The sequence below is a fragment of the Chiloscyllium plagiosum genome, unplaced genomic scaffold, assembly GCF_037043375.1.
Source record: "Chiloscyllium plagiosum isolate Xiang-an unplaced genomic scaffold, Cpla_swu_hap1 HiC_scaffold_47, whole genome shotgun sequence".
Taxonomy (NCBI): domain Eukaryota; kingdom Metazoa; phylum Chordata; class Chondrichthyes; order Orectolobiformes; family Hemiscylliidae; genus Chiloscyllium; species Chiloscyllium plagiosum.
Window position 1 is genome coordinate 5097864 of NW_028270185.1, and position 144179 is coordinate 5242042.

General features: G+C 42.0%; 5 protein-coding genes across 12 annotated transcripts in view; 4 read left to right on the plus strand and 1 right to left on the minus strand.

The window, feature by feature from the left end:
• The window catches only part of LOC122542755 (dynein axonemal assembly factor 10-like), a 21606-nt gene extending 13920 nt beyond the window's left edge, over positions 1 to 7686 (plus strand). Inside the window, exons 4-8 of the mRNA XM_043680756.2 lie at positions 2451 to 2552; positions 2652 to 2767; positions 4284 to 4418; positions 6612 to 6709; positions 7303 to 7686. Of these exons, the coding sequence (XP_043536691.1) occupies positions 2451 to 2552; positions 2652 to 2767; positions 4284 to 4418; positions 6612 to 6709; positions 7303 to 7513 (662 nt within the window). The 3' untranslated portion in view covers positions 7514 to 7686. The remainder of the gene's footprint in view (positions 1 to 2450; positions 2553 to 2651; positions 2768 to 4283; positions 4419 to 6611; positions 6710 to 7302) is intronic.
• A 4447-nt stretch (positions 7687 to 12133) lies between these two features.
• Positions 12134 to 29545, minus strand: LOC122542757 (serine/arginine-rich splicing factor 5-like). Its single transcript, XM_043680761.2, has 8 exons — positions 29391 to 29545; positions 27563 to 27709; positions 23568 to 23638; positions 21153 to 21257; positions 18525 to 18594; positions 15775 to 15848; positions 14630 to 14740; positions 12134 to 13843 (listed from the first exon to the last, which is right to left on the minus strand). The coding sequence occupies exons 2-8, from the start codon at positions 27686 to 27688 to the stop codon at positions 13546 to 13548; spliced, it is 855 nt and encodes a 284-aa protein (XP_043536696.1). The 5' UTR covers positions 27689 to 27709; positions 29391 to 29545; the 3' UTR covers positions 12134 to 13545.
• ccdc97 (coiled-coil domain containing 97) lies at positions 28471 to 47830 on the plus strand. Of its 3 annotated transcripts, none has more exons than XM_043680759.2 (5): positions 28471 to 28571; positions 36086 to 36646; positions 44461 to 44706; positions 45745 to 45874; positions 47361 to 47829. In XM_043680759.2, exons 2-5 carry the CDS (start codon positions 36181 to 36183, stop codon positions 47479 to 47481), a joined length of 963 nt encoding a protein of 320 aa, XP_043536694.1. In that variant the 5' UTR covers positions 28471 to 28571; positions 36086 to 36180; the 3' UTR covers positions 47482 to 47829. The 3 variants fall into 3 exon arrangements, with proteins under 3 accessions (XP_043536694.1, XP_043536693.1, XP_087840136.1); XM_043680758.2 differs by lacking the exon at positions 28471 to 28571 and adding an exon at positions 35379 to 35525; XM_087984010.1 differs by lacking the exon at positions 28471 to 28571 and adding an exon at positions 35873 to 35982 and having other exon boundaries at positions 47361 to 47830.
• A 1208-nt stretch (positions 47831 to 49038) lies between these two features.
• On the plus strand, positions 49039 to 99110 carry cunh19orf47 (chromosome unknown C19orf47 homolog). 6 transcript variants are annotated; one of them, XM_087984009.1, is made up of 9 exons: positions 49039 to 53501; positions 54258 to 54363; positions 73716 to 73803; positions 77901 to 78015; positions 85092 to 85173; positions 87815 to 87943; positions 89326 to 89472; positions 89800 to 89870; positions 97245 to 99110. In XM_087984009.1, the coding sequence occupies exons 4-9, from the start codon at positions 77914 to 77916 to the stop codon at positions 97782 to 97784; spliced, it is 1071 nt and encodes a 356-aa protein (XP_087840135.1). In that variant the 5' UTR covers positions 49039 to 53501; positions 54258 to 54363; positions 73716 to 73803; positions 77901 to 77913; the 3' UTR covers positions 97785 to 99110. The 6 variants fall into 6 exon arrangements, with proteins under 6 accessions (XP_087840135.1, XP_087840133.1, XP_043536701.1 ...); XM_087984007.1 differs by having other exon boundaries at positions 49039 to 54363; XM_043680764.2 differs by lacking the exons at positions 49039 to 53501; positions 54258 to 54363 and adding an exon at positions 57253 to 57305 and having other exon boundaries at positions 89326 to 89397.
• An 11553-nt stretch (positions 99111 to 110663) lies between these two features.
• On the plus strand, positions 110664 to 135941 carry ttc9b (tetratricopeptide repeat domain 9B). Its single transcript, XM_043680769.2, has 4 exons — positions 110664 to 111794; positions 131707 to 131889; positions 133513 to 133602; positions 135733 to 135941. The coding sequence occupies exons 1-4, from the start codon at positions 111296 to 111298 to the stop codon at positions 135789 to 135791; spliced, it is 831 nt and encodes a 276-aa protein (XP_043536704.2). The 5' UTR covers positions 110664 to 111295; the 3' UTR covers positions 135792 to 135941.
• Positions 135942 to 144179: the final 8238 nt, after the last annotated feature.

Genomic DNA, 144179 nt, shown 5'->3' on the forward strand with positions numbered 1-144179 from the left:
AGACCCTTCAGTCCAACACATCTATGGCGACCAAATATCCTAATCTCAAGAAAAAACCACGACAAGCAGACCAAACACAGCCAGAAACCCTATCCACCTTACCATACATAAAAGAAGTTTCAGAAATGACAGCCAGACTACTAAGACCCCTCGGAATCCTAGTAGCACACAAACTCACCAACACTCTCAAACAAAAACTAACAAACTTAAAAGACCCAGTACAACCCATGGACAAAACCAACGTCATCTACAAAATTCCATGCAAGGACTGCCACAAACACTACGTAGGACAAACAGGAAGAAAGTTAGCCACCAGGATACACGAACACCAGCTAGCCACGAAAAGACACGACCCTCTCTCCCTCATAGCCCTACACACGGATGAAAAAAGCCAGCATTTCAACTGGGACAACACATCTATCCTGGGACAGGCTAAGCAAAGACATGCCAGAGAATTCCTAGAGGCCTGGCACTCCAACCACAACGCCATAAACAAACACATAGATCTAGATACCATCTATCAACCCCTCAGAAAACGAACAGGAAATGACATCACCACAAACCCCAGGAACCCTATCCAGGACAAACCTATAAATAGAAAACAGGAGACAACAGTTTCGCTTCACTTGGAGGTCGCCACTGATGATGTTACCTAGCCAGGTAATGAAACATCTGGATATCAAACCTACAGCTCAGCGAGCAAACCTACACCCTATATCCAAATCTAATCTAGTCCCATTTTCCAGCACTTGACCCTCTAAACCATTCCTATTAGATTAGATTCCCTACAGTGTGGAAACAAACCCTTCAGCACAACAATTCCACACTGACCCTCTGAAGAATAACCCACCCAGACCCATTCCTCTACATTTACCCCTGACTAATGCACCTAATATACACATCCCTGAACACTACAGGCAATTTAGCATGGCCAATTCACCTGACCTGCACATCTTTGGATTGTGGGAGGAAACCGAAGCACCCGGAGGAAACCCACACAGACACTGGGGGAATATGCAAACTCCACACAGTCACCCGAGGTTGGAATTGAACCCGTGCTGCCCCTATTCATATACCCATCCAGGTGTCTTTTAAATGCTGTAATTGTACCAGCCTCCACCACTTTCTCTGGCAGCTTATCCCCTACATGCACCACCCTCTGTGTGAAAAAGTTGTCCCTTCGGTCCATTTAAAATTTTCCCCTCTCACTCTAAACTTATGCCCTCTAGTTCTGGACTCCCTCACCCCAGGAAAAAGATCGTCTATTTATTCTTTCCATGCCCCTCATGATTTTATAAACTGATATAAAGTCGCCCCTCATCCTCCAACGCTCCAGGGAAAACATCCCCAGCCTATTCAGCCTCTCCCTATAGCTCAAACCCTCCAACCCTGGCAACATCCTTGTAAATCCTTTCTGAACCTTTTCAAGTTTAACAACATCCTTCCGAAAGGAAGGAGACCAGAATAGCACGCAGTATTCCAAACGTGGCCTAACCAATGTCCTGTACAGGCGCAAGTGAGGACTGCAAATGCTGGAGATTAGAGTCGAGAGTGTGGTGCTGGAAAAAACACAGCAGGTCAGGCAGCATCCGAGGAACAGGAAAATTGACATTTCGAGCAAAAGCCCTTCAAAGTAAAAGCATCAATATCCTGTACAACCTTACCATGACCTCCCAAATCCTATGCTTAATGCTCTTAGCAATAAAGGAACGCATACCAAACGCCTTCTTCACTATCCTATCTACCTGCGACTCTACTTTCAAGAAACTATGAACCTGCACTCCAAGGTCTCTTTGTTCAGCAACACTCCCAGGACCTTACCATTAGTGTATAAGTCCTGCTAAGATTTGCTTTTCCAAAATGCAGCACCTCACATTTATTGAAAGCAAACTCCACCTGTCACTCCTCAGCCCATTGGTCCACCTGATCAAGATCCTGTTGTACTGAGGTAACCTTCTTTGCCCCAATTTTGGTGTCATCTGCAAACTTATTAACCATACCTCCAATCACAAGTTCGAAAAGGGATATTGGAAAGTGGAATGGGGAATGAATATAAGAGCAGAGGTAATCATAGGCTGACACAAGGATCACAGGGTGTGTAATCTTTGTGTTGTATTGTCATTTAAAATGGATAAACAGAAAGTAAGAAGTCTGAGTCAAAACAGAACCGAGTTACCTGGACTTTGATAGTAAGAGCTAACAGGCTGCTCTCTTGCTACATGTTGGAATGAATTTATGGCCCAATTCCTGGCATGGATGTTGATAACACAATGTTTATGCTTTGAAGCTATCTACTGAGCCAAGCTGACTCAGGCTGGTTCAAGAGCTGATAACCCATGAAGCAGCACTTTATTGGGTTAGAAGGAGTTTGGAAGGCAGTGTGCATGTGGATAGGCAATGAAGAATAGCAGACACTTGTGACCTCCTGAGTCTTGTACCTTCTCTCCCAGGTACAGTGAAGGTCTGGGATTCACGGCAAAAGGACCTTCCTGTGGCCAACATGGAGCCTGCAGTAGGATTCAACAGGAGAGATTGTTGGACAGTTGCTTTTGGTAAGTTGCAGCTCATAGAATCTGCAACACTGTTCACAATACATGCCACACATTTACATCCACATCCTTAAAGAATGTTTGTTTTGGGCTGGTTTACAGGCCACTCATGCACCCAGTGGGACCGCTGTGTTTGTGCCGGATATGACAATGGGGATATTAAACTATTTGACTTACGAAACATGGAAGTGCGATGGGAGACAAACGTCAAGAGTGGGGTGAGTTGAGTGATTTGGTTCTCATAGAGTCATACAGCACGGAAATAGACCCTTCAGTCCAATCAGTCCCTGCCAACATAATCCCATACTAACCTTACCTGCCTGCTGCTGGCTCATTTATGAGCTTCATTAACTTTAGCTCCCATTCTGAGCTGAGCTACTGCATTTCAACTGAGGCAACAATGCAGGTTGAAGCCAGATGTACTTCCCCGCTGTTCAGTTCAGTTAAGCCTGCATGGACATGGGATTGCTATCCAGGGTCAGTCACAGTACTTTGCCTCTGTGTCATAGGGTCCTGGATTCAAGTCTTAGTCCAAAGATATGAACACATAGTCTAAGCCAACAATTCAGTGGAGTACTGAGGGTGTGCAGCACTTTTGAAAGTGCTGTCTTTTGGATGGGATATTAAGCCATCAAAGCCTGCTCTCTGTGGTATTTTGAAAAATGGGATTTCTGCCCAATTTTTATTGTAAAGTAATATAATTAACAGAACCTGAATATCACTGAGAAACACACTTTATTGAAACTTTTCATCCTGCACTCATCAGGACAATTCTCAAGGAATACCGATGTAAAAGGAAAACAACATTTTTACTGTATGAGTGCTGATTGGTTGGAAAGTGGAGTCCAATCAGCTTTCTAACTGGTGCACACACCCTGACAGTGCATATACCAATTAGAGTCCATTTGCCAAACAATCAACATGTACACTATAAATGTTGATTTCCCTGAATATTGGCATTTCTTCCGAATTGTCCTGATATGTGCAAGTTGAAAATCTACAGCAAAGGTTTTTTCTCAGCAAAAAAAAAGTTCGTTAACGGTTATGATTAGATTAGATTCCCTACAGTGGGGAAACAGGCCCTTCGGCCCAACCAGTCCACACCGACCTTCCGAAGAGTAACCCACCCAGACCCATTTCCCTCTGAATGATGCACATAACACTATGGGCAATTTAGCATGGCCAATTCACCTGACCTGTACATCTTTGGATTGTGGGAGGAAACCCACGCAGACACAGGGAGAATGTGCAAACTCCACACAGTCAGTTGCCCGATGCTGGAACTGAACCTCGGTCCCTAGTGCTGTGAGGTAGCAGTGCTAACCACTGAGCCACCCTGCTGTTTATGGGAGCTTTCATTGTGTAAATTATCTTGTGATTCCCACATTGCAGAAATAACTACATTACAAAAATACTTGATCAATCATAAAGATACACGGGATCTATTGAGGCTGTAAAAATGCTATATAAAGGCATGTTTGTTTCTTCACTGGCTCTTGTTTAAAAGGGGCTGTTTCTGAACACCTGAGAAGTATAGAATTGAGCTGAGATGGCATGTCCCCAGTGATCAATGTTTTTGCCAATGGTCATCTGTGATCACAGATTGGAAAAAGTGGCCATTTGATCACAGCTGTAAGGATATTATTTATACAAAATGTGGCTGAGCAAATGAACTAACTATGGTTTGCAGCTGATTAAGCCAATAATTTTATTTTAACATTAACTCTGGGGTAGGTTTGCTGTGTAGAGTTTGATGGAAAGGACATAAGTTTGAACAAACTGGTGGCAACGACGTTGGAAGGAAGGGTCCATGTCTTCAATATGCAGAAGTATCACAGAAACAGTGGCTTTACCTGTCGGAGTGAGAAGGTAAGATGCTGTTGGGTGGAATTGATACAATAATACAATTGTACAGTTATGTAAAGCTCTCATCAGACGCTAATTTGGAGTAATGGCGTTCAGGTTTGGGCATTGCACTTCAGGAGGTAGATATTGGAGAGGATGCAGTGTCAATTTACCAGAATGTTTGGACTAATGGGTAAATTATTACGGTGGGTTGCACATCAGGACTTGTTCTCCTTTGAATATAAAAGATTAAGGGATGTTCTAATTGAAGTTTTTAAGATGGTTAAATAAGTTAATACAGTGGCAAATATGAAATATATTTTATCTGGTGGGGAGGGGTCCAAAAGAAAGTGGACCCCTCCCCACCAGTGGTGGACTCTCCCTCTTTATGGGCATTTAAGCGGGCATTGGATAGGTATATGGAGGATAGTGGGTTAGTATAGGTTCGGTGGGCTTGGATCGGCGCAACATCGAGGGCCAAAGGGCCTGTACTGCGCTGTATTCTTCTATTAATATCAGTCAAAGCTAGGGCTTTCATGGGTGATTTCAAGAAAAAGTTTTGTCACTTAAAGTGGAAATCTGTAACTCTTTCCCTAGAAAGTGTTTGAAGCTGGGTGTCAAGTGAACATTATACAAATTAGATTGAGAGAATTTTGGTAGTTCAGGGTATAATGGGATGGAAAACCAAGTTGAATAAATTATGTGATTGAAGTGAAGGACATAGGGAGAGGTTGAATAGGCTGGGTTGGTTTTCCCTGGAGTGTTGATGCTGAGGGGTAACCTTGTAGAGACTTATAGAATCATGAGGGGGATGGATAGGGTAAATAGAAAAGGTATTTTCCCTGATGTGCGAGAGTCCAGAACTAGAGAGCAAATGTTTAGGGTGAGAGGGGAATGATTTAAAAGAGACCTAAGGGGCAACATTTTCACACAGAGGGTGGTGCATGTATGGAATGAGCTGCCAGAGGAAGTGGTGGTGGCTGGTACAATTACAGCATTTAAAAGGCACCTGGATGGGTATATGAATGGGAAGGGTTTAGAGAGATATGAGCCAGGTGCTGGCAAGTGGGACTAGCTTAAATTAGGATATCAGGTCAGCATGGAAGGGTTGTGCCGAAGGATGTTTCTGTGTTGTACATATGTACGACTCGTTACCTGAAATGTCTCAAGAAGTAATGAGGGCCTCAAGGAAGCCATATTAGGATTTGCAGCTTAGATGAGTTTGCTAAGTGATGCATTGTGTCATTGAGTGCCAAGCATATCTTAATTGCTTTAGGGAGTTAAGGAAGAAATCCCATTATTCTCATAATCCACCAGGTTCTCTTGAAATCAGACAAAATTTCTTGTTGTTACTTCTATTAGTTGCTTTGATTTTTCAGGAATCTTGTGAATGAGAAATGCTGAGTGGGTCATATGTTCACATTCCAGTTTTACAAACAATTATGTGTCTTTTGCATTTAATAATTTTAGAACTAGATTTAGAATGAACAGTTTTACTAATCAAGACAGCACCAAGTTAGTATTTAATAATGCAGGATTCAGTATTTCTTTGTCAGGCTGGACGCTATCAGATTGTTCCAGCATGTGGAACATCCAGTAAAAGTGACATTTCTTTATTCCATTTGTACTTCCCTGCAGTCCCAGAAACCTGGCCAGTTCAGGGCTCTGTGTCATTTTAGTGCTAACAGTGCTGCTCTTCAAAGTTAGTATCATAACCCCATAAAAGCAGTCTCAGAGTCAAATGCACCATTCACTAATTCATCCTTTGTTCTGTATGTTGTTATTTACTAGCAATCTTCAATGATGCTTGCAACTTAAATCAAAGATTCTAGACTCGAACTGCCATTTTACTAGGATCCCTGTCAATCCTATAATTTAATGGAATTTTCAAAACCTAAACTTGCCTAAGTACTTTGTTCCTTCTCAAGATCAATCTGTACAATGGTCGTTTCACCTTATTTCAGTTATTTGCTACAAAGAAGATCACAATGACCTTTAATGTTTGTAAGTGGACTTCTTCCAATCTGTCTCCACAAACTGCTTGAAGTTGTACAGAGCAACCCTTTGTCACAGGGCAGTCCTCAGCTGACAGAAATACACATTTTCATTTTATTTCCAGGTCTGAGAGGGAGATGTTAAAGGCATCCAAAATTTGAAATTTTGTGCAGTACAAACTCATCAGAAGCTACTAATTTACATTTTTTTCTATTTTTAAAGCCATACAAATTTACAGCTTGGGTGGTGCGGCATTTGCCTCAAAATCGAAGTATCTTCATAACAAGTGGAGGAGCCGGCTGCCTTCACCTGTGGAAACAGTAAGTGGGTGTAACTTGCATCTTCATGAGAGCTGATGTCAGAGGTATGCATATGTCACAGCAGTGTACTGGCCAGTGTAAATGTAGGCATTTGTTTGTAATTACAATGAATGCATGTCCATGACTTAGATTGATCATTCAAGAGACAGCCAGTACCCTAAAGAGACGAATGTGCAATTGTTCTGACTCCATTCATTCTCCCTGAACAATTGGATTTTAGAGGTCATTTATTAAAACATAAGCAAAAGGAAGAGATAAATTTAAAGATTTATGGTGATGTAAGGGATGGGTATAAAGATAATTAAAATTATTTGTTTCAAATATCCCTCCTTTCTCACTCTCCTGCCATAATTCAATTTGTAGGTTCACCCAGTTGGACATCAGATTGTTCCATCATGTGGTACATCCAGTAAAATTGGCATTTCTTTATTCAATATGAGCGCTTCCCTGGAGTCCCAGAAACCTGCCCAGCTCAGGGCTCTGTTGTTCTAGTGTTACTCTGCAAAGTTAGTACCATAACCTCATAAAAGCAGTCCGAGTCAATCAGAATATTCATGGATTCATCTTTTGCTCTGTATGTTGTTATTTACCAGCAGTGAATCTTTAACGATGCTTGATAGAAGTGACCATGAACCAGATGACAAGATTTCAACATGTACCACCACACTGCTGAACAACATCTCCCTCTCATCTCAACCCATTGGTAGCCTGGATTGGAATACTGATAAGCAAGGACTCTGTATCTCTGCATCCTTTGATCATAATGTTCACATCCTCATGATCACAGAGCAGCAGAGTTTCTGAACACACCAGTGAAGAGCACAGGAGCTGAGGACAGAATGGAATCATTGTCAATGCTTGAAATTTCACACGAGTCAATGGACACATCAAGATTCTTATCAGGGAAAAAACACTCTCAGGACGTGACAAAGTAGTAATGTTATATTAGGGTTTATACTGTAATAAAGAAGTTGAATTATTCCATTTCATTATTTTGCCAAGTATTTGGAATAGCAAAGTGGATTTAAATTCCACTCAATGCTTAGTGAAAAAGGATATGCAATAGAATACCAAAATATTGCCAATTATGCCCAAATTATTTCCACTCTTAAAATTCACTTGTGTGGCACATACATCTCTGAATGGCCAACATTTATTTCCTGTCCCTTGCTGTCCTTGAGATGGTGGTGTGGGCTGCCTTCTTGAACTGCTGCAGACCAGGTCTGTGGGTAGGTCCACAATGCCACTGGGAGGGAATTCTAGGGTTTTGACCCAGCGACAGTGAAGGAATAGCAATATATTTCCGAGGCAGGCTGGTGAGTAGCTTGGAGGGGAACTTGCCAGGGGTTTCCGATGTATCTGCTGCCCTTGTCCTTCTAGATGGAAGTAGTGTGGCTTTGCAAGATGCCAAGGACATACTTCTCAAATGATAATAAACACAAAGTTATTAAATGGAGAAATGTGTAGCTCCTGGTAATTATAGGGCTATAGCAGCTGGATTGTACACCAACAGTCAAACTGCTGCTGCCTTTGTGGGGTTAGCTTCCAAATAGCGCGTGCGCACACACAACTTTTTACTGCAACAATTTGATAGGTTCCACCTTTACCCTGTACAGAATGTTAGAGAGATTCTGACTGTAGGTTTGCTTGCTGAGGTGGAAGGTTCATTTCCAGACGTTTGAGCACCCTACCTAGTAACATCTTTAGTGGGCCTCTGGGCAAAGCACGACTGATAACTCCTGCTTTCTATTTAGGTTTTGGTTTTTTTGGGTTGGTGATGTCATTTCCTGTTCTTTTTCTCTCAGGGGTTGGTAGATGGAGTCTAACTTGATGTGTTTGTTGATAAGAGTTCCAGTTGGAATGTTATTAGATTACTTAGTGTGGAAACAGGCCCTTCGGCCAAACAAGTCCACACCGACCCGCCGAAGTGCAACCCATCCAGACCCATTCCCCTACATTTACCCCTTCACCTAACGCTACGGGCAATTTAGCATGGCCAATTCACCTAACCTGCACATTTTTGGACTGTGGGAGGAAACCGGAGCACCCAGAGGAAACCCACGCAGACACGGGGAGAATATGCAAACTCCATAGTCGCCCGAGGCGGGAATTGAACCCGGGTCTCTGGCGCTGTGAGGCAACAGTGCTAACCACTGTGCCACCCATTTGCTATGACTCTAGGAATTCTCGTGCATGTCTCTGCCTTGTCCGAGGATGGATGTGTTGTCTCAGTCAAGGTGGTGTCTTCCTCATCTGTATGTAAGGATACTAGTGAGTCATATTGTTTTGTGCCTAGTTGATGTTCACGTGTCCTGGTGGCTAGTTTTCTACCTGTTGGTCCAATGTAGTGTTTGTTACAGAATTTTGTAAATGATGCTAGTTTTGCTTGTTGTCTATACATGGCCTTTCAAGTTCATTAGCTGCTGTTTTAATGTGTTGGTGGACTACTATGATGCCAAGGGGTCTGAGTAGTATGGCAGTCATTTCAAATATGTCCTTGACATGGTAGAGTTAATTGGATACCCATTCTTTTGAATACACAGTTTAGGTGCTTTTTCGCTGTTCTGCATAGTTCCTCTGTGCTGGCTCTTTGAAATAATGTTGTAATGCAGCTTCATTTATGGGTATTTGAAAGATTGCTTCTGTAGTTCAATATTTGGTCTATGTGTTGTTTTCCTGTAGATGCTGATTTGAAGTTGCCCCTTGGCTATTTGCTCTACTGTGACATCTAAGAAGGGCAGTTTGTTGTTGTTTTCTTCCTCTTTAGTGTATTTTATGCCAGTAAGGCCTATATCCAGAACCTCAACCCAAGCTACAAATCTTAATTCTTTGGGGAGATTAGCATTCACCTGTATGTAGAACTCCAGGGAAAGGTAAAGGGCAGGGAGAGAAGGGAAAGAGAGGGAGAGAAGAAAGGAGAGAAGAAAGGACAGAAGAGTCAGAAAGAGGGCAGGATGTCAGTAATTTGGAGACAGTGCCTGGACTATCCAGGACTTTTCTCAGCGGCATTTCAGGCAGCAGAGTTTATTTTTAATCATTGTACCTGTAATCAGAAGATGCGATCAGGATTGAAATAACTCTTTGACAATGTTTCTATCATGACCACAGGATAATCAGATATTCAGACAATTGATATTCAGATAATTGTGGTTCCTCTAATCTCATTTTCTTGCACTTAATTTACAATTATGGAAGCAGAAACCCAAAAATTATAGTCTGTCATACAGCATCAAACACAGATCCTTCAGTCCAACTAGTCCATGCAGATCATAATCCCAAACTAGTTTACCTAACCTGGTCCCACATGCCTGAATTTGCCCATATCCCTCTAAACATTTCTTATTCATCAAAATTAAGATGTGTCTTTAAATGTATTTAAGTCCTTTGTAAATTAATTCCACACAAACCAGTGTAAAAAAATGTTGCCCCTCATGATTTTTCTAAATCTTTCTCCTTCCACTTTAATATTCCCCCTAATCTTGAAATCCCCCACCTTATAAAAGACACCTGCTATTCACCTTCCTTATATCCATTATTTTATGAACCTTTAAAAAAGGTCACTCCTCAAGCACCCTATGCTCCATTGAAAAACAAAAAGGTCCCAGCCTATCCAACTTCTGATAATTCAAACCCTCCATTCTAGCAATATCCTGATAAATCTTTTCTGAACCATTTCCAGCTTAATATCCTTCCTGTATCATGGACACAGTACTCTTGCTGAGACCTCACCAATGTCCTGTACAGCCTCTATGTCCCATCTGTTGTACTCAAAAGATCTGAGCACTGCCCACAGCACGCTAAACACCTTAGTGACCACCTTCTTCACAATCCACTCTTGAGAAGTTTGGTTTCATCTGCAAAGTTAACAATCTAACCTATTTTTTAAAAAAAGTTTCAAGATACAAGAACTGCAGTCATTCTACATTCCCAGTTATCCTTGAGATGTTAAGCCACCGTGAACTGTTGCAATAATTGAAGAAGCTCCCATTGCAATATAATGTTTCAACCATATCAAACATGTGACATCTGAATCAGGTGAGATTGTGTCTCCTTGCCCAGAGATAGAACAATGCACTACTGTACAAACAGGTAGTTCTAGAATTGATATTCCTATATAGTTGGTGCCATTAATTTTCTACTCAAGCTCATCCAACTCAATCCCACCCAACTAAATCCCATAAACTGGGAGAAAGTAGTCTTTAACAGAATTAGACAGTTTGCAGAACTAAGTCATACTTGTTAGCATTGGTGGTGTTAAATTACTAAAATAAATCAATAACTTAAATTTGATGATAAAGAAACTAAACATTTCCTTACTTCATTATCTAATGGAAAAGGTGACACTAACAAAATCATGTCAGTAATTACCACTAAAGTGATTTCAAGATTTGTCTGGTGATAACACTTTTATTCCCATCAAGAAAAAAAACTGGCATCGTTACCATCTTTTTAATACATAGAACACATACTTTAAGCCTACAATTAAGATACTTCTAATCGGAAACCAAACATTCAACCAATTATATTTGTAGACCATTCAGCTCAGAGTCCACACAGAACCCTCTGAAGAGTATTTCCCCCCCTCCCCCACACCCTATCCTTGCATTTCCATGGCTAATCCACCTAGCCTACATATCCCTAGACACTATGGGGCAGTTTTGCATGGCCAATCCACTTAACCTGCATATCTTTGGCCAGTGGCAGGCAACTGGAGCACCCGGAGGCAGCCCAAGCAGACAAGAGAATGGGCAAATTCTACAGGTGTCCAAGGATGGAACCGAACCCAGGCCCCTGGCTCAGTGAGGCAGTGCTAACCACCAAACCACCCACAATGAAGCGACAGAGTACAGAGCAATTAACAGTTCTGGAAAGCAGCCATGAACTTTTCAGTCATTCTTTGCCACACAAGATGAATTATTCTTTTTGAAGAATGGAAATTAAATCTTTTAAAAATATACAAAGAGTGCAACATGATCCACATTCTGGGCAGACTTAATAGTTGAATGTCAATGACATGAGTTTTCCATTTCATACACTAAATCAAACATTCTGGTGAACTTCATACTTGTACAATGTTAGGGGTGGAAGTTGGGAAGAGAGACCCAGAAAGGGGGGGGGCAGGGGGAAGAGAAGGTGTAGAAGAAAAATAAAGAATATGGACTTTGCTCCAGCTATATGCTTAAAACTCAACCTCCAGAAACACGTGTGCTAAAGTCACACTCACCCTGTTCGCCCTAGATTCTCAAAAATGTTTACCATATACAAGGGTCAGTTACAAGTGCAGTTCTCCAGGTCCTGGTAGATCTGGGTTAATGTTGTTCCCACAATTTTCCACCATTTCCCCCCCCCCCAAAACCATTTTGTAACTTAAGTCTCAATTCCCAAAAACAAACCCCAGGAGAATAAACAAGCAAACTCTGAAGCTGACACTTGTAACTAATTTTTAATGCAGTACCATTTCTTGCTACAAGGAATGATAGCGATACACAGCCTGTATGTAGTACACAATAGACTAAACGAGCAGGAGACAGTAAAGGTACATGGAACATTGGGCAATATAGTTTCTGTATAAAATTGTTAAGTACAAACATCTAAATTGGTGTACATTTGTTGTTCCTTCCATTTAAATTCCAATGCAGAGCAACATTCCAGGTTGGTTCTCTAGCAACTAGTTAAGAGGATGGGTCACGTTAAATATAAATTTATATATATTTTAAAACAATGTGAAATGAACCAAATAAAGCATGAACTATTAACACACGTGAATCAAAAACTATATATACATTTTTTCCCCCTGCTACACTCCACCGCCAACCCCACAAGCTGCCTCCCTCCACTTGGTGTGCAGGTTAAAGAAAGCCAAACTAACTCAGCAATCACAAACCCAGGGCTTCACATTAAAAGCAAATTCCAAGTGCAAGTACAGCAGGGTTCTCTAAAGGCAGGATGCAACTGTGCGCTAGTCTGGCACAAAATCCAAAAGAACTAAACCACTGCTTTATGAAACACAAAACTAAAAAAGGAAAAAAACTTTAAAAATTGTCCCTGAACCAGTAGCAATTCAAAGAAAGAACCGACCCAACCTGGAAAGGTTTCCTGTAAAACATTTTGAATATTTTAACCCCCTCCGCCCTCTTGTGGAAAGGACGACAGGCTCAGCCATTTTGTACAAAGCTTTAAATGTTGTTTGTGCTGGTGAAACAGTGGCTTGATTCGGGTTTAGATGCAGATAGTTTGAGAGTTAAAATACTTTTGGTTTTCAGCAGTTTCCTCAATAAATGGAAGCACTTTCACCTTTCAACAGATCCATTTCATTAGAACCATACTTCAAAAAGACTCAGACTGGCCAATTAGTTAGGTGACCAAACTACAGATTTCAATTAGTTACTTAATGGTTTTATAATGGGGCACTCAAATTTGGGCTTTATAAACCTGTCATCTTCCCTAAATAATTCTTGTTTGAAACTCCATACTTCATGTAAATTGTCTAGACGCTCCGATTGTTCCAGCTAGGGAAACTCTCAATCCCACACATTGAAATGTGAAGTGACTGAATCCCCTCAGACAAGTCCCAGTGATCACCACCAGAAGCAATGGTACAGCCTGGTAAACAATACTAGACAAAATTATGATCAAGCCTTTCTTTTCAACGATATATTACTTTAAATCAGATGTCTGTATTTGAATGGGCTCAAAGTTAGAATTGTTTGCATGAAATAAAAACCGAAGTACTTAAACCCCAAACCCAGCATCAGACAGAAAAAAAAATCAAAATGAGGCCAACATTTCATAGAAAATCTTTAGCAAATTATAAAAACACTTCTACAACACGGTGGTTACTCTGCACTGTTGACAGGGGACTGCTCCCGAGAACCAGACCAGGAACGGGTCGATTTAACAGGAGAATTTGATCGCGACCTCGACTGGGTTGGTTTCCTACGACGTTTGACCTCAGGCGAACGGCTCAGTGAGCGCGATTCATTCCTCTGCCGCTTGCTATCACGAGCGGGCGACCTGCTCCGGGAACGAGACCTGCTACGGCTTGGGGAGCGGCTTGCAGATCTTGAAGCGCTTCTAGAGCCCTTATAGCTGCGGGATCTTGAAGAGCTTCTAGAGCGGGATCGTGTCCAAGACCTGAAAAAGCAAAGGAGACAGTGTAAGGAACAATTCATTACTTAGCAGGTTTATAATCGTAAACTCTGGACAGGACATAGCAAGAACTAAGGAATGATAGCAATGTATAAGCTAACTTCCCCATGAACATTCACTATCCCCCCCAGTGTCTCATAATACATACTGTCAAATACTCTTCTACTGATGTTATTAGAGCAGAAGGAACAAAGCTACAGCACTGCAGCTCTCCCAAATGCACGGAGGGACCACTACAAGTTGACTATACTGTTGCAATGTTTCAAAAAAATAGCAATGGAGTGACCCAATGGTGGGTGATACCAGCCAAAGGATCAGCAGAGGACATAGAAAATTGTATTTAAGCTTCTTGAAAACATAATACAGAAAGTCAATTCTGTATTCTAAATGGAACAAAGCAAATATAACTTTACCTCAGTACCAAAACTTAAAAGCAGTTAACGCAAAATACTTTGCCACAGTGAAGTAAAGATCAGAGCTGCAGAGCAGTGGAATTAATTAGGTCCACTAAAGATGCAATACTTTGAACAGTGTACATTTTGACACTTCATTTTTCAAGTCGATTCTATTAGATTGATGAGGAATGTGCTCTTCAGACACTGAAATGTGTCCAGTCTCAATCTGCAGACTTGCATAGCACCACAAATTAATGTTCTCTAATGAAGCATCATTTAGTTACACCCTCATACCCTTTTAAAACAAAAACAATTTTAGAAACAGAAATCCAGCTAAGCAGGGGCTAAATTTACATTTTACTGCACTGCTGAATACCTGTGGCGTCTTGGCTCCTCAATCAATTGGACCCTCCGGCCACTGATTTCTTTTCCATCCAGTTTATCAATTGCATTTTTCAAATCACTGTAAGAGGCGAACTCCACAATACTGTTAGGAATAAAAAAGCCCAGATTAGGACAGTAATATGGGATAACAACAACTTTGAAACAAGGAAAATTTCTATTTGCACAACTGTTGTGAAATTTAACAGCACTTCAGATTAAAATTTAAACTATTACGGCTTAATGTTAAGTGATGGTTTTAATTCAGCATAAATCTTTTCAACCTTTGTCATTTCCCTCAACTCCATGCTTAGGTCTCCAATTTTGATTTCATTCTTCCAATGGTCTGTTTCTATGCTTGTACAGCTCTATAACTGTCACAAACCTACCCAATCAGAAGTGGCAAGCCAGAAGATAATAGGCTCTTCTCCCCACCCAGTTACCCTCAAAATCTAAAGATTCACTTTAGTCCCATTTCTTGCAGCAGAATCCAGATGGATAAAATTCTTACATCTGCCCTGACATCATCTCCCTCATCATCAACACTGCCTGATGCTGTCAGACTGCTTGTTCAACATTCAGGCTCTGATAAAGCATAATCTCCTCCAGATGGGTATTGGAACACCAAAGCTGTTGTCACAAATACCAGACCCTTGCTTATGACTTTATTCTCCTCCCTGGTCGCTTAGACTGAACCAGCACAAGATGAGAGTCCTATCCAACTGCACTGAACATCCAAGCTTATACTATACCAGTTTTATTTCAAGGACAATCTACTCCAGAAAGATGATTTTTTTTCAGCCCCCCTTCAGACTCAACCTTCCTCACAGGGAAATAAACTGATGACTAAAAAATTCATTTCCAACACTTCCCAATTTCCACTTCCTGAAAATCTACTATTCTGACCAAAGATTTGACCACCATTTGATATCAGACAGGGTCATTATGAAGCGTTTGTAACATTTTTGTATAACAGATTACGTTAAATGTGCACAGGATGACATTGTAACAGTGATGATGCCTATTCAGATGCTCATACCTGACTGGTCAAATTTCAGGTTCATGATCACAATGGAAAACATTGGTAAGGTAACTAGCAGATTGCCACTTTCCTTACAATTGCTTTTACTGTTGTCTTACCCTTCATTATTATGGACTCTGTGAGCATCAGTGAAGGTCACTTCACCAGCCTGGCGCATGATGTCCTTCAGATCCTACAAACAGGAAAATCCTTTCAGACGTAATCCAGAAAGAAACCTTACACTGCAAAATCATATCAGTTACAACAGTCTCAGAATTGGGATGTCATGCTATAGGGCTTACTTTGACTAAGTAAATGACAGCATGGGTGAGCAGTTGCACGTAGTGTTTACCACTCGCTTATAGCTTACCCAGAGCTCTACCCATCAGTTTAAATAATTGACACCTGCCTGGTAACAAAACTAGACCTAAACTTCCTTTAACGATTTTCCAAAACAGAAGACAAAAAATCCAGCACACACATTATGTATTGTCCAAGATGACTAAGTTGGAAAAATTGCTACAATTAATCGGGACTCAAAACTCAATGGTCTGAATAAAATTCAAAAGTATTATTCATAACTGCCACAATCACCAGGATTCTTTTGATTCATGTTCAACCAAACAAGGAAAATAATAATTTGGTTGGTGACAGCTTTAATCACTTATAAAAATTCAATTGTCACAAAAGGGAAGTAGTGAAAAATCCCTTTCCAAACTTGTCAATGAAGTAGCAGTCTACAAAGAAAACTACTGCTGCGTTTTGTGCACTTTTTCAATATCACTAGTAGCATTTTCAAACCACCTTTACTCATTTAAACTTTGTCAGGGTTAGAAAGGGAGATCTAAGCACTTTGTTTCCATTTCCTTCATGCTACGTGCTTCACTGGTTTCCTGTAGAAATTAATGCCAGCTTTTGCCTCAATCCACATAGCCGCTAAATCAGTAAGACATGCAATGATCATATCAGGGGACCATTGATCCCTGGAAGCATAAATATTGTAGTAATATGAACAATATCATGACATCCCTATTCAACACATTAAAAAGTTAATACATTTTAATTAGCGCTGGGTTACCCAAACAATTAGTTTTAGGCAACCATCCATGCCCTATATGATGCATCTAAGCAATGGGTGCACCCACTCAATACAATACCCTCTCGATACAGCTTCTTGGGACATGGCCCTCCCTCAGTGGCACCGAATGTGCCTGCCACCCTGGGTAAAGTACCACCAATAATCATGGGTTGTGTGAAGGCTCGGACACCTCACAAGTCAATCTCCTGCCAAGCCTCCAAGCGAGATCGACACGGTTTTTTTTTCCTTACACCAGGACTGGGGATGCGACAGGTGTCGATGCCATCGGTGACCCTAGGATCAGTACAACCCAGAACCCGCGTCCAGCTGCCTGAATAATCGTGGGAGCCGACTGGCAAATTAGTCAACACGGGACCTTTTCCAGATACCGGACGCGACAACACGAGTAAAGGGAACTCCTGGTCAAAATGCGAATGACCTCACGACAAGCTGCTAAACAAAGGTTTTCAAATTTAGTCAAATAGTCATTTATTTCCAATCAAACAATATTAAGCCATCAGATTTACATACAGTCTATATTCACAGTTAAATTGGCTTCTCCATTAATATTTTATATCAGAAATATAATGGCAATTCATATTACATTGGTGCAGAATACCATTAGATTTCATCAATATTTAATTTGTGTCTCCCTAGATCATACTTTCACAAAAATAACCCAAAAATAGAAACATCATGCAACATTCTGCGCGGGTATTATCCATATACTATTTTCTTAAAATGGACCATCCACCTGGCAGAATACAGTTAACACAACAATCAGAACAGTGGGCCTAAGTCTGGGTGCAGAGCACAGACTGACATCAGGAAGCATTCCCTCCAAGTGACCAATACCTTGAATGCTCTTCTCAGAGACAGCAAAATTTCTCCTGTTGTGCAAGCCATTAAACATTTACTGGGAAGTCTGAGGACAAGGTGGTAACAAAGTGGGACAGAAAGGACAGGGGGAAATGAAAAGCAGAAGATTCCTCGGAACTTACTCTTAATATGGTGCATCAAGACGAAATCCGGACTCAATTATCTCACGTCTAATTGCCAATTTTAATACAAACCGTACATACCAAGTGGCAGATAGGAAGACGTCAAATTTTGTGCACTGATTGTGAAAATGGACATCCATATGCAGGATAGCATTTGAGACAAAGGTACAATTATGCAAATGAACTGAAAACATAGGTGACGCAGTATAAATGGTGCTTTACCACATTATCACAAGCAAAGTAGATTAGGCTAATCCTCTGCTGTCATCAGTATCCTGCCACAGTTTGGATGAGATTCCAGCTCTATTCTATAGAATGCTTTATCAGGGTGCCGTAAGCCACTCGATCAAAGACGTCAACAAAATCTTGCAGCAAATTTCTGATCTTCTGGTCATAAACACCTTACTAAAAAAAATCCAGAGAAAGTGTCCAAGCAATTCATGTAGGGAATGTAAGCACTCATTCCAGAAGCCACAGATACAAAGTCCACTGAACAATTTAAGGGAGAGATTCTTGCTTGAAAAACAAGCATTAAGAGACCAGGATTAAACGTGGTCTAAGCTGTCAACGTTGATCAAATTCCAGTGTGGTCTCGATAGATGTATTCCAATTTCCATACAATATTTACACAAATAAACAGTCAACATGCAGGTTAAAGCAGGCTATGGGTTATATTTATGAAGTTATGACCCATGTGCATTTGACCCATGTCCATGTAAGCACACATATCTAAGTTTATTAAGTTTGGTAAATTCTTACTTTTTTGGAACATTGGAATATCTGCACCCACCTGCCAGCTAACACGGGAAGATAGATTCTTCACAATCAAACGGTAGTCCGTACGAACAGGAGGTCCATATCTGAAAATTCAGAAGTAGCAACTTATTGAAAGTAACAAAATATAATAACTGCATCACCAACACTGCTGCATATTAATCGCCAAACATGAAAGATACAAAAAACTAACAGTCGAGGCTCAACTCTAAATCACTGTCGAATCCATTACCTCCACTGGAGATACAGGCCCTAGTCTCTGCCTCAAGGGTCTGGATTGGGGCAGGTAAAACCATCAAGGTTTGTGCTCTCAGATGTTGCAGCCAAGGTCTTCATTTAATAATCCATCATTAAGGTGGTGGCAAGCTTTAATAGCTCCACTCTACCAAGGAAGACCCTGCTCAATTCATAAGACAAAGTAGCTCAGACATCAGATGGGCTAAATTCATGAATACATTACAAAAGGTTCTCTGTACTGGGAAGTGGCTAAGCCACTAGTAGCAGAGGTGATGCAAGGTAACAACTGCAGAATGATTGGCCATAATCTGTCAATATTTCCACAAATTATAAATAATGATACAATTACAGTAAATGACAGTTTAACTGGAGTGGCAGAAAGCTTCTTAGAAAGTATAATGCAGGACAGGACAAACTGATGCACACTGTCTCATTACGTAACAGACATTTAGATCAAATTGTGACTAAGTAGACAAAATGGTTGATGAGGCTAATGCAGTTGATGTGATGCACACCGACTCCAAAAGACATTTGATGAAGTGCCACATTGGTGAGCTTGACAGTAAAGTTGAAATCTATGGAATAAAAGGATCAGGGACAGCACAGGTGAAATTGGTAGAGTGTCTGGGAATACTAGTAGACGGTGATTTCTTAGGAGGGAGAAAGTATAAGTGGTATTTCATGTGGTCAGTATTACTTTCGCTGCATTTCGCGATCTACATTAAATCTCTCAGATTTGGACGCAAAGGATAATTTCAATACCACAAAATGATACAACTCAAGTTTTGTGAACTGCCAGAAGAGTGATAAACTCAGGACATAGGCCGGTGGAAAGAGCAGTCACGTGCTAGTGAAATATATTGTTCAGAATTACAAAGTGATTTAGCTTGGTTGAGTGCAGGACAGGCAATATAATAGGCAGGAACAAAAAGATTGGGTGTGAGCATCTACAAACCACGAACTTGGCAGGGCAGTTCGAGAAAATGCTTCTAAAAGCAGCATATATGAAATCCTGGATTTTATAAACATAGGCACAGAGGTTAAAAACCAACTTCACAAAACATGTTGGTTCCACCTCAACTGGTGCTCAGAATTGGACACTTTCCGAAGTATGAGAAGGCATTGAAGTTGCAGCATAAAAAATTCAAGCATGGTTCTAGGGACAAGAAACTTTAATTTCAAGAGCAATTTGGAGAAGTTGGGGATAATTTCCTTTAAAAGGTTAAGTAGAGATTTGACAGAGGTATTCGGGGGATCTGTAGTCCGTGTGGACGACAGATTCAGTAGTGGCTTTCATAATGAATTGAATAACGAATACAAGGGAAAATACTTGTTGGGCTACAGGGTAAGAGAACCATTGTTACTCTTGCAAGAGGAGAAAGTGAGGACTGCAGATGCTGGAGATCAGAGCTGAAAATGTGTTGCTGGAAAGGCGCAGGTCAGGCAGCATCCAAGGAGCAGGAGAATAGATGTTTCGGGCATGAGCCCTTTCCTGAAGAAGGGCTCATGCCTGAAACGTTGATTCTCCTCCTCCTTGGATGCTGCCTGACCTGCAGAGCTTTTCCAGCAACACATTTTCAGTTTTACTCTTGCAAGAGTCAGTACTAACCCGATGGGCCAGTTGGACTCGCTCTGTGCTGTAACCATTTATGAGTCAATGATTGAGCTCCCACAACCTTGCTGGAAATCAATCTACAGAAAACCCAGCCCGGTCACAGCATAGCAGTGAAAGTCCATAAGGTGAAGAATGGTCAGTTTGAATAGACTGTCGAGTTCTGAAGTTGAGGGAAAGGGAAAATAGCAATTCAACTTCCAAATATCATCATCCAAAGCTCAAAATGCTGGATGCACTCAACAAAGCTTCAACGGAGAGGGAGAGCAGAATTTCTCAAACCAATAAACTTCCATCAGAAAGACAATACGTTACGAGATGTACAGCACGCAGAGGTAGGAAAAGGACAGAACAAGAGAGAAAAAGGAAGAAAAGACAGCATGATAGTTCAAGGTAAAAGGCAAACATGAGGAGAACAGCAGAGAACAAGGGATGAGTTTGCAGGGGACATGTAGATTGTTAAAGCAGAATGCTACAGGGTGTGGGAACATGTGAAGGAGAAGCTATGTGCATGCAACAGTGTATATTTGCACCATGTTTGGGTATTTTGAGATGGGGGGGGGGGGGGGGGCGCGGAGAACAGGGATAGGAAAGCAGTCAGCTAGACTCTGGGCGAGGTTCTCCCTGCTGATTGCACAAATATGTGCCAGTGTTGTGGTGAGTGTACTATTCCAATACACAATCTGCAATACTACTCCATTAGTATTTAAAACACCTCCCAACATTTTGTTTAATAAATTATTGTATTTAAGCCTCTTTATCCTTACCCAGTTTTCCCCAACCCATCCCATTTACCTTAGTCCACTGCTTCGCTCACTTCTGGGGCGGTAATAGTTAAACCTTCCACCAAACCTGCCCCCTCCTCTCCGAGGTGGTGCTTTTGCAAGCTCCACAGTGATCCTAGAGAATATTAAAGGAAATTCAGAAAACAAAACTGCACACAAATCAGGCAAGACAATCTTGAAATTTTACAGTACATAAGCTTTTGCAAACAGAATCCTTAAAAACGAAACCAAACATTTATTCAGTCCCCGGATAATCACTGGGTCAGCTTGCATTCACTGCCCATTCTTAGATGCCCCTTGAGAAAAATGACAGTTTTGTGCCACTACAGATCTTATAGGTACTGTTATGAAGGGAGTTCAGAATTTGGACCCAGTGACAGTGAAGGTACAACGATATATTTCCTAGTCAGGAAAGCATGTGATGTGGAGGAGAACTTGCACCTGCTGGTTCTACCCTTCCAAAAAGCAGAACCCACATATTTAGAAGACGCTGTTGCAAGAGCCTTCATGCATCACTGTAGTTCACCTTGTATTGATGCACCATAATGCCACTGCACACCAGCGGTAGAGGGAGTGAACGTCCAAACCAGTGGATTGGTGATCAAACAGGCTGCATTTCTTCAATTGTGCCAAGCTTCAACAGGTGGAGCTGCACGCCTTCACACAAGTAGAATCTATTTTAACTCACTCCTGATGTGTGCATGTAAACAGCAGACAGATCTGGAGAGTCCAGAAAAATGCTATGTACTGCAGAACTTCTAGCTTTGACCTGTTCACGCAACCATAGTATTTACATGCTAAGTTGAGCTGAGTTTCTGGTCAATGGCAACACCCAGGATGTTGCCATTGCGGGTTTGGCAGCTGTAATGACAATGTCATGGAGAAGTTTAGATTCTTCCTTGTGAAATATTCACTGTGCCACATAATGTTATCTACTACTACTGACGCACACCTTAATGCCTGGCTTCAAATCAACATGAAATGCCTCATTACCAAAAGCAGTGAAGAGTGAACATTTTGCATTCAGTGAACATGCACACTTGTGACCTTATGACTGAGCGAAGGTGAATGACAAAGCTGCTAAAACAGATAACCCAAGAACGTATGCTAAGGAACTCCTCCAGTGCCATTGCCTGGACTGAAAGTGATTGACTAACAAGCATGTTCCTTTGCACTAGACATGACAAATCATTAGAACATTATCCCCTTGATCTACACAGACTTCAGTTTTCCTACAATCCTTGACATTACACTTGGTGAAATGCTACCATGTCGTCAAAGACTGTCACTCACGTCAAGTTCAGTTCTTCTGTGCATACTTGGACCAAGGTCATTATGAACTGAGTGAGTCTGATAAATTGAGTAGCGAGCAGCTTATTGCTGAATGAGTCACTTGATGAGCACTCAATGACCCTATCACTTTGCTAATGATCAGAGTAGTTTAATAGGGTTGTAACTGGCTACTTGGATTTGCCCTGCTTTTAGAAGACCAAACATAGCTGGGTAATTTTCCACATTGGTGGGTAAATGCCAGTGCAAATATTGTACTGAAATGGTTTGGCTAAGGACAAAGCCAGTTTTGGACCTCAAGTCTTCAGTACTATTCTGAATAGTGGCAGGGAACATAGCTGGTGCAGTATCCAATTTCATCAGCTGTTTCTTTGTATTGTGGTTGAAGGTGGTCACAAATGCTTCAGGCTTTTCTCTTGCATGTGTTAAATAAAGTTTCTTAAATCAGGTACAACAGTAATAAGGATGCCTTTTAACGAGAATTTGATAGGTCCTCATGCATTTTGAAATAATTACATTCCTAAAATGAGGGACCCCTAGAAGGAGCTCATTTATTGAAGTTATCAAGTCCAAAAACTACAAAGATTGGAAGATCCCGATCCCACACCAATGAGTAAGAACAAATTACTGCAGATGCTGGTATTTATACTGAAGAAAAATGCTCAAGATCACAGCCGGTCAGACAACGTCCACCGAGAGAGCAATCTAAAGTTGAATTTAGAGGACTCTTCATCAGCCCTGAAGCTTCAATGTAAACACATACTTTAGAAATTTCAACTGAAAACCCATGCTTTGCCCATGTAGCAATTTCATGAAAATTTTTAATAAAACAGGATTCACATCTTTCACTACTGATCTTGGAATTAGAACACTGTGCAAAATACACTTGCACTTTTTAGCCAATTCAGATTTAATCAAGAATAACAGACATGAACTTTTTTTGGACTAATGAAAATCAACCCCCAACATTTAATCATTGTCCTTGACTTACAAACATGAATAATGAAATTGAGGAATTTGCTGAAATTTACTACAATCCTAAAGAGTTGAAGGCTGATGGAATATGCACAAGATTCAACCTCCTCTTCCTCCACATCATACGTGCATTGATTATTCTGACTGTTGAAAAACCTACCTCTCCCGGAACAGTTCCTTCCCATTCAGCTCATAAACTGCATCATCAGCATCCCGGGCATCATCAAATTCCTAAACAAGGATAGCAAGAATCCAATTTATTAAAAAAAGTTAAATAATTTTATGAATGGCTTCACAAAATCACAGCTTGCATACCAGAGTCAATCCAAGGGAGAGGAGCTCAAATTCTACTGAGACCAAAAATAAAAAATTCAGAAGCTGGGCCATTGTGAAAATAACCAGCTCAGAAACATCCTTCACAAGGGAATACACCGCCTTGTCTTTTTTGTACTCGAGTCATCATTTTTGAAAGTCAACAAATTACAAGCAATATTCACAGGCAGAGAACAAGTTAAAAAACATTGTTAATTCAGGGAACAACTTTACTGCAGAAAACAGTAGTACGCTTTGTCATTGTTTCTTTAGTACATGACTAACCAACCCAAGACCCAGACTGTTTAATAGCCCTTTTACTGCCACTGACATCAAAATCCGCTGTACCATGCAGTGAAATTCCATTTCCCCAAAGGAACATGCAGCTGCAATCTAGTCTTAAGTTATAGTCTTAGTGGGTAACATTAGAGAAAGATCTAACTACATATTCTAATTAAGACTGTTTGCATCACCACAAAAGCAGTCAGGACTAATCATTAAAATCTCAAACTTAAGAAAATTCACTGAAAGGAAAGATGGACAAGGCTGATTTACATATCATTGCCAACTCTCCGTTAGGCATGACAAATCATTGAAACTGTTGATGCTAGGTTTGTATCCAGATGAAGTGAAATCTACTTTCAAAAATGATTAGTAAAATCACTGAACGTAAATGCTTATTGCCATCATGGACTCAAGTTATAAAAACAAACATTTCACATTAATGCTCATGGTAAACAAGAATCATGAGTTAAAATATTCAGAACGCCTACATTTCTGCATTACACTGGCGTTAAGAACTTCACGTTCTCCAGCACCATTAATAGTATTAAAAAATAAATTGAAGTGTTCGAAGCTCAGACAAGATTTTTAAAGTTTTGTTACACGTACCTGGAAGACCACAGCAAATTTACATTAATTGTTTTGCACTGGTTATCTGGGAAAGAACCACTGCAGGCCTTATTATTATGCTTAGAGCGGTTACAGAGAGAGCTCCAAAGTGATGACCCAAGGTTATTCATCTAGATTAGGACAACATTCAATTCACAGAGAAGCTAGAATGCCCTGGCACTTCCCTATGCTGCAGAGTCCTTGGATGCGGAAGGTCAGACAGTCGGACAAGATTTTCAAATGAACTGCTACCATGCATCCATATAGATTGGAAGTGCTGCAATGGCAAGAGAGATCCTCCATCTTGATGGTATTGTGCTGTTTATATTCTTGCAATGATCCAGATAATGGATTATTCACCACACTGCTACATAGGCCTGATGGATAGTGAGTAAACCCTAAAAGGATTAGCAACTCGGAATACCCATTATTTTATATCTTTGTGGTATAACAGTTAGTCCAGTCCATATCTGGTAACATCCACTGCCCCAGATCTGGAGCAACTGATGTTGCATTAGCTGAAGATTACAGAAGCATGTTCCAAGCCCCTAACAGCCCAATTCGAGTAACCAGTTTTCCTACAGCCATACAAGCATTTAATTAACCAAAGGGTTATGAACTGAGCTTAACACCCAAAATGGCAGCAGGAACATGGGAAGAACAGCACTTAAAACTCTGAACTCTCTCCCTGAGAGCACTGTATGTGTACATCCCCATGGACTGCTATGGTTCAAGGCAACTCATTGCAACCACCTAAAGGACAACTAGGAAGGGACAAGAAATACTGGATTAGTTAGTGTCACCCAAATCCCAAGGAAGAACAAAAACCACCTCATTCGCAATCTTACGAAGGAGGACGAGCTGCTCCCCTGCAATAATATCCTAGCAACTAGTGTCAAGTCAACTACAAACATTCTACCAGATAGTACTCTAGCTATGGAAATTATTTTTTTAGTTTGGCTGCTGCAAGGGTGCCATGGTATCATTTATTTCAATGTTACTCCGACCTTGCCTTTTGCACATTGACAACAGGATCCAAATTGTGACAGAATCTAGCAGAACCAAAAAGGAAGGCAGAAACTGATGTCACTATTAGTGATTGTGAATGGGCAAATATGGATGCAATTGATTGTTTTAACTCAACACACTATGCCAGTCTTCAATGTCATCAGGCAGATCTCAAGGTCACAATTCTACAGGGAACGTTTAGCTAGATCAGGAGCTATAACTGGTCAAGAGTACATAGCTACAGGTGGGATGGCATAATGCCCCAGTTCCTGGTGCGGCTAAACCACAACCCATGGTTCAAAAGGTCACATCTTCCTACAGTATCTCTAGCATACCTACTTTCTTTGTAAAGTATCCTCAGGTTTAGATTATTCACCATATGGTTTACACAAAATAAAGTCTGACTACTGCAAAAAGTGCAGACAAGACATCTCAGAAGCACTGAAATTTGTGCACCAGAATCCTGACCCAAAACTAGTGTTAGAACTGCACAGTGCAGCATCTACCTAATGGGAATCAGTGAAACTCTGCTGTATTTGACTTCAAATTCTACAAATAGAATATAAAAATATAGACCAAATTTCATTATAAAAGCTAATGGATAAGGAATGATTCATTATACTTCAGTAGCAATTCTATGATAGCGAAATGCTTCAGAAACACACTGAAGTCATGACAAATAGTGTTTATAGAGGTGAAGGTTTTCTGTCCCTTTTCCATGAAATATCCATGCGCTGTACCTGTCACAAAAGCAACCACTTAACATGGTTGGTCAAGCAATGGAATGGTGCCAACAAAAACAAGACCGAATTATCTACATGGTTGCCCCGGACAGATTGTTTACTTGGTACATTTGGGATGAGAGTTGACACAAAGTCAACAGAGGAGGATCTGGTTGCAAAATGAAATTTATCAGAATGTTTTAAGGCTTATGTCGTCAGTTCTCAAACTGGATACAATGCATCAACTTTAGTGGAATTCACACTAGGCTACATCATTCAAATACACCAAACTTGGCAAAGTATCTCTCTTCAGTTCCTCAGGAGCTGAATCGACAAGCATATTCTGAGCACAGAACACCTGCCTGGGTAAGATCAGTTTGTATGTAATATTTCTGCCATGCAAAGTTCATTTGTAACATGAATGCTGCCGGTTACCCCTCCACGAGATTCAGTTCATCACGCCTACCACCACTTACCTGAAACAGCCATTTAAGTGTGGTTGCAAATGAAACAGCATAGAATCCATGGTGTGGAAACAGGCTATTCAGCCCAACAAGTCCACACCAACCCTCTGAAGAGCATTCCAACCAGATCCCTATGCTATGTCTGTAACCCTGCATTTCCTGTGGCCAACGCACCTAACTTACACATCCCTGAACATTATGGGCAATTTAGCATGGCCAATCCAACTAACTTGCACGTGACTGCAGAAGGAAGCGGTAGCACCCTGGGAAACCCATGGACATGGAGAGAACGTGCAAACTTCCCACAGTCAATTATTTGAGAAGAAACAATAAGATAAGGCTAAAACATCATCTCCATCACAATGAAATTAAGTAACTGAAACCTCCCACCTACTTGTAAAATCACCTTGATATATTAAAGAATAATATCTACTAATGAACAACTGTTTTAATATGGTAGAAGAGAGTCTACTTCAGCAGTTTCCTCAAATGAAAATTTTCGATCTCAGTCAGGCTGTCACCATGCATAATTATCCAAATCAGGAAAGAACATTAAAACAATATGAAATTAGAGGTTACATCCATATAAGGACAGCAAGATGTTTCTCAGATATTACAGGGAACTTTCAATTTCAAAATTTAAACACATCACAGGTAACAATTTTAAAAAGTGATCCCACATTTTATTAAAAACTATTTTAAAACATCAAGTCACAGGATAAAATCCAGGAATCTGCAACAAGTGGCAGCATACTCACCACAAACCCAAAGCCTCTCTTCAGGTCAATTTCACGGATACGTCCATAACCTTTGAAGAACTTTTCCACATCACGTTCTCTCACCTGAGGACTCAGGCGACCAATAAACACACGGCAACCGTTCATTTTGTAATGATTTTATACAGCCTGAAAGAATATTGTAATAATGTTGCACTGTTAAAACCAGAATCTCAGACTTGCTGTAAAAGCTTACCAGTTACAAGTAAGGCAGTATATCACCACTAGCTGAAAGAGACACTACAGTTCAATAGATGAAGTGCAAATAACTTGTAATCAACTCAAGGTCAGGTTGGCAACTTGCCCAATTGCAATTCCACAGTACTTAACAGAGAACATAGAGCAAACCTCAACTGCTCCATCTTTATTATGTTAAGTAGAAATTCATATAAACAGACCTGCACATTGAATAACTACAATTAAAATTTACTAATCTTCAGACGACAAGCTGTTAACCTAAAGCAATTGCCAGCACTAAAGTTAGAGAAAGCAAGGCAGCATATTCACACAAGGAGGATCTTGAGAAGTTGGAAACAATTAGCGACTGCTCTGGATGCCAGATTACACATAAGCAAAACAATGAAAGATTGGTCAGTTATTGAGCGTAAACACTAACGTATGTTCTAGGCACTGAACTGGTTCAGTGATTTGAATTATAAATCAAGGATCATTATTTCCTTGTTGCAGCTTTCAAACCATTATCAAATTCAACATCTGACCCCATAAACTGCATACATTAGTTAAGCAAAGTTTAACTCCTATTGCAAACATCTAATGTGATTAAGAGGTAGCCTCATAGCATATCAACCTTCAGACTCCACTTTTTAAAAAAAATACTTGCAGCTGGTAGGGATTTTAAAACGGTATTTGCATATTGACTTTGCAACCTTTAGCACAAAGTGCACACTCTGTTGTACCTTGGCGTCCATCTTGCTTCAAGACGTTAAAAGCGACATTAATATACAACGCCAGCTTTTCCAGGCTTCCCAAGGTAAGGAACGTATAAGTTAAATTAAAAACACGCCTTCTAAAGAACTTCGAGATAATGCTTCAATAGTTTGAGGCAGAAAATTCTGTAATTCTAAATCACTACCAACATCTGCATTTCTCCTTGTATGCGATATTTAAAAAATTCTACTGCCCCATTAATCTTGTGATTATCTGACATTTGTATCATCTTGTTATCTCTGCTACCAGCAGAAACAATTTATCGCTATTTAACTCAATAGAGAAAGCTCACTCGTTAACAAAAAAAAACGTCTCGGTATAATGCTGAAGAATATTATTTCCAGCTAGAAAAGGTTTAGTTTGTTTTTCACATAAAATCGCGCACCAACCGAACCGAGTTTACTAAAAATACAACGACGCCATCAGTCACCAGTAACCGCGAGGGTGTTTTTTCAAAAAAAAAACAAGGCAGTGCCACAATCCGAATCTAAACCAGATTTGAAAAATTCGACACCGTTAATGCCCCGATTAATCAAATGCCCTGAAGATAAAGTATTTTACATCTGATCAAGTTCTCGGTCGGTGCGGATAGGGGAAAAAAAAACACCATGTGGGGTGGGGGGTGGGGAGCTCGTGCCGAAAGAGAAGGTTCCAGAAAGGAAAACAGTTAAATGATGAAACAGTGCAGCCAGAGGCGAATCGCCCTGCCCGCCCCTCCCCCACCACGAGGCCTACCTCCAGCCGCCGCCTCTCGGCACCAACTCGAGCAGCGGCAGCGACGCCCCGGAGCCGCGCCCCGACACGACGCGAACCCACCCAACCCCCCGGAAAAAAAAAGCCAGCCGCGACTCCCTCCGCTCACTCGCTGCCTCGCCGGGTGGTTCTCGGGATGGCTCTGCCGCCCTTCAGACTCTCGGCACTCGGTGATTTTTCTCTCTCGCTCTCCTCTACCTCCTCCTCCGCCGCCGTCGACGCCGCTTCTTCTCCTCCTTCAGTCACTTGACGCCAACGTCACTGCAGTGAAACGGGGCTTCCCGTGCTCGGCTGCAGGGGCGGCGTTGTGACGTCAAGGATATGTTTCCCCACCTCCGCTGTCAATCACAAGCTTCACCCCGCCCCCTCCCTCGTTACTGTCGATCAACACACTGGATGTGCCAGGCCCAATCATTCCCCTCACTGCCTCAACCTAAAAACATGGAAAAAATAAGCACTACCGCACTTAGGTGGTAGTGTGGGGGTTAAAATAAAAAGGAAAAAAAAAAGAAAAAAAGAGAAAAAAAAGAAAAAAAAAGAAAAAAAAGAAAAACATGGAAATTAGGAACAGGATAACTCCATTCGGCCCTCGAGATTACTCTGCCATTCAGTCTGTTCATCCAACTCAAGACTGCTGCTTTATCCTCATTTTTGATCCCTTCAGCTCCAACTACTATATCCAACTCCCTTTTGAAATCATTCAATGTTTTAGCATTGACCACTTTCTGTGGTAACAAATTCCACAGCCTCACCACTATCTGCGTGAAGACATTTCTCCTTATCTGAGTCCAAAATGTTTTTTCTTATATCATTTGTAACTCATGGCTCTAGACTCCCCTATCATTAGAAACATCCTTCTTGCATTTAACCTGTCTGGTCCAGTTAGAATTTGGTTGGTTACCTTCACTCTTCTGAACTTCAACAAAAATAATCCTAACCGATTCAACCTTCCTTCATACTTTAGTCCTGCCAACCCAGGAATCATTCTGGTAAACCTTCGCTGCACCCCCTCTATTGCAAGAACGTCTTTCCTGTCATCTTGGGAAGTTGTAATGGTTCAGTTCTCTAATGGGTGCTACATTAGACAACAAATATTCATCTAATCCACCATATCCAATAATCTTTTAAGATTCTGGATAGCCTTGGGGTTGGGTAATTTGGTATGCCTTTAATCTTCTGGCATTATTCCTGCAGTTTGACAATGTGTCCCAAGAAACAAACGGAATCTTTAGACAATTCACACTAACCTTTAAGTATGGGCTGTTCCTATTGTAGACACTTTAAATTTGCATGCCCTCACTAATCATGCTCTTCAATAACTTCCCCATTGATTTTTGTATCATCCATGTGGCATGTGACTCTGTGAAGATCTCGTAAAATGTTTGACCTTAGTCTTTGGAAAATCATTGGTGCAATGCAATTCCAAATGAAAATTTGTTAAAACAAAATCTTTCAAGTGGAGTTATAATTGTGATTATGAACCTTGATTGCCAATCCAATGGCACTTGTGAAAAGCATTGAGTTCTGTGAAAAACCTGTTCTTGGCAACTGTGGACGAAGGATGAATTTCTTTTGTTACTGTCTTGTTGTATAAATTCAACACAGTTACAAATAGAACCATTAGACTTGGGTCTGCAAACCATACCTGAACACCACTTTGCTGGATTCCTGAGTAGAGAAATAACATTCTTATACAGCTTCTAGTGTTTTAATCTAGATCTCATTCAAAAGGTAGAAAAGCTCAAGAAACAAAAGCTAAAAGAATTCTTTTGTGAAAAGGAGTATCCAAATTTATTCTAAAAGTTCAGAAAGTCAAAATGTGAATACAGCATTGAACTTAGAAAGAATGCTAAACCTTTCTGCAATTCTACTCATGGCAAGATGCAGCACTCCTTCCCATATTACTTTTCTACTCTGGAATGAGAATTCCTGGTTGTGAAATACATGCGATCCTATTATCTGATGTCCCATGTTGTGACAATTCTATGGCTTTCACAGGCTTATTTTGTCCTGGTTTATATTTGTTAAGAAAGGATGACCGATTGTTCTGTTCATAGGCAAAAGTGAGGACTGCAGATGCTGGAAATCAGAGTTTAGATTAGAGTGGTGCTGGAAAAGCACAGCAGGTCAGGCAGCATCCGAGGAGCAGGAAAATCGACATTTCGGGCAAAAGCCCTTCAACAGGACTGTGCCCATAAAGTAAACAGCTTGTGAGGCCTTGGGTTTTTCTTTAAGTTGGAACACTAGAAGCAGGAGAGTGAGGACTGCAGATGCTGGAGAGTCAGAGTCGAAAAGTGTGGCACTGGAAAAGCACAGCAGGTCAAGCAGCATCCGAGAAGCTGGATGGGATCAAATTCCCACAGGACCAGGATTTTTAGTTTTAGATTTTCAGTAGCAGTTGCTGCTGGGGTCTTGAAGCTGAGGTTGGAAGCTGTTTTTTTCTGTCTGTTACAGCTAAAAGCTGGGATTCTTTTCCCGCTGTTAAAATTGAATGTGCAACGATCTATTTTAATGAATTTGCCTTTACCAAGGGTGTGTTTATGGGATGTAACTATAATGGAACAGTTAATATTTATAGTTAAGTAATCTATTGTTCTATTAGGTTTTCCAATAGAGTAAAGTTGTTATTCCAATTTCTTTTTTTGTATTTTCTTTATATTAAGTATTGTGTATGAATCAAGTGTAGATGTTTTGCTTCAAGTCTCGTAGTTTGACCAATTGGATTGCATCCAGAATGCAATGCCTGGCACTTACCTTTAAAATAAGAAAAAGTTAGATTTTAGGCTATCTTCTTAAAATTTTGAGGGGTTTTGGATTGGTCCATAACAGTATATTGTAAAATTGTTTATATTATACTTTTTAATGTTGGTGTGATCGCTCTGGACCATGTACCTGAGTTTCTGTAAACTGTAACCAGCGTTTTGCCAAGTATGACTCTCAATTTAATAATACTGCAACACGTCCTCCTACATCTAACTTGAAAATCAAGAGACCCCTGTTGTTGTGATTATCTGTGTGCCAAATTATTTAATCTAGGTCACTGATTTCCCTGAGGAAATTTTGGGTTTATCTTTTACAGAAGATTGTTCAGCCTTTTGCTTTTTTGCGGCTGTGTCCTGCAATGACACATTTTCTGAAAGTTACCTTTTTGTTTTACAATGAAAACATCTGGATTTTAAAGCTGGACATTATTTATGCTTGTGAGGTTTCTTTACTGCACAACATTGGCAAAGACTTTGGTGTCCTCTCTGTTGCATTGATTTACCTGCTGTGTATTTTGTCATTTTGTACCTTAAGCTATAAATAGATTTTGCACTAAGTTTATCTTCTGCCCTGAGGATTAGGTTGTTTCACTTTAAGTCATTTGCTTCATCACCATCTGAATGGCTTTCTCTTGAGTTAAGTCTTCTTTAGACAGTCATAAGTTTGACAAAGACTCATTAGCAGGTCTGGCAAGAACTGTGGAGAGAGAGAATCAGAATTAATGTTTCAAGTCTTACATCATTTTTGTTAGAAGAAATAAGCACAGCTATTATCAGAATTCGATTTAATTTGCTAGCTAAAACTTAAGGAGATAACTTTAAGGCTTTCTTGAGTGAAAGAGAAAAGAATTCATTGCTTGTTAACCACAAGGATAAGAAAACATGACACCAAACACACAAAAACAGGTATAAGGAATAAAAAGGGGGAAGTGTCTCACATAAAGAGGAAGATAAAAGAATATATTCTTTGAAAGTCCTTAAGGTAGTAGATTTAATCTGAGACCATGGGTAAGAAAGTAGGAGCAGGCCATTCAGCTCTTTCATTTTAGATCAACTACCTCAAAGCCATAATGTTGTGCCAATCCCACATCCTGTAATTTCATTAGTAACTGGAAATCTATTGAGCTCTATCTTCAAGTTATGTATGGGTCTCTGAAGTAGACAATTACAAAGATTCACCACCCTTAGAATGAAAAGATTCCTCCTCATCCCATTCCTAAATAACCCACTCCTTATTCTGAGACTGACTCTTCTTACTTTAGACCTAACAGCTATGGGAAGCAGACTTTCCACCGTTATTCTGTCTATCTATATAAGACTTTTCTTTAAACTTGTAAATATATTTGAATTCTCAGTGAATAGGTACTTCTCCAATTTATTTTTCATTGGATGTTGTCTTCTGAAATGCTGAAAGAAAAGCAGGAAGCAAGGGAGACTTCTAGTTTTGCTATTATAAATTCATTTTATATTCTCTAACTGTTAAAAAATAGTTATAGAGTCATAGAATCATACAACATAGAAACAGATCCTTCAGACCAACCAGTCCATGCTGAATATTATCTCAAACTACACTGGCCCATATTCCTGCAACCCTTTCCTATTCACATAGTTATCCAAGTTAAATGTTATAACTGTGCCTGCATCCACCACTTCCTCAGATGTTCATTCCACGTAAACCACCCTCTGTATAAAAAAAAGTCCCAAATATCTTTTTAAAATTTATCTCCTCTCACCTTAAAAATATGCACACTAGTCTTGAAATCCTCTACCCTAGGGGAATCCTATTATCTCAAGATCACCCTATCTCTACCCATCATGATTTTATGAACTCCTATATCCAGTTGCCTGAAATAAACTTCATTTGTGTATTTCTGTGTCTGCCTTAATTGTTGCTGCATAATCTGCAAGCAACTTTCATCTCAATTATGTGAAACCTGTCCAGAAATATGGCACAGATTTGAGTTTCAATGCCTTTTTATAATAATGTCAATTTTGGTTCAGACTGATTACTGTTTATTGATGGTTTTGTGAGCTGGCTCAATCTGTAGTCAGGTGATTATAGTAGCAGTATTAGTTCATTGGTCTTCCTTGTTTAAAATCATTTTAGTCCATCACATTTCACACATTTTAAAAATCAAGTGCTGGAATTTGAAAATTGATAGTTCATTGTTTACTATCACAACAGTTAAGTTAGACAAGTTGTTTCTGCTCTACTATACTTGTAGAAAAGATGGGTTGTTTAGCTCAGTTGGCTGGACAGCTGGTTTGCAATGACACCAACAGCATGGGTTAAATTCCCACTGTGGCAAATAAATGCAAAAGCTATAGAGTAGTTATAATTGAGGACTTTAAATATCTTAATATACATACTTTGGAAATGGTGTGAAGAGATTAGAGAAGATATTGAAAATACTTAAAATGGTTCTGGTGATGGCACACTTCAGAAATGAGAATTGATTAGAGAAACAAGCCCCATTAGAGACAGAAGGTTGAGAGGAGCATCAAAATAATGAGATATCCAGAGTAGATAAGGACAAATTGTTTCCGTTAGCAGAAGGCTTGAGTACCAGAAGATACAATTCAAGGTAAATGACAACAGATCAAATTGACATGAGAAAAAATATTTTCTATACAGTAAATGGTTTGTACTATCTGAGACCATGGTAAGGGCAGTTTTCAAAAGAGTATCAAATAATTATTTGAAAATAAATATCCAATCAGGGCTACAGTGAAAAAACAAGGACATTGGATCAATTGTGGTGAACCAATGTGGACCTAGTGAACTAAATTGCTTTCCTTGGGGCTATACGTAACTATTCTATGCTTCAAATTGTCAAACTATACAAATGTTTCTCATTAAAACAAAGTAAAAATACAGTAGATGCTGGAGCTCTGAAACAATAATAAAAAAAAGCTAGAGAAACCTAACTGTTCTGGCAGCATCTGTGGAGAGAGAATACAGTTAATGTTTTGAGTCTAGAATTATTAAGTCTGCCACAGGCCTTGGGTGTGGAGGTTTGAGAAAAATGATCGTGCAGTTTGAGGTTATATTAACTTCACTGGAGCATACAACACCTCTTATTTCTCATAAAATAAAAAAATCTGCATCACAACTGGTGAGCTTCAGCTATTTAAAACCAAAAAAAGGCTCATGTTAAACTCAAACGAAGCGAAATTATGTTTATTTCAAATAATTCACCCGTCAACTTAATAATCCCTCATGAACCAACTATATTGTGAATTATTATGAAGAGCAGAGGTAATGTTTATTGTTTTACTGGGCTGTAGACAGGGCGGAACTTTAGACCCGTGATTTCCCTGAAATCGGACCCTGTTTGAGGTCGGAACTGGTCCGTTCTGGTTTGTAAATGTTTGTGTTAAAATATCTCTCGACAAATACTCAACGTAAGATAAAACATGGAGGTGACTGTGTGTAAAATGTAAAGCGATGGATCGGGAAGACTTTTCGAAAAGGATGGAAGGTAAAACATTGAATAACAATCATCGGATGAGGAAGGTTCAGGACATTGAGGCCTTCACAGCCTGAACTTCCAAACCTGAGACTTAATCTAAAATCCAGTTTTAATTTATGAAAGAATTACCAGGTTTTTGCAAAATTATTTTCAGTCAGACTGTTGCATAAACCAATTCTTTTCTCTTCCCCCCCCCCCCATCATCAGAATATTTAGTTTTTCACCTTGCACCCAGTAAAATGACAGTCAAATTATAATTTTTTTATTGCAATTATGAGTGTTTATATCTGCCATTAGAAATGCTAGGACTGTGATTTAGAAAGCATAGCTTAAAAATAAATCGAAGAAAATATGCAATGCTGGAAATCTAAATTTTTAAAAATGCACATGTAGCTGGATAGGATTGGAAAAGAAATGCATTATTCATTTCACAGACAGCTTTCCATCTGCATTCTGGCCTGCTCTGGTAAGGATTTTGTAAACATGAAGGGCTGAATGGCCTTCTGCTGTATTTTAAATCTCTTAAGGATATGAACAGTATAATTCATGTGAAATATTATTATTCATAGGCTCACAAACACAAGATCTGTTACAAGATGTTCCAAAAGTGAGTGATCCTTCTGCAGACATTGTCACTCAGGAGGCCAGTGCACAGGTAGAAGGGATGTCCATAATCTCTACTGAGGATCATGTCTCACCAAGTGAGGTTGAGGAACAGATCAAATCCTCTGTTCCTACCTCGCCACAGGAGATTGATGACGCTGCCAGACTGATGAATAAGTTCCATGACGAGCAGCAGGAAGATGCTATGAATGCTTCACTGAACAGCATGTTTCATACGATTGCCAGTAGCAAAGCACAGATCAAAAGCCAGCAGAAGGACGAGCCTGATCTTATGTATGACCAGAAATTGGATATCATCAAGGATCTTTTCTGGTGTAAGCCAGTGGTGTTCCTCGAACGTTTTCACAAAATCATCAAAGAAGAGCACCTTGTCTGTTTCAACCATTTGGCTGAAAACTACGAAGTTACTTTTTACAGTAATGAAATTAGGAAGTCTTCCATGAAGAAAACTGCCCGAACAAATGTTCGCAACAAGAGGTACGCGGCCCTGCAGCAGCTGATTAAAGGTGATGTCTAACATGGTATTTGGTATTTTGTTTTCACCCCACTTTTAGGAAGCTGCTGCCTTTTGCTAGTGATAGTTTTTTTTTCCCCCTTGTACTTTCCCAAAATGTTGTCACACCAGACAATGAAAAATGAAAGAGTAATTCAGCCATGAACCACATCACATCTGTTTGCAATATGCTGAAAGCAAGATTTAGTTGAAATATTGTTACCTTTGAGCTTTTAATTTGTTTGGATCAGGGTTTTTCTTACTAGAATTAGAATCCCTACTGTGTGGAAACAGGCCTTTTGGCCCAACTAGTCCAGACCGATTCTTTGAACAGTATCCCACCAATACCCATTCCCCTACCTTTACCCCTGACTCATGCACCTAACCTACACATCCCTGAACACTATGGAGAATTTACCATGGCCAATTCACCAGACTTACACATCTTTGTGATTGTGGGAGGAAACCGGAGCACCCAGAGAAAACCCATGCAGACACGAGGAGAACGTGCAAACTCCACACAGATAGTCTCCTGAGGTTGGAATTTAACCTGGGACCCTGGAGCTGTGAGGCAGCAGTGCTAACCACTGAGACATTATTGCTGCCCCCTTACTGTTCCCTTAAAGGAGTTAATTGTGTTGGTCTATCAAAATTAACTTATCCCATCCCAATTAATCAAATCTTCACTTTCCAGTAGGAAAGTCTTAATGTTGGTTTAAGCTGGATGATATATTCTTTGTCCCATTAGTAATGTGACCCAACTCCAGCTGTGGCTGTGTTCAATCAAAGTTATGAACTTGTATTTATAAAGTACCTTTAATGCAATTAGCAGTCCAAAGGTGTTTCACAGTAGCATTATAAAGCAATGTATGACACTCAGCAATATTAGGAGATATTAAATCAAATGACCAAAAACCTTGACAAAGAGGTGGATTTTAGGGAGTATCTTGAAGGAGTAAAGTGAGGTATTGGGCCAGAGAGTTTAGGGAGGAAATTGCAGAGCTTGAGGCCAGGAAGCTGAACACAACATATTTTGGAAGGTAATGGGGCTGAAGGAAGTTACAGACTAGGATGGGCACAGCCATGGAGAGATTTGAGAACAAAGACAAACATTTTAAAATTAAATCTTGTTGATGAGGTTCCAGTGTAGATCAATCAATGATGGGGAACCAGGAATTTGTGCAATTTAAGGCACAAGCTGCAAAGTTTGAATGAGCTCAAGTTAATAGAGGAGAGAATCTGGGAGGCTCATCAGGAGTCATCGAGTCTAGAAGTAACAGAAGCATGGATGAGGGCAAAGGCAGCAGATGAGCTGCGGTAGGGTGAAGTCAAATGATGTTGCAGCGGAGAAAAAAATGTGGTCTTGGTTACAGCACAAATATAAGGCCAGGAGCTCCCTGATGGTTTGTGTAAAGCAGCAAACGTTCCATATGATTAAGTATGGGCACTGACCCCACTCTTGCCCTTTCATGGTGCATATTGCTGGCATATTTCCCACAACTGGATGACCTGGTTTTGTGCCAGTGACATAATCCATGGAATCATAAAATCTCAACAGTGTGGAAACAGACCCTTCGGCCCAACAAGTCCACCCTGACCCTCCGAAGAGTAACCCACCCAGACCCATTCTCCTACCCGATTACTTTACATTTACCCCTGACTAATTCACCTAACATACACATTGGGCAATTTGGCATGCCCAAATGTACCTAACCTGCACATCTTTGGATTGTGGGAGGAAACCAGAGAACCTGGAGGAAACCCACGCAGACTTAGAGAATGTGCAAACTCCACACAGACAGTCGCCCAGGGCTGGAATCCGAACCCAGGTCCCTGGCGCTGGGAGGCAGCAGTGCTAACCACCATGCCACCAGGTCTTACTTCAAAAATCCTTTCAAAGAAATGTGAAGCCAAAGTGAAATGTAACAGATAAAATTATCAAAGGTATTCAAGATACACAAATCTTCAGCTTGACCCATACATTTGCAACAGTATGTATCATGTGAATTTAATTTTTTTTTGGTTTTATACTTTCAAGTAAAGAACAAGTTCTGATGAAAAGATCCTAGGCCTGAAATGTTAACTCTTTCTCTTTCCATAGATATTGTCAATCCTGCTGGTGTTTCCACTATTTTCTGTTTTATTTCAGATTTTCAACATCCCCAGTATTCTGTTTTTGTGTTAATCTGTAAATAGTGCCATTGTTCAGAAGCTTGTTTTGTGTTTTTGTCGAGCATTAACATAGAGCACTGCCTGCTCCCTCTAATCCGTCTCATCAATATTTCTCACTCGAGCTTTTTGAGTGAGCTTGCTAGTTTTGTATCAAACAATTGTAAGTTTTATTGTTGTAGGTTTGTATCCAGTAAAAACAGAGATTAAATTCCTTCTTTGTATTGACACCCTTGTTGTTAACAGAAAAAGGAAGAAATTTATCTCGTTCTGTGGGCTGGAATCAAAACTAAATGTCGAATGTGAGCACATGACGTTGTAGCTTCTTGTTTTATGTTGGCTCCTGTTTCATGGTGATTTATAAATAATCTAATTGATTTAATCTATCCGGATAGTTCTCTTCATGCACTGTTAGAAACAGATTGTAATCCTTTCGTGTCTGACATCTCAATTTTGATGTACTTTGTCTTTCCAATCTTGTTCTTTTAAAAAAATATATAACTTATCAGAACAGAAGAAAAAAATTAATTAATATATTCCTCCTCTCTATATTTGTTTTATTGAATTGGCAGTGGTCTCACCCAAGAAACAAATTCACCTTTCCCAGTACTTGGTTATAACAAAAGAAGAGAAAGTGCTGGAAAATCTCAGCAAGTCTTGCAGCATCTGTAAGGAGAGAAAAGAGCTGACGTTTCGCGTCTAACTGACCCTTTGTCAAAGCTTTGACAAAGGGTCAGTTAGACTCGAAACATCAGCTCTTTTCTCACCTTACAGGTGCTGCAAGACTTGCTGAGATTTTCCAGCATTTTCTCTTCTTTGGTTTCAGATTCCAGCATCAGCAGTAATTTGCTTTTATCTTTGGTTATAACAAGCTGCTAAAGGAAGAAATGGACAAATTTGTTTTCTTCTCTTCATAAATAACCACAGCAATTTCTTCCCACTTGCATTTTTCCTACGGTTTTAATTGCAGAACATTTCCTGCACAGAAGGGACTTGGATGGTCTGTTATGTATGCTGACTCATATAGCAGTCTAACAGTCCTGTTCCCTTGAGCTAGATAAATTCTTAAGTAACAAGTGAATCAGAGGATATTGTGGATAGGCAAGAATGTGGAGTTAAGGTCACAATCTCATTGAATGGACAGGCCTAAGGAGCTGAAGGGCTTGTTCATGCTCCTAGGTCATTTGTATCTCACCAAAACCCTGATATCTTCCTCTGTTTCAGTAACAACATGCATTAGAGAAACTAGAAGCAGACGAAGGCCATTCAACCCTTCAAGCCTGCTTCATCATTCAATATGATAATGGCTGGTGCTCAGTATCAATGCCATATTCTCTCCCCATACGCCTTGATGCTTTTAAAATCCAAACATTTATGTATCCATTTCTTGAATATATTCACTGACTTGGCCTCCACAGCCTTCTGAGGTAGAATGTCCCAATCTTCTTTTGAGTGTAGAAGGTTTTCTCCATCTCAGTCTAAAATGGCCTATCCCATATCCTGAGACTGTAGCCTGGAAAAACATCCTTCCTGTGTCTAATTAGTCCAGCCATGTTAGAGGTTTGTACATTCAGTCAGATCCCCTCTCATCCTTCTAAACTCTGAACATTTATGCTAACCTTGGTATCAGCCTAGTCAACCTCTTTCGCATTTCATCTATGGCAAGCATGCCCTTTCATGGGTGGGGAGACTAAACCTGCATGCAGTGCTCCCGATGCAATCTCTTCATGGCTATGGCTAACTGCAGTAAGACATCCTGACTTTTGAACTAATTTCTCTTGCAGTGAAGGCCAATAACCATTTGCCTTCCCAGTTGCTTGTTGAATCTGCCTGTCTACTTTCATTCACTGGTGTACAAGGACATCCAGATCCCCTTGTACATCCCAATATATCACGATTTAAATAATGCTGTGCCTTTCAATTTTTCACACTGAGGTTCAGATTAGATTCCCTACAGTATGGAAACAGGCCCTTCAACCCAACCAGTCCACACCGACCCTCCAAAGAGTAACCCACCCAGACCTATTTCACTCTGACTAATGCACCTAACACTATTGCGCAATTTAGCATGGCCAATTCACCTGACCTGCTCATCTTTGGACTGTGGGAGGAAACCAGAGCACCCGGAGGAAACCCACGCAGACGTGGGGAGAATATCTGTGTGGAGTTTGCACAGTCACCTGAGGCTGGAATCGAACCTGGGACCCTGGTGCTGTGGGCAACAGTGCTAATCACTGAGCCACCATGCCGCCAAATATCGCCTGAGGCTGGAATCACACCCAGGTCCCTGGCACTGTGAGGCACCAGTGCTAACCACTGAGCCACTTAACTTCATATAGCAATTCCTTTAATGTCATAGATTGCTTTATTGTTCTTTACAAGGGTGATTATCAAACAAGATTTGACACTCGGCAATGCAAGGAGATACTAGGTGACCAAAAGATTTGGTCAAAGACGTAGGTTTTAAAGAGCTTTAAGGGGGAGAGAGGCAGAGGGTTTAAAGTGCTAATTCTAGAGCTTTAGAGTCTATGCAGCAGAAGGTACAACTGAGGCCAGTGAAGGAGCAATTATAATTAGGAATGTACCAGAGGGCAGAATTGGAAGAATGGAGATATCTTGAAGGGTTGTGGACCTGGAAGAAGTCTCAGCCCTTTATTTTTCGCTTAAAGATGCAATGGTCTATGCCTCAACTAATCTCTGCGACAAAACATCTCAATGCTTCAACAACCCTCTGACTAGAGAAATTTCTTGTAACCTCTCTTTCTTGTGATAATTTAAAATTGATTCATCCTTTATTGTCAATGACTCATTAGTCAGAAGAGAGAATTCTTTCCCAATGAAACCATTAAGTAATTGAAGAAAAATCCATTACATTTCTTCTTGGCCTTCTGTACTCTGGAAAAAATTGTTAGAGTCTTTTTTTTAATCATCTTTCGCACCTTTCCTTGAGCATTTCTGTGCCTAAATCAGGAGACTATTTCATCTACTTGTATATTTTCTCCTTTTCTGAAAGTTGGATTACCCTTACATTCAACAAATTAAATTACTTAATAATTTTTGTGAGGACAATGATGATATATCTCGTATATGTTCTTATATGAGTTAATCATAACCTCTCTGATCTTGTATTTAATGTCTCTAGTTATGAAACCTACAATACTTTATGATTTATTAATGGCTCGCTCGACCTGTCCTGCCTCTGATACAGACTTATGTATACGTACAATAAGGTCTCTCAGCTCCTACGCACCATTTAGAATAGTACCCCTTATTTTGTATCAAAGTCCATCACTATCCACTCTCTATATTGAGTTTCATTAGCCACTATTCTGTCCACACCACCAACTTGTTAATATCTTTTGTGGTTCTACCTCAAGGCTTCCAGTTCTCTCACATTTCATGACACCCATAAATTTTAAAATTGTCCACTGCACAATGGGATCTTCTAAAAAACAAGGGTCTCAATACCGATCTCTGGGGAATTCCACTAAAAAGGTTCTAATCTGAAAATTTTCTATTAGCTATTACTGTCTGTTTCCTACCCAACAGCCAGTTGTGTATTTACATTGCTACTATCCTTTTTTTCCTCACAGTGTAATGTATAACACTGTATCAAAAGCTTTTTGAAAGTCCATGTCGTAGACCACAGCTTTCCCCCTCATCAAACAATCGTCTCTGTCACCTCACAGTCCAACTTGCCTCTCACATATCCATGCTGACTCTTCCGAATCAATCTATGTTTTTCCATGTGACTATTAATTCTATCATTAATATTTCTTCTATAAGTTTCCCCACTGCTGAAGTGAAACTGACTGGTCTGTAATTGCTGGGCTCATCTTTACCTCAATTTGAACATAATGTTTACAATTCTCAAACCATCAGCACCACAGCTCCCCTCCGAATCCAGGGAAGATTAAAAAATTATTGCTGGAATTTCCAATCTCACTTCTTTCAATATCCTTGGATATATCTAACCCAGTCCTATTCCTTAAGAACTTAAAAGGCCGACAGCTTATCAATTTTAAACCCTTCTGATTGACGGATTTCCTCCTCTGTCACCAGGACTTAGACAGTATCTGTTTCACAGTTAAAGCTAGATGCAAAATACTCAGCCATATCATTCCTCTATATCCTTCCCACCAACTGATATTCTCTACATTACACTGAGCATCTTTCTTATTCTTTAGCTCAAGCCAAATCGATTCTGTTCTTGAACCTCTTGAAACATCATCCTTCTCCAGTATTGTGAAACTCTCCTTAATCAAAAACACCATCCCTGCTCCTTTTTCCTCCGTTTTCTTTTCTGAACACATAATCAGGAATATCTAAAACACAGGTCTGTCCTTCCTTAATCCAGGCATCCATTTCACCGCAACATCATCTTTATCCCACACTACAATCTGTGTCTTTAACTCCTCAATTTTATTATCTAAACTCCATACATTTATGTATATACAGTGTAACCCTGGCTTGACCAGTAAAAATCATCAGACCGCCCCCACTATCCTGCCTAAATATGTGACATTTAATTTTACATTCATAGAATTCATAAGACGTTCAAGTGGTATAACAGCCTAAATTGAGATTTTAATGTGGGGGTCTTGAACATTTTTGCAGCTTTCCTTTTAGATTGGATTACCTACGGTATGGAAACAAGTCCACACCGACCCTCCGAACAGTAACGCACCCAGATCTATTCCCCTACATTTACCCCTGACTATTGTACCTAACACTGTTTAGCATGGCCAATTCACCTAATCTGCACATCTTTGGATTGTGGGAGGAAACCAGAGCACCTGGAGGAAACCCACGCAGACACTGGGAGAATGTGCAAACTCCACATAGACAGTCGCCCGAGGTGGGAATTGAACCTGGGTCCCTGGCGCAGTGAGGCAGCAGTGCTAACCACTCAGCCACATTTTTGTCTCCTGAATGGAGAGGACAGACCTTGTGCTACTAGTGATGTCCATTACCTCAGGATGTCCCAAAGTGCTCTGCAGCCATTGAAGTACTTGTGGAGTTTTGCAAATCCAGTATCCAGTTTGTACACAGCAAGTTCCAACCACCAGCAGGGTAGTAAATAACCAGAGAATGAGTTTTATAGTGTCATTCAGTATGGAAACAGACCCTTTGGTCCAACTAGTCCATGCTAACCATAATCCCAAACTAAACTCGTCCCACCTGCCTTCGCTTGACCCATATCCCTCCAAACATTTCTTATTCATGAACTTATCCAAACGTCTTTTAAATGTTGTAACTGTGGCCACATTCTCTGGATAGTCATTCCACACACAAACCACACACACAAAAAAATGGCCTCTCATGTCCTTTTTAAATATGCCCCTAGTCTTGAAATCCCCCACCCTAGAGAAAAGAAACCTGTCATTCACCTTATCTATACCTTATTTAGTGATGTTATTAAAGATTGGGGAGAACTCCCATGAACATCTTCAAAGTAGAACTTTGAAATCTTTTTTGTCCATCTGAGAGGGCAGACAGGACCTCATTTTAGTGTCTTATTCAACTGACAATGCCTCCAACAGTGCAGCACCTCCTCAGTGCTGTGTGTGCGTGAGAGTGAGCGAGCAAGCCTAGATTCTGTGTTGCACTTTCTCACGAATGTACCAATTGATGTCTTTGCTTTGTCTTTCCCTACAGATGGGGAATATTTCAGTGATGAGCAGATGCGAACTCGAGATCCTTTGCTGTACCAGCAGTACATTAGACAGTACATGACAGAGGAGGAGCTATTGGCTGAGAACAGCAAAAACCTGAGCAATGCCATGTGTTTGTCTGACCTGTTGATGAGCACTTATCAGGAGAAAATTGTCCAGGAAAGGCTACAGTGGCAACAGGAAAGGGAAGATGCCTGTGTGGAAGAGGAAGAGGACGATGAGGAGGAAGGTACGTTTCTGTCTCTCGGTTATTCTGCAGGATAACAAGACTGAACATTAGAATGTCACTAACATTTTCTCTCTCCTTTTTCTACTGAAGTCAGGAACTGTTATTGCTTTCATAGTATCCAGCCCAAGAGGCCACTCATCATATGTTCAGTCCACATAAAACTGTTGACAGGCTATTTGAATGTGAGGATACTCCACATCACAGCATGATCCTATTTTTATTGAGGTTTCTTTGTTGAACAGCAACTGACTCACTTTGAATTTTCATTCCTTAGATTTGGGGTATGAACATCAAATTGAGAGAAGCAAAGCATAATGATGGTATTACTAGAATAGTGTTTCAGACACCTGGACTAATGATCCAAAGACACTAGCTCAAACCACACTACTGCAGCATAAGGAGATTAAATTCCATGAATTATTTCTTTTATTTCACTCACGGGATATGGTTGTCACTGGCTGGGCCAGCCTTTACTGCCCATCCCTCAGCGTCTTACTGTGGGTTTGGAGTCATGTGTAGGCCACACCAGGTAAGGATGGCAGATTTCCATCCCTAAAGGACATTGGTGAACCAGATGGGTTTTCTGGCAGTTGACAAGTTTCATCGTCAATATTAGACTCTTAATTCCAACTTTGTATTGAATTCAAATTTCACTATCTGCCATGGTGGGATTCAAACCCGGGTATCCAGAACATGAGCTGATTTTCTGGATTAATAGGCTAGAGATAATCCCATCACCTCCCAATGTGCAATTAAAAGGAAAATTAAAATTGGTGATGATGACCATAAATCCCGAACTGTTCACTCATGTCGTTTAGGGAAGGGAAATCTTTCCCAGTCTAGTGTGACTCCAGACCCACCGTAATCTCATTGACTCTCATCTGCCCTCTGAACTGACTGAGGAAATCACTCAGTAAAGGGCAATTAGAGATTGGTAATAAATGCTGGCTCTGCCATTGATACCCACATCCATGAACAAACTTAAAAAATAAAATGTGAATTTTGAACAGTGTCACTGATGCTCCTGACTCCATCTAGATGACGACACGGAGTCTAAAGCTGCAGACTGGATACCCAGTGACGATGAGAGGAGTATGCTGAGGGAAGAATTTGTGAGTCGCATGTACCAGCGCTTTCTGGATGGGGAAGACAGTGACTTTGATTACAGGTGGTTATCAAACACAAGTATACAAGTTGAAACCTACAGTACAGAAAGCAGCCATTCAGCCCCTTCCATCAGTGCCAGTTCTTTGAAACAGCAATCCCATGTTAAACCAAACACATTGATCCAACTGTGTTCCTCCTTCCCAACAATATTACTCTTCCAGATTAAGGCTTTTCATTGATATAACCAGTCACGACTCTTTATGTTGATACCAAATATTTAATATTAGCTCTAAATTTTACCCTCACTGACTAAGATCTACACCCTCTTCTTCTTTGTTGAAATCTTGCCTTATGGTCTCATTCCATGTTCAAAATTGTTCAATACTCCTTTTTTCATACCATCTACAGGTTTATGAAAACCAAATTTATTCTCTCCTAACTGTTACTCTTTTGACCTCGTCCATTAAATCCAGCAGAATAAGAATGGCTCCTAGCCTAAATTTATAAAAACATTATTATTTGTTATCCCAGTGCACTCATGGCCATTTTTTCAAAATGCTTGTCAGATTTTGTTACTCTTGTCGAGACCTTGAAAGTAATCTTTTAGATTAACTAACATGAAACTGTATATCATTTTACTGCTGCAGCAACAATGTAAATTGGTAATTGACTCGGCATCCTCATTGCCTTTAAGCACTTTGGGTTGTTTCAATGTTAGATAACCAGTGAGTCAGCTGCAGTTTCGTAGGTAGCGTTCTTACCTATGACTCAGAAGGGTTGTGAGTTCAACAGTGACATTCCACTGCAGTATTGATAGAGTGCTGCGCTGCTAAAAGCGCCACTTTTCAGGTGAGATGTAATACTAAAGATTTTTTGGGGGGTATGTATCTAAAATATCCTATGACACTATTTTGAGAAAGGCTCATCTCGTGTCTAGTGTCTAGGATCGATGTTTAGCTGTCAGTTGCAATAATAGGCATTTAATGTTTAGCACATTGCTGTGGGAGTTTGACGTTTGCAAATTGGCCACCATTTCAAAAGATAATTGGTAACAGTAACGCTGTTTGGGACATCTTGAGGTTGCTATATAAATTCAAGTTCTTTCTTTCCATGTTTCCCATTATTTGCTGTGCGGTTTCAGGTGGGAGGAATAGCCATTTGCACCAGCTGGCGGAGGATGGCTCTCTCAACCAACACACGCACACACACTGCATATGCACGCACACAACTCCCCACACCCCTCCCATACACACTCCCCCACACACCATCATCTTACACACACACCCAGCCCCACCCCAGACCCATCCCACATCCCCACCACACCTCCATACCCACACCTCCACTGCACCAGACATACCCCCACCCCACAAACACACAACCTCCCCCACCCACCCTCGCACGCACGTAAATGCACTCTCTCTCTCTCTCAAATCCCACACGTACACCTCAAACCAGGATTTTTTTTGCTGTTTAGAGAAACATAAGCAGACTCTGATTAGGAAATCACTGTTACACTTCCTGTTATTTAAGGCCCATTCTCCTTTCAGTGCTGTTGATGACAACCCGGATTTTGACAACCTTGACATCATAAATCGTGATGAAGAGGAGAGATACTTTGACGAGGAGGAGCCAGTTGAAGTTGAAGATATAGAGATGGACAAGGATTAAACATTCTTCAATTTATATGTCTTTTTTTTAGATTTTACAACATTTCTAAAGGAGAATGTTGGTGACCAACTGAGTAGTTTAGTGCATGTCATAAAAGAATTTCTTCCTATTTTTAATGTCAGTTTAATTGGCCAGTTTCTATTGTGCTGAAATCAAATTTTTTTTTTAAGTTTCACGTACAAAGGAGGATGAAACCGAAACTGCTGTCAGACGACAAACAGATTCCCATTGTGGCTCAGTGCACCAACAGATCAACTAGGAGACTGTGAGGTCTGCAGATGCTGGAGATCAGAGTTGAGTGTGTTGCTGGAAAAGCATAGCAGGTCAGGCAGCATCCGAGGAGCAGGAAAATTGACGTTTTGGGCTCCAGCCCGATTTGTCAATTTTCCTGCTCCTCGGATGCTGCCTGACCTGCTATGCTTTTCCAGCAACACACTCTCAGCACCTAGCGATCAACTAAGCCTTGCTTCTGGGTTTAATTCCTCGTCCCCTGAAGAGATAGTTGGGAGGAAAGGATTGGAACCTGCACCTTCTGCTCAGGTGCTAAAACCAGTCAGCTTTTACTTTTCCAAATTGAACTCTCATGCTCTCTGTTTGTTAAACGTGAATGTTTGATGGGGCTCTCCACACTGAATATCCCATCTGTATTACATGTGAATTGGAAGCATAGAGTAAACATAAAACTTGCTTGTTTAATGCTGAAATAAGGACCACTCTCTGACACTTTTTTAAACTCAGTGACATCTATAAGCTAGTTCCCTCAAGTATGTTCTGAAAAATGTAGAAAAAAATAATCTGGACAAAGGTTTTTTAAAAATCCATGTCCTATTCCTATGAGGACACTAACTCGTGTTGGGATATAGCCTCCTGGGTACCCACTAACCTGGAGGTGATTATTTCCAGGTGTTAGAATATCCACACGCAGCTTGATCCTGGACACCCTGACTTAACGTTTGCAAATGCAGTTTCCAGCAGGGATTATTCGGTGATGAGCAGTGTTGAAAACTTACATTCCTTTTTGTACTGGTGCCCTGGCCCAGCTGAGGTCTGATAACTCAGTTTAGTGTGAGGATTGAACCCAGGGACTTTTGGTCCACATGAATGAGTTTCTTATTGAGTGTGTTCTTACTAATAAACTGTGTGAAGAGTACAGAAGGGTAGGCAGCCTGTGATGTGACGTTGTGATGCCATGACACACACTACTGTGCCTGGCTGAATTGCATCAGACACTGCTGTCTCCTGGCATAGCACACTATCTCTCTTATACACAGTTAAGATGATGTGGGAAAGAGTTACTTAGATACACACACACACACACAATATTACCAGAGGGTTTTGGGCAGCGCACCCTCACCTGTTTGGCAGTTCCTTTTACAGGAAAAACACAACTCTGATTTGCTGGTAACTTTTTGGGTCTCAGTTGAAACAATATCTTGTTTCTTTGAGACGCTCACTGTCCTGGTATTCAGTTTTCATCTCCAACTTCCCAACTCTGTTTTCATATCTAGCAATGTGCTGGACAGAATTAGCATTACAATCTGTTTTTTAAACTATTTTAAGTCAATTGAAGAACTTCAAAATCTTTCATTAAATGCTTTACATATTATTATTCATGTTGTTGCAGTTTCTCCCCAGTTTAACTACTGTTTACAGAATTGGGAAGTCAATAGGAGCTTAGGTATTATTCATTGTCCTGCTTTCTTTTAAAAACTGGAGATTATTTGCTCAGTAATCAAGGAAGGAGTGGCCACCTTCAAATGATAGGGTTTGATTGTGTGATGGTTGTGTTACTGGACTAATAATCCAGAGGTGAGTGTTCAAATTCCACCATGGCAGTTTGAGAATTTGAATTAAATTTTTCAAAATATGAAAGAAACTGGCCCATATTTGTCAACTTTCACTGAAAATCCAACTGATTCACTTTTAGGGAGGGAACTAGGTCTGGATCTTTATCTGACTGCAGTCCCACACCAATTTTAATGACTCTTAACCGTCCTCTGAAGTGGGCAAGGAAGACACATGAACAGGAAGAGGCCATTCAGTCCCTGAAACATGTTCTGCCCTGTAATGAAATTGTGGCTGATCTATATCCTAATTCACCACACCTGCCTTTGCCCCGTATCATTTAATACCTTTGGTTATCAAAACCTACTAATACAGTAGTTCCCCCCCCCCGTACTCGTGGAAGATACATCCCAGGGCCAACCCTGGAAGTCCGAGTGAACCCATTCATTTAAATGGGAAACGTACCTTCCCAGCAGCCTCCTGGTCCCTGGTCCCGGAACATTCCCTATAATATGTTCGGCCGCAGTAGACTGCAGGTAACTGAAACAGTGGAAAACGATTCCACGGATATGGAGCTCACCATGTGTAATTTTTGAAATTAACAAGTGATCTAGCATTAATTGTTCACAGAGGAGAGTTCTGAACCCCTACCAGTTTTTGTGTGTAGAAGTGGTTCCTGATTTCATTTCTGAAAGAATTGGCTACAATTCTTATACTGTGCTCCTGGACCTCTGAACTAGAGGAAATAGTTTCCCTCCATTTACCATATACTTGATATTTTGAAAGCTTAACCCATCTTCTGTATGAAACATATGATTATATAAATTCAGCCCCTCGTGCCTGCTCCCCCATTCCACAAGATCGTGCTCATCTGATTGTAGCTTCAAACCCACATTACCGTCTAGTTCTGATAATCTTTCATTGCATTGCTTAGTAAGAATCTATCTATTCTTGCCTTTAAAAATATTCGAGAATCCCGCTTTTATTGCGCTTTGAGGAAGAGAGCTCCAGAAACTTGTGGCTCTGTGAGAGAAAAAGAATTGTGTCATCCTTTATATAAATGGGCCATCCTGATTTTTAAACAGTGAACCCTAGTTCTAGATTCTCCCATTAGAGGAAACATCCTTTCCACATCTACTCTGTGAGGAACCTTCAGAACCTTATGTGTTTCAATAAAATCACCTCTTGCTCTTCTAAGCTCCAGCAGAGAAAAGCCTAGTCTGTCCATCCTTTCCTCATAAGACAAATCACCCCCACCCAAATAAACCTTTGCTGAACTTCCTGTAATAAATTTATATCTTTCATTAAATAAGGCACCAACATTGTGCACGATACTCATTAGTGTCCTCTAAAACTGAAGTATTCAATTTCCCCTGATATGTGATAACATTATATTAACTTTCCTAATTACTCAATGTACTTGTACACTAATCTTTTTATGATTCATGAACAAGGACATCCAGATCCCTCTGCATCTCAGAACTGCAATATCTCATCATTGAGATAATACACATTTTAAAAACTTCTTTATGCCAAAATTGGTAATTTCACAATTACTTCATTATATTCCTTTGCCACATCTTTGCCCACTCACTTAGCCTGTCTGCATTTTTTTTTTGTGGCTGCATTATGTTCTCTTTACAACACGTATTCCTAGCTATCATTGTATTGTTTGCAAATTTGGCAACCGTACCTTCCATCACTTCATCTAAACCACTTTTATAAGTTGTAAAATATTGAGGGCCCAACACTGATCCCTGTGATACACACTCATTACACATTGCCATCCTGAAAAAGACACAAATCATGCCTAATGCATATCCTGTTAGCCAGCCAATATTTACCTATACTAATATGCTTCCCCATAAACATGTATTTTCCACAATAATGTTTGATGTGGCATTTTATCAGAGGTCTCCTGGAAATCAAGTACAGTTCATCCAGTCATTCCCTTTACCCACAGCATGTGTTACCAATCAAAGAAGTCCAGTGGATTGGACACACATGAATTCATTTTCATAAAACTCAGTTGACATGGCCACCTTATACTTAGCCTAGTGCTCTCCTACAACTTTAATAATTGCTTTGAGCATTTTCTCTGTGACAGATGTCAAAGTAATTGATGTTTAGTTTCCTACTTTCTGTTCACTCCCTTTTTGAATAAGGGAGTGGCATTTATTAGCTTTCAAACTAATGGGACTGTCCTTTACGATCAGTTCAAAACTGAATACTATGGCTACTGTCTCAGGCAATGAGAAACAAGTGGAAATGTTGGCTTTACTCACAAAGTCCATGTCCTCGGAGTGATTATCTCTTTGTAAACAACCTTTTAAAAAGTTCCCTCATGATGGATTCTTTTTCTGCCAATTCATTTGTGTAGCTCAATCATGCTGAGGATTAATTTCTTAATGTATTGCATCGTATGTCTCTTATAAGGTACCCTCCTCTGCCTCACTGAACTGGCCCTCACCCCTCCACCACTACCCTCCTCTGCTTCGCCGAACTGGTCCTCACCTCCCCACCAATATCCACCTCCATCTCACCAAACTGGTCCTCACCCTCAATAACTTTTCCTTTAACTCCTCTCGTTTCCTCCAAATCAGGGGGGTGGCATGGTATCTGGATGGACCCCAGTTATGCCTGCCATATTGAACAGTCCCTCTTCAGTACCTACACAGGCACTGTGCTCCAACTCTTCCGCCATTATATCGATGACTGCATCGATGCAGTGTCCTGCACCCAGGCTGAACTGGAGCAGTAAATCGATTTCACCACAACTTCCACTCTGCCCTCAAATTCATGCCATCTCGGACACCTCCCTCCCATTTCTTGACCTCATCATTTCCATGTGCAGCAACGGTCTCCAGACATCTACTACAAAGGTACAAAATCCCATAACTATCTGGACTATGCCTCTTCCCACCCAGTACCCTAAAAACGCCATCCCATTCTTCCAATTCCTCCATATACATCTCATCTGCTTGGATGAGGAGACATTCCACTCACGAGCATCCCAGATGTCAACCTATTTTGAACAACATGCTTTTCCTCCTTCCATCATCCAGACAGCCTTCCACCGCACCACCTCAATTCCCGTTCCACTGCTCCAAATCCCCTCCACCCCCCCCCCCCCCAATGCAATAAAGACAGGGTCACCCTTGTTCTCACCTACCATCCTACTAGTCTCCGCATCCAATGCATCATCCTCAAACATTTCTACCTACTCCAAATATACCCCACCATCAAGAATGTCTTCACCTTCCCACCCTTCTCTGCCTTCCTCAAGGATTTTTCCCGCCTACAGTCTTTGGTTCATGCCACTCTCGCCACCGAACCTCCAGGTACCTTCCCCTGCAACTAGAAAAAATGCAAAACCTGCCAGTACACCACTCCCCTCACTTCCATCCAGGGTCCCAAACAGACCTTTCAGATGAAACAGAGGTTTACCTGCCTTTCTTCCAACCTATTTTACTGCATCAAGTGGTCCTGGTGTGGTCTTCTCTACATTGGGGAGACTGAAAGCAAACTTAGGAATGGTTTATTGAGCATCGCAGCTGGGTCCGCAGGGGCCAACCGGACCTCCCAGTCACTGCTAATTTCAATTCCCCCAACCACTCCTTTTCTGACATGACCATTCTTGGCCTCCATTGCCAAAATGAACCGCAGCTCCTATTGGAGGAACAACATCTTATCTTCAGTCCGGGCACCCTACAACCCGGAGGACTCAACATTGAGTTCTCCAATTTCAAATAACTTCCCTCTTCATCCCCTGACTCCCTTCCCAGCTCCGCGCCCCCGCACACCTCCCTTCCACTGCTCCCTGCCACTGACCGGATTCATTCCTCCTAATGACCAACCAAGCTGTGCCTGCTACCTGTCTTCACCTCTCCTCACATCACCATCCTGCCTCCACCACCCCCTTTATCTGCAGCTCTCCCCACACCCACCCCCAGTCCTAAAGAAGGGTTCAGCTCGACTTCTGCACCTCCTGATGCTGCCTGGCTTGCTGTGTTCTTCCAGCCTCCTGCCTGTCTACTTTGAATTCCAGCATCTGCAGTTTTTTTTTTGTCTCTTATAAGGTTATACCTGAGTTCGAAAATGAATTAAAATTTGTCTTTCATCCTAGTAGGATTTGCAAGTGAGGGTGAATGGTGAACCTCCTATATTACCACATTACCAAAAGGATGTGGATGCTCTGGAGAGGGTGCAGAGGAGGTTTACGAGGATGTTACCTGGTATGGAGGGTGCTAGCTATGAAGAGTGGTTGAATAGATTAGGATTATTTTCATTAGAAAAACGGAGGTTGAGGGGGGGCCTGATTGAGGTCTACAATATCACGAGAGGTATAGACAGGGTGGATAGCAAGATGTTTTTTCCCAGAGTGGGGGACTCCATTATGGGTTACGAGTTCAAAGTGAGAGGGGAAAGGTTTAGGGTAGATATGCGTGGAAAGTTCTTTATGCAGAGGGTGATGGGGGCCTGGAATGTGTTGCCAGTGGAGGTGGGAATGATAGCATCATTTAAGATGTATCTAGACAGATACATGAATGGGATTGGAGCAAAAGGATACAGATCCTTAGAAAATAGGCAGCAGGTTTAGATAGAGGAGCTGGATTGGTGCAGGCTTGAAGGGCCTGTTCCTGTGCTGTAATTTTCTTTGTTCTTTGTATAGATTTGTTAGAAAATGGGAATGGAAAAAGAGAGAAATCTAAAATACTACAAATTATACCCAAAACCATGGAACAAGAACTGAAGAAGGGCTAAGGTGTGGCATATATTGGAAAATTCTTTGAGGATGTCAAACACTTAGATTCATACAGCGCAGAAAAGGCCCTTTGGCTCATTGAGTCTGATTGGTCTTAGGATAATGTATTTAAAAGGTATGGCATCAATGAAGAAACACACTGTGATGAGGATCTGCACTTTTTCTTTCTTGGTAAATTAACTAAAAATGGTTGAATGATCTTGTTAATATCTACTTTGTGTTCCAGTACTGGAGTGATCTTAAACATGGAGAAGATTGGGGGTGAGCGGGAGAAGGGGAGAATAAACTGGTCATTTAGCTGCTCCTAATTGCTATCTGGTGAACCCTGGACGGTAAGCGGGCAAGTAGATGTTAGATACCAGATTCCTCCTCCTCCTCCTCCCCCCCCCCCCCCCCCCCCCCCCCAAGTCAAATATTTGTTCACACTCATTCTTTAGCATAGCCTTGGAGGTGAAGCTTGGAGGTTACCTACTCTAGCCAGTGCCTTGAGACCACTGTGCAGGAATGATCGCCACCTTCTGAAGTGGAGGAGAGCTAAGATTCTGTTGAACTTGCCTCCAACAGGAATTGTTGGCATACAGTCTTCCAAAGAGGAGGCAGTACTGGGTGAGATTTGAACTGCTTTAAACCTAACCACTTGCATGGAGTTAAAATCAGACTCAGTGCTCAGCATCTGAATCCTCCCAAGTTGCACAAAACAAATGTTGTTTTCCCTTGCTGAAAAAGTTTAGGATGTTGTTTTACACATGTATCAATTTTCAGAGATTAAATAAAATGTTTCTGAAATCACAATTTCTCAATTTTCAAGCTTGAACTTTATTTTAGAATGAGACTTTAGCTTATTTTTTGGACACACAGCAATAATTAAAACTGTTTTCTCTCCACAAATGCTGCCAGACCTGCTGAGTCTCTCCAGCAATCTTTGTTTTTGTTTCAGATTTCCATCATCTGCAGATCTTATGTTTAGAATAAAACAAAGAAGTTGAATTTTGTATCCACAAATTAACCTTGTATAGAAAATAGTGTTGCTATCTCTATGGGTTTGAATAATTCCACAAACTAGCCGTGAAGATACATTGTATGACATTGTCTCAACCACCCCAGTGTATTACAGTGTCATGCCTCACTCTCGGCCTTCAAAAATTTATCATGTACTATCATAAGTAACCAGAAGAGACAGACAGGATTGAAAATTAACATCTCATCCAAATAATAGCATTGTGTACAACTTCAAAATCCTGTTGACCTAAATTAAATTTCTGAAGTGGGACTTGAACTCTCAACATCGTGAACTGGAGAAGGGAATGCTTCTTGAAATATGATTGGCATTTGTTTCATAGATCCTTACAGACTGAAAGAGGCATTTCAGCCCTTTAAGTCTGCACTGACCCTCAAAGAGGATCCCATTCCAGACCCTATCCCCGTTACCCTGCATACGGTTTTTAACCGTGGCTAATCCAGCTAACCTGTTCATGTTTGGACTATAGAGGAACCAGAGCACTCAGAGGAAACTCACACAGACACATGTAAACTCTAAACAGTCAGTTACCTGAGGCTGGAATTGAACCGGGTCCATGGCACTCTAAGGCAGCAGTGCTAACCACCTGTGCCACCCACACACATTGTCGTGGAAATCTGAAACTCTCTGCCAAAAGCTGCTGAGCCAGTTGGTCAATTGAAACTTTAAAAATTAGATAGATTGATTTTATTTTGGGCAAGGATATTAAGGGACTTGGAACCAAAGTGGATCAAAATGCAGATCAACCAAGATCAAACTGAATGACAGAATAGGTTCAAATGGCTTCATGATGTCCTGTTCCATTTATTGTCCCGGGTTACACTATCGATAGAATTTGGGTCAAGTTTCCTTTGGTCACTTCTCTAATTTCTAGGTTCAATGAAATGTTTACTCGGGTAATTAGTCTAATTACAACTAGCATTTGCCTGATTCCTAAGGTTACGTCTGGTTGAAAGATCAACTGGCCAGAATACTAAGGTGACTCACTTAGTTTCCATAATTTCTGGTCTATTATCTCAGAACAGATCTGGTTTTTCACTAGTCTGACTGGAGGTGGCCTCATTGCTAGGGATAATAGTCTTGTTGCCAGGACCAGGTAAAATTGCCAGTGGCTGATCCACTGGCCTTGTCGCTAGGGCCTGGCTACTGGCACCTGGTCTGGTTGCTAAGGAACTGGTCATTGGGGCCTGGTCTGGTTAAGGGACTGGTCAGTGGGATTTGGCCTAATTGCTAAGAACCTGGGGACCGCTCTGTTACTAAGGGACTGGTCAGTGAGGCCTTGCCTGGTTGCTAAGGGCTTGGTCTGGTTAAGGGACTGATCACTGGGGCTTGGTGTGGTTGTTAAGGGACTAGTCACTGGGGCCTAGCCTGGTGGTTAAGGGACTGGTCAGTGGGTTTGGCCCAGTTGTTTAGGAACTGGTCAGTGGGGCTAGGCCTGGTTGTTACAAGACAGGTCAGTGAGGCCTGGTTGCTAAGGGCCTTGCCTTGTTGCTAATGAACTGGTTAGTAGGGCTTGGCCTGGTAACTAAGGGCGTGGGTCCTGGCCTGGTTGCTAAGGGACTGGTTAGTGGGGCCTGATCGGGTTGCTAAGGGACTGTCAGTGCAGTCTGGCCTCGTCTGGATGCTAAGGAACTGGTCAGTAGAGCCTGGTCTGGTTGTTAAGGGACTGGTTAGTGGGCCCTGGTCTGGTTGCTAAGGGCATTGTCAGTGGGGCCTGTTCTGGTTGCTAAGGGACTGGTCAGTGGGGCCTGGTCTGGTTGCTAAGGGACTGGTCAGTGGACCCTGGTCTGGTTGTTAAGGGACTGGTTAGTGGGCCCTGGTCTGGTTGCTAAGGGCATTGTCAGTGGGGCCTGTTCTGGTTGCTAAGGGACTGTCAGTGGGGCCTGGTCTGGTTGCTAAGGGACTGTCAGTGGGGCCTGGTCTGGTTGCTAAGGGACTGGTCAGTGGAGCCTGTTCTGGTTGCTAAGGGACTGGTCAGTGGAGCCTGGTCTGGTTGCTAAGGGACTGTCAGTGGGGCCTGGTCTGGTTGCTAAGGGACTGTCAGTGGGGCCTGGTCTGGTTGCTAAGGGACTGTCAGTGGGGCCTGGTCTGGTTGCTAAGGGACTGTCAGTGGAGCCTGGTCTGGTTGCTAAGGGACTGTCAGTGGGGCCTGGTCTGGTTGCTAAGGGACTGGTTGCGAGGATTTCCTGTCGGGCGCCCGGAGATGACGTCTGGCGCTCCGCGGAGCCGCTGCTAAGATGGTGTCGGTAACTCTCGGTGAGTTGGTGAAAAGCGGCCGGATCCGGGGGGTGTCATTGAGGCCTTGGGGAGGAGGCTGCGGAGGGGAAATCGGGCTGAAATCCGGAGCCGCAGTGTTCGGGGCTCGGCACTGAGTGGGAGCGGGGCCGGGGACGGGGATGGAGCCGGAGCCGGAGCCGGAGCCGGAGCCGGAGCCGGAGCTGGCTCCTCAATATTCACATCCCCGCCGTCTCCCAACTCACCGCCCCCGCCCCCGGGAGCCTGAGACACCCCGACGGGTTGTCAGAGAGAGAGGGAGGCAGAGACTTCCAGCAAATCTGAACCTTTCCTGAGTTTAATTCCCAAAGCAGCTGTTCCTCTGACAAATTCTATTTCTGGCCTGTGAGTCAGAGGGGAGTTTGCCAACTCCGCACCATTTTGAACACAGAAGGTCCAGGCTGACCTTTCTTTTCCTGTTACAGTACTGAGGGATTGCTGCACGGTCAGAGGTGCCGTCCTTTGGATGAGACTTTAAGGTGACACCTGACCATACTCTCTCACCACTAAAGGAGGCCCTGTGGCCTATTTTGGCTGAGTTGGTTGACAAACGTCTGACAAAACTCATTCCATTATCCAGTTCTTGGTCTTGGATAACCTGAGTGTATATCTAAACACGGCTTAAATGTTGCAAGAGTTTTTTTCTTAATTCACTCATGGGATCTGGACGTCCTTGGAGGGGCTAGCATTTGATCTATTGATTTATTGTTGTCACATATACTGCGATACAGTGAAAAGTGTTGTTTTACATGCTATTCACAGATTGTACCATACAAAGTGTATCAGCGTAGTAGAGTAGATTGCAGATTAGTGTTACAATAGCAAAGAAGGTGTAGAGAGAGAGACCAGAATTAACATTTGAGAGGTCTGTCCAAAAGCCTGAAAGCAGTGGGAAAGAGGCTGTTCCTGAGTCTATTTGTATGTGTGATCAAACTTTTATGTCTTCTGCCCGATGGAAGAGAGTACAACTGAAGGAGTCTTTTATTGTTTTGGTTGCTTATCTGAAGCAGCAAGAAACATAAATGGAGTCAGTGGATGGAAGGCTGGTTTGTGTGATGCATTAAGCTGTGGACATAGCTCTCTGTAGTTTCTTGCAGTCTTCAGAAGAGCAGCTGCCACACCACGCTGTAATGCATCCAGATAGGAAGTTTTCTATGGTGCATCTATAAAAATTGGTAAGAGTCCTTGTAGATATGCTGAATTTCCTTAGCCTCCTGAGGAAGTAAAGACGTTGTGCTTTCATGAATATCGGGTTCTTGTGGGTGAACCAGGACAGATCATCACTCCTAGGAACTTGACACTCGCGACCATCTCCACCTCAGCAGCATTGCTGCAGACAGGGGTGTACCCTTGACTCCACTTCCTGAAGTCAGTGATCAGCTCCTTCATTTTGCTGATGTTAATCGAGAGATTGTTGTCTTTACGCTGTGTCGCTAAACACTCAATTTCTTCCCTGTATTCTGTCTTGTCATTGTTTGAGGTCCAACCTACAATGGTAGCATCGTCAGCAAACTTGTAAATGAAGCAAATACAGAACCTGCTGGAGAAGCTCAGCGGGTCTGGCAGCATTATCTGCGTTTGTTTCTGATTTCCAGCATCCATAGTTCTTTCTGTTTTTAATTTGTAAATGGAGTTGGGGCAGAATTTGGCCACACAGTCCTGAGTGTTTAAGGAGTATAATAGGAGCTGAGTATGCAGCTTTGCAGGACACCCGTAGTGAGGATTCTTACTGATTGTGGTCTATGGGTGAGCAAGTCATGTGTCCAGTTACAGAGGAGGGAGCTAAGACCCAGGTCTCAGAATTTAGAGATAATTTTGTTTGGAATTAATGATTTTGAAAGCAGAGCTGTGGTCAATAAATCGGAGTCTGATTAGCTATCTTTGTCATCCAGATATTCCAAGGATTGAGTGTAGCATCAGGAAGGTGGTGGCTGCTATGCATCTGTTGCGCTGGTTGGTGAATTGCAAAGGGTCAAGGTGATTTGGGAGGTTGGAGTTGATGTGAGCCATGACTAACCTCTCGAAGCACTTCATAATTATCGGGGTCAGAGACATCTACCAATAATCTTTGAGGCATGCTTCATGATTTTTCTTTGGCTTCAGGATAATGGTGGTCTTCTTGAAGCAAATAGGGAGTTCAGATTGTAGTAAGGACAGGTTAAACATGTCTGTGAATGTGCCCTCCAGTTGGTTCACATAGGATTTCACAGCCAGGTACTCCATTTGGGCCAGTCGCTTTTGTGGGTTCACTCTAACCAATCTGACATCTATGATCATGACCATGGGTACAAGTGCATCTGATGCTCTTAAGATAGGATGACATCATTTCCCTGGCCTTCTGTTCAAAACAGGTGTAGAATACATTGAGCTCATTTGGTAGGGATGTACTGTTGCCCGTGATTCTATTTAACTTTGCTGTATAGCCTGTGATGTCGTGTAAGCCTTGCCACAAATGACGGCTGTCCGTGTGGTTGGTTTGGGTCTCTGCTTAGCTTAGTATTGCCTCTTGGCATTTCCAAAGGCCTTACAAAGTTTGTACCTGGATTTCCTGTATAGGTCAGGGTTGCCCGACTTGAATGCCTCAGACCTGGACTTCAGTAGGGAGTGGATCTCCCAGTTCATCCATGGTTTCTACTTGGGAACATTCGGATTAACTTCTTCAGCATGCAATATTCTACATGCTTACACATGAAGTTTGTGACAGTAGTGGGTTAGCTGCTGAGTTCTTGAATATGGACCAGTCCACTATCTCTAAGCAGTCACATAAAACACCTTCCATTGCCTCAGACCATCACTCCAGTTACAGTCTCCACCTCCACTCCAGCTCCAGCCCTGGACCAGGTCCTACTCCCAGCCCTGCCTGGTTTTCACCATCCCTCCAGACCTCCCTCTCACTGAGGACGAACGATCAGTCCTCAGCTAAGGCCTTACCTTCATCCCCCTCTGCTCTCGGATTAATGAATTCAACGCGAGTTGTGACATCGAACATTTCTTCCTCCGTCTCCAGACTTACTTTTTCCACCAAGACACCTGCCCACATTCCGAAAACCTCTTCTCCACTCTCCACCACACCCCATCCACCTGGACACCCCATGCCGGTCTGATACCTGCCCTCGATTTCTTTATTTCCAATAGCCACTGGACATTGACCAATCGCAATCTTTCCACCCCCCCCCCTCACCCACTCCAACCTCGCAACACACAGCCCTCCAAGCCCTCCGCTCCAACCCCAACATCAAACCTGCGGACATGGTAGTTTGGCACACTGACCTCTACATCCCTGAAGCCAGGTGCCAACTTGAAGACACCTCCTCTTATTGCCCCCGTGACCATGACCTCATCTCCCATCATCAAACCATCATCTCCCAGATCGTACACAACCTCATCACTTCAGGGGATCTCCCACCCACAGCTTCCAACCTCATGGTTCGGGAACGACGCACCGCCCAATTCTACCTCCTACCCAAGATCCATAAGCCTGACTACTCCGGCCAACCCATCGTCTCGGTCTGCTCCTGCCCCACCGAGCCCATCTCCACATACCTTGTTGCTGTCCTATCCTCCCGGTCCAGGAACTCCCCACATACGCTCGGGACACCAGCTACGCTCTCCATCACCTCCAAGACTTTGATTTCCCTGGCCCCCAATGCTTCATCGTCACCATAGACATCCATTTCCTATACCTCCATCTGCTATGACGAGGGCCTCCAAGTCCTCCATTTCTTCTCCCGACGTCCTCACCAGTACCCTTCCACTAACACTAATTTGTTTGGCTGAACTGGTCATCACCCTCAATAATTTCTCTTTTGATTAGATGAGATTGGATTCCCTACAGTATGGAAACAGGTCATTCAGCCCAACATGTTCACAACGACCCTCCGAAGAGTAACCCACCCAGACCCATTCCCCTACCATATATTTACTCCTTTTATACACCTAACACTACGGGCAGTTTAGCATAGTCAATTCACCTGACCACATCTGTGGATTGTGGGAGAAAGCCAGAGGAAACCCATGCAGATACAGGGGGAATGTGCAAACTCCACACAGACGGTCGCCCAAGGCGGGAATTGAACCTGGGTCCCTGGTGCTGAGAGGCAACAATGCTACCCACTGAGCCACCGTGCTGCCCCAAATCCTCCCATTTCTTCCAGACAAAAGAGGTAGCCATCGGTCCCAGATATGCCTGTCTCTTTGTCAGTTACGTGGAACAGTCCGTCTTCCGCAGTTATCCCGGCACCATTCCCCACCTTTTCCTTCTCTACATTGATGGTACATCAGCACGAGGAGGTTAAACAGTTCATCAACTTCACCAACACTTTCCACCCTGAGTTCACCTGGACCATCTCAGACTCCTCCCTCCCCTTCCTGGACCTCTCCATCTTCATTAACGGTGACCAACTCAACACTGACATTCTCTACAAATCCACCGACTCCCACAGCTACCAGGAATACACCTCTTCCCACCCTGTCTCCTGTAAAAATGCTATCCCTTATTCCCAATTCTTCCTCCTCTGCCGCATCTGCTCCCAAGAGGACCAATTCCACCACAGAACATATCAGATGACCACCTCCTTTAACGACCGCAATTTCCCTTCCCACGTGGTGGTTGATGCCCTCCAGCACATCTCATCCACTTCCCGGACCTCCACTCTCAAACCACACCCCTCAAACCGCATCAAGGACAGACCCCTCCCCCCAAACCTCCTGGGAGCCTTCCACATTCATCAGAGTTTTACCTGCATTTCCACACAGGTCATTTACTGTTTTTATTGCTCCCGATGTGGTCTTCTCTACACTGGGGAGATGGGATGCCTACTCACATACCGCTTCAGAGAACTCCTCCAGGACACCCACACCAACCAACCCCACTGCCCCATGGCTGACCACTTCAACAACTCCTGCCATTCCACCAAAGGCATGCAGGTGCTGGGCCTCCTCCATCACCACTCCCTAACCGATGCCTGGAGGAAGTGTGCCTCATCTTCCAACTCGGAGCCCTCCAACCCCATGGCATCAATGTGGATTTCACCAGTTTCCTCATTTCCCCTCCCCCATCTTATTCCAGATCCAAACTTCCAACTTGGCACCACCTTCACGATCTGCCCATCTTCCTTCCTACCTATCCGCTCCACCCTCCTCTCCGACCTGTCACCATTACCCCCACTCTGTCTACCTATCACGCACTCAGCTACCTTCCTTCCTGCCCCACCCCCCCTTCCCATTTATCTCACCACCCTGTCGACTCACAGCCTCATTCTTCATGAAGGGCTTTTCCCAAAACATCGATTCTCCTGCTCGGATGCTGCCTGGCCTGCTGTGTTTTTCCAGCACTGCACTCTCAACTCTGATCTCCAGCACCTGTAGTCCTCATTTTCCCTCAGGCCATCACTGCAACACTTTCTATACTGGGTGCTCATGCTTCAATTTCTGCTTGTAAGCCAGGAGGAAGAGCACAGCATTGTGATCTGAATTTCCAAAATGTGGACAGGGATAGACCATTAGACATCTTTAGTTCAAGGAAGCATTTTCAGACCTCTGGTGAGGCTGGAAACGTGTTGATGGTATTTTGGTAACATATTCTTGAGGTTGGTCTAGTTGTAGTCACCAGCTACGATGCACAAGGCCTCCAAGTATTCTTTCTCAAGACTGCAGTGTTGTATACTTCATCAAGTGCACTCTTCACGTCCACAAAGGGTGGGATGTAGACTGCAGTCAGGATAGCGGAGGTGAACTCATGCAGTAGCTAGTTGAGACAGCACTTTATTGGAAGGTCTTCTTAGTGTAGGGAGCAGTAATGCACTAGGGTAACCATATCTGAGCACCAGGAGGTATTGATTAGGAGGCAGACCCCACTGCCTGTTGTCTTGCCCGAGGACGCTGAGTGGTCCACTTGGTGAATTGAGAAACTCTCGGATTGTAAGGCACAGTCAGGTGTAGCAGGAGGAGGCAATGTCTCCATAAACAGAGCACGCAACAGTCTTTCAATTCCCTTTGGAAGGTGAGTCTAGCTTTAGATTCATCCATTTTGGTCTCAATGGCTTGGATGTTTACCAGGAGTACTCTGGAGGGCTACTTCAAAGCCCGAATTGTCAGTCTCACCTGAAGTCCAGTGCATCTCCCACTTTTCCTGGGTAGGTAACTGCTCCTGTCGATCCTGAGGGAAGTCTGCTTCTCCAAGGGGTAAGTGTGCGCTCCAATGGGGTCCTGGGTACTTGTCATGGCCTTGAATGTTCCGGGGGTTCTTGTGGCCGGTTAGGTTGGACCTCTTCGATGTCGGATTTATTGCTCATTCCTGGTTGCCCTTGAGAAGGCAATTGGGGGACTGCCTACTTTAACTGCTTTCAGTCCATTTCTGATTCAAACTCTCTTTCAGGTTGTGAATTGCAGACTCTTGCTGCTCTCTGGATGAAAAAGTTCTCACCTTAAAATCTATGCCATTGACCTCTGCACACCAAGAGCCCTGTGATCATCATTACTGTCTAGAATCTGCTATTCCTAGTATCCCTTGCATTACTAGTCCTCCATGGTGGATCTCTCACTTTTCCAAGTTGATTTCCATTGGCCCACTATTCTACCTGTCTGACCAGTCTGTTGACAAATTTCTGTAGTTTATGCTGTCCTGACTGTTGCCCATCCTACCAATTTTTGTGTCATATGTAGACATTTTGATCATATGCGCTACTTTTGAGTCCGTATCATCAATGTACACCGCAAACAGCAAGGGCCCGTGGGCGGCACGGTGGCACAGTGTGTTAGCACTGCTGCCTCACAGCGCCAGAGACCCGGGTTCAATTCCCGCCTCAGGTGACTGACTGTGTGGAGTTTGCACATTCTCCCCGTGTCTGCGTGGGTTTCCTCCGGGTGCTCCGGTTTCCTCCCACAGTCCAAAGATGCGCAGCTCAGGTGAATTGGCCATGCTAAATTGTCCGTAGTGTTAGGTAAGGGGTAAATGTAGGGGTATTGGGTGGGTTGCGCTTCGGCGGGTCGGTGTGGACTTGTTGGGCCGAAGGGCCTGTTTCCACACTGTAATGTAACCTAAAAGACCCCAGCAGCCAGCCCTATGCAACACCACCAGAAACAGCCTCCAGTTACAGAAACATCCCTGTACCATAATACTCTACTTCCTGCCTCTCAGCCAATTTTGGATCCATTTTGCTACTTAGCCTTCTTAGTTTCTTGACCAGTCTGGCCTTAGACTTTGGCAAGGTGTTTGATTATATGGATCATATCAAATGCATTACTGTCAACAACATTCCTGGTTACTTGTCAAAAAAGAAATTTGGTCATATTTACCAAGCGCTGTCTTCCTTTAACAAATCTATGTCAACTTTCCCTGATTAATCCATGAATCTCCAAAGTGCAGCTTTATTCTGATGCAAAAGTAGGGAGGTTATGATTCAGTTGGACAGGGCATTAGTGAGACCACATCTGGTGTACAATATTAGTCTCTTTATTCAAGGAAGGATGTAAATATGTTGGAAGCAATTTACTGGAGTAATACCTAGAATGGGTAGCATTTCTTACAAAAGGTTATACAGGCTAAGTATATATCTGCTAGAATTTAGAAAACTAGGAGGTGGCTTAATTTAAACATGTAAGACTCTGGGTGGTGTGGAAAGGATGTTTCCTCTTGTCGGAGAATCTAGTAATTATTTCAAAATAAAAGACGATCTATGACGAAGGTAAAAATGATATTTTTTCCCCACAGAACATTATACACCTTTGAATTTTTTTTCTCAAAAGGTAGTGGTTACAGACTCCTTGACTGTTTTTAAATCAGAATGAAATGGATTCTTGATGAATTAGGTCATGAAAAGTTATTGGGGATAGGTGGGAATGTGGAGTAATCAGATCAGTCATGATCTTATTGAGTAGTGGAGCAGGCAGTAGAGGCCCAGTGCCCAATCTTGCTCCTAATTTGTATGTTTAAATGTATTAGTCGACATGTTTCTTTTTTGTGTAAGATGTAGGCTCAAGGCATTTAAATAGAACAAGGAAAGCACTGAATGTTTTTCAGTTAATTGGGTGAAATATTTTCTGTTCTGACAAGTTTTCAGATTTTTATGAATGTTTCATAACTTATGCATTTAATTTAGTGACCTTGGAATAGTGAGGAAGTTTTTGTTTCAAGACTTCTGCAATTTGAAGGTCATTTCTGTATTTCTGATTTTTTTAGGCAAAGGATTTAAGATTATGGAACTAAGGCAGGTATATAGATGGAGTTAAGATAATGAATTGTAGAACAGATTTGAGGGGGCTGAATGACCTCTTTATATTTCTCTTGTAACAATCCTGTGGCAATAAATGAAAAAGATTAAAGAATTGCAATCTCCATTTGTCAGTTGAACACAATGGAAGAGACAGACTTTCTTTAAAGGGCATGGTTGCCTTTGAATCTGATAAAACAAGATGGAGAAGGACTGCAGTTAATGTCCACTACACCTCCAATTTTGGTGTCATCTGCAAACGCGCTAACTATACCATCTTTGTTCACATCCAAATAATTTATATAAATGACGAAAGGTAGTGGACCCAGCACCGATCCTTGTGGCATACCAGTGGTCACAGGCCTCCAGTCTGAAAAGCAACCCTCCTCCACCACCCCCTCTGTCTTCTACCTTTGAGCCAGCTCTGTATCCAAATGGCTAGTTCTCCCAGTATTCCGTGAGATCTAACCTTGCTAGCCAGTCTCCCGTGAGGAACCTTGTCAAACGCCTTACGGAAGTCCATTTAGATCACGTCTACTGCTCTGCCCTCATCAATCCTCTTTGTTACTATTTCAAAGAACTCAATCAAGTTCGTGAGACATGATTTCCCACACATAAAGCCATGCTAACTATCCCAATCCTATCAGTCCTTGCCTCATGACAACCCAAGCATACAATAATGTGTCAAAAAGTGTGTAATTGGAAAAGCACAGCAGGTCAGGCAGCACCCAAGGAGCAGGAAAGTCAACGTTTTAGGCATAAGGGTCATGCTCCTTGGATGCTACCTGACCTGTGCTTTTCCAGCACCACACGTTTGACTCTGATTCTCCAGCATCTGCAGTCCTCACTTTCTCTCATATAACAAGTGTGTTCCTTATGATTTAGACTGTACATTTTTGCAGTTTGCATGCAAATGTCTTCAATCTTTCTGAAAGTGGACTGAATTTCATTTGGTTAGCTGCATATTGACATGAATTGGCAAGCTATTTCCACTTGCCAGACATGGATCATATGTTTTCTATCAGTGCAGCTTGTCTGGTTGGTGTTGGCATACTTCCGTCTACCAGAGATGATGAACATGCATCAAATCAACTCCATTGGGGAAGGGGTTGCTCTTCATGAGCACGTTTGCTGGTGGCTAAAGAGACCAATCCGTGAGAAGCAGGTTCTACCACATGAAATAGTTATCGGGTGTCGATGTGAGGTTTACTGTTTTGCGTATTGGTGCCTGTTGCCAAACTGATGTTATTGATCACACCCCTCAACTTCCAATGCTCCAGGGAAAACAGCCCCAGCCTATTCAGCCTCTCCCTGTAGCTCAAATCCTCCAACCCTGGCTTGAGGACCTTCTTGTCACATTTAAGAGCATGCATGAAGCAGAGCTTTGGTCATATGTCTCCTGCTACCATGTGTTACTGAAAATCATAAGACCATAAGAAGTAGAAACTGGAGTAGGCTGTTTGGCCTCTCAGGTCTGCTGGTGCTATTCAGTAGGATCATGGCTGATTGAACATTCCTCATGTCCACTTCCCTGTCATTTCACAATAACCCTTATATCCCTCCTGATAAGAATATATCTCAGCTTTAAATATACATAAGGGCCCTGTCCCCAGAGCTGTCTGTGGCAAAGTGTTCTGAAGATTTCAATCCTCAGAAGAAATTCCTCAACATCCTCATGAAAATCAATCATCTTCCATCCTTCCTCTGTGTGAACCTGTAAAATTGCTTCTGATTGATGGATCCAACATAGTTGGGAGTTTCCCTTTGAGAGGATTGCCATTTTTGTAATTTTGTCTGTCCATGAGATGATCAGAATATGTCACAAATTGTGCAGGTATTAGTTGAATTTGCTTTCATGTTAGCTGTGTAATATATGAAATATTGCATGCTTAGCAGGTCACCTTGCTTAACTTAAAACTGATTTTCTATTTTCTCCCTACAGTTCAGTTGCAATCCTTTGCTACTTGACTCTACAGTGGTTTGTTTCAGACAGCTTATGTGTCTGCTTTGTTTTCTGGCTGTTCCCATTCAGGAAGTATATCAAAATCCTTCCAAAACAATCTAAATACTGAATGATGAAGACAACACCAAACTGACTCATTAACACACAAACACCATCTCCGAACTTTGATATTTTTTTAGCTTGTAGGAATGCATGAGATCTTGCAACACAACATTTTAAAAAATGGATAAATTCCAGGGGCTAGATGGATTTTTCCTAAGATTCTTTGGGAAGCCAGGGACGAGATTGCTGATCTTTATGTCGTCATTGTGTATAGGAATAGTGCCAGAAGACTGGAGGATACAAATGTTGTTCCCTTGTTCAAGAAGGGAAGTCGAGATAACACTGGTCATTATGGACCAGTGAGCCTTACTTTGGTTATGGGTGAAGTGTTGGAAAAGGATAGGAACAAGTTGATTTGGGAGAGTCAGCATAGTTTTGCGACGGATAGGTCGTGCCTCACAAACCTTATTGAGTTTTTGAGAAAGTGGTCAAACAGATGGATGAGGATAAAGCGGTTGATGTGGTGTATGTGGATTTCAGGAAGGTGTTTGATAAGGTTCCCCATGGTAGGCTACTGCACAAAATATGGAAGCATAGGATTGAGGGTGATTTAGCGGTTTGGATCAGAAATTGGCTAGCTGAAAGATGACAGAGGGTAGTGGTTGTTGGAAAATGTTCATCCTGGAGTTCAGTTACTAATGGTGAACTTGCAAGGGTCTGGTTTGGGTCCACTATTGTTTGTCATTTTTATATAAACGACCTGGATGAGGGCATAGAAGGATGCGTTAGTAAATTTGCAGATGACATGAAGGTCAGTACAGTTGTGGATAGTACTGAAGGATGTTGTAGGTTACAGAGGGACATAGATAAGCTGCACAGATGGGCTGACAGGAGGCAGATGAGTGTGAGGTGATTCACTTTGGACAGAGTAACATAAATGCAGAGTACTGGGCGAATGGTAAGATTCTTGGTAGTATAGATGAGCAGAGAGATCTCAGTGTCCATTTACATAGATCCCTCAAAGTTGGCATCCATATTTATAGGGTTGTTAAGAAGGTAAATGGTGTATTAGCTTTTATTAGTTGAGGGATTGAGTTTCGGAGCCACGAGGTCATGCAGCAGCAGTACAAAACTCTGGTGCAGCCGCATTTGGAGTATTGTGTGCAGTTCTAGTCACTGCATTATAGGAAGGATGTGGAAGCTTTGGAAAGGGTTCAGAGGAGATTTACTAGGATGTTGCCTGGTATGGAGGGAAAGTCTTACAAGGAAAGGTTGAGGGACTTGAGGCTGTTTTCGTTAGACCTCAGAAGGTTGAGAGGTGACTTAATTGAGACAGGTAAGATTATCAGAGATTTAGATTGGGTGGACAGTGAGAGCCTTATTCTGAGGATGGTGATGGCTAGCATGAGGGGGTATAGCTTCAAATTGAGGGGTGATAGTTATAGGACAGATGTCAGAGATAGTTTCTTTACTCGGAGAGTAGTCGGGGTGTGGAATACACTGCAACAGTTGTAGACTCGCCAACTTTACGGACATTTATGTGATCATTGGATAGACATATGGAAGAGAATAGAATAGTGTAGGGGATAGATGGGCTTCAGATTGGTTTCTCAGGGCAGCACAACATTGAGGGCTAAAGGGCCTGTACTACGCTGTTATGTTCTATGTTAAAACTTTATTTTTAAAAATTGAGCGAAGAAATGAATTGCATTTACCCATTGTAAACCTTTAAATGTTATGGATCAAAAAATAATAGTGCTTGTACTGCACAGTTGTAATTCGTATTGCTGTGGCATATGAGGCAGTGGGTTTCATTGCTGATAAGAGAGATGTGTTGCTGAAGCTTTTTTGTCTTGCACTCCTCACAGCAAATGTAACACTGACACGTTTCAAACAGTCACAGCAGTTTGTACTCCAGGAGCTGACCAATTGGCAGACTGACTTGATTGGCGAAAGCATTGCTGTGGAGAAAGTTACGAGGAAACTATTGGCTCCCAACTTGCCATCTAATTTTTTTAAAAAAGACCCAGGTCAATTTTACAAGGCATCATGAGCAGGTTAAATTTAAATTTCATGTCTGATTGTAACCAGCAGTCATAAAAGTTAATTCCTGTCTTCCCAGAACTAATTTAAAGTAAATATGTCTACTGATCTAACAACAGGCATTGGTTGATTATGGAGAGATTGTTAGTGTGTTGTCAACGTTTATCACACTGACACAATAAATGTGCACAATAGAAGCTTAACAATGTTTAGCATAAACATGCTCAGGACACTCTTGTGGCACAGTGGTTATGTGCCTACCTCTGGATCTGGAGGCCCGGGTTCAAAGCCCACCTACTCTAGAGGTATATAATAACATCTCTGAACAGATTGATTAGAAAAATAGGTTATACTTAAATGCAATTCCGCCAATCTAGATTTGTACACAGTAAATAACATGAAGGGAAGTTGATCTCGTTTAAACATAATATTTACAGCTTCAGTGACATCTTCTAGAGCACAAAGTGGAGGTAGCAGAAAGAGGGATCGACCTAGGTGCGGTTGGATGACACATTTCGTTGACAAGCTACAATGAAAGTATGTATAAATGCAAGACAGATAAGGATGACACATCATGACAGCAGGTCTCCTTGTACGAGCATCTAAAAATAGAGTCAGAGAACGTTTACAGTACAGAAATGGGTCATTTGTCTCAACCCGATTCAGTGCTGGTGTTTTCTTCATTATTAGTACCTTACCTTTGTGCTTTAAGCCAGTTCTGCTGCCTGCACATTGAGATACTGGTTTGAATTAATTCTGAGTTATGAGAATCTGTACATGCACTATTCCTGAAGATGCTTGTTCCTTATCTCTAAGTAAGGTGCACCAATTTCTTATGTATTATTACAATCCTTTATTTAGGTTAACAAGTACAGCTGTCTATTGTAGTGTCTGAGACTTCACTTTTTGCATGCTCATTCTAGACTGCTATCTTTGCTTATTAGTGTCAGGGTCATTTGATCATGAATCTCATTATACAACAGTGAACCTCCTTCCATCCCAACTTCTTCACCATACTCTCTTTACTTTACCCTGATGGGCGTGAATAGCTTGTCCTTAAATTCATATCGACTGAGAGAAAATGAGGATTACCTGACAATCTTCCTTCATACCTATCCATGCAACCCTCCCCTCTGACCTATCACCATCATCTACCTATCACCTTCCCAGCTACCTACCCCCCCACCCTCCCATTTATCTCCACATACATGCATGTTCCTGATGAAGGGCTTATGCCCGAAACACCGACTCTCCTGCTCCTCGGATGCTGCCTGACCAGCTTATCCAGCACCACACTTTTTGACTTAAATTTACATGATATTCCCCTCGATGCATCAATTTGGATTGTCATTCCACACTCTGACTGCATGGTGGAATCTATTTCTTCTGAAGTCCTTATTGGATTTATTAGTGATTATCTTATATTCATAACCGTCAGTTTTGGACTTTCCCTCAAGGGACAATGTCTTCTCTATGTCCGACTGACAGCAAAATTATTTCAAAACATTTATCAGGCTAACTCTTAATTTTCTCTTGGAATTGTCTCAAATGTTGTCTTTCCTCCTGCCCCAACTGGTCTATTATTGTGATATTAGTTTTGTGTAAATCTAAATTTTAAAATTCATCCATAGGTTGTTGAAATCATCAGCAAGGCTAGTCTTTATTGTCAATGCCTAATAGTCCTGGAGAATGTGGTTATGAGGCCTCAGCTTAAATTGCCACAGTCCAAGCAATGCAAATGCTCTCACCGTGCTGTTACCCAGATTTTTGACCCAGTAGTGCTTAAGGGCAGACAGTAAATGTCTTTGCCGAATGGTGTTGTGTCACAGAACTGATGGTGTTATCACACACCTGCTGCTGTTGTCCTTCTTAAAAATAGAGGTCATGGGCTTGGATAGGACTGTTAGAAGAGCCTTGGCAATTTGTTGCAGTCTATCTTGTAGATAGTACAGACTGAATGAAGGGAGGAGTGACTGTTCAAGCTGATAGATGGTTTAAGGATATTTTCAAATTCTACTGATTTTTAGTGATATATTAATGATGCTGAAAAAGGATCTATCTTGAATGTGAAAGCTGTATTTTTTTTAGTCTGCTTTTGCAGTTCTGTGTAGACTACTGTGTAGCACTATTTTGTCTCATCACTTGTCTTTGAGACCCGACTGTTCCTTTGACCTTCATCTACTAAATATCTGAGATTAAGCATAGATTACTTCACAGCAGAATTGCAACTGTTGTTAAAATTGAAAAACTGTCGTTTTGAAAGCATGCAGAAAAATGGATGTTTGCCCTGACATTAGATTGTTGTGTGTTGTATAAATGTTTTCTTGTATTATGACCTGCTGCAAAACGGTTTCCCTTTTAAACCTTTTGGTTCATTACTGCAATTACTTTATCACTGTTGTCTTGCAAAGGATTCTTGCTAGAGGTAGCTGCGTGTCCTGGCTTTGATTGACAATGATATTCCTTTTAAGGAATTGGCAAAGGTTTCACTCCTCACTGTCCTAACTTGTTTGGCAGGCGAGACCTGAAGCCAACTTTCTGGCAAACCTTTTGTTTGCAGGGATATGGACCAAGCACAGGCAGATGGGGCTAGTTTAGTTTGGGATTATAGTCAGCATGGACTGCTTGAACCAACAGTTTCCATGCAGTATGACTCTGTGGTCCAGGGTTAGTGCACTGCCACTGTACCATGAGCCCTTTTCTGCCTTTCAAGGTTCTAAATGCACAAACATTGGCAGTCAGCTTCATCACCCATATCTATAGCCATTTGAGGTTTGCAAGTACTGTACTATATCTCTGTGTCATCATTTGACTGAAACGGATTACTCATCCCTCCCCAGTGATGATGTACTGCTCATTTGCTTTGTGAATTGTCAGTATGTGGTGACTGGACACAGTCAGTGGTAAATCCATTGTCATTCTGAATCTCTCTTCAACCCTGCGTTAGCTAGGTCGAACTTCAAATGAATAAATAGTTTATCAGGTCCTACACTCCTTCCTTATTTTACACAGGTGACCCCCTCAGACCCCTAAAAATCACTGATTTAAACAACTTGCATTTATATAGTACTTTTAATGAAACCAAATATCTTGAGGTGCTTCATGGAAGTATTATCAGACAAATTTAGTGCTGAGCCATAATTTAGATTACTTAGTGTGGAAACAGGCCCTTCTGCCCAACTAGTCCACACCAACCCTCTGAAGAGTAACCCACCCAGACCCATTTCCCTCTGACTAATGCACCTAACACTATGGGCAATTTAGCATGACCAGTTCCCTTGACTGGCACATCTTTGGATTGTGGGAGGAAACCAGAGCACCCGGAAGAAACCCACGCAGGTAGGGGGGGAATGTGAAAACTCCTTGTACCTTAAGTTAAGATGCTATAATGTTAAATCTTAAAATTGGAAGCAATACAATGAAGGACCACTAGATTGGTTGCTGGGATGAGAGGTTAGTGCTATGAGAGGCTGAGTAAACAGGATCTGTACTCTCTGGGTTTAGAAGAATGAGATTATCTGATTGCAAATACAACATTCTGGGAGGTTGTTTCTACTAACTAGGGAATTTAAAACATAGGCACCATGTCACAATGAATGGATGATTGTTTGGAGCTAAGATGGGAAAATTCTTTACTCAAAGGATTATGAGCTTTGGAATCCTGTATCCTAGAGGATCATAGATGCTCAGTTTTGAATATGTTAAGCTGATAGACAGATCAATGGATATAGGGAGTTGGCAAATGGGTGAAGTTGAAACCCATCAGCCATGATCATATTGGAAGTTGGAGCAAACTCAAGGGAACAGATATGTGTTTTCTGCTCCTGTCTCTTGTGTTTCTATGTTGTATGTTTCTCGTCTTTGCCTGGAAGCAGTGTGCTGTAACAAAACAGTTCAGTGATCAAACCATCTGACATGGAAGGCGTGTCAATGAAATGTTTCAAATAATTCATTTCCTGAATAGTAAGAATATAATTTCATGATCATGATTTCTGCCCAAGCAATCTAAATAATTTTCTACCACATCAAGGTTTAATTTAACATTGCCAGTTAGAATGGTAGCTGCCCTGCTTTGTAAAGAGAAGTGGTATATGTTGACTGGCTTCTGAGACTCAATTTCTTTCTATTCTGCAGCTACGTCAGAGTGGATCCAGTTTTTCAAAGATGCTGGAATTCCACCTGGACCAGCCGTCAACTATGCTGTTAGCTTTGTGGACAACAGGTAGGTTTTCTAATCATTGTAAAATTAGCGGGAACGATGTTAAGGCTATCTTGGAAAATTTCTCCATTAACATTTAGATGTTCAAACTTAGTGGTTTTGATTTTTTTATGTCTTCCATCAAATTGTTCACATGCTGTTCAGATATTCAGTTGGGAAGTATTTGGGATGCTGGGTAAACTTTCTTCCTCTCTTTAGGAACCTTCCTTAATCCACTTGCCTGCTCATATGACCATGTTAATATATTAGGGGTGGTGGTATTCACTGTGGATGAATACACTGGGCACAGGTGGCAACTGAGCATGTGCATCTTCAATCCAACCATGACAGCCTTGTAAAAGAAAAACACTGCGCTGGGCCGTGTGAAGGGAGCCCCTCTTACAGCAAGATCAAAATGGGAGCAAGAGCATTTGTTTCAATGCAGAGGTGGAAAGGAAAAGCATATTGCAAATTATTACTCTATACTTTGTGAAGTTTGACGATGATTTTAAGTACATTTGTGAGAAAACAGGTTAAAGTCTGGTGCAGTCTATATGCAACATCTGAGGAGTACTGAGCATACAAATTTCTGGTGCTAAATATGTGGTAATGTACAGGCGCAGAGTATGATTGAAGCATTTAAAAGTTACGGATAATTGCTTTCACCTCATAAGCATCAGTTCCCATAATTGCCTTCTTCATAAAGCTAAATTTAGCTTGCACTTAAATGATGTGTTGCTGCTGGCAGATGATCTAATAGTATCCCTGCTGATAGCTTCTGCCAGTGATTCTTTGCTAACCAACTCCAAAGACAGCGCAGGTATTGTCAGAATTTTCCATATTCAAGCCCCACCAGGTTATTTCACTAATACATTCCAAAGACAGAAGTGAACAGATTTTTGTTTTGCTGAGGATTTAGGGTGGGAACCTCTATCATGTGTTATGTTGATAAATCTGTTTTTGACCTTTCTGCAGCACAAAACCTCATTGAGCTACTCTGCACTGTCACTTGTGTTCCCATTCAAGAGAATCAGGTTTGCATTGCTCAGTATAATTAGATACAGGAAAGCCAAGATTAGGTGCTGCAAATCTTGCTGTGAAATTCCACCGTTTCTTCATTGTGTCAAATAATGACACAATGAAAGCTGCTTGCATCATTGGTTCCCCTCCCCATCTTCATGACTCCCTCTTGTATACTATGATCCAGGGATCCAGTCAGTTTAGAATCTTACAGTTTGTAGCATGAGACTGTGACACATTAATTGCTAATTCATAATGGCAAGAAGGGTCTAAGTTCTATTTCCCATTATAGTGAACCTGATCTTGGGATGTAATTATTACGGTGGACTGAAGGCTATTCAATAAATAGCAATAATAGGAGCAGGAAATGTCCATTTAGCCTCTCGAGTCTGGTTGGGTGTCAATGAAATCATGGCTGAATTGCAGCTTAACTCCGTATTCCCTCTGCCCTTAATACCTTTGGTTAATAACAATCCAATCATCACAGCTTTAAAATTAGGAATAAACCTAACATTATTTGCTGATTGCAGAAGAGAGTTCCAAACTTCTGCCACCCTTTGTGTGTAGAAGTGTTTCCTAACTTCCCTTCTGAAATTTTAAGCCAATTTTTAAGTCCAACCAATCATCTTAGACTTGCCAAACAGCAGAAGCTTCTTTTCCCTCTTGAAAATTGGTAAATAGCACTTAACCTCCTAAATTTCATGTAGGAAACGGAGACTAGATGAAGGCATCAGAGCTTAAGAGTAAACAACTTGAAGTTTTTGGCTCGGGGTTTGTTAGTCTGTTGAATTCCTTTCCCATGTGGAGTCTAGAGTCATTAAATTCATTCAAGCTGAAGTGGGTAGATCTTTGATAGACAAGGGAGTTGAGGGTTGTTAGAGACAGACAGCAAAGTGGAGTTGAAACCACAACCAGTGCTGTTATGATCTGATTGAATTGCAGAACAAACCTGAAGAATCAAGTAGCCTACTTCTGTTCCTAAGTCCTAAGTTGTTATGTTACTATGAATACAGCTTTAGTTTGAGTAATCATGTCTCAGAGTCTTGACATCATTTATGCTGTGCTCTGTCCAAGATGATTATACCATATTTCCCTATCTCAGACAGCAACCAGCACTTCCTAAATAGGGTAGAGCATAGGTAGAAAATCTCCCTTTGTTCTCATCCAACAACGTTTCTCAAAAACAACTCCAAATATTTCTCACTATGCCAATGCAACATTTTTGATTTCTCACTCTAAGTTTTGCAATGACATGCTGCCATCTCAAGCATGGAAGGAGGCCATTTTGTTGTATCTATATGGGTTGTTTCCTTAAACAATTCAAAACCAATCTCACTGATCTCTCTAACACTGAATCTTCCATTGCTTCAAATAGTTTATGCAATTTCCCTTAAAATATGCAGTAATCTATCCCTCAGCTCTCCCCTACGAGAAAACATTCCTTGCAGCAACATCCACTATGCAAAATACTTTTCCTGTTCTCATCTCAGTCCCTTGTAGAATTTTAATGGTGCCTGAGAGTTAAGTAGCAGATGGCTTCATTGATTAAATTACTGGGGGTGTCTTATGATATAAAGAACTGTCTTGTTCAGTGATGAAGGCATTGAACTCATTAATTAGCAAAAACGTTGTACAAAAAAGGAATTTCTGTCTCTGACTAGGATATCTCAATCTATCTTTAAATGCACCAGATAGTTTTTAATTTGATCTGAAATAGTTTTAGTCTCCTGTGTTCATTGGAAAATGATATAAAAAGCTGCTTCAACTCATCAGACATCCCATATTTTGCAATCCAAGCATTTGATACCAGTGGAGACAAAAGCAGGGGTCTTTTGAAGGCTGCCTGCCCAAACCAGTAAAGCAGTTCTTCCACCTAAAGTCTCAAGCAGCTAGTCAAAAAGAGCTTGCTGAATTCACAACACATTTACAACATTTTTGCTCATTGAATTAATGGTAGTTCTTTTAAGGGTAATTGACCCATTATAGTTTTATAACTGTCCTTGAGCCTGTTCACTCTTCCCCAAACAACAGTGCTGATGTTCTATCTCAACTCTCTTATTGTTCATTGTTTTCTTTATTGTTCAAAAAATGCTATCGATCCCTATCTTCCACATCAACAGTCCTTTACAAAAATCCACCATCCTCTGACTGAGAAATTTATCCTCAAATCAGTCCTAAATGGTTGTCCCCTTGTCATGAGTCTATGTTTTAGCTTCTACAACAATTTGTGATGGATTTGGGATTATGTTTTGAAAGACCAATAAGCACTAGTGAACTGCATTGAGAATGTCCAACTGATCTCCACAAGGACCTTTACAGCCCACATGGAAACAAGGCTGTAATTTCAGCGGTCAAGCTGAACTTGAACATCCTCCCAAAGAAGAAAAGCCAGTGTTTAGCCCACTGTATCACCCAGCTCCTGACAGTACCACAGTGACATGCAAGGTATACTGCATCTGGAGTACTGAGTACAATAATGGTCATCGTATTTAAAGAAATATGTCAAGTCATTGGAGGCAGTTCAAGGAGGCTTTCCAAGACTAACACCTGGATTGATGGGGTTGCCTTATGAGGAAAGCTAAGCCTATATTTGTGCAGCTTAAAAAAAAAGTCAGAAGTCACACGACACCAAGTTATAGTCCAACAGGTTTATTTGAAATCACAAGCTTTCAAAGTGTTGCAGCTTCATCAGATGAAGTCACCAACCCAAAGAAACCCAAACATTTAAATAGAAAGCAGGAATTTTCAGCAGTGCTTCACCTGAGGCCCACCGAAGATGTTACCTAGTAGGGTGACAAAATGTCTAGAAATGAACCTTCAAGCTCAGCGAGCAAATTTACATCCAAAACAGATGATTTAAAATAGAGATGAAGCAAAATCCTTGCTCTCGTCAAGCCACAAATCTTTGGGACTCTCTCCCTGAAAAGGTAGTGCAAGCAGAGTCCTTTTATTGCACAGTAGACAGATAGATTTGTGCTAATCAGGGACGTGGATTTGTCGTTGCGGTCAGATCAGTCATGATTATTGGATGTGGACGAGAATGACCTACGATTTCTAATTGGTCTGTTTGTATTTCATGTAAAAAAAATTTGTTTGCACAGGATACAGAAGAATATGCTCATGGACCTCACCAAAGATATCATGAATGAACTGGGTATCTCTGTTGTTGGAGATATTATTGCTATTCTCAAACATGCCAAAGTGGTGTACAAACAGGTGAGGATTGACAATATATTACCTTAACTAAACAGCATATTTTTGTTTCCTGTTTCAGTAATTGTGATATAAACAGTTTAAAATGACTGTTTTAATATTTGACTTGAATCTCCAAATGTTTCCCTTTAACTAACAGTTTGAGATGTACTTAATCACGTTGCATGCCACCCCATTAAATATTTTTGACTATACCCTACAAATAGTCACAAATGATTAAAAAAAAAAGTTAGGGTATTAAATGAGTACATGTTTATGTTCCTATCAATAATTCAACCTGGAAAAGTTCATTTTTCAAATTCAGTTCTGCTGTTTGCCATTCACCTTGCAAGAGACAATAAAAAAGATAATTTTTGAACAGACAGACTTTGGCACAGCATTAATCTGTACAAAGCTTTGTGCTGAGTATATTTTCCAAATTACTTAGTTGGCAAGTTTCACTGCTGCTGTATCAGTCTGTGATTTGAGGAGATGGATGTGGTTCAGTGAATAAATGAATATACAGAAGAATCCTTTCAGTGTGACCGCTAGATAGTAAAATCAATGCATTAGACCATTGTTTATATGGCATTGTGTCTGTAATGCAAATGGAAACAGGACATTTTGTACAGAGATTTCCTGTCCCAGTGGATTAGTACATGGAGCATCCGGGTAGATGGGATATCTTGTTTAAATGTGAGGTACTGCAGCAAATGATGAAAAGAAACGGAATTAATGTTTCAGGTTTATTACTTTTTGTCAGAAGTGGGAAGAAGTAGAAATTTAATAAGTTTTAAGCAATTTAAAGGGAGAATGATGATAAAAGCACAAAATGTTAGTTTTGTGATAGGTTGGAAAACAGGAGAGATTAAATTACAAAGAGCTTGGTGATATAAAGCCAAGGGAAAGATAATGGAACATGCAAGAAAATGAAAGATGTCCAGAGGATACGTGAATAGCAGAATGGTGAACAGTTGCTATTTGTAAGCAAAAATCAGAGAAAGGTCAGAGTGAAACCAAAGCCTATTAACATAAAGAAAAAAGGGCAGAACTTCCAATTAATAGCGGTGAACTCATTGTTAGAAATTGAAGGTTAAAAAGTGCCTAATTGAAAGATAACTTTCTGTTCCTTCAGTTTGCATTAAGCTTCACTGAAATCTTGCAGGGGGCAAAGGGCTGAGAGGTCAGTGTACGAGCGAAACGAAGAATTAGAATAACATCCCACCAACAACTTGGGCCATGTTTGTGACCTGAATAGACATGTTCTGCAAAGCAATGTCACAGTCTGCATTTGGTCTTCCCAGTGTAGAACAGAGTATATTTTGAGCAGCAAATACATAGTAATTGCTCCTTCATCGGCAAGAAGTGTTTGAGACCTTGAACAATGATGAGAAAGAAGGTTAAGAAGGGTGATATTACATTTCATGAACATGGAAAGGTGGTGTGGGAAGAGGTTCGGGCTGATGGGGTGCTTGAAGAGTGAACTAGGATGTGCAGAGGTAACAGTCCCTTTGGAGTGCTGAAAGGGGAGAAATGTATTTGGTGGTGGCTTCACACTGTGGGTGATGGAAATGGTGAAGGATGAATTGAATATGGAGGCTGCTGAGGGCAAAGGAAGCCATATCACAATTACAGAAAGGAGAGGAAGAGATAAGAACAGAACTGTGCTAAATGAGCTAGATACTGCCAAGAGCCCTGTTAGTCTGATGGTGGGGGAATCCAACGTTGAGGAACAAATATTGGTGAGTTGGTTTAGATCTTTATATAAGATCTGTACAGTACCCAATTTGTTCTTTTTGGCATTGGTGAGGCCTCTTACGGAATACTGTGTCCAACTCTGGTCGCCCAGTTGTAGGAAGGACATTATCAAGCTGGAGAGGGTTCAGAAGAGATTTACCAGAATGCTGCCAGGTATGGAAGGTTTGAGTCATTAAGATAGGTTGGGACTTCTTTCACTGGAGTGTAGGAGGTTGAGAGGTAACCTGATAGACGTTTATAAAATAATGAGAGGTATAGGTAGAGCTAATGGTATTTGTCTTTTCCCTAGGACAAGGGATTTCAACACAAAGAGACACATTTTTAGGGAGAGAGGAGAGAGATTTAAAAGAGACATGAGGGGCAAATTTTTTAAACAGAGGGTGGTTCACGTGTGGAATGAACTTCCTGAGGCAGTGCTGGATGCAGGCACAATTACAACATTTGAAAAACAGTTGGATGGATACATGAATAGGAAAGGTTTGAAGGGATATGGGCCAGGAGCGGGCAGGTGAGACTAGTTTAGTTTGGGATTATGTTCAACATGGACCGGTTGGACCGAAGGGTCTGTTTCTGTGCAGTATGACTTAATACTCTGTGACTCTGAGGCCGTGGGTATAAAGGGTGAAAAAGTTTCTTGGAGCATTTAACAAGTGCACTCAACCTAAAAGCATTTAATTAAAACCGTGTATTCTTAGATCATGACAAGATACAACAATTATCAACATTGGTAAGAAATACAGGATGAAAGAACAGGTTCTTTTAAAAGGGCAAAATTCGTACAAGACCAAATTTTCACAGGCACCCGGGTTTATCCAAGACTGGAACCATTATATCCTATGGTAGGAAAAGGGATCAAGTACACGAGAAGGGCCATTTCAGGTTTTTTTAAATTTCTGTTCCCTGTACGTTGGTGGACAGATACTTGAAACTGAAAGCCATAAACCAAAATTGATACTGAAGAAAAATAACCCCTTTTACAAAGCATATTCCATCATCCATTAGTCTGATTGGTACTTGTTAAATAAGCATTTAACTTAATTCTACTTCAACTTTTTTTGTAGTGTAAATATAATGCAGTAGATACCATTCATCCTCCAGTGGCATATGTTTGCACAGTATACTGACCAAACAATAACTTTGTGATTTGTGTACACGGACACCTAAATCTTTCAATAACTCATGTTTGCTAGTCTCTCAACTTTTTGATAATTATTTTGCTTTTCATTCCTCAGATCAAACTGGATGACCTCCCAGTTCCCCACAAATTGATGTAAACAGGCTTAGGATTCAAAGATTAGGGAGTAATTTACTAGTTTGTATTGAGAATTGGTTAACACACAGAAAGCAGCAAGTAGAAATAAATGGGTCATTTTCAGGTGAGACAGTGCAATTGGCAGAATGTTGTGAGGATGAGTGCTTGGATGTCAGCTGTTTACAATCTCTATTAACGAGAGAACTGAGTGTAATATGTACAAGTTGGCTGATAATATCAAGCTAGAGAGGAAAGTAAACTGTGAGGAGGAAGCAAAGACAATGATATGTTTTGTGATTGGGCAGAAGATGGGAGATGGAGTATAATGTGGAGGGATGTCTGATTACCCATTTTGGTAGGATGAAAGAGATTAAAATTGAGAGTCTAGTAAATGTTGATATACAATGAGGTTGTATTAACAAATCACTGTTAACATGTGGGTAGAGTTAACAATGAAGAAAACAATTGGTATGTATTACAAGGAATTTGACTTACTATACGGTGAGTGAAAAAGTCTTGCTGCAATTCTACAGGGTTTTGTGTGTCCACAGCAGTAAGTATTGTGTAGGGTTTTGATCTCTGTACTTAATGAGTATATACTTGTCCTAAAGTGAGAGCAATAGCAGTTTATTAGATTGATCAGAGGGTTATTTTGTGAGGAAAGAGTGAGTAAAATGGGCTTTTATACCCTGGAGTTTAAAACAAGCAATCCCAACCCTAATTCTTCTGTTTATGTTCTTTATGTGAGCCAAACTCTTGTCATTTGTATTCCTCAGCCCCATTTTTTATATATGATCAAATTTATCTTAAGACTTTATTCCCCCCTGTAGAATAGTATAGCACAGAAGGAGGCCATTCAACCCATTGTGTCTCTTCCAGTTCTTCAGTAGATCTTTCTAAATAGTCCAACTCGCCCTGCTGTTTGCCCACAATACTGGAAATGTTTCTTTGTCAATTGTATATAAAATACTCATATGAAATCCCATACCCCCACCCGCACTCCCTTAACTGTGTATTTCCCATGGCTAATCCACCTAGCCTTCACATCTCTGGATACTGCAGGGCAATTTAGCTTGGCCAATCCACCTAACCTGCACATCTTTGGGAGGAAAATCATGCAGACGCGGGGAGAATGTGCAAACTCTGCACAGGCAGTCACGCAAGGCTGGAATTGATCCTGTGTCCTTGACACTGTGAGGCGGTAGTGATAACCACTGAACTACTGTGCTGCACCCATCTTGAACACATTTAATCCACAACCCTTTGAGCGACAGAATTCCAAAGATTCGCTACTCTATATGGCAAATTTGCTCTTGTTGTTCTGAGTGTACCTCTCCACGTAGCCACTGTCCCCCATCCAATTTCACAAATACATTTTTCATGTGTTTATCACTGTGTCACACATTCCATGTCAATATAAACCTGAAGGGAAACTAGAAAGTAAAATCTCCTGAAAGCAGGCAGGTTGGTGAATTAACAGTAAAAGAAAATTGTTGAGGTTGTAGAGGGTTATTTAATCACAGTAGGAAAATTTAAGTCTGGCGTCAAGAGGTTTTTCCACAAAGAGAGATCAAGACTTGGAATACGTTCCTGCTGTGACTGTGGAGACAAAAATCTTGGAATAATTTCAGAAATACTCAATAGGACTGTGGATTATTTCCGGATGGAGAATCAGTTGTGTGGCCCAAGTGGGATCCTTCTTTAGTAGTCATCTTGTGCAATGAGGTGAAACTCCTGAGACTGGCCACTTTAAGTAGACTACATGTCAATTATACACTCATTTTAAATGTCTCTGGGTCAGATAGTGGGCGGCACGGTGGCACAGTAGTTAGCACTGCTGCCTCACAGCACCAGAGACCCGGGTTCAATTCCCGCCGAAGGCAATGGTCTGTGTGGAGTTTGCACATTCTCCCCGTGTCTGGGTTTCCTCTGGGTGCTCCGGTTTCCTCCCACAGTCCAAACATGTGCAGGTTAGGTGAATTGGCCATGCTAAATTGCCCGTAGTGTTAGGTGAAGGGATAAATGTAGGGGACTGGGTTTGGGTGGGTTGCGCTTCGGTGGGCTGGTGTGGACTTGTTTCCACACTGTAAGTAATCTAATCTAGTAATCTAATCTAAAAGATGAGAACCTGACACTGCATTTAGAGTGTTGCTGTAACTCCTGCATTTAGAGGAGTAGTTACAGCAATTTGTACTTGGAGTTATTCAGTGCTAATATGGACCATACAGCTTCCTTAATGAACATACATTGAATTCTTATAAAATATTTACAGTGCTATGAAATGTTGGCAGAAGTCCAGAAGGCCCAAATAGATTTGGAAATTTTTGATGCGGAGCCAAGGTCCCTAGAACAGGACGCCATCAAGGTTGAAGAGGCTTGCAAGCGAGAAACCAAAATAACTTGCGTAGTAATGTATTCAACAGCAAAAAGCATTCCTCTTTCTTTTAATGACCAACTGACATAGGTAACTACACAAAGAAAGAAGCACAGACTTTGAGTGCATTTCAAAATTAACACTTTCATAGTATAGTTTGCCATCCTGCACCCTGAAAACCAGCACTGAATTTCTTGGCACTTGTGATGAAGGTTATAAGGAGCTGGAGCTCACTGTACAGTTTTGGTCTCCTTATCTAAGGAATAAAGTACTTGTCTTAGGGTGCAATGAAGATCTTGATTCATTTCTGCAATGAGATTTTTGCAATATAAGGAAAGATTGATCAGAATGCTCTGAAAGTCTTGAAGAATGGCAGGTACCCTCATCAAAACACAAACATCTAGGGAGCTGAACTGTGTGGTGGCTGAATTTGAATTCAATACGTATCTGGAATTAAGAGTCTAATGACCATGAATCCATTGTCGATTGTTGGAAAAACCCATCTAATTCACTAATGTCCTTTAGGGAAGGAAACTGCTATCCTTACCCAGTCTGACCTACATATCACTTCAGACCCACAGCAATGGGGTTGATACTTAACTGCCCCCTGGGGCAGCTAAACGTTGGCAATAAATGCTGCCTGTCCAGCAATACCGTCTTCCTATGAATGAATAAAGAAAGAAAAATAAATTGGCTATTTAGGACTTAAATTAGGTGAGGTCTCTTTCAGTCAAAGTAATATGAACCTTAGGAATTTTCTACTTCAAATGCTGTGGATGCAAAGTCAGTAATTACGTTCAAATTGAAACTGATCAATTTTGAGATCACAAAGGACTTGGTATATGGAAATCGAGCAGGAAATCTATACAACAGTTTAGACATGGTCTTATTGAAAGGTGACACATAATGGAGAGGACAAAAGGCCTATTCCTACTCCTATTGTTTTTACTTGAAGTTATTAAAGTGATTCTTCCAAAGCTTGGTAAATTGATGACCAGACATACAGATTGCTACAGACAGTTTGATGCAGGTTAGGCAACATACATTAAGAGAGTAGGACTGGTGAAAGATCATCAACCTGATAGATTAGCTCTGTTTCCAAAGATTTAAGGTGATTGGCAAGAAAACTAAAAGCAACTTGCTGGAACATTGTTTTATGTTTTGGTTGCTAGGATTTCGATAACACTACCTTTGGATTCATGAACGCAGATGCAAAAGTAGTAGCTTTCAAAATGGATAATTACTTGAAATAAAATTGTGGGGAAGGAGCCAGGTTGTGGACTAACTGGATAGATCTGTGCAGGAGCTGGCTTGATGAGCCGCTTGGTGGCCTCCTGTACTACACTGTTGTATCATTCGATGTTCCTCAGCTCTCAACCTCACAGAATACTAAAGCAAGCGACTCTTTGGGTATTATTTTTTGTATTATGCAAACTTCATTGATTGCACTTTGCTTTATAAAATTTGCTTTAAAATTATAATCTGATGAGTATCCTGAGCTTAATAATGTATTTTAGAAGTGCCGTATGTATTTGTCTTCCTTTCATTTCCCTCCCTGAAGTTTTCCTGAAGTCCTATCGAGAACCTTACCACAGTTCTTGATGATCTTATTTGCCCTCCTCTCTCTCTCCAATCCTGGTATTTTATGATGACCAGTTAAAAATCTCATCATGTGCAGCAGTGTACACTTCCTTAAACTGGGTCTTCTATTTCTAGGAACTTGCTAAGTTGGCCACAGAGTCTATAAGCACTAGTCATGGAAATGTGCAAATTGATTTAAAAAGAACAGCCAACTCCCGTAAGTAAACCTAATTTGTGGATTGTTTTGTTTTGTAAACAGTGGGTAAAATTTAAAATTGTAATTTTATTTAGTTGTGTGCTCTTAGAGAAGTAGTTTATTGCAGCCTATTTAAGTTTTTTTCAACCAGTTACTATATTAATGTGTTAGCTTTAAACTGAGATGATTCCTGTGTCATGTATACCACACCACAGTTTTACTGCGAGACAGTCTGTAGCTACCAAGAGCATTGCCTGGCGTCAGGACAGGAAAGAGCTCTGCTGTGAATTTCATCACAGAATCACACTCTCCCCTCGTAAATTTGGAAGAGCTTTGAAAATGAACTGGAATAATGCTCCGTTGTGGAGTCCATCTCATGCAAGTTCCACTTTCTGAAGTGGGTCAAAAGAAAACATCATACTCTTGCATTGCAAGTCTGTTAGTTATTTTTAGACTGCAGTCACTGTTGTGTAACATTAAGATAAATGATCTTTAGTAGTACAACGGGTAGACCATTTCCTGTATTTTTTTTTTAAAAAGGCTTTGTTTAACTGTTCATATTCTATTCTGTGCACATTGTAATTTCAAACTCTTGGAATACACGAACTTGTGAATAATAATTTTGTTAGATGTTGATGCTTAATAATAGAGTTGTAAGAGTTATAAATGGGTTTTGCTGAGAATAAAACTTGAATGAAGTTTGAGAGGGCTCCTTTAGGTTATAATGTTCTCTCCATCTCTGAAACTAAAGAATAGCCCCAATATTTATTTTAATCTTTCTGTAGAAATGATTATTTTATTGCCAGTATTGTATAAGATTCCTCACTTTGTGCTTCTCATGCTCGGGTCACTGTCTCACAATGTCTGTTCACTCCATTGACATGGTCAGTGAGGAGAAAGTGAGGTCTGCAGATGCTGGAGACCAGAGCCGAAAATGTGTCGCTGGAAAAGCGCAGCAGGCCAGGCAGCATCCAGGGAACAGGAGAATCGACGTTTCGGGCATAAGCCCTTCTTCAGGAATGAGGAAAGTTTGTCCAGCAGGCTAAGATAAAAGGTAGGGAGGAGGGAATTGGGTGAGGGGCGTCGGAAATGTGATAGGTGGAAAGAGGTCAAGATGAGGGTGATTGGTCAGACTGGGGTGGGGGCGGAGAGATCGGGAAGAAGATTGCAGGTTAGGAAGGCGGTGCTGAATTCGATGGATTTGACTGAGACAGGGTGGGGGGGGGGGGAAATGAGGAAACTGGTGAAATCCGAGTTCATCCCTTGTGGTTGGAGGGTTCCTAGGCGGAAGATGAGGCGTTCTTCCTCCAACCGTCGTTTTGTTGTGGTCTGACGATGGAGGAGTCCAAAGACCTGCATATCCATGGTGGAGTGGGAGGGGGAATTGAAATGTTGAGCCACCGGGTGGTTGGGTTGGTTGGTTCGAGTGTCCCAGAGGTGTTCTCTGAAACGCGGACACCCGAAGCAACCAACCCAACCACCCGGTGGCTCAACATTTCAATTCCCCCTCCCACTCCACCAAGGATATGCAGGTCTTTGGACTCCTCCATCGTCAGACCACAACAAAACGACGGTTGGAGGAAGAACGCCTCATCTTCCGCCTAGGAACCCTCCAACCACAAGGGATGAACTCGGATTTCACCAGTTTCCTCATTTCCCCACCCCCACCCTGTCTCAGTCAAATCCATCGAATTCAGCACCGCCTTCCTAACCTGCAATCTTCTTCCCGACCTCTCCGCCCCCACCCCAGTCTGACCTATCACCCTCACCTTGACCTCTTTCCACCGATCACATTTCCGACGCCCCTCCCCCAAGTCCCTCCTCCCTATCTTTTATCTTAGCCTGCTGGACAAACTTTCCTCATTCCTGAAGAAGGGCTTATGCCCGAAACGTCGATTCTCCTGTTCCATGGTCAGTGAGGAGTTTACCTCCATATTTAGTCTTCACCTTATTGAGTTGCTGTAACGCCTCGCAACTGAGTGTGAAATGTGCATCTGCAACCAGTAGCTCAGGTTATTGCAGCTTGTGTGGCTATGAGAAGCTGCTGTGGTTTACTGTGTAACCACATTACTTGGCCCAGCTCTGTTCCCAGTTAGCCTGAGACCCTAATGTTGCAGTTTACTATGGAGCCAATTTGGGTCATGCAAGGATGATTGTGTTACACACAAAGAGGAAAATTTGCCTTGAGCATCTCTCTCAAACTGTAATAATGATATTTCAATACAAACATCCAACAAAGTCTTGTGAGCCAATTAGTTTGTAGACTGGCTGGGGGCTCCTTCAAATATAGTATGCTCCACATACTACTAATTTTCCATTTAAACCTAACCACCAGCTATTGAAACCTCAGAGGTGGGGCAAGGGCCAATGGTGCTTGTTAGTCTCTGGTGAATCTTAATCCAACACTGCTGCAGGAAGAATGCCTGTGAACAGACCATGCATCAATGAAAAACAGAAGTTCTTTGTTCTTTACGACATTTTTGGAGTGATTTTAAAGTAGGATGTTTGGTTCCTTCCATTAAATTAAATTTAGTTTATATGAAACAAGCTACATGGGCATTGACTCCCTATCAAAGGTTGTTTCTACTCCTGTAACTAAATTAATTGTATATGGGTGTGTGCTATACGCATGTGTCCTCTCTTATTTTCTTCCCTGATTCAGCTGCCTCTAGAATGATTGCTAACAGTTTGAGCAGAGAGTCCCCACCTTCTACCCCTGTCCGGAGACCTGAAACAAGCACTTCCAAGATATCCGTCACTGTGGCCAACAAACTCGCCACAAAGAAAGCAGGTATGAAAGGGAAATGAGACCTTTTGAAAATTGGTCACCATTTTCCTGTTACCTTAAAGCATGAAGCTTTTGAGGTCGTGCACCCAAAGTAATGCATGCTTAGAGTTTGTTTATTTGCATTTCTTTCAACAACTCCCAAGACTTCAGATTCTTTCTGCATTCCCTGATGAATACACGTTATAAAATTTGATGAGCTAAGGCAGAAAATAAATCCTACCGTAATGGATGATCATCCTCACCATTGTCTTCCTTTACTTTCTAAGGGTATGCAGAGGTGAGAGGATTTGGGTCCAAGCTGTTGTTCTATGGGTTCAGGCAGCTCTGTAGTACCTCAGCTTATCTGAACCCAAAACAATGATTGTCAATGGCTTATTTGAGTGAGAGAGGGGACCATTCACAGCTAAACCCAATTCTACCTTCATCTGTACCCAGATGCAACTGCTTCCCAACAAGTGTCATGGGGTAGCAAAAAGGTTTGGGAACTTTGGCAACTCCTTTTCTGCTCCAGACTAGAATACTGAGGAATAACCATGATATCCCAGCTACCATCCCTGGTCCTGTCAGCTTTCTGAAGGTCACTGATCAGGCCAACTGATTGGTGAGTTTATCTTTAGGAGTCTCTAGAAAGAAATTGTTAATTGCAAGGGAAGGATATGATAACAATGTACAGTCCTCTCTTCCCCATCCCACAGTTCGTTCAGTGTGTAATTGACAGGTACAAGTGTGAGATTGGATTTAGATTCCCAGTTTATTATGCCATCTGCTGTATTTTCAGGCTGCATGTTTGCTTGGCCTTAAAGTGAAACTTTGTAAAACGTAACTTTGGCAAATTGATGGAGTAATAGTTCCTTAATGTAGGCAGAATCCAGTGAAACATAGGCAAGAAGTCTCCAATTTGACTTGCAGGAAAATTCTAAATATTGCTTTCTAATCTCCCGCTGAAGAATTTTGCCCAGTGGAATATTTTTTCTCTCTCTACACTGCTTGGGAACAATGGAATGGGCCACGCTGTCAGCTTGTGTATTGTGCATGTGGTTGGAGAGGTCACTGACTCAAACAGGGGTATTGTGTCATGACAAAAAAGCAATGGTGACCATCACATTTATTGACATTGCCTTTGAGTTACCAGTTACAGTTTATTGCTAATTTAGATTTGCCTTTGCTCTGAAAAATGCAAATTATTCAATTTTATTTCGGCAAAGTAAATACAAATGACAATTAGTGTTAAAAATTGAATGATTAGATCATTTGAATTCTTGCATCAACTTCGAATTAACAATAAACTGTAGTAGAGTTTGAGAGGCAGGGAGCCTTAAAAGTTTCTAAGATGTTGTTTAAGGCTTCTGTATACCTTAAAATGACCATGAATGTTCATTGTTCAGTTCTCTCTAGACCAGCTGATCCAGGTCCCGAAACCTCTGCAAAGCGACGTCGTGTGACTGCAGAAATGGAAGGTAAATACATAATCAATATGCCAAAAGGAACAACTGCAAAAACTAAGAAAATCCTGGAACAGCAAGCCTCGAAAGGTAAAGTGATCACACAGTGCTTACTGTTCAGTGACTGCTGCATGCTAAGACAGCAAGTATTCCTTATGTTGTAATGCAGACTGAGCCTGTCAATATCTTAAACTACTAAACAGGGCTGCCAATTTTTGTTCCAACCCTAATATTACTGATTTTTATACTCTGGAGACTTGCAGCTGTTATTTTAGGCACTAGAAAGGTTCAAATTCTCAAGATACTAATTCTTCTAATTGAAACAAAATCCTAACCTTCAGGATTTCCCTGTCCTATGTTTAGAGGTGACTGATCTGATGCCAGTATTGTAAATGTTTGCTCTTGTTCTAACTCCAGGTTTGCCAAGATTGTCTGTTTTTGATAGACTTGGTGCAGAGGCAAAAGCAGACACCACAACTGGGAACAAGGTGAGGCCTGAATGAGATGTAGCTTATTCTTTGTAAAAAGCAGATTGCTTGTTTCTTTGGTGAGCGAGTCAGATAGCATATTGAAACCTCGACATCAAGTTCAAATCGCACCACTGCTAGTTGAAAATTTGCATTGCTAGCACCAGCAGAAAAATGACCTTACTGGTTCATTAAACACCTTTGAGAAAGTAAACCAATCCTTCTGTTCCGTCTCATCCACGTATGATTGAGCTTCCATGCTGTGTACTTGATTTCTAAAACAGTGATGGTGAGCATGAAAACTACTATTGATGTAAAGCTCATGTGCTTGGAGAAAGGATATCTGCCATCCTTATCTAGTCTGGCCTACATGTGACTCCAGAACCACAGCAATGTGGGGTTGACTCTTAACTGCCCTTTGAAAAGATCTAACAAGTTACACAGTTCAGGGGCAATTAGGGATAGACAACAAATACAGGCGTTGCCAGTGACACCTGCACCTCATAACAGAATAAAGAGAAAAGGAGGACAACTATCTACTATCGAGACATTTATAAGCAGAGGAACTGGCAAATACCAACCAGCATGTGAGCCTGTTCTGTCATTTAATGCGATCGTAACTGATCTGGAGCAATCTACCGTGTGTCCATACTTTTTTTTTTAAACATTTTTTTAATATCAAAAATCTATCTATCTCCAGTTTGAAATGCTATTTAAAGTGATCTTGTCAGTGTCATGTCTTGATATGGTCATGGTGGCATAGTGGTTATTCTGCTGGACTAGTAATCGTGAGAAATTAGTTCAAGTCCTATGATAATATGATTAACTCAAAACTGCCCTTTGAAATGGCCTAATATTGTATTCAAGAATATGGTTTACCAATTCTCAAGGGATTAGGGATGGTGAATCAAACATAACTTCCTCGCTTTTGTGATGTAAGGAGTCATCAACAGCGTCATCAAGCAAACCATGCCCAAAAATAGCCTGCTCATCAATGATTAATTTGGGTTTGGTCAGGACCACTGAGACCAAGAATTGGACCCTTGATAAGGTAGTAAGTGCCCCAAAATTTAGGTGTAATTCATGTGTTATATTTAAACAATATTAAAAATCTAAAACAAAATCATGATGGTAAATTAGATGTATTTTCAAAACCAAGATTTCACATTCATATTATGAGTGTTTATCAAATCTAAACTTCGTAAATTAATGAAGGTTTAACTGAAGGAATAAACAGCTGAATCTCTTGATGTTTTCCAAAGTTGAGGAAATCCAAATAGAACAGAATTCTATTTTAAATGAATACATTTGTGTGTATGATTTCCGATAATTTAAATCCCAGCTGCCTTTATTCACTTCATACTGAACCCTACTCGCCCACCAACGCATTCTTAATGAGCTGTAATGCCTTTGTTTTTAAAATGATTACTTTTGCAGTTTAATCCTTTCATGGCTTCATTTCTCCCTACCTCTAACATCTTTCTCCCTCCCTGAACGCTTTAACTCTCACATACCTCCCTGTTTTGCCACTTTATAAAACATTAATTTGACTCATCTCGAATGCTATTTTCAATTCTGGGCACCAAACTTTAGGAAGATGCGAAAGCATTAGAAAGGGTGCAGTAGATTTGGGACTAGAAATCTCTATAGAAACGTGGAATGATATTTGGGAAAATGCTAGAAGAATTACTATCTGTAACAGAACCCAGGCTATCCAGCTGAAGATACTTCATAGGGCCCATATAGCACCAGTTCGACTGGCAAAGTTTAAGGCAGGAGCATCTCCAATGTGTCCCAAATGCAAAATAGAGGTGGGCACTCTTGTACATTGCCTATGGACCTGTCATAAGATCCGTAGATATTGGACTAAAGTAGCAAGTACGCTGACAGAAATTTTAGGAACGGAAATTAAAGTGGACCCTGTATCTGTCCTTTGGGCTTTTCGAACTTTCCCTCCCTGGACATGTACGGGAAGAGACTATTTACTATTCTTTCTTTCTGTGCAAGGAAAAATATTTTGGTGAACTGGGTGGCTGAGAGCCCCCCTGGACATTCAAATTGGCACAGAATAATTATGGAATGTATTCCCCTTGACTTCCTTACAAATATGGTGCACCGAAAGACCGAATTATTTTATAAAATATGGCAGCCCTTCTTGAATTACATAAATACAAATATTTCGGTTATCCTAACAAGGGCTTTTATTTAATTGAGATTACAAACCTGGCTTGTCCGGGGCCCCTTAGGAGAGGAATCCCACACGAATACGGGTTTTATTGCATCTGATGTTAATACATTCCGAGCATGTAAGAGACTTAAATATACACTCTGGTTAGTTGTAGGTTAGATTAGTAGATAGTTGAGTTTTGTTTTTTTTTCTTTTTCGGTATTTTTTTTTCTTTTCTCTTGTTAAATTTTGGCTATTGTATATTTGATTTAATTGTATATCAATGTTTATATTTGAGAGTTTTGTTTATTTTTGTAAACTTGTAAAAATGTTAAATTTCTAATAAAAATATCTATTAAAAAAAAAGGGTGCAGTAAAGCTTCACAAGAATGAGGCTTCCGTTGCAGGAATATATCAGATAAGCTGGGACTATTCTGCTTCGAAAAGAGAAGGTTGAGAGGCTATTTGTTAGAGGTGTTCAGAATCACCGAGGTCTAGACAGAGTAGAGGAGAGAGAAACTGATAGAAGGGTGGAGAACCAGAGGACACTGATTTAAACAATTGGCAAAAATAGTGCCAGAGACAGCGTGAGAATTTTTTTTACAAAGCAGGTGATTAGTATTTGAAATGTACTTCCTGAGTGTGCGTTGGTGTTAGATTACTGTACTCATGTCTCTGCTTCTGGGCACATAAGTCACAGGAGGCAATTATCTAATAGTATTATTGTTGGACTGTTAATCCAGAGACTCAGGTAATCTTTTGGGGTCCTAGGTTTGTGTCCTACCATGGCAGATGTTTGAATTTGAATTCAATAAGTATCTGGATTAAGTGTCTCATGATGACCATGAATTAATTGTTGATTGTTGGGAAAAACCCATCCTGTTCACTACTATCCGTTAGGGAAGGAGACTGCCATCCTTAACTGGTCTGGCCTACATATGATTCCAGACCCACAGCAATGTGGTTGACCCCTAACTACCCTTGGGGTAATTGGCGATGGGCAATAAATGCTGACCTCGTCAGCGAAGGCCCCCCCTCCTATGAATGATTTTTTAAAAGCCTTGCAAATTCTCTCACTGGTGCCCCAACCTTCCTCTCCTCTGTTGTGAGCCTCTTTGAAATACACTGATTGTGGCCAAGCCTTTGGTAACCTCTATCCCCAGTTGACTCAGCATCCATTTTCTCCTTCTGATGCTTTTGACATACCTGGGGATGTTTTTCTAAAGAGAGAATGGCTTGCATACAGCAACTTCAGGACACTCCAGAATTTACATCAAAAGTTGCACCAGAATTTATTTTGAGAGTGTAGTGACTGTTGTAAAATGGGAATCATGGTCGCTAATTTGTGCACAGCAAGCTCCCACAACAGCAATATGTCAATGACCAGATAATCACTTTCTTGTGGTGTTGATTGATGCTACTTCAATCTATGTATAAATCGAAACAGAATGCTGGAAACTCTCAGCTGGTGGATCAGCATCTGTTCAGAGTGAAACTGAACTAACATTTCAGGGCAAAGACTTTTCATCAGAACTGGCAGAAGTTGTAAATTTGATCATTTATATACACTTAAAAGGACTGTGGAGGTGAGATGGGAAAAAATAATAACGGTCTGGGGTAGCATGAAGCAAAAGTGTGATTAAATTATTAAAGGAGTAATGGTGAAAGGCAAGCTATGTGGAGTGTTGTTAAAGACTAAAGACAGTTTTCCAGTGGATTTGTCAGTCATTAAACAACAAAGTTACAGACAGAATGTGCTCATAGATAGAGTTTGTTCTTGTGTCCAGACTTTGGGAGAAAGGAGCTGAAACTTTATTGCTGGAACAGCACAGCAGGTCAGGCAGCATCTAGGGAACAGAAGATTCGACGTTTCGGGCACATGCCCTTCTTCAGGAATAAAGTTTCAGCTTTGATCTCCAGCGTCTGCAGACCTCACTTTCTCCTTTGGGAGAAAGGAGTCGAGAAGCTTCCCTTCAAGGTAGGAATGTTAAAGAGTGATTTGAGGGGTAACCACCTTCTCTCTTGGTACTGTAATGTGGAAGTGCTGGTGTTGGACTGGGATGGACAAAGATAAAAATCACACATAACCAGGTTATAGTCCAACAGGTCTATTTGGAAGTATAACCTGGTGGTGTGTGATTTTTAACTTCATGGTACTGTGACCACAGTTTTAACAAAACACACTGTGTGGCATTTCCAGGAGGAAGGAGACCCATAAGTTATGGGAGAAACCAAAGTAACCAAATTAGTGTAACAAAGTTTCACCAGACTGATGCTTGGGGTAGCACAATGTGTCATTGAGGAGAGATCAGTTTGACTGTGTCTGTATTAACTGGAGTTTAGAAGAATGAATGGGATCACTTAAAATTTAGGTAGGGCTGGATAGACTGGATGTAGGGGTGATGCTCCCCTTGCTGGGGAGTCTAGAACAAGGGGTGGTAGATCATTTAGGGCTTATAGGAGAACTTTCTTCACTCTGAGAGTGGTGACTGTGGTGAATTCGCAATCACATTAGATAGTGGAGACCAAGTCACTGAATAAATTTAAGAGAAATATATATAGATTTCTAGACAGTAAAGGGAAATGGAAAGAGCAGGATTATTTCATTCAGATAGAGGATTACATGCCGAATGGTGGGAACTGGCTCGATGGACTGAGTGGCCTACTCTGGTTTATATTCTCTGTTTTGAAGTGAGTTTCTTATGAGCAAAGCAAGGACTTCTGAGTGCAAGTGTGTAACAGACATGAAAGAGTAGGAGGATAGAATTTATTTCACAGCTGGAGTACTGTAACTGCAAAGCCTGGGCTAATTAATTATAGTTACTAAGTCGTAAATCACATCAGAATTCAAATTGGTTAACAGTACAAAAGCATTCTTCATTGTTTTTTTCTGGTTGCTTCACACTGGGCGATAATGTTTCTTTTCTTCCAACCGAAATACAAAATAATTTCTCAGTCATCAGCTGCATTAATTTTATGGGTAGTTGACTGAAGAATCAGTTAGGTTAAAGCATACTGGTGTTGGATCGTGGTGGAGCATTCATTGGACTGTTTTAGATGGAATAGAATAACCTTTATTGTCACACATACGCAGTGAGTACAGTGAAAAGTTTATGTCGCCAATTACAGCATCAACTTGGATACAAAAGTACCTAGGCACAGCTTCTTCAGTTACCAACATTTTAGACGCTACAGAAATAAAATGTCCAGCAATACAGAAATAAAGTTCAGAACAGCAGACCATGCTGGCACCTAGCTTCCACTCCACACCAGGTGCTGAGATCCTTTTGTTTCTCACTGATTACACCAAGTCGGATGGTATATATGAGATGAAGAAAAATTACTTCAATCAAAGGGTTGTGAAGTTTTGGAATTGTCTGCCCCTGAAGACTGTGGCTACTCCCATTGTTGAATATATTTAACCCCGGGATCAATAGGTTTTTGGTTTCTCAGAGTATCAAGGAATATGGAAAGTGAGTGGGAAATTGGAGTTGAAGCTCAAGATCAGCCATGAACCGATTAAATGGTGGAGTAAACTTGACAGGCCATGTGGTCTACTCCTACGCCTGTTCGTATATTTTGTGTTTTTGTATAAATGAAATGTTACTGTTTGGTGTATCTGCAAATGGGAACAGATAATACTGGAAATGCACAGCTAATCAATCATTTTCCACAAGTGAAAGACACAACAGCTTTAAGTGAAACCCTTTGTCTGAAATAGTAAGAATTCTTCTAAGGGTCAAACCTGAAACATCAGCTCCCTGTTTCCCTTTTTGGGCTGACCAACCAGTATTTTGAATTTGTTGGATAAACAGGACTACAACTGATTGATACGACTGGTCCGATTATTCAAGGCAGCTACTGGGTGACTTTAAAATTAATTGAGAAGTATGTTTGCATTGCATTTTATGTTTTAGGGACCTCACTCATGAAATGTGGCTTTTGGCTGGTCAGGTTTTTGTCTTTGAAGGTATTTGTGCAAATTTTGGGAGTAGTTTTTATTTTGTTATTCACCAGAAGCTATATGTCTTCAGTTTCTGGGTGAATGTTCTCTTTATTAATGCACTGTCTGCTTTATGCAATCTCTCCTGTACTTATAAGTGTGTAATATATACATTATTTTAAATAAACTGTGCTCTGTAACAAAAGCAAAATGATAGAGAAATTATTCACATTCCATGTTCTGCTAATGTTGTCAGGTTTGCCCCTTTAAATTACCAGTTTATAATGAGATTGGGACAACCCTTCAAATGTCTGCCGACCTATCCAGTACACTATGGCATTTCATCATAAATTCAAAGCAATGTGCATCTGACAAGGAATAAAGCAGAATATAACACAGGTTAGGATGATGGGGCTGGAATGGTGGACACTAGTGTATGTGCGCAGTGTGCCTCTATATATCAGTTACTGATTGACCTCTCAATCCATTAAGCACAAACCATTATTAAAAATGATCCAATAAAAAATGGTTTAATAACTTTTTTTAACTAACAAGATTCCCACAAACCATTTTCTTTGAAATTGCTGTCTATTGTAATATTATTTGTTCAAATTCCCATCTTATGCCATTCCATCCTTCCAGTGCCATTCTTTTCATCCCTCCCCTGTCATTCCATAGCAATTCTCCTTCCTATCCCCCTTTTCCAAAGCTGCCGTGTATTTTGAAGCAGTTTTGGAAAGTTGCTGCGGTGATAAAATGTGCTGCTGCCATTGGTGGTGATGGGGATGAACGTTGAAAGTGGTTGAAGGGGTGCCAGTCAAGCAGTCAGCTTAATCCTGGATGTTGTTGAGCTTCTTGAATGTTCTTGGAGCTGCACGGACCCGGGAAAGTGGAGAATATTCCATCACGCTCCTGACTTGTGCCTTGTAGATAGTGGACCAGCTTTGAAGAGTTAGGAAGTGAGTTATGTGCTACAGAATGCCCAATCCCTGACCACCTCTTGTAGTCACAGCATTTAAGTGGCTAATCGTGTTCTGTTTCTGATCAGTGATATCCTCCAGAGCTGTTATTTGTTGGAATATTATTTCCTATTTTACTTTACCTGAACCTGTCACCATTTTGAATCCTTCCAGCAGATCATTTACTTTGCTCGAATGAAAAGAGCCCCAAACTCTTTGGTCTTTCACCTTATAGCTCGAAAATACGCAGTGGTATTAGTAGGTCATGACTGCACTTTAAATTAAGCAGCTGATTTATCTTTGCTGAAATTCTGCATCTCTTTTAGCCAACAGGAGTCTTCAGCCGTCTGGGTGAAGTTGTCAATCAAAAGAAAGAGAGCAGTGATGAGGATGATGCCGAGTCTGTGCTTCAGTATGCTGGAGTCTTGAAGAGAGCCCCAGCTGCAACTGCAAAGGAGAGCACAAAGCTCACACTAACAACCACGGAGAAAATCTTGGCTGCCAAAGCCAAGAATACAGTTACCACAATAAGGCGGTTGTCTCTCCCTAAAGCCAGCAGCAGGACAGTCCCAAGCAGTGAGCCCACAGCAGCAGCATCCACACTCAGATTGCAGTCAGCAGCTAAATCTAAGGTCAGTGTCAGACAGAGACTGGGGAGGCCTAGTGCCACAGAGGCAGACACACAGGACAACAAAGTCACCAGCACCAAAAGTCGAGGCAGCCCCGAGTTCACTGTCACCATCAAGAACACTGCACGGACTGCAGTTAGTACCAAAGTGACCAGCAGCACTGAAGGTCGCCTTGCTCAGATGGATTCCACAGGAACTGTCAGTGTATTTGAAAGGCTGGGGAAGAAGCTGAAATAGTGAGATCTCACCAAGGCACACACATTATTTTATTTTTATATGTATAAAAGGTGCCTCTTTTAGTCACGGATAAACACCACTTCTAACAATGACTGAAACACTGTGGTTTGAGTGATTCCCGAATACCTCTTTACAGCCAAACAACACGGGATTAAGTGATAACGTAACACAAGAGTCTGATTGAGACAGCACAGAATTTAAACTGGTTCAACAATATTGTTGTGGTACTTTAGGAATACCACTTTTTGTTGTTGTGGCGATGGGTAGGAGAGAGTTGAAGCTGGCCTCTTTAAGAATCTGCTAGATTTGATACAGATATTATAATCCCAGGTTACTGCTTCACATTGACGTAAGCTTACTGTCATACCAAGTCATTGCCACTGTGTGATAGTTTAGTGAAGTATATCTGATCACAGTCACAAAGTCAATGATCCCTTGGAGCATCTTAGATCTAATTGCTTTGTTTATGTTGGAGTTTTTTTTGTCCTCAATGGGTCTTTGTTGTGGTGGGGTATCTCAGCACTGAAGAACTGATGAATGCAAAACTTTTCAAAAAAACAGTTGCTTTCACAAAAGTATTTTATGGATTTTGAGTGTTTTATATCTACCCTATGTATGTGTGGACAGTTCCTTCCCAGCAGTTTGTTTTCCACAATTCCTAGAATATATAAAGTAATTTTAATTCTGTTCCTAATGCCATAATTTGAGTTGGTGTGGTGGTTTTGACCTGATAATTGGTTTAGCCAGTAAACCTGGCTAAAAGAAGTAAGTTTTTAAAAAAAAGTTTCTTGCTTTAGATCCAATGATATGGCCAGTATCCACCATTATTGCCCATGTACCTTCAAGCAAATGAAACAATATTAAAAATAATTTGGCAAACAGGATACGATATATCTGAACTAGCTGTGGCAGTAGTAATAAGCTCTCAACAATTGTACTCTGGTTATTTTGAGCCAGTCCAATTGCAGAAGATTATTATTCAGATCAGTACTGCCTGTGATGCAGTTTAGGTACAATGTGTACATTGTGTCGATGTCACCTTTCTTTGAGTTCTACTGTTTTCTTGAGTTTGGTTATTAATTGCTGAAATGCCAAAGCTCTGGTTTTTTGGAATGTTTCTAACTTTGGAGGAAATAACTGTTCCAATAACCATTATGGCTTTTCAATAGAATGGATGCATGTGGATATCATTATTAGCTTGCCTGTGTGCATTGGAATCATTTTCTTAGAATAAGTTGTGTAATTCCCTCGTTTTGGTCCCTGGTTGACTCCCAACTTAGCTTTTGCTGTTCAAAAATATCTTCTTAAAATCCAGATTGTGAACCATTTGTGTAGTTTTTTTTCTGTTTGTCTGAGGCTGACTTGACACCACTGTTTTGTTGTGCAGGGATCCATGCGATTTTGTTGTCAGTATGGCCATTTGATTTTTAACTTAAACCAGAAGCAACCTTGGAAAAACAGAGTTTCAGAATTTAAGAATAACCCCATTAATCCAGGGGATTTCACCTCAATGTACACCTTGTGCAAATACAAGAAGACTGATTATTGTAAGACCATAAGATATAGGAGAAGAATTAGGCTATTGAGTCTGCTCTACTTTTCGATCATCTCAACCCCAGTCTCATGCCTCCTTCCCCTTACTAATCAAGGACCTATCTATTTCTGTCTTAAATACACTCAATGACTTGGCCTCCACAGCGCTCTGCAACAATGTGTACCTCTGGCTGAAGAAATTCCTCCTCATCTCATGTCTAAAGGGTCATCCCTTCACTCTGAGGCTATGCCTTCAGGTCTGAGTCTCTCCTATGAGTGCAAACATCTTATTGCCCACTCTGTCTAGGGCTCTCAGTATACTGCAAGCTTCAGTTAGATCCCCTCATCCTTCTACACTCCATAAAGTAAAGACCCAGAGATTTATAGCATATCTCTTTCTTCACCAAATAGCTAATTGCTAACTGATGCTGTTGCTTGTTTGTTGTCACATTGACCATGACTTGTGTTCTTGACAAGTTGTCATTTCTCCACTTAAAATTTTCTGAATGCAAGCGCCTTAATATACTTTCATCCAAAGGAGTACACGATTACCATTAGCCAATTTCACCTAGTTTTATATCCATGCATACACAAAGCAGGAAGTCTGATGATGTAACAAAGTTGCCCTATTGGCTCATCACCTTCTACAATTTGCTGATTCATAATCATCATTTTGGAAGCCAAAGCTGAAACTTTTCTTTGGTCCTTCAGTTTTATCGGGTCTCTTCTAGAAGCCATTCGACAGCACTTTATTTGTACAGCGCTTCTCATAAACCAAGTCCCATCGTGCTTCACTGGAATGTTATCAGAAGTACATTGATACGGAGTTGCATTAGTTATTCAGGTACCTAACCAAAAGCTTTATTGAACAATTAGGTTTTAAGGAAGAGGAACGTAGACAGGTTTAAGGGAAGAATTCCTGAACTTAAAGGTCTAGACCGCTGAAGACACAGCTGCTACTGACGGTTAATGTGCACTTGCATATTCCTGTACACTTGGATCACTCCTTTTGTCAACTGCATGCAGTTTTAGTGAAGACTGCCAGGGTACATCTTCGTTTCAAGTACTTATTTTGTTTTGTTTTATTTCAAATGTGCAAACAATGCAAGTTGGCAAACTCTTGGAGCAATTAAAGAGAAGCTATTGAACTTTGTTTATTTTAAATTAAGCTTTGTTGGTTCCCAGCCTTCTGTTTGATACCTTTTCAGGAATCTGATTCAAAAGCACTTAAATATTGACTGTCTGCGAGAATCTCCTCGTGATTGCAAATGCCTGGAGATGGATGACCATAAACTACAGATTGAACTCTTTAATTGAAGTGATGAATTGTTCATGATTTAAAATGTGAGATTTAATTTTAACTGAAATTAAATCCTAATGTGCGAAATTTTAATTTCACAGGATTGAATTAGCCTAGAATAGCATTTTGTAGAATGACTTCCATTTCATCTCACTTGGGCATTCAGTGCCTGTGAGCCAAGGTGCACATAGCTAAAGATCTTAGACAGCAAGTTAATATTGGAACAAATAGACAGCCATTAGCTCAGCTCACATTCACTGAAATGGAAGTTGTAGGAGTACAATAGTATGAGAAAAGCACAAAGGCACATGTTCTCATAAAATGGCTAATAAACTCAGACAAACATGGGCTCGTGAACATGAAACACCTTGTATTTGCCATGTGCTTTGCCCAAAGACAGGTGCCTAACTTCATTGGCTTCTGATGCTCTTTCCTGAGCAATTTTTCTGGCTTTTCTGTCATCGATGATTTGCCTTTCATACTCAAGGACAGGACAAAGAGGCAGACTCCAAGTTTACCTCAGACAGAACCCAAGCTCTTGACATTATTCTGAACCAGATGCTTGCCATCAAGCTGATTCACCTGACCACTCTGCATATTCTATTCGTGTATGGGTACAAAGCTTAACTAAAATACTTGATAAAGTGACCCCGGCCTTGACTCTCAAATGTTCACTTTTATCTACGAACATGTGACTTGGCAGTGTAAAGGAGCAAATGGTGTATGTCAAAAAGGAGAAGAAATCCCATTTGCAAGCCCCACAAGAATGAGAAATTGAAGCTTCCTTATGGAATTGGATTCCATGATAGTATCTAAACTCATCAAACCATTTAAATAAAGGCTAAATACTGTGGTTGCTGGAAATAGGAAATACAGAGAATACTAGATAAACTCAGCAGGTCTGGCAGCATCTGTGGAAAGTGAAACATTTTGAGTATGGTATGACTGTTCAGAACCTCTTCAAATGCTTTTCGAGTGCTCTTTCCATAGGAGACAGGAGTAGACAATTCATCCCCTTGATCCTGCTCTGCCAGTTGATATGATTATGGCTGATCTCACCTTGAACTCTACTCCACTTTTCCTCCCACTCTCCATAACCCTTTAACCTGTTACAAATTAAAAATCTATCTTCTCAAATTTATTCAATATCCTGGCATCCACCCAACTTGGGGTAGTGAGTTCCACAGATTCATCAAGAAATAATTTTTCCTCATCTCTGTTTCAAATCTGCTTCCTCAAAACCAAGATCTCTTGCTCGAAATTGTCCCACATGATAAAACATCCTTGTATGAAGTTGTGTGGAAATATTGGCTTGAGAATGCATTGCTTACTTGCTTCAGATCCCAGAGAAAAAATAAATATGCCTCCTTAGAGACAGGTTTTGCTTTCCATCTGGCATACCATTGCCTCATTACAATTTGAGGAAACGTTTGAAATGCACTGAAGACCTCAATGTCTCTCTAGGGGTCGTCAAGCAATGACATGGGTTAATGGCTTAGCATATAAAAGCAAAGTGCTGCAGCTACTGGAAATCTGAAGTAAAAACAGACAGTGCTAGAGAAACTCAGCATCTCTCTCTTTACAGATGCTGTCAGATCTGCTGAGTTTCTCCAGCATTTTGCTTTTATTAACTGCTAAACAATCAGCTGCCAGGCTATGCATTGTCAGGAAAAGGGAGGTCAATTGACGAGATAATTGGCATCTTTTCCAATAACTCGCTATTAAAAATCAATATTTTTGAGATTTCTGAATACATTATCATGAAGATATAGAGGTCTGATTCTGCTTGATTCTATTTTTAGTATTCCTGAGCTCATATGGTGCAGTGGTAGAGTTCATACCTCAACCTCTGAGACAATAGGTCTGGGTTCAAGTTCAACCTGCTTTAGAGTGGTGTGATAACATGTCTGCACAGATTGATGTAGAAAATATCAGCAGAATTCCTCTGTCCATGTCTGCTTTGGGTTGGAGATAATCAGTAACCTGATTACAATGCAGGCCGTGGTATCACTAAATAATATTCCACTTCATGCAACAGGTGTTAATCCTCAAATAGGATCTGAAAGGCACTACTTGAGAATGTAGTGGCAGTAGATTTAGCTGTATTTTTAAAAAAATGAATGGGACTAATTACATGAAGAGAAAACACTTGCACGGTTACAGGGAGGAGGTGGTGTTTTGGGATTAATTGCTTTTACAGAACGTCCACACAGACAAAGTGGACTGAATGGTCTCCTGTGCTGTAACCATTTTGTGCCTCTACAATACCATACAAAGATCGTAGGGTGATAGAACAGAGCGAGGAATACAAAGTTATGGCTGCAAAGAAGGTGCACAAAAAGCCAGATCAGCATTAGATTTAAAACTTGAGAGGATTCTGGATCAATGGTGCTGGAAGAGCACAGCAGTTCAGGCAGCATCCGAGGAGCTTCAGCAAAATCGACGTTTCGGGCAAAAGCCCGGTTTCCAGCATCTGCAGTCATTGTTTTTACCTTAAAACTTGAGAGGTCCATTCTAAAAGTTGCGAGGAAGAAGCTGTTCTTGAATCTGTTGGTAAATGTGTTTATACTTTTGTACCTTCTACCTGATGGAAGAGGTTGGAAGAAATTATAATCGGGGTGGAAGGGGTTTTCGATCTTGGGTACCTTTCTGAGGCAGCGAGAAGTGTAGATGGAGTCAATGGATGGGCGATTAAATTAAAGCTTGATATACCTGCCTAATTAACAAGTATTAGAGCTAAGAGGTAATTGTATATGTACAGTGATAGTCATATTCATAAATCATATTCCATTGAGACATCGTACAGTCTTATACAATAGGATTGTTACAGCAACAGAAAAAGTAATAGCATTCTCTAGTTTAAACTTTTCCATTTGCATGCACCTTTCAGTATTTTTGCATCACAAATTCTGAGTTTTTACACTTATTATGGAAACAGTCTATCTAAATTCATCACACCACTTCTACCCAAATAGAGGATGCAGCAGTCTGGCCCAGATTCCACAATGTATTTTTAAAAAGCTTGATTAAATTGAAATTCACCCGGGAAGCAGAGTCAATTTGCCAAAATGGTGGAAGGGAATGATATTTGACATGTCGAAAGACCGATTGTAAGAATGCATCAATTTACAGCTGCTTTTAACAAGACTAATTTCATAAGGACATTTAATTACAAATTGAAATATTTTTAAAGAACTCTTAATTATCGGTTCGACAATATCTACAGATGTGGAATCTTGCCTTTAAAAAGAATTTGTAGAATCAGGGAATGACAATAGAACAGGAGAGCATTTCACTCCTTAAGCCCATGCGAGCTCCCTGTAAGACCAATCCAGCTAGCCTCATTCCCCTTTCCTGTAGCCCTGCAGATATTTTACCTTCAAATAGTTCCCTTATTCCTTTCTAAAATCCATGATCGAACCTGCCTCCACCACAATTTCATGCAGCATGCTCCAAGCCTAACCTCGCTGTATAGTTTTTTTCTTGCTTCTCTTAACAAAAGCTTATGCACATTTACCGACAGATTCAAGAACAGCATCTCACTTTAAACCAGTGCCCTATTATTCTTGACCCTTTCCATAAATAGGATGTTTTTCTCCATCTCTGCTGTCCAAACCCCTTATGACTTTGAATACTTCACGAATCTCTTCTCCACTTTCTCTGCTGTAATAAGATTAGCCAGGTAAACAATCTTAGTTTCTATGACACATCCACATAACTGAAGTTTCCCATTCTTGTGGTCATTCTTGCAAATCTTTTTTGCACCTTTTCCAGGAACTTCACATTCTTCCTAAATTACACACCGCTCTCCATGCTCATGTGATCTTGTCCATTAAGGTCACCACTTCCCAAACTATTTTCTAAGACACAATTTTAACGCTTGGAAACTAATGTGACTTGAAATACCAGTTCAAAATCCACAAAGTTGTTTGTAGGATAGGGAACATGTTGGCGTTAATTTTCCAAAAAGGTCCCTGGATTGAGGAAATGCCCCATCAGATCGAAAAGTAACCCTTCTGTTCAACAAGGGAAGGAGACCGAAATCTGAAAACTATTGGCCAGTTACCTTGCTGTCTGTCATGGGGAAGGTGCTGAAATCAATCATTAAAGAGGTTATAGTTGCACACTTAAGAAAAACTCAAGATAATTGGGAAAAGTCAACACGCTTTCATCAAAGGGAAATTATGTTCAACCAAATTTATTGGAGTACTTTGAAACTGTGAAGAAAAGGGAGTGAGTAACCCCTACAGAGCTTGATTTTCTAGAAGACATTTCATAAGACACTACATCAAAAGTTATAGCGGAAAATCAAAGGATGTGTTACAGGGGAGTGTCACATTAGCATGGCTAGAAGATTGGCTTATTGGCAGAAAACAGAGAGTTTGCATAAATGAGTCTTGGGTCTGTGTTATGATCCCAGCAAGTATTACTAGACAAATCTGATCCTGGGCTGAAATTAGCTTGATGGGTCAAATGTTTGTTTGCAGGTACAGCACATAATTAAGTGGTCTTTCACTGAAAAATAAGCATATACTATTACAGATTTGTTTTCAACAATAAAATTTATTAAGCAAAAGGAATGAAAAAAATAGAATAAACTAAGCTACTTACTTATAGCACAAACTTAAAAGGCTTTGAAACAGTGAAATTTAATCCCATTAATCTCCAAAACACTCCTTTAGCGATCTCAGAATACTCTGCACGTACTCAAGAGCACCCCCTTATACAGTGCTTACACCAGAAAATCTTTTCTGTAACACCTCAATGGGTTTGACTTCTATTTCCAGTCTGGAAACTATGAGAGCTTCATCCTGGAGCTCTCATACACCTAAGTAAATGCCCTCAGCATTTGCCCAAACACTTTCAGTTTGGGACTATCACTAACTCCCTACTCTTTAGCTTTCATAGCAAGAGGATTCGAGTACAGGAGTAGAGGTGTCTTACTATAACTGTACAGGCCCCACATAGAGTATTGTATACAGCATTTATCTCTTACCTGAGGAAGAATGTTCTAGCTATTGAGGGAGTGCAGAGAGGGTTTACCAGACAGATTCTTGGGATGTAAGGGGAAGAAACTGAATCAGTTAGGACTATATTCAATTGAGTTTAGAAGAATGAGAGTGATCTTGTATAAACCTATGAAATCCTAACAAGACTGGACAGAGTAGGTGCAGGAAGGATTTTCTTGATTAGTGGGACGTCCTGAACCAGGGGTCACAGTCTAAATGTAAGGCTCAATCAGCTAAATGGCTTAAATCTGCTTCTATCTCTTATTTATCTTATGATAAGGCATGGGCCTTTTAGGACAGAGATGAGAAATTTCTTGACCCAGAGAGAGGTGAATCCGTGGAATTCTCTTCCACAGAAAAAAATTGAGTCCAAAACATTGAATGTTTTCAAGAAGCAGATAGATATGTTAGGGCTGAAGGGATCAAAGTGTATGGGGAGAAAGTGGGAACAGTATACTGAGTTGGATGATCAAACATTATCATATTGAAAGTCTCTAAGATAATCTAGTGTTAACAAATCTATCCTCTCCCTTCCTCGGGAGCAGTTTTACACATGAAAACTTTTGCAGGACTGATTAGCACTGAAATTAAAACAAAAACAGATATTGCTGGAAAATCTCAACAGGTCTAGCAACGTCTATGGGGAGAAACCTTAATGTTTCTGGTCCAATGACCCTTCTGAAGATTTCCAGCAATGGCAGTCATAGAGAAAGTAAAACCCTCTTTCCAAGCTATGGGTGTATGCTTCCCCTAAGCTTAAAAAAAATTCAGAAATTTCCACTAGAAACCTTGAGGTTACCTCATGACATTGTAAGACCCCCAAAGGTAAATACAAACCCATTATTTCTGAAAGCTAACAGTCACAAAAAATTTTCTATTAACCGTAGCTACAGAAATAATAACAAGTTAATTATTGATTACTTCAGACACAGAAAAGCCCATATGTCAACACTTCAACATCTAAACTTAATACAAATGATACTAACTTTGTAAATATAAATCTCGGTCTGCATTGCATCTGATTCACAGGATGGAGTCCCATGAAGTTCTCTTCTGGGTCTTCAAATTTTTTTACAAACTGTCATTAATGACTTCTGATAAGTTCTGATAACTACATTCTCAGATGGCACCATGATTGGTAGATAGGAAAGTGTTATAAGGAAGACCTAAAGTTTCAGATAGAAATAAATAGGTTGAGTGAGGAGGTGAGGCAGAAGGAATATAATATGGGAAAATGTGAAGTTCGCTTTACAAGGAAGAACAAAAAGTAGCGTAATGCCTAAACAGAGAAACTCTGCGGAATTCTGAGGTGCAGAAGGGTTTAGTTGTAGTGCATGAGTCACAACATGTTTGTTTGCAGGTACAGCACATATTTAAGAAGGCTAATGGGGTGTTCCATTCTTAGGAGATGAATTGAATGTAGAAAGAAGGATGCCATGCTTTGATTATACAAGTATTGGGGAGACCACATCTCAAATATGATGCGCCATTTAATCTATTTAAGGAAGGATGTACATGCATTGGAAGCAGTTCAGAGGTGGTTTACCAGGTAAGTACCTGGAATGATTCAGTTGTCATATGAGGAAAGGCTACTCAGACTGAGCTTATATTCATTGGAGTTTAGAAGAATGAATATTGACTTGATTAAAAATGTACAAGATCCTGGCAAAATGGATGTGGAAAAGGATGTTTTTTCTTATGCTTCAGTCCAGAACAAGGGGGCATTGTTTAAATGAGGAGTCACCTTTCAGGACAGAGATGAGGATTTTTGTTTTCCCTGAAAGTTGTGCACCTTTGGAACTGTCGTCTTCAGAAAGCAGTAGAGATGGGGCCATTAATTATTTTTAACCTGGGAGGTGGATGGATTCTTGTCAGGCAGGAGAACCAAAGGCTATTATGGAAAGGTGAGAATGTGGAATTTTGAACATTCACCCACATAGCCATTATCTTACTGAAGGGCAGAGGAGGCTTGAGAGGCTAAAAGGGCCACTCCTGCTCCTATTTCATTTTGTTCCGATATTTTGTTTCTGTGACCCCAATTGAGGTCACAGCCTTTTATTTGAGAACCATTAATCTAAGCCATGGGTGTGTCCACTTGCTCATGTTAGCTGTCACTGCGCCTTGAAAGAAAAATCTCCTGTAGTTATACCTGTCAGGATCAAAACGCCTTTCAACCAATGAAATTATTTTGGAGTGTAGTCTCTGTTGTAGTGGCATGGTCAAAGCAGTGAAACAGACTGTTCTGTCCAACTGGTATATCTGTCCAGATGCCTTTTAAACCGATGCAATTGTACCAGCCTCTATCACTTCCTCTGGCAGTTCATTCCATACACACACTACCCTCTGCATGCAAAGGTTACCCCTCAGGTCATTTTCAAATCTTTCCCCTCTCACCTTTAACTTATGTCCTCTAGTTTTGGACTGCCCCACCCTATATAAAAGACATTGGCTATTCATCCTATGCATGCCCCTCATGATTTTATAAACCTCCATTAGGTCACCCCTCACCTCTGATGCTCCAGGGAAAATAGCCTCTTCCTATAACGCAAGTCCTCCAGTCCTGGCAATGTCCTTGTAAGGAGAAAGTGAGGTCTGCCGATGCTGGAGATCAGAGCTGGAAATGTGTTGCTGGAAAAGCGCAGCAGGTCAGGCAGCATCCAGGGAACAGGAGAATCGACGTTTCGGGCATAAGCCCTTCTTCAGGAATGGGGAAAGTTTGTCCAGCAGGCTAAGATAAAAGGTAGGGAGGAGGGACTTGGGGGAGGGGCGTCGGAAATGTGATAGGTGGAAAGAGGTCAAGGTGAGGGTGATAGGTCAGACTGGGGTGGGGGCGGAGAGGTCGGGAAGAAGATTGCAGGTTAGGAAGGCGGTGCTGAATTCGATGGATTTGACTGAGACAGGGTGGGGGGAGGGGAAATGAGGAAACTGGTGAAATCCGAGTTCATCCCTTGTGGTTGGAGGGTTCCTAGGCGGAAGATGAGGCGTTCTTCCTCCAACCATCGTTTTGTTGTGGTCTGACGATGGAGGAGTCCAAAGACCTGCATATCCTTGGTGGAGTGGGAGGGGGAATTGAAATGTTGAGCTACAGGGTGGTTGGGTTGGTTGGTCCGGGTGTCCCAGAGGTGTTCTCTGAAACGCTCCGCAAGTAGCCGGCCTGTCTCCCCAATATAGAGGAGGCCACATCGGGTGCAGAGGATGCAATAGATGATGTGTGTGGAGGTGCAGGTGAATCTGTGGCGGATATGGAAGTTTCCTTTGGGGCCTTGGAGGGAGGTGAGGGGGGAGGTGTGGGCGCAAGTCTTGCACCTCCTGCGGTTGCAGGGGAAGGTGCCGGGAGTGGAGGTTGGGTTGGTGGGGGGTGTGGATCTGACGAGGGAGTCACGGAGGGAGTGGTCTTTACGGAATGCTGATAGGGGAGGGGAGGGAAATATATCCTTGGTGGTGGGGTCCGTTTGGAGGTAGCGGAAATGACGGCGGATGATGTGCTGTACGTGGAGATTGGTGGGGTGGTAGGTGAGGGCCAGTGGAGTTCTGTCCTGGTGGCGGTTGGAGGGGCGGGGCTCAAGGGCGGAGGAGCGGGAAGTGGAAGAGATGCGGTGGAGGGCATCGTCGACCACGTCGGGGGGGAAATTGCGGTCCTTGAAGAAGGAGGCCATCTGGGTTGTGCGTTTTTGGAACTGGTCCTCCTGGGAGCAGATGCGGCGGAGTCAAAGGAATTGGGAGAATGGGATGGTGTTTTTACAGGGGGCAGGGTGGGAGGAGGTGTAGTCCAGGTAGCTGTGGGAGTCGGTCGGTTTGTAGTAGATGTCCGTGTTGATTCGGTCGCCTGAGATAGAAATTGAAATGTTGAAACTTTATTGCTGGAACAGCACAGCAGGTCAGGCAGCATCCAGGGAACAGGAGATTCGACGTTTCGGGCACAGGCCCTTCCTGAAGAAGGGCCTGTGCCCGAAACGTCGAATCTCCTGTTCCCTGGATGCTGCCTGACCTGCTGTGCTGTTCCAGCAATAAAGTTTCAACTTTGATCTCCAGCATCTGCAGACCTCACTTTCTCCCCATAGAAATTGAAATGTCCTTGTAAACCTTTTCTCGGCCCGGTATGACCACGCGTCATCAGGAGTGGCTGCAGTGGCAAGGTGTGTCCGAATTGGGCTCAGGGCAGCAGAATCAAGTTTGGGTTGGTGTGGTACCCAGGGGCATCGGTGAGGTCCAGTGAGGACTCATAGAGGTAAGGGCACTGTGTCAGAAATTTGGCAGCCAATCAGTGCCCATCAGGATCAAACAATTATAATAATGATAACATAATCTGTTTTGTTAATGTTAGTGCAGGGCTTGATTAACTCAGCTGGATGTAGAGCTGGCTAAAATTCGCATGAAGGACTCTCCTTCTCAACCTCTCCCTTCACCTGAGGTGTGGTGAAACTCAGGTTAAGCTCGCCACCTGTCTCTCTGTCTGGAGAGCAGCTATGGCCTGGTAGGATTACGGTGACATTACTTAGTGGAGGAATGCATCTGGGACAGCTTTCTCCAGGTGTTCACATCTGGAACAGTGCTTTGATGTCCAGTCTGACAGCACATCAAAAAGACAGCCCGTTGGCAGTGCAGCACTCCATCCTGCACTGCAGTACCCAGAGTGAGAGGTGCTACCCTCTGCTCTACCGTTCACACTTAACGTAAACTGAGGCCATGTATTCACTTAATTTGTTTTGCACTGATAGGCCCTAGAAATCGAGATGGTGAGCATAATCGTTACGCCAGCTTCGTTATTCTGAGCTCTGGCGAAGGCTGACCGTGTGGGGACGAGAACAGTCGCTTGATTCAGCGCAAACAGGGCGCTTGAGTGGACGAGGACCAGGAGTTATATAATTGATAGGCAGATGGTGCTCTCCATCCAGTAAATGCTAATAAATATGGGGAATACCGTCATGGGGGAGGGTGGGGGTCAAATGGCAGCGATGCCATCTCAATGTTGTCATCCTCTGCTGGGCATCAACGTTCTCTCTGAATTATTTGTGCGTCAGTCACTTCACTGGTGACTAATGTCCTTACATCAGGGTGATTGTAACTGGAATTTGCCATTGCATCAGCCCGTGGGGATACCGCAGAACTGCAGCCTCGCCCCTTGCCAGAAACTTCAAATTGTAATCGTGTCTTTTTATGTTTAAAACGAAGGTAGATATCTGACTCGGAAGGAAGGGGAATCGAATCATAATGTGGAGCGGCAGAGGACCCTGAGTTTAATGATTATTGTCAACCCCGTGGTCTGAATTGTGACCAAAATTGAAGAGTTGAAATAGAGACCAGCGCCAGCCTTTGCTGCAAATACGTGAAGAGGAAGGGGAGGGGGGAAGGAATTGCAAACTTGGGTTGTTGATCTTGTCTTGCAGCACTTTGCCAGTAACCTGAGGCGTGCTGTTGCAAATGTGCAAACGGTTTGAGCTCTTACTCCTTGGGTTGTGGCGACCAGGGGTGCGCTTGGCAAACTGGGGTTAAGAAAAAAAGCGAGTGCTTCGAAAGGGTTAATGGGGAGAGAAACGGGCGCCGCTGCAGTGAGCCAGTCCGCCCGCCGCTGCGCGCTGTGAGCTGTCCATGGTGCTGAAGGACAGCTCCTCTTCCAGGAATCTCGCCACTTACTGGGGGTTAACTCACACGGACAAACGCTCACATTGATGCACAGCAAACTGCTCCAGACCATCAAGAGGCGACAGGTTTCGGATCTGGTGAGAAATGGTCTCCCTGTAGGAGAGATGGAAGCCAAAAATCCCCTGAAAGCGCAGAGCGTCAGCCTCGGAGGCATATCGAAGAGGCAGCCCGGGACGGGGGCGAGGGCAGTCGGGCAGCCTTCAGCCAGTAGCCGGGACCAGGGGAGGGCAGCGGCGGACATCAGGAACCCGCCGGCTCAGCGCAGGGACGGGGAAGCTGAAAGCACCAACAAGATCCAGAAGGCGGTGAGCTTCAAGACCGAGGGCAACCAGTGTTACAGGGAAAAGAAATTCCGGGAGGCGATCGGGAAGTATCACCGGGCTCTGCTGCAACTCAAAGGAATCAAGATCAGTGAGACTGCGGCTGCAGAAATGAATGCATTGAGCAAAACGCACATCAGACTCACCGAGGAAGAGAAACGACTGATCGAAAGCACCGAGATCGATTGTTACGATAGTTTGGCAGGTGAGTGCCGGCATTTTAACCTGAGCTGACCCTTCGATTCGAATTGCAATGGCCATAGTATCAGAGACCATCAACCTTCCCAACACTAGATTTCATTGAAGATTCTGGCTTCGTGGTTCTAACAATCACAGAGATGTAACCCACCCACTCCCCTTTTACATTGATCAATTTTATACATTAAGCACATTTCTTACTAAGCTTCTGGAGATGTACTGGTTTTATGATGAGTGGTATGAGGATCAACTGGGTCGTTTGTCTACCTAATGAAAGGACAGTTCGCATGTTAAAACTGGGAGAGTTTGAGAATTCCTGGGAAAAGTGTACAGGCAGACTTGTTCACAAGATTTGGAAGCTGACTTATAAACGGATTGAGTTAGCCTCATGGGAACATAGAACATGACATTGAAACATATACAATTCTGACAGGGCTAGACAGACCTGGATGCAGGGATGATGTTCAGGGAGATCCAGAAGTAGTCTCGGGATACAGAATAAGTCATTTTGAATCAGAAATGAAATGTTTTCACTCAGAAGATGGTGAACCTGTTTAATTCTCTACTACTGAAGCCTGTGGCGGCAAAATCATTTAATATATTCAAGAAAGAACTAGGTAGATTTCTGGAGGCCAAAGATATCAATGGGTATAGGGAAAGTGCAAGAGTGTGGTGTTGAGTTAGAGGATCAGCCTGATCATGTTGAAAGACAAAGTGAGCTTGATGGGCTGAATGGCCCACTCTTGCTCCTATTCTCCATGTTTCTGGGAGATCCAGGAACTCAACTTTGAAAGGCAAATTATCCTGCTCTAGATTTGCGTAAGTGACCCAGTCTTATCGGTCTATCAGTTACTGAATGTGCTATGAGTGATTTACACCCTGTAGAACTCTAATTGTATATCAAGCATCAGAAAGGCTTCACTAGCTGACTATCTTGAGTTTTGAGTTTATGAAGTGAGTGTCATACCATGATAGTATATCAACTCTGGCTATATAATATTCCCTGTCATATTGCATTGACTAAAATCTCAACTCATTGCAGCTCCAGTCATGCAGTTCAATAACACCTCAAATTACCTGATGCAGAATTTGAACCCTGATGTTTCCTGTTATTCATTGCTATATTCATCAAGAAGCAGAGAATATGAACATGGTATTAAATTGGTCATAGGCTCTGCCTGAATAATCTGGGTTGGGTCTGCTTAAATATGTAAATCATGCATAGCTGGTGATTGTTATCTGGAGCTTGTGAGTGTTGTGGTTTCTTAATGTATTCCAGCCAACGTGCTATCTTGTATAAATTCCTATCTGATGTTTCTGATCTCATTGTAAGGTACAATTTCTGATAAATCTGTATCAAAGATATCACAAGGTATTGTAGTAGCCTTCAGGGAATATCATTTGGAAATCATTCCCTATCATTGCTTCTCTCCTGAGAACCCTAACTCAACTTGAGACCTTCCAGAACCTGGCTCATGTTCTTCATGTTTGACCCAGTAATTGTGGGCTGGCAGATGGAGTTATTGTAACTGAACTCAATCTTAGCTAGTTCACAGATTGTGCACTGAATGGGTCACCGATAATAGGCTGGAGGGATACTGTCACTTTCACAGAGGTATTCCCTTGTGTTCTAAATCATCACCAAAATGCTACAACTAAGCAATGTACAGAAACACCTCCCCTCCTCAATGTCAGTTAATTACATACTCTCTTCACTGTTATCTACAAATCAAGGAAAATCTGTTACTTTTGCAGTCCAATGTCTCAGAAGTTAAACAAACCAGCTGATTTATATTACCCAACTGATCTCAGAGGGGACATCCATTAGCATTCTACAGTTAGTCCTGGTGCTCTAAGCAAAGGTGGGGAAACTATCTCACCGCATCACAAGGTATTGGCTTCTGCCTTAGAATATGTGGGTGTTTGAACATTTAAGAATGTGGATTTTGAAGCAGCCACCTGTGGACTCTCGGATTCAAACAGCTGACAGCCAGCAAGAGAGATATAAGGCAACATACCGCTGGAGCTTACCCTTTGAGGAAAGGAGAATGTGGGAAATGATTGGACAGTTGGGATTACTTTAATTGCTAATGGAAGTTGCACTATTGTTTGCACAATAGAGTATGAAATTAATTAATAATTCAAAAATCAATGTTCCATATAATTATTGCTCGAATTTTACAGTCCTACAATATTCAAGCTTCTATTGATTTAACTGTGATCTGATCTGAATATTTTATTTGCTGAACTAGCTATATATTAATACATTATTAGATTCAAAGCTATTGCTTAAAACAAACAGAGTCTTATTTTAAAAAATAAAAGCAAAATGCAGCAGTGTTGGAAAAATGAAACAAATGCAGCGAATGCCAGAGACACTCAACAGGTCTGGCAGCATCTGTGAGGAGAGAAACACAGTTAATGTTTCAAGTCCAGTATGACCCTTTAAGAGTCTAAAGAAGAGTCATACTGGTTCAGGCAGCATCCGAGGAGCAGTAAAATCGACGTTTCAGGCAAAAGCCCTTCACCAGGAATTGATGAAGGGCTTTTGCCCGAAATGTCGATTTTCCTGCTCCTCGGATGCTGCCTGAACTGCTGTGCTTTTCCAGCGCCACTCTAATCTAGAATCTGGTTTCCAGCATCTGCAGTCATTGTTTTTACCAAAGAGTCATACTGGGCCTGCTGAGTTTCTCCAGCATTTTCTGTCTTTGATTCTCAGTTTAGAAAACTTGTCAATTACAGCATAAGAAAGATCAGGATACAGAGAGATAATGCGAAGGTTAATTGAAATGGTAATAATGTGGTTTTGCTCTGCAGTGATAAGGCAGAACTTTGTACCCATGATATTCCCACAAGAACAGATTGAGGAGGAACATAAACTTGCATTTATATAGCGCTTTTCATGATCTCAGAATGTCCCAAACTTCTGTGCAACCAACAGAGTGCATTTGAAGTGCAGTCATAGTTATAAAGCTGAAAACATACCAGCCAATTTGGACGCAGCAGGGGTGGTGGGAGGCAATAGTCTAGGGGTATTATTGCTCAACTATTAATCCAGAAACTCAACTAACATTCTGGGGACCTGGATTCAAATTCTGTCATGGCAGGTGGAATTTGAATTCAATAAAGAATCTGGAATGAAAGGACTAGTGATAACCATGAAACCATTGTTGATTGTTGGAAAAAAAAATCTGGTCCACTAATATCCTTTAGGGAAGCAAATCTGTCAACCTTACCTGGTCTGGCCAACATGTGACTCCAGACCGGCAGCAATGTGATTGACACTTAACTGCCCTTTGGGCAATTAGGGATGGACAATAAATGCTGGCCTAACCAAAGATGCCCACATCTCATGAATGAGTTAAAAAAAAACCTTCCATAGACAAATAATTTAGTTTAGTGATGTTGATTGAGGGATAAGGCCAGGGCACCAGATAAAACTTCCTACCGCCTTGTTGAAATAACAGTATCCCCCGAGAGGGTAGGTGGAGCCTCAGTTTAACAGGTAATCTTGAAGATGGCTCTTCTGACAGTGCAACACTCCCTCAGTACTGCGAGTGTCAGCCTCAATTGTGACAGAAAATCACTTATTGATTTATCTAGCCACATCCTATTCAATTGTGTTACAATGAAAACAGCTAATGCTCCCTAACCAGCAGCAGTCATCTATCTCCTGAGAGTGTGGTAAGATAAAATATAAGTCCAAATGTAGGAACCAATAATAAATAACAAATAAATTCCTCTTCAATTCCTGAAGGTGATGAGGAGGAAGTTCTAGTGACCCTGAGGTTTTTTGTAAGTGACTTCCAAATTTCAGAATCAAAAATCAAGTTGGAGAGCAGCCAACTCTTCACAGTCAAAGAAAGCAGCTTGCTTGGTCAGACTGTCCTGATCGATTAGGCTTTAACCCACCTCCCAGGGAATGGTATAGAGTGAGATTGCGAATTGAGGCCAACAACTATATTAGGGGCAAACTAGAAAAGGAAAAAATTTACTTGTAAACGAGTCAGTGTAAGACTCTTCCTGACCAGACATGAAGGGGAAGCGTTGTGTGGAAAACATCATCATTAAAATCAAACTTGTAAATGATTACAACATCACAGTGAAAATCAACATTTTTTCTTTCCCAATGCACAGGGCTCTTAAAAATATACCAAAGTGAAAAAAAAAGCTAACAGTACAGGGAAGCAGTAAATAAATTACCAGTAAATAAATCTGGACCAATTAATAGGGACCAGGAAAATTGCAGTTGAGATACTCAAGTTCTCAGCATTTGATAAGTATGCCAGTGATTTCCTAATGCTTTTCACATTTAAAAATATATAGTTATTTGATGTTACTGAAAAAAATACATTATTGGTTGAATCATTTCATCTTTGCACTCATATGGACAATTCACAAGAAATACCAATGAAAGCCAAAATAATATTTCTACTGGATGGGTTTTTTTTGGATAGTAATAGTGTTCAGGGATATAGGGAAAAGGTTGGAGATTGACACTAGATAATAGATAATAATAGTTTCAGTACAATGGGTCTTTTGCACTGTAATATTTCTGTAATAATATGAGAGCAGAATGCTGATTGGCAACACTTCTACCAATCAGAGACAAGTTTTCAACCAATCAACACACTTGTCTTATATTGTAAGTGTTATTTTCACATTCCTTTAGTAATTCTTGCCAGTTGTTCTAATGAGTGCAAGTTGAACACCTTTTCCAAAATATATCTTCCTAAAAATAACTCATAATCCCATTGTAGAAACTTGAATACTCTTCTGGCTTTGAGACTTGTATTTCCCCCTTAATAGATTCCTTCATTATTTGTGTCGTGAACTGATTTTAATTTGATGTGGTGGATAGACTACTCCCAACTACCTGTCAACTCCTGTCTTGTAAGTGTTGCTTTGCGCAGTTGTAGGCAGTTCAGACAGTCTTCTGCAAATAAAGGTAAAGTCTGGCTCCTCCATCATAATGGAGGAGAAAGTGAGGTCTGCAGATGCTGGAGATCAGAGCTGAAAATGTGTTGCTGGAAAAGCGCAGCAGGTCAGGCAGCATCCAGGGAACGGGTTTATGCCCGAAACGTCGATTCTCCTGTTCCCTGGATGCTGCCTGACCTGCTGCGCTTTTCCAGCAACACATTTTCAGCTCCTCCATCATAATGTCCTTCTCACCCCAATACATTGGTTGACTTCCCTTCCATTAAATCATTCTCTTGTATCCTGCAATGTCCCTTTTTTTTGGTCAATCAAGTGAATGTCACAGTAAATATGGATGAGGAAGGACATTTAGCCATTTTAGCTCATTCGCCTATCACCCCTCACAATGAATGTATGCAACTAACTTAGAGATTACTTCCTGACTGCCAATTCCCATTACCTGCTGCATTCTTAAAGTGAGCAGGGGAGTTCTTCCTGGCTCCTTGGCCAATATTTATTCCAAGGTCAGAAGTCAAACAGCTCCAGGTTATAGCCCAACAGATTTATTTGAAATCACAAGCTTTCAGAGCACTGCCCCTTTGTCAGGTGAAGAAGCAGTGCTCTGAAAGCTTGTGATTTCAAATAAAGCTGTTAGATTATAACTTGGTGTTGTGTGACCTCTGACCTTGTCCACCCCAGTCCAACACTGGGACCCCCACATCATAACATTGATTCCTTAATTGAAATTGCGAAGAAACAAAGGATCTTATCATTTTCACAAGAAATGATTCTGGGAGTTTGCTGTGCCCAAATTACTTGCCTCATTTTCACCATGAGAACAGCAATAAGTACTTAGTTGGCTGTGAATAACATTGGGATGCCCGATTCCATGAAGGGCACGCCTTAAAATCTGCCTCTAAGATCCACCTTTTGGTCACCTGTCCAAAATAATTCCCAAAAGGCTTGATGGCTGATGTCTGAAATGGAAGCAAAAGAGAAAATGCTGGAAAATCTCAGCAGGTCTGGCAGCATCTGTAAGGAGAGAAAAGAGCTGACATTTCGAGTCTAACTGACCCTATGTTAGACTCGAAACGTCAGCTCTTTTCTCTCCTTACAGATGCTGCCAGACCTGCTGAGATTTTCCAGCATTTTCTCTTTTGGTTTCAGACTCCAGCATCCGCAGTAATTTGCTTTAAATAGTCTGAAATGGAAGATTTTATTTAAATACAAGCATTTGTTGTAGTCAATTGTACCACACAGTTTTGCCTTCCCTGTATAATCAAAGTACTTGAATCAGTTTCCTGACGGTCTTTGTTACATTAAAACTGTTTGTGGTACCTGACACAGGTGGCATTGGGTAACAAGTATCAGTTTAACTTTCTGCAAATTGATGTGTTTCCTCAAGGTGTTTGTCAAACCTTCTCAAGGTTTTCTAGTTGGCAATGCTGGTGAATCAATCCGAAAGTGCCTTCGAATCAGTAAAACCATCGACATTGCATCCTGCCTTCCTGGTCCATCCATCGTTCATTTACTACTGACGATCCAAGCAGATCTGTTCTGCAGCAAAATGCATGATTGGACAGAAGGGAAATCCAGAACAAAGCCAGACACACAATTCAATGCAGAAAAGAAGGAATTATTCAATAATCAAAAGAGCAAATTGGAATGTAGTCCAAGGCTTTTTTTTCACTCACTCATGGGATGTTGGCATCTCTGGCTAGGCCAGTACTTATTACCCATCCCTTAGTGCACAGGCTACTGCTGTGGGTCTGGAGTCAAATGTAGGCCAAACCAGGTAAGGATGACAGATTTCCTTCCCTAAAGGACATTAGAGAACCAGATGGATTTTTCCAACAGTTTACAATGGTTTCACAGTCATCATTAGAGCTTTAATTCCACCATCTGCCATAACAGTATTCAAACCTGGGTCCCCAGAATATTACTTGGCTCTCTAGATTAATAGTCTAGTAATAATACCATTAAGCCATCACCACTGTCTGAAATGGGGTCGCACAAAAGGCTGAATGATCTTCTGTGTTGTATCATTTTATGATTCTGGTGTGCACTGACGCTGCACTGACTCTGGCTCAGTGGATACCACCCACCCCCAGGAATTTTAAACTGAACTCTAACCATCAGTGCTCTCCTCTGAGCCAAGATGTCAATTTGTTGCCATTAAACTTAGTAATAGCCTATCTTAGTGTGGAGATGTTGGCATCATTAAAATGTCTCTGGGCTAGCAATCCAGAGGCACAGGCTCATGCTGCAGGAACACGGTTCAGTGCTGAAGAAGGGTCACTGGACCTGAAACATTAACTCTGATTTCTCTTCACAGATGCTGCCAGACCTGCTAAGCTTTTCCAACAATTTCTATTTTTGTACACAGTTCAAATATCACCATAGCACCTGGTGGAATTGAAGTTCCAGCTACTAATGCCCTATGGGGAAGGAAGTCTGCCAACCTTAACCAGTCTGGCCTACATGTGACTCCAGACCCACAACAGTATGGTTCACTCTTAACTGCCCCTTGAGATGGCTTTAGCAAGCCACTCAGTTCAAGGGCAATTAGAGATGGACAACAAATGCTGGTTTGGCCAATAACAATCACATCTTTTAAGAGCAATAAAGTCTCTGATATAGGAATCAAAACAGCAACACCAGATGGAGAAATATGAAAGTATATCGGTGATTCTTCAGAACTACAAACTGATTTTTAAGGTGAGAGGAGAGAGATTTCAAAAAAACATGGGGGCAATCTTTTACACAGATGTTGTTTTGCATGTGGAATGAACCTCCAGAGGAAATGGTGGATGTGGATATGGTTACAATGTGTAAAAGACATTTGGATAAGTTCATGAATAGGTAAGGTTTGGAGGGATATGGGCCAGGAATGGGCAGGTGGGATTGGTTTAGTTTGGGATTATGTGCAGCATGGACTGGTGTGTCTGAAGGGTCTGTTTTATGTGCTATCTGACTCTATGACAGCTTCAATAGTCTGAGTGCTGTAGATTTGTTGCTCCCACAGCTTAAGAGATAGGTGGAGCATCCCAGTTGCTGTGTAAATCCATGATGTCTTTACAATGCTCTTCGGAGGGTTGGTGTGGACTTGTTGGGCCGAAGGGCCAGTTTCCACACTGTAAGTAACCTAACCTAACCTAACCTAATCTCCCTAATGAAAGTCAAGTTCAGAAATAACTGAAGGAAATGACCAGAATGGGCATCATGTCCTTCATGACTAAACCATCTGAATCGTGTTCACCCATAGATACTGTACCCAAAACCAAGGGGATTTTGAATATGCATTGAGCTAACACATTCAGTGAGGGAGCTCTAGCCTATAGCTGGGTCTCTGGGTTGCTCTCAAGTGACATTGCCTCTATACCCCATTACCAAGGAATCATTTGGCTTCTTTGAACACATTGCTGGTAATATGGAGTAACGAAAAACCAACAAAGAAACAAAGATTGGTTGAGGAGTTTCCCACTCTGACATTGGTTCATGACCTGCAAAGATTTCTCGGCAGGAGTTGGCGAAACCTGCATCTCACCTGGCAACAACGACTGAACTCTTAGGTGACAACTTATGAAGATGCAAGGATGATATGGGGACTGGCATCAGGAGGATACTTTCCAAAATATCAAGGACACGCTCCCATCCACAGATGTCCTGGCCCAATACCATGGGGTGGCACTGTGGCTCAGTGGTTCGCACTGCTGCCTCACAGCACCAGGGACCCCGATTCGATTCCAGCCTCGGGCGACTGCCTGTGTAGAATTTGCACATTCTCCCTATGTCTGCATGAGTTTCCTCTGGGTGCTCCAATTTCCTCCCACAATCCAAAGATGTGCAGGTTGGGGTGGATTGGCCATAGGAAATTGTCCAAAGATGTGCAGGTTAGGTGTATTCACCATTGGAAATACAGGGATAGAGTAGGGGTGTGAATCTGGGTGGGATGCTCTTCAGAGGATCAGTGTGGACACGATGGGCCAAATGGCCTGCTTCCACACTATAGGGATTCTATTCTACAAATCCATCCTTTTCAATTAGCAGAGCTGCAGATGGGTGTCAGAAACCACTGTATTATTCTCCTTGGCATTGTCAGCCATGGAGACACACCCTGCAGTTATAGAGACGGGAAGTCTCCATGTCAAAGTTGGGGAGGGGGGGGGTGGGGAGCTATCTTCAGATCGTACCCTTGGTCTGAAAGTGATCAAAGAGACGCACCTAAACCATTGGTCCCCTTGTTGATTGAGAAAGAATAGACAAGGATATCTCCATGGAGACAGAAATTCTGGCCCTGCCTTATGGAGATTGCCTGGAAGATGGAATCTGTGCAGGAGAAGCTACTAACAACACAGTATTCTCCAGAGTGGGAGCCTTATAATAAATTATGAGAAATCCTTTGGTGAAATTGAATGCTACACTCAGGCCACAGAGATACACCGGCCAGCAAAACAAAACCAGCTCAATCAAATCTGAAGGGAGAGCGTGTTGTCATTTGATATTGTGTTTGAGATTGGCCAGGTCAAAGGCTCGGTGAATTAGTCTTGAAGACCTATTTTGGGCATCAACAGCATTTCCCAATTGTTCAACAACTTGCTTGTTACAACTGATGTGTGTAAAATGCCAGTTACTGACTGTCCACAAAGGCACTTATACAGCAGAAGTACAGTTCACAGCCGGCCAGTACACTAAGGATAAATTGAATTTCTCCAAACAATCTCCCCCCACTTCATAAATAAAACAAAAATAATTACATGCACTATTAGTCACAGTTACGAGTTGTGCAAGTTACCCAAATTTATATGATCACAAAGAAAGTTATCATTAATTAACAAAACAACACATCAACTCGAGTCAGTTCCACTTTCATCAGTCTCTGCACATGTATTGCATACATCCCCAAACAGGTTCTCTGCTCCCAGTTCCAAAACGGCAGGTGAGCCCCAGGTGGGACAGAGGAAGTGCTTCAGTGATACTCTCAAGGCCTCACTGGGGAAGTGCAGCATTCCTACCGACACCTGGCAATCAGTGGCCCGAGGAGTATCTGGGAAGGTGTTGAGCACCTCGAGACTTGCCTTTGGGAGAAATGGAAGCCAGTGAAAACGGTGAAAGGGGTGTGCTATCACATCAATATCCTCTCCAGCCCTTCTCATGACCATCACCTGTCCCAAGTGTAACTGAGCCTGTGGTAGCTGCATCGGTCTGTACAGCCACTTATGGACTCACCTTAAAAGTGGAAGAGAGTCATTCTTACCTGTGAAGGACCACTGATGATTGCCTACATAGTTCTTAAATCATGCAACACTCCCAATTGTACGCATACACATTGTCATTGGCTGTTTCTCTGGTATCTGTTCATTCCAAGGGTGATCCATGATAAATGCGTAGTCATTCATGTTCACTACGTACAGTCAGGGTGACAACTGCTTTGTACAAATTTCAAGTTGCCACGTGGGCTGACTTTTGTTGAGAGTATTGAACATTTGCACTCTGACTTACTCTGAAAGCTCAGGTTTGGAAATGACGTGGTAGTTTTATGGAAGTGAAGTTTCTTGTTCTCTCTTTTTTCCTTGGTTTTGTCACTCACACCTGTTAATATTTCAGGCATTGGTAGGATTGGATAGGGTGTGATATTAGCCTTTGTCTGGATTACTTTCCATGTCTTCAGTGGTGTATTTCTCATCAATGATTGCCTTGTTCAAGTCTGTGCTGGATTTGCTCAATTTCTTTAGCTCTTTATTTCTCTTGAACTCTTTGACCATGTTCACTGCTACCTCAGCATTTCCATTTAACTGGGGATAGTGAGGAAATGATGCATGGTGCTGAATTCCCTGGATGCTTTATGAAACAGCTGAACTTTTCACTCACAAATGAATGACAATTGTCACTCATCGCATGTTGGATTTAGTGTAGCAACTGAAGTGTGCTTTCAGGCAATCTCCAATCTCATTGGTAGTTAGCCGGTCTAATTCCCAGTGACTAGAATAGTCATTGATGTTGACAAGGTCATCAATTCCTGCAACATGGTCTGTCTGGGATGTCATGCATCTAAAGCAGCTCTTTGTTTTGTTTAGCTTTGTATTTATTCCAGGCATTACCCCCCCTTGATCTGCTCCTTGATGTCATTGTTTGGACAGTGGACAACTCCTCTGCATTCCTCAGATTTCTTAATGGGCATGGATACACTTCAGCCATCATTTAACATTGAATTCTACAGTGAAGATACAGATCATTCGTCCATCAAGTCTGGACCAACCCTCCGAACAGCATCCCACTCAGTCCCTGTAACCCTGCGTTCCCCGCGACTATTCCACTTAGCCTGCGCATCCCTGGACACTATGAGCAATTTCCCATGGCCAATCCACCCTAACCTGCACATCTCTGGACTGTGGGAGGAAACCGGAGCACCTGGAGGAAATCCACACAGACACGGGGAGAACGTGCAAATTCCACACAGACAGTCGCCTGAGGCTGGAATCGAACTCAAATCCCTGGCGCTCTGAGGCAGTAGGATATTTACTTTATTTCCTTTATAAATCTTGGACTGTTACTTCATCGCTGTATGTACATAATTCTCAACAGGCATGTCCTTGATCTTTTCAGGCTATCCTTTCATGCTTATTTCTTGCAGCATTCGATGAGTTGGAGCTGGTTGCACAGATTGCTTGACATGAATAAGATACTTATCTGTCAGATTCCACATCTGCTGAGTTATTGACTGCATGAGCCTGGCAAGCTCTTGCTTTTCATTGACTCTGGAAGATTTAACACTCTGCTTTAGCATCCTTAACTTCATTCATAGGGAGTGCAGCTCTCACCAGCAAGTCAACAATATACATCTGATTCCCTTGCTTCTATGTTATGTCCAGATGCTATCTCTACAAATGGAGGTAACTTTGTTCACAGAAGCTTAGGAATAGGTAGAAGCAGTTTTAAGAAGACCCTTGGTCTCCACAGCCCTCTGCAGCAATGGGTTCCACAGATTCTCCACCCTCTGGCTGAAGAAATTCCTCATCATCTCAGCTCTAAAGGCTGGTCCCTTCATTATGAGGCTGTACCCTCAGGTCTCAGTCTCTCCTACTGGTGGAAACATCTTCTCCATGTCCATTCCATTCAGGCCTCTCAGAATTCTTTAAGTATCAATAAGATACTGCCCCTATCCTTTCAAATTCCATCAAATATACAGATAAAGAATCCTCAGCCTCTCCACATATGACAAAACCTTCACCTTATAAGATCTTTCTTATAAACCTTCTCTGGATCCCCTCCAAGGCCAGTACACTCTTCCTTGGATACTCTGTTCACTGCTCACGACATTCTAAATGTGGTCAGACCAGAGCCTGATACAGCCTCAGCAATACATCTCTGTTTTTGTATTCTAGCTTTCTTGAAATGAATGCTAGCATTGCATTTGTCTTCATAACCACTGACCGAACCTAAAATAATCCTAACCTAGGATTCCTAAGTCCCTTTGCACTTCAGATTCCTGAAGCCTTTCCCCCATTAGAAAATAGTCTACACCTCAATTCTTCCTCCCAAAGTGTATAACCTTGCACTTTTCCACACTGTATTCCATCTGCCACTTCTTTGCCCCTTCTTCCGGCCTGACCAAGTCCTTCTGCAGCCTCCCCGCTCCTTCAGCAGTAGCTGTCCCACACCATTTGCCTTCCTAATTGCTTGCTGCATCCGTCTGTCTGCGTACATTGTAACCCATAGCTCAGGCTATCATGCAATAAGCAACATCTTGTTATGACAACAGCTTCTTCTTGTTTAAACTGGTTAAGGTTGATCTTCTGGATGTGCAGAGGGATCTTGGAGTCCACGTACATAGATCTCTGAAAGTTGCCACCCAGGTGGATAGTGCTGTTAAGAAGGCATACAATGTGTTAGGTTTCATTCGTAGAGGAATTGAGTTCTGCAGCCACAATATTATACTGCAACTATACAAAACGCTGGTGCGACCACATTTGGAATATTGTGTGCCGTTCTGGTCCACATATTCGGGAAGGATGTGGAAGCATTGGAAAACGTGTAGAGGAGATTTACCAGGATGTTGCCTGGTCTGGAGGGAAGGTCTTATGAGGAAAGGCTGAGAGACTTGGATCTGTTCTCATTGGAGAGAAGAAGGCTAAGAAGTGATTTGATAGAGACATACAAGATGATCATAGGATTAGATAGGGTAGACAGTGAACGTGTTTTTCCTAGGATGATGATGTTAGATTGTACAAGGGGGGCATAACTACAAATTGAGGGGTGATAGATTTAAGACAGATGTCAGAGGCAGGTTCTTTACGCAGAGAGTGGTAAGGGCGTGGAATGCCCAGTCTGCCAATGTAATTAACTCATCCACATTAGGGAGATTTAAACAATCCTTAGATAAGCACATGGATGATTTGGGGATAGTGTAGGGGGATGAGCTGAGAATAGTTCACAGGTCGGCGCAACATCGAGGGCCGAAGGGCCTGTTCTGCGCTATTTTGTTCTATGTTCTATGTTCTACCCCTGTAATAGGCTGTTTGACCTAGTTAAGGGATGAGCAATAGTGGAGCTTCCTTCCTATTGACAAATACTACACTGGGCTTACTGAGGGAGTGCTGCGCTGTCAGAAGCATTGTCTTTTCATTGAGGCCCCAAGTCCCTGTCTGTCCTCTCCGGTGTGTGGAAATGATCCATTGACAGCAACTTGCTGAAGAGAAGGGGCATTCTCCCTGGCCCAATATTGATCCATGAACCACCATCGCTAAAATCAGATGATCATTTTGCTTGGTTGTGGGATCTGCGTATTTATGAATGCACCTTTTTGTTATCCTATTGGTGTGATCCTTAATTTGTAACGCTCTTCTGCCTCTCAGACTCTGACCATCCAGACGCTCCAACATTTTCGGTTTGAGTGCATTGATAATGACATTCATGGAGCTTGTGTTACTGTAAGGTTTCATTTATCCTCAGCTGAAATAAAACAACTGGCTCGAGAGACCGAGATCTTCCTGTCACAGTGTAAGGTTAAAATGCTCATGTCATACATCAATGGCCATTTCCTTTTCCAAATAGACAAAATGACTCCATTCCCACAATCCCTGGTAGTACTGTAACATTCTTCATATACTGTTGTAAATACATCTCCTAGTTTCTGATTGTTTTGAGATGCAAACACTCTATGGGCATAAATTCACATTTCAAGGCAGAGTGTCTGTTTATTTGCTGAGAGTTTGTGGATCAGTCCCTGGAGCTTTGCATTGTTAAAAATTCAGATGTGGATTTTCCACTTGCCGTAGCAGCAGCTGCTGCGGTGGCTGGTTTATTCAGGATGTGTTTGTGAGAGTGTGTCTGTGTGAGTTGATTTGAATGTATTTGTTTGGTTTGTGTGTGAGTTTGCACAGGTTGGAATGCAAATGCTGGGTGCACGTCTGTGTAAATGTGTGAATGTTTTTGGGGTATGTGTGGTGGGGTGTGAGAGAAAACGGAAACTGCTGGAGAAACTCCACAGGTCTGGCAGCACCTATGGAGAGGGAATGTTTCGAGTCCAGTGACCCTTCTGTAGAGCAGCTGTGAAAAGCTGCACTGGCCTGTATGTTATGTGTGGGTGTGTATGTATCTAACCACCTGTCTGCATGTATATGATGTTTTTATGTAAGTAAGCAGGGTTCTCTAGTGTATTAGAGTGATATTCTGTGTATGTTTGTGTGTGAGGCTTTGAATTTTGCTGAGGGGAATTATTTTTCACCCAGAGGGGAGTGGGAATCTCAGATTTACTGCCTGAAAGAGCGGTTGAGTCAGAAACATTGAAGCAGTACTTAGAATCCACTTGTGTTGTCCGAGGCTATGGGTCAAGAGTTAGAAAATGGGATTGGTGTAGTCAGATCTTTGTTGACTGGTGCAGATACAATGGACTAAGTGGCCTTCTCCTGTGCTGTAAACATCTATGTATATTTTTGTATGTTTGTGTCTATCTTTGTGTTTTGAAGTGTGTGACTTTGTGTGTGTCTTTGAGTGTGTTGGGTGTGTGACCATTGTGTGTAGTTGTTGTGTGTTGGAGGGTGTGTATCTATTGTGTGTGTTTGAGTGTGGACCATGCATGTTCTGTCTGTCTGTCATGTTTGTTCAGCTATAGGCTGTGCGTGTGTGTTCTGTGTGTCTGTTGTGTGTTGGAGTTTGTGTTTGAGTACAGATCATATGTGTTGTGTGTGCCTGTCATGTGTGTTCAGGTGTGGGCTGTGCATGTGTGTTCTGTGTGTCTGTTGTGTGTTGGAGTTTGTGTTTGAGTACAGATCATATGTGTTGTGTGTGCCTGTCATGTGTGTTCAGGTGTGGGCTGCGCATGTGTGTTCTGTGAGTTTGAGTGTGAACCAAGTGTGTTTTGTGCATCTGTCATGTGTGTTCAGGTGTGGGCTGTGCGTGTTGTGCTTATCTGTCATGTGTTGCGATATGTGTTTTGAACTGTGTATCTCTGTTGGATGTTTGCCCAGAGTTCTGACTAATAAAGGATCAAAATATTTATCAATAAATGAATGCTTTAATGAGAGCACAGTGCTGCAAAGCTCTGCTATTACAGCATTATGTGGGCACGAAATGGGTGGAAACTTATTCAGTTAAAAATTACAAATGTGTATTGTGCCTGTTGTCTGATCATTCAAGCATCATTATGAGCACTGTATTGCCAAATTAATTTTCAGCTACCAGCTACAATATCTAAATACATTTTCTCCCATCTACAACATAAATTATTAGCAAAATTTTACCTTTAACTCATACAGAATCATAGAATCATATAGTACACAAGAGGCCCTTTGGCCCATCACACCTGTACAATCAGATGTATTACTACCTACATCTTTAACATAATACATTTCACATGCAAATAAAACAGAAATGAATGTTGGAGAGGAGACTTAAGCCTGGGGAAGAATTCCCTCTCCCGGTGCACAAACACTTAAACACAAATATCCTTTCTCTGCAAAACTGTCAATACAGAGAGAGAGGTGCTTTATTGATGGACATGTGGATCAAAGGATATCAGGAGTTGGGGGGATATGGAGTTTAGACCACAATCAGGTGAGATATGATTTTTCCAAATGGATGAGCAAACTTCAAGGGGCTGAGTGACCTCCTCCTGGTCCGTGTTCATGTGTTTGTATTTACAGAGGCATTTAAGTCACGTAAAAATACTAATGGCAGGGAAGATAATAACCTCTCCATTAATGTAACCAAGAAGTTACCTCAAGAACATAAAGAATGAGAGTAGGAGTGGGCTATTTAGTTCCTCAAGACTGCTCCACAATGGTTGGTCTGCCCCTAGCGTTCATGCTAGCTCAACCTAACCATCACAGAGTCATAGAGTCATACAACAAGGAAACAGACCCTTTGATCCAACCAGTCCATGCCGAACATAATCCCAAACTAAACTAGTCCCAATTGAGTGAAGCAGATTAGTTGAACTGATGGCAACATGCACCTCTGCTTCCACATCCGAAGATCTGGGTTTCCGTATGTTACCATCTGTGGGATTGTGCTGTGCACTAAACGACTGAAGCAGTAAAACTGGGTTGGCATTGCCCGTCTTCTCACTGTCACTCATGTGGGAGAAAGTGAGGCCTGCAGATGCTCGAGATCAGGGTCGAGTGTGTGTTGCTGGAAAAGCACAGCAGGTCAGGCAGCATCCGATGAGCAGGAGAATCGTCGGGCATAAGCCCTTCATCAGGGAGGAGGCCTTTGGGCCAGGGGGGCTAAGAGATAAATGGGAGGGGGTGGGGCTGGGGGGAAGGTAACTGGGAATGTGATAGGTAGATGAAGGTGGAGGGGAAGGTGATAGGTCGGAGAGGAGGGTGGAGCGGATAGGTGGGAAAGACAATGGACAGGACAAGAGAGTGGTGCCGAGTTGGAGGCATGGGTCTGGGATAAGGTGGGGGGAGGGGAAATGAGAAAACTGGGAAAATCCACATTAAACCCATGTGGTTGCAGGGTCCCAAGGTGGAAAATGAGGTGTTCTTCCTCCAGGCATCGGGTGGTTAGAGTTTGGCAGTGGAGGAGGCCCAGGACCCGCATGTCCTTGATGGAGTGGGAGAGGGAGTTGAACTGTTCAGCCATCAGGCAGTGGGGTTGGTTGGTGCGGGTGTCCCAGAGATGTTCTCTGAGACGATCCGCAAGTTGGCGTCCTGTCTCCCTGATGTAGAGGAGACCACATCGGAAGCAACGGATACAATAGATGGCATTTGTGGAAGTATAGCTAAATTTCTGTCAGATGTGGAAGGATCCTTTGGGGCCTTGGACGAAGGTGAGGGGGGAGGTGTGGGTGCAGGTTTTGCAATTTGTGCGGTGGCAGGGCAGGGTGCCGGGAGGGGAGGGTGGGTTGTTAGGGGGCATGGACCTGATGGATCCGAAATGCAGATAGGGATGGGGAGTTAAATATATCTCTCGTGGTGAGGTCTGTTTGTAGATGGTGGAAATGGTGGAGGATGATGCGATATTTATGGATGGTGGTGGGCTGGAAGGTGAGGACCAGGGCGGTCTGTCCTTGTTGCATTGGGAGGAGGGGGGAGTTCAAGGGCAGAGATGCAGGATTTGGAGGAGATACACTGGAGGGCATTGTTGACCATGGGGAAAGGGAAGTTGCGATCTTGGAAGAAGGAGGCCACTTGCGATTTTCTAAGGTGGAATTGGTCATCCTGGGAGCAGATGCAGCGGGACATGGAGGAATTGGGAATAAGGGATGGCATTTTTACAGGAGGTATGGTGGGAGGAGGTGTAGTCCAGGAAGCTGTGGGAGACGGTGGGTTTATAGTAGATGTCCGTGGTTAGTCAGTTGCCAAAGATGGTGGTGGAGAGATCCAGGAAGGAGAGGGAGGTTGCTTGGGTGTCCTAACATTTTGTGGGTGTCTTTTTAAATCCAGATTTGCAGTTACTATTTTCTCTATTTGTGTCTTGATTGTAAAAAATGGTACGTCAAACCTTGTTGATTAGTTAACTGCAGGAAAGGGCTGTCGAAAAGAAGCTCTTCTCCTCTATTTTAAATCTCCATGTCGGACTCCTTTCAAAATAACAACAGACAGGTTCACCGACACAGTACGGAGGCTGAGCTAGGCGGGATTAGACAGTGGGTTGCTGTGGAGACAGTGAGAGGGTAATTATGCCTTTTAATGTGGAGTAAAGGAAGTGACAGAAAATAGATTTGAGATCCTGACAATGACAAAGTCAATAATAGCCTTTCACACAAGAGGCAGGACCAGTGTCTATTAAATCCAGAGAAAGAAACAAGAATTGGGTGGGGGAGGGGCGGCTGGAGGGGGGGGGAGGGGGGGGTGGGCGGGTGGAGGGGGGGAGGAGTGGGGGAGGGATCTCATACAAACAGAGAAACTTTTTTTTTAGATTACTTACAGTGTGGAAACAGGCCCTTCGGCCCAACAAGTCCACACCGCCCCGCCAAAGCGCAACCCACCCATACCCCTACCTTTACCCCTTACCTAACACTACGGGCAATTTAGCATGGCCAATTCACCTGACCTGCACATCTTTGGACTGTGGGAGGAAACCGGAGCACCCGGAGGAAACCCACGCAGACACGGGGAGAATGTGCAAACTCCACACAGTCAGTCGCCTGAGGCGGGAATTGAACCCTGGTCTCTGGCGCTGTGAGGCAGCAGTGCTAACCACTGTGCCACCGTGCTGCCCATGCACTCAAGGGAATCAATAAGATGGAAGCAGGGAGGGTGTTTCCACTGGTGGGTGAAACTATAACGAAGGGGCATAGACTCAAAATAAGGGGGAGCGGGTTTTGGACTGAGCTGAGGAGGAACGTCCTCACCCAGAGGGTTGTGAATCTGTGGAATTCCCCGCCCAGGGAAATAGTTGAGGCTTCCTCGTTGCATGTTTTTAAGGCAAAGATAGATTTTTGAACAGTAAATGAATAAAGGGTTACGTGAGGCGGGGGGTGGTAAGTGGAGCTTAATCCACGAGAAAGATCAGCCGTGAATGGCTCGAGGGGCCAGATGACCTACTCCTGCGCTGAGTTCTTATATTCTTATAAAATGTGGAATCTTATAAAAAGGCCTTGATGAAGTAGGTTTCTTGTTTGGAATAGGGAGTGCATGGAATCCACCGTACCATGTGCAGGAGAACAACGTTGATGTGGTTGGTAGCACCTCTTCCTCTGACTCGGATAGTCATGGGTTCAATTCCCATTCTAGAGATTTGAGCTGAAGCTCCCATTGCGGTACTGAGGGAGTGCTACACAGTAGTGGGGCACCAAATTTCAGGTGAAGCTTTAAACTGAGACCTGTCAGGTGTAAAAGATTTCATAGCATTAGTTAAAGAGGACGGTCCTAGCCAAAGGATAACCCATGTACAACATTGCTAAATAAAGCAGGATGTCTAATCAGAAGTACCACCTTGTTTTCGGGAGCTTTCTGTGCACTGTTTGGCCACTGTGCTTGCTACATTACAACAATTACTTCATTGTCAGTCAGATGCTTTGGGTCATCCTGAGGGAAAGGCACTATACAAATGTAAACCCTTTGTTGAGCAGCAGGCAGAGAGTGTGGTCCTGGATAATAACTCATGGGAGTGGACTGCATGGAAGTGCGGAATGCCAGGTGCTGGGTCAGACAGGATTCCCTGCAAATGGCCCATGGAGACCTCTGGAAGTTTCTCCAGCCTGAATCACCGCCCAGGCTCCCCGAATCCCTTCGCTTCCCGACTCCTGAGCCTCCCAGATTTTAAAATTCTCCGACATTGGGGATCATGCCCTCAGCTTCATTTTCCTAAACACAGGAATGTTTCCCACAATCTTTCAATCTCAAATGCCCCCTTTAATAATCCCCTTTTGCTAAATTCTACATCTTTAATCCAAAGCTTTAGTCACCTATCTCCTCATGTGGTTCACTATTGAATTTAGCATATTGAAGGTGCTATATAAATGGAGAGGAGTTGTTAACCTGGGCTGACAACCCATCCTTCTCCTTGACACATTGATGTATCAGGATCTGATTCTCCCTTCTCTCTGCCAGCGTGTCTTCTCCAGTCTGAGCTGGTGAACTATGAGCGCGTGAAGGAATACTGCTTAAAAATCCTCGGGAAGCACAAGGACAATTTCAAAGCTATGTACAGAGCAGGAATTGCCTTCTATCACCTCGGAGACTGCGAGAGCGCCCTGCAGTACCTGAAGGAAGCGAAAGATCGGGAGCCCACAGGTAAAGGTGGTCAGCTACATCTCACACACAGACAACACCAGGGACTGGGAGGGACTGTGTCAGACTTAGAGCAACTGGGAAGGATTGAGTCAGACTGAGAGCGACTGAGAGACCAAGAGAGACTGAAAAAGACTGAGACCAAGAGAGAGTGAGAGAAACTGTGAGACTGAGAGAGGCTGAGACTGAGATTGAGAGGAACTGGGAGAGACTGTGAGGCTGAGAGAGACTGAGACCGAGAGTGAGAGGGACTGAGAGAGTCTGTGAAACTGAAAGAGACTGAGAGACTGAGAGAAGCTGAGAGAGACTGAGACTGAGAGAGATTGTGAAACTGACAGAGACTGAGAGGAACTCAGTCTGACTCAGTCCCTCTTAGTCTCTCTCAATCTCTCTCAGTCCCTCTCAGTCTCTCCCTGTCTCTCTCAGTCCCTCTCAGTCTCTCCCTGTCTCTCTCAGTCCCTCTCAGTCTCTCCCTGTCTCTCTCAGTCTCTACCAGAGAGAGACTGAGACTGAGAGAGACTGTGAAACTGAGAGAGACTGAGACTGAGAGAGATTGTGAAACTGAGAAAGATTGAGAGAGACTATGAGAGAGTGAGACTGAGACAGACTGAGAGAAACTGATGGGACTGAGTGAGACCAAATTTGATGTGCTTATCCAGTTGTCACTGACATAATGGGCTGAATGATCACTTTCTGTGCTGTAACTTCTACAGACTCTGACAAATGAAAGAAAAGACCCATCTCTGTCCTGTTCACCTCCTAACCATTCCACAGTAATAGCTGCAGCCTGGGCTGACATTTATTGTCCATCTCTAATTGCCTTGTAGCTGTTCTATGTAACGGAGTATCTGAGGGCTCTTGTAGCACAGTGGTAGGGTCCCTATCTCTGAGCCAGGAGATCTAGGCTCATATCCCACCTATTCTGGAGGTGTGTTATACCAGGTTGATTAGAAACCATCCACAACTGAGTGCCTTGCTGCAACAATTTCAGAGGGCCTTCAGTTGAAATGAGTCAACCCCTTTACTGTGGTCTGGAGTCACATGCAGCCCAGACCAGGTAAGGACAGATTTCCTTCCCTAAAGGACATCAGTGAACTAAATAGGGTTGTTATGACAATGGCTTTCATGTGACTGGCTTTTAATAATGAGTTGAGTTTAAATTCCACTAGCTGTCATTTGAACAGTTGCATTTGGCTGGCCTGCTGGACTCTATTTAGTTCGGTGATATTGTTTAAGGGTAATCACCTTTATCGAGGAGTATTTAACAGGATCAGACACAAAGTGAGCAAAGCCTTCAATGACGAAGAGATTCTGGAGCCAGACATCAATCATCACTTGTCCTTTCAGAACCACATAGACAGTAGGTCCTAAGTTACTCGGAGAGCACCATTTTAACATTCTTTCACAGGAGATGGATGTTGCTGGCTAGGCCAGTATTTGATGCCACTCCTTAGCTACCCCTGTCCCAAACAGTTGGTGGGGGGGATGCGGAGAGAGGAAAAATTCCCCACAATAGATTGGCAGACAGCAGCTGATTATGGTGATGGGGCTGAGGTTTGGGTTAGTTACTGGGTCGAGTTTGGAGTTTGACTGAAAATGATATTTTCCTCTCTGCTCTCTTCACAGACACCAATGTCTTCAGATACATCCAACTGACGGAGATCAAGATGAATCGATCCAATCAGAGGGAGCAAGAAGGCTCCAAGGAGATGATTGGTTAATAAAATGCACAAGATCTATGGACATAGCCATCTCCAAGGCTGAGTTGTAGCTAATATTAATGAAACAATCAGAGTTTGGCAATTATTTCAAGAACAAACAGGCCTTCCTGGGCTAGAGTTATGGTCTGAGAGTCTATGCAGGGGGTGCAGGGTTGGTTTGGCTGCACGCAGTGTTAACTTTATCAACAGAGCATGCTTGATGTGTCCCCGCGATCCTGGTCAGAGGCTTGCACCTTCAAATGATGCTGTTGCCTGCCGTTGTCCATCCTCTCCAAAATGACGCTGCGGCACAGTAGATTGTGGGTTCAAGCCCCATTCGAGGGACCTCAGCCCAAAGTCTAGGCCCACACTCCTGGCGCAGCACCGATGATGTGCAGCAGGGTCAGAGGTGCCATGTTGCGACGGCAATTGGAGAGCTAAACTCTGCCCCTGTCAGGTGACCATAAAAGATCTCATTGCCCTGGTTTTGAAAAAGAGTGCTCCTTGGTGTCCTGGTCAATATTTATCCCTCACCCAACTTTGTGATAAACAGGATGTCTGATCATTACCTTGTTGCTGATTGTGTGCATTGCTTCCTGTGGTTCCTACATTTTGACCATGACTGCATTTTTTAAAAGGAGTTTCTCATTGGCTGTAATGTGCTTTGGAACATCTTGAGTTCACAGCAGGTGCTATAGAAATGCCAATCTTCCTCTCTTTCTGTAGGAACATAAGAACCAGGAGCAGGAGGAGGCCATTCAGCCCCTCCGAGCCTGTTCCACCACTTAATACAATCATGGCTGATCTCATCCCGGCCTCAACTCCACTTTCCGGCCTGTTCTCTATAACCCTTTAACCCATTATCAATTAAAAATCTCCTTAAATTTACTCAATATCCCACCATCCACCGCACTCTGGGGGAGTGTATTCCATGACCCTTTTGAGAGAAGTAATTTCTTCTCATCTCTGTGTTTGAAATCCACTGCTCCTTGTCCTAAAACTATGACCTCTCGTTCTAGACTGATTGAAAAAATCCTGCAAAGCACCACACAGCACCGCACCCCCCCCCCCCCCCCCCACACACACACACACACCGCGAAGACCCCACCAACCTTGGCTTGAAGCACACACCTTCCTGTGGGATGGCTGACCCTAATGCATGTGATAATTGCGTTGTCACACTCCGCAATGCATGCAGCTTGCCTAGTGGTTGCTCCCAGAATGCGACAGAATGGAACCTCAGACCCTCTGGTGAAGGCGCCCGGGTTTGAAAGGGAAAGTGAACGTGGACTTTCTGCTCCAGCTCCCCTCATCCCTCACACTACACCCCTGCCCAGCCTTGAACACACTGCCAATTTGCCTGTTGTCTGTCTGGCCTGTGTCCTTCCCTCAGCCCAGAGGGGTGTTCTGACACGGGGAGAAAGTTGAAGAAGAAATTGGGTGGACGAAACGAACCAGTTTGACTGATGGAAAGAAAGATCTGTCTTAAGGTGTCATGGAGCATGTCTTCCACCACAGAGTGCCCTCAATTATTATCAGCTATTGCCAGCACACAGCCCATTGGTCAAAGTCCCACACAATGGCCTCCAGTAAATGTGGACAACAGAAACCTTGCCCATGGGTTGGAGAACTGATGGGAACTGGTTTCACTTCCACTGGGGGAAGGGTCAATTAATGGCCTAAGTGAAGCTGCCCCTTCAGATCCACGTCTTTGGGGGAGGGGGCAAGAGAGAGGTTCAGGGGGATGGGGCTGTTTGTTAACTTCTGGGGACACGGGAGACCCATGTACATCCCACCAAGCCCTTGAGCTACCATTAGTGAGACTGGGGGAGAATTGGCTTCCAGTGATAGGAGCCTAATTGACAATGGGTGAGCAGGTGAAAAACCATTTCCTGCCTCTGACAAATTTCCCGTGCTCCTGCCACGCCCTCTCCCCTCTCCTGACCCATGTGCCTCCTGCTGCTGAATTGGCAGGACAAAATTCCATCTGGGTACTTCTTCCCAAAAGCAACAATCCCAAACGTGTCTTGAAGTTAATTCCCAAATCTCCAAACCAATTATTTTAAACCTCTGATTGGTTGCTGGGTCCCAGTAGAGTCTGGCATTGATCTTCCACAATTCTCTGACCCGTTTGGTTTTTTTTAAGAAAATGGGCCATATCACCAAAAGATGTCAAAGGTCAAATGGATGATAAAAGGCAAATGACAACCATGGACTCACGGTGTTCATCACTGGAACTTTCTGTTAAGAAATGGGGAGACAACCTAGATTTGATTGTAGATTTGAAGGTTTATATTTAGAATGTGATATTATAGAGTGTTATACTTTTAATAAAGCATCCAAAAGTGATCAAAATCCAATGTTCCACTTTGATCATTTTAAATTTGTGTTTTGATTATTTTTGCTCAAGTGGGCATCATCTAATTAATGTAGGTTTGGGAAAGATCCCATTACGACTGGAGGATTACTCCGGGAACTGTGCTTACAATGTTTCATCTACAACTGGGGTGTCCTGAAAGCTGGCCATACAGCCACTTGACTCGATAGCCTCCTATCCCAATCATATTCTCTGTTGCCCTTTTTACCTGTTTATCTGACTCCTCTCAAAATAGTATCATAGAAGTGACCTTATTTGACCTTATAGAGGTTTATAAAACCATGAGGGACATACATAGGATGAATAGCCAAGGTATTTTTCCTAGGGTAGAAGTGTCCAAAATTAGAGGATATAGGTTTAAGGTGGGATGGGAAAGATTTAAAAGGGACCTAAGGGGCAACATTTTCACACAGAGGGTGGTGAGTGTATGGAAAGAGCTGTCAGAGGAAATGGTGGAGGCTGGTACAATTGCAACATTTAAAAGGCATCTAGATGAGTATATGAATAGGAAGGGTTTAGAGGGATATGGGCCAAGTGCTGGCAAATGGGACTAGATTAATCTAGTTTATCTGGTCAGTATGAACGAGTTGGTGTAAGGTCTGTTTCCGTGCTGTACATCGCTATGACTCTATGTGCCAAAACCATCCATAATCTCCAATACTCAGGTGAAAAAAAAACTTCTAATTTCCTTTAACGCTTCTCAGTGAGAACATGCAATGTTCTACAATCCTAGTGAGACATCTATTAGTTCCACACAGCTCAAAGCAATGTTCAGCTAGGGTTCAGCGAAAGCACTCACCGACTCAGACTTTGTGAATTCAAGTCTTTTCTCTGTTTCAATCTCTCTCTTCCCTTCTTAACCCATCGATCTCAGTCTTTACGTACCAACTGTCCAATCATCTCAGCTCCAGGATATCTCCGTAGGGGTTCCTCAGGGTGGCTATTTTCTGAATGGGCAGTAAGTAGGACTTGAAAACAGGCCTTCCAGCTCAGAGCTAGGGACACTACCACTACGCTGCAATAGCCCAGTTGCTCAGGGTACTGTTCTAGGCCCAACCTGCTTTATCAAAGATCAGAAGTGGGGGTGTTCACCGATGATTGCACAATGGTCAGCACCATTCGCCATTCCTCAGATACTGAAGTGGTCCGTGTTCAAATAAAGCAAGACCTGGACAATATCTGGGCTTGGACTGACAAGTAATATTTATAAACCACAAGCACCAAGAGATAAACAACTCCAACAAGACAGAATCCAACCATTGCCCTTTAACATTTATTAGCTTCACTATCACTGAAATCCCTCACTATCAACACTCTTGGAATAACCATTTACCAGAAACTGAACTACACCGGCCACATAAATATAGTGGCTATAAGAGCAGGCCAGAGACAGGAATTCTGCAGTGAGTAACTCACTTTCTGACTCCCAAAGTCTGTCCACCATCTACAAGGCACAAGTCAGGAGTGTGAGGGAATACTCCCCACTTGCCCTGGATGGGGGCAGCTCCAACAACACTCAAGAAGCTCAACACCATCCAAGGACAAAGCAACCCACTTGACTGGCACCACATCCACAAGCATCCATGCTCAGTGCCGCTGTCTATTTTTCTTTTTTTTAGTACGGTAGTGCTTATTTTTTCCCCAGCACCCATGGTGTGTGTGTGCAGGTGCGAGACTCAGTGAAAGACACAAAGTGCACGAATCTTTATTCAAATTCCACCACCAGGAAGATAGGAAAACACCCGAGTGGCCAGTGACAAACACTGCCCTTCACATCAAAGGACAGTGCCGCTGTCTATTCTGAGGAGATGTGAAACTGGATTGGCTAGAAGTAAGCAGATCTGTGACATTCCTTAAGGATGATCCGAGCGATCAGCCCGTGTCCTGGCCAAATGTTCCTTGCAGGCTTACAACAGCATGAAATAAACTCAGATTTCTGTTGACCTGGTGTGGGATTTATGGGATCTTGCTATACATCGGCTGCTGCACTAGGTCATGTGCCAAGGGAGATTGCAATTCAAGACCAAGAAATGCAGCCAGGCACTACATCAATGTTATGCTTCCTTCCATTACACACTCCCTCTTTTTACTCGTTCGCAGGACATGGGTGTCACTGGCTGGGTCAGCACTTATTGCCCCTCGAGAAGTTGGGGGTGAACTGCCTTCTTGAACCACTATAGTCCGTGTGCTGCTGGGACACTCGCAATGTCCTTAGGGAGGGAATTCCAGGGTTTTGACCCAACAACACTGTAATATATTTCCAAGTCGGGATGGTGAGCAACTCAGAGGGAAAGACTCCATGTATCAGTCACAGTGAGTCCCGGTATGTGCGTGTGTCTGTTTCAGGAGGTGTTTCTGTATGTTGGAGTGTGAATATTCAAACATGTGTCTGTCTGTGTTTCTGTGTGCGTCTGTATGTTTGCAACTGTGTGTGAGGGTGTTTGTTGGGTGTGTGTGCTTGTCTTTGTCTGTTTTTGAGTGTCCGCGATTCTATTTATAAGCAAGGATTTGTCTATTTTTCCACTTTTAAAATTGCCCATGTGTGAATGATGGAATCATTAATGTCAGGTAACTAAATGCTTCTCTCTCACAACAGGCTGTGGTTGTTTCTTCAGAACTGCAGCAGAATCTGAAGCAACATCAATAATCCCATCACTTAATCGATCACAGCTAAGACAGTACATCTTCCCTGAGACTCCTCACTAGATTACCATTGGCTAAACAAGGGAAGTGTTGCTCTCTGTAATGTTTTCTGTGACTCTCTCTGGAGTCTTGCAGGAGGGGGCCTAGTGGACTCCAGGCAAACACACCAGGAAAGTCCACATTCAAACCCGAACCCGTGTAACGTGTTGCCTGTGGCATGGCCTCATTTTCTTTGCATTCAGAAGGACTGGACTCAGGCTGAAACTCAGTGACTTGTGTTGGTTGGGGTGTTGGGTGAGGCCAGTGTAGTGAAATGGGCAAGGAATCCTTAATAAACAACAAAAGAACTGCAGATGCTGTAAATCAACCACAAAAACAGAAATTGCTGGGAACACTCAGCAGGTCTGGCAGCGTCTGTGAAGTGGGATCAGAGGAAGGGTCACTTGACCCGAAACGTTAACTCTGATCTCCCACCGCAGATGCTTCCAGACCTGCTGAGCTTTTCCAGCAATTTTTGTTTTTGCAAGGAAGCTTTACTTGGGAAGATATTGGTGAATGAATGTGATCCAGTTTGAGTGTAAGTGATCTCTGTTGCTGAAAGCAGCACTTGCCTGTAAACTGTGTCCAAAACCTTTGTTATTTGCCTTTGAATCCAATTCACTGAGGCCAGAGAACTGCTCAGAATTTGGTTCCTTGGGATATTTTACAATGACAGCTGTTTCACACACAGTAAAGTGCTATTTAAAGTGTTAATAATGTTTTCTCTCGAGCAGATTGCTAAAACTGTGGCCCTCGCTCGGGCCATTTCAGAGGGTCGTTAAAAGTCGATCACAGTGCTGTGAGTCTGGAGTCACATGTAGGCCAGACCAGGTAACCTCCTTAAAGATTATGAGTGAGCCAGATGGGTTTTTACTCGGACTGCAGATGCTGGAGATCAGAGTCTAGATTAGAGTGGGGCTGGAAAAGCACAGCAGGTCAGGCAGCATCCCAGGAGCAGGAAAATCGATGTTTCGGGCAAAAGCCCTTCATCCTGATAAAGGATTTTTGCCTGAAATGTCAATTTTCCTGTTCCTCGGATTCTGCCTGATCTGCTGTGCTTTTCCAGCACCACTCTAATCCAGATGGGTTTTCATAACAATCGATAGTTGTCATGGTCATAGTCACCAAGGTTAGCTTTATCATTCCTTTTAATAATTATTTATAACATATTAATTTAACTTATATTCCTACCAGTTGCTGTGGTGGGATTTGAACACGTGTCACTAAAGCATTAACCTGCTTTACTAGTCCAGTGACATTAACCCCCAAAATCCTGGAAGCCTCTGCCAAACAGCACAGCGGGGATCCCTACATCACACAGACTGCAGCAGGTCAAGAAGACTGAGGGTTTCAGGTACATAGTTTCCTACAGAGGTAGACAGGGTGGCTAAGAAGGTGTTTAGCACTCTCGCCTTCATTGCTCAGACCTTTGAGTACTGGAGTTGGGATCGTTATGTTGAGGTTGTACAGGACATTGGTGAGGCCTCTCCTGGGGTACTGTGTCCTGTTCTGGTCGCCCTGTTATAGAAAGGAAATTATTAAATTGGAGAGGGTGCAGAAAAGGTATACCAGGATGTTCCTGGGACTGGAGGGTTTGAGTTATAAGGTGAGGCTGGATAGGCTGGGACTTGTTTCACTGGGTCATAGGAGGTTGAGGGGTGACCTTATAGAGGTTTTTAAAATCATGAGGGGCATATATACAGTGACTAGATAAGAAAAACATAGATAGGGTGAGGGAGTTCAAAATTAGAATCATAGAATGGCACTGTGCCACTGTGCTGCCCCGAGGGCACGAGGGAACTTGGGGTCATATTTTTAAGGTGAGAGGAGAAACATTTAAAAAGGACCAAAGAAGCAAGTTTTTGACACAGAAAGTGGTTCATATAAAGTCATAGAGTCACAGAGTTGTACAGCACAGAAAAAAATCCTTCGATCCGACTCACCTGTGTCAACCAGATATCCTGAACCCATCTAATCCCATTTGCCGGCATATGGCCCATATCCCTCTAAACCCTTCCTATTCACAATGCCTTTTAAATGCTGTAATTATACCAGCCTCCTCATTCAATACACACACTAATCTTGGTGTGAAAAAGTTGTCCCTTAGATCCCTTTTAAATCTTTCACATCTCACCCTACACCTATGCCCTCTAATTTTGGACTCCCCTACCCTGGGGAAAAAAGACTTGGCCATTCATCCTACCTTTGCCCCTCATGATTTTATAAACCTCTACAAAGTCACCCCGCAGCCTCCAACACTCTAGAAGAAGTGATGGAGGCGGATACAGTTGGAACATTTAAAAGAATAGGAAAGGTTTAGAGGGATATGGGCCAAATGCCGGCAAATGGGAATAGTTCAGGTTCGGGAACGTGATTGGTATGAATAAGTTGGAGTGAAGGGTGTGTTTCTGTGCTGTATGATTCTATTACTATAAGGCAGCTCACCACCACCTTCCCCAGGGGCAATTAGGGATGGGTGATAAAGTCAAACGTACAATCTAGATACAACCTCAAATTCAGGGATGCTGTTGTCCTGAGGTTTTCTGTATTTTTCATTTTAATTTTAATCTGTACCCTCCCTAATGACATCAGTGAGGTTAAAGGATGTGTTTAGGATTTATTATGCAAAAAAACGGACTCAGGATCAAAAGTAAATATTGATTTTTTCAAAAAATAACTTACATTATATCATAAAGAATTGACAAAAGATTAAACCCAGTTCCTGGAAGTGACTTGTGTGTTGTTTGCCAGTAACCATAGAAACAGTCTCCAATGGTAATTGTGCATCAGCCCAAGGTAAATGAGACACCTGCAATTCATGAATTTAAAACACAACAAAATCTAAAGGGAAAAAATTGGAGGCGGGAGGGTTGGAAATGTTGTCAGTGTGACTGCATGATATGTCAATCAGCTTCATTTGGTTCAAAGCAGGTTCTCAACTGTTCCTTAGTGTCAGATAAACATGGCCGTCACTCTGTAGAGAGCAGAGCTGGTCACACACAGTAGGCCCCGACACTGCCTGTCAAATTAAATAATCGCACCATGTTTTCTCTAAAATTCTCAAAGCTGTGGGAAGATGGCCCTTGTGAGATCCTGAACAGGAAAGGAATCAAACGGGGAGATGTCGGTAATGTGGGAATGTTGAGTAGGAGGTTTATGGGACTCTGGTAATCTAGGGCCCAGGCTAATGTGGTGTATCTGAGCAACTCAGATTTAATGGCCTCTCCAATGGCCATGCCCCGACAATGACCATTTGTTGGTCCAACAGCCTAAGGTTCAATCCTACTGAGATTGTGGTGACTTACTCCATCAGCCATCAGGAAGCAGCCTGCATTTGTATAACGCCTTCAACATGAAACCTCTCAGGAGGACAATCAAGCAGAGATGGAAAGGGGTGAGACTATTGAAGGTCTTCCTATAAAAGGTTTAGGAGTGATCTGATTGAAGTTTTCAAAATATCAATAGAAAAAGGCAGGGTCGATAATGATAAACTATTTCCACTGGTTGGAGATTTTAGAACCCAAGGGAATAATCTAAGAATTCAGGAGAGATACTAGTAAGCACTTTGACACACAAAGGGTGGTAGAGGTTTGGAACTGTCTTCCACAAATTGCAATGGATACTGGATCAGTTGTTAAGTCTGAGTTAGATCTTTTTTATTAAGCAAAGATATTAAGGGATATGGGCCAAAGGCAGGGATATGGAGTTAGGCCACAGATCAGCCATGATCCCATTGAATAATGGAACAGACTCGAGGGGTTGAATGGCCAACTCCTGTTGGAAATATGAACAGGAATCTGAAAGTAGGAGTGTTGTGGGACTGGTTTATGATGGAGGCCAGTGAGTATGGGGAGTAAGGGGAGTCAAAGGAACTTGGTATGAGTTAGGGTAGAGTTTTGGATGAGTTCCAGTCCCCAGAGGATGGAAGGTGTGAGTGTGACCTGTGATAGTCATTGTAAACATGACAGAGACACAGCATGAGGGTCTCAGTGGCAGAGGGAGGGCAGAATCAAGTGATGATGTAGAAATGGTTTTGCTGGTGACAGTGAGAATTGAACATCATGGCACATCACAGGTCATTAACCAATCAAAACGTGCCACTGAACCACAGAATGAGATATTCAGACATCCAATCAAAACAATAGATCAAAGACCTGGGTGGCTCAGTGGTTAGCACTGCTGCCTCACAGTGCCAGAGACCTAGGTTCGATTCTAGCCTCGGGCAACTAGTCTCCATTCTTCCTCTGGCAGCTCAGAGGAAGTGGTGGAGGCTGGTACAATTACAACATTTAAAAGGTATCTGGATGAGTATATGAGTAGGAAGGGTTTAGCGGGATATGGGCCAAGTGCTGGCAAATGGGACCAGATTAGGTCAGGATATCTGGTCAGCATGGAGGAGTTGGACTGAAGGGTCTGTTTCCGTGCTGTACAGCTCTGTGACTCTACGACTGTGTGGAGTTTGCATGTTCTCCCCGTATCTGCGTGGGTTTCCCCCGAGTGCTCTGGTTTCCTCTCACAGTCCAAAGATGTGCAGATTAGGGTGGATTCACTGTGCTAAATTTAGTCCCACAGTGTCCAGGGATTTACAGGGATACTATTTGGAAGATTGGTGCAGACTTAATGGGCCGTAGCCCTCTCTCTGCACCATTGGGATCTTATGAAGAGGTAGGTTTCACAGAATGCCTTAGAGGAGGCAGACGAGGTAGAGCATTGTAGGAAGGGGATTCTGGAATTCCGGTGGGGTGGGTGGGGGGCCCAAGCAGCTGATGCTGTGATCACCATTAGTGGGCTGGGGTGGGGAGGGGCGAGTGGTGCAAGGGAAGCCATTGTTTGGAAGGTGTGGTTGGGGGGGATTTGGGGAAGGGTAAGAATGTTTGTCAAGTACTGAATGGAAGATGGTATGGGGTCTTCAGCATGGTCCTGAAGATGAACAAGACCCACATTTGCTCCTTCTGTCAAGCTGTTGATTTACATAAATGGAAGGGTCTAATTCATGGGTTTAATGGTCATGTGAGTTACCAGCTTTCTGATGTAGAGAATCCCATAAGTTCACTGCCCTTTGAGTGAAGAAATGTTTCCTCAACTTGGTCCTAAATGGCCTATCCTGAGGGAACCTAACAACAGAGCAGCCCTATCTTTTTGATCCTGAGACTGTATTCCCTGGTTCTAGTCTTCCCAACTAGGGGAAACATCCCTCCTGCTATGTGTCTGTCCAACCCTCTCAAAGTGTTAGTGTCTCAATGAAGGAAATCCTTATTCTACAAATCTCCAGTGAATACAGTCCCAGGCAAACCGACCCTCCAAAAACAAACATCCATACCAGGAACCAGGAATCCAGGTCAACTCTCTCTGAGCTCGGTCTGTGGCAAGTGACCTTATCGAGGTTTGTAAAATCATGAGGGGCATGGACAGGGTGAATAGCCAAGGTCTTTTCCATGGGGTGGGGGAGTCCAAAACCAGAGGGCATTGGTTAAGGGGAGAGGGGAAAGATTTAAAAGGACCTGAGGGGTAACTTTTTCACATAGTGGGTGGTG

What these genes read in the sequence shown, in the direction of transcription:
- LOC122542757 (XM_043680761.2), bottom strand. Translation starts at nt 27,688, where the DNA reads ATGAACGGTTGCCGTGTGTTTATTGGTCGCCTGAGTCCTCAGGTGAGA. An exon ending in CTTCCCGTGTTAGCTGGCAG is followed by an intron (nt 15,849 to 18,524) that starts GTGGGTGCAGAT and finishes TCCTGTTTGTAG; the next exon opens with GATCTGAAGGACATCATGCG. An exon ending in AGAGTCCATAATAATGAAGG is followed by an intron (nt 14,741 to 15,774) that starts GTAAGACAACAG and finishes TATTCCTAACAG; the next exon opens with TATTGTGGAGTTCGCCTCTT.
- cunh19orf47 (XM_043680763.2), top strand. An exon ending in GTTAGCTTTGTGGACAACAG is followed by an intron (nt 73,804 to 77,900) that starts GTAGGTTTTCTA and finishes TTGTTTGCACAG; the next exon opens with GATACAGAAGAATATGCTCA. An exon ending in CCAAAGTGGTGTACAAACAG is followed by an intron (nt 78,016 to 85,091) that starts GTGAGGATTGAC and finishes TTCTATTTCTAG; the next exon opens with GAACTTGCTAAGTTGGCCAC.
- ttc9b (XM_043680769.2), top strand. Translation starts at nt 111,296, where the DNA reads ATGCACAGCAAACTGCTCCAGACCATCAAGAGGCGACAGGTTTCGGAT. An exon ending in TTGTTACGATAGTTTGGCAG is followed by an intron (nt 111,795 to 131,706) that starts GTGAGTGCCGGC and finishes TCTCTCTGCCAG; the next exon opens with CGTGTCTTCTCCAGTCTGAG. An exon ending in GAAAGATCGGGAGCCCACAG is followed by an intron (nt 131,890 to 133,512) that starts GTAAAGGTGGTC and finishes CTCTCTTCACAG; the next exon opens with ACACCAATGTCTTCAGATAC.
- ccdc97 (XM_087984010.1), top strand. Translation starts at nt 35,931, where the DNA reads ATGCATTATTCATTTCACAGACAGCTTTCCATCTGCATTCTGGCCTGC. An exon ending in CCTGCAGCAGCTGATTAAAG is followed by an intron (nt 36,647 to 44,460) that starts GTGATGTCTAAC and finishes CTTTCCCTACAG; the next exon opens with ATGGGGAATATTTCAGTGAT. An exon ending in AGAGGACGATGAGGAGGAAG is followed by an intron (nt 44,707 to 45,744) that starts GTACGTTTCTGT and finishes GACTCCATCTAG; the next exon opens with ATGACGACACGGAGTCTAAA.